Source organism: Leuciscus leuciscus (assembly GCF_965113295.1).
Source record: "Leuciscus leuciscus genome assembly, chromosome: 5".
NCBI classification, from domain to species: domain Eukaryota; kingdom Metazoa; phylum Chordata; class Actinopteri; order Cypriniformes; family Leuciscidae; genus Leuciscus; species Leuciscus leuciscus.
The window spans coordinates 22,969,754-23,113,932 of NC_138729.1; the positions used below are offsets into that span (position 1 = coordinate 22,969,754).

At 37.6% G+C, this 144,179-nt stretch overlaps 6 protein-coding genes and 4 long non-coding RNA genes across 11 annotated transcripts; 5 read left to right on the forward strand and 5 right to left on the reverse strand.

The window, feature by feature from the left end:
* The first annotated feature begins 2,855 nt into the window (after positions 1-2,855).
* Positions 2,856-39,203, forward strand: ssbp2a (single stranded DNA binding protein 2a). 2 transcript variants are annotated; one of them, XM_082170050.1, is made up of 17 exons: positions 2,856-3,069; positions 13,176-13,248; positions 15,508-15,569; positions 16,486-16,570; positions 34,366-34,437; positions 35,741-35,797; positions 35,890-35,950; positions 36,196-36,263; positions 36,359-36,426; positions 36,553-36,601; positions 36,688-36,723; positions 36,834-36,888; positions 37,740-37,810; positions 37,880-37,958; positions 38,077-38,105; positions 38,216-38,314; positions 38,399-39,203. In XM_082170050.1, exons 1-17 carry the CDS (start codon positions 3,017-3,019, stop codon positions 38,426-38,428), a joined length of 1,047 nt encoding a protein of 348 aa, XP_082026176.1. In that variant the 5' UTR covers positions 2,856-3,016; the 3' UTR covers positions 38,429-39,203. The 2 variants fall into 2 exon arrangements, with proteins under 2 accessions (XP_082026176.1, XP_082026175.1); XM_082170049.1 differs by having other exon boundaries at positions 2,857-3,069; positions 35,738-35,797.
* Positions 23,435-26,005, reverse strand: LOC309499040. The gene is made up of 3 exons (XR_014206113.1): positions 25,727-26,005; positions 24,665-24,699; positions 23,435-24,363 (listed from the first exon to the last, which is right to left on the reverse strand). It is a non-coding gene; the product is annotated as an uncharacterized lncRNA (long non-coding RNA).
* Positions 39,204-39,546: 343 nt separating the features above from the next.
* f2r (coagulation factor II (thrombin) receptor) lies at positions 39,547-43,672 on the reverse strand. Its single transcript, XM_082170042.1, has 2 exons — positions 43,492-43,672; positions 39,547-41,736 (listed from the first exon to the last, which is right to left on the reverse strand). The coding sequence occupies exons 1-2, from the start codon at positions 43,559-43,561 to the stop codon at positions 40,562-40,564; spliced, it is 1,245 nt and encodes a 414-aa protein (XP_082026168.1). The 5' UTR covers positions 43,562-43,672; the 3' UTR covers positions 39,547-40,561.
* A 394-nt stretch (positions 43,673-44,066) lies between these two features.
* On the reverse strand, positions 44,067-103,621 carry iqgap2 (IQ motif containing GTPase activating protein 2). The gene is made up of 38 exons (XM_082169984.1): positions 103,342-103,621; positions 97,438-97,537; positions 80,559-80,715; positions 78,797-78,874; positions 76,641-76,717; positions 72,443-72,510; positions 70,086-70,199; positions 69,774-69,952; positions 68,277-68,364; positions 67,291-67,454; positions 67,112-67,199; positions 65,308-65,468; positions 65,046-65,212; positions 64,811-64,935; positions 63,848-64,011; positions 60,344-60,434; positions 57,536-57,703; positions 56,963-57,105; positions 56,700-56,870; positions 56,377-56,460; positions 56,181-56,252; positions 56,028-56,097; positions 55,699-55,907; positions 55,265-55,417; positions 54,828-54,991; positions 54,415-54,639; positions 53,686-53,826; positions 53,267-53,351; positions 52,772-53,004; positions 50,932-51,064; positions 49,449-49,551; positions 49,089-49,230; positions 47,763-47,850; positions 47,441-47,653; positions 46,990-47,150; positions 46,244-46,387; positions 45,453-45,561; positions 44,067-45,312 (listed from the first exon to the last, which is right to left on the reverse strand). The coding sequence occupies exons 1-38, from the start codon at positions 103,421-103,423 to the stop codon at positions 45,199-45,201; spliced, it is 5,028 nt and encodes a 1,675-aa protein (XP_082026110.1). The 5' UTR covers positions 103,424-103,621; the 3' UTR covers positions 44,067-45,198.
* Positions 60,441-63,841, forward strand: f2rl2 (coagulation factor II (thrombin) receptor-like 2). Its single transcript, XM_082170047.1, has 2 exons — positions 60,441-61,602; positions 62,496-63,841. Exons 1-2 carry the CDS (start codon positions 61,530-61,532, stop codon positions 63,533-63,535), a joined length of 1,113 nt encoding a protein of 370 aa, XP_082026173.1. The 5' UTR covers positions 60,441-61,529; the 3' UTR covers positions 63,536-63,841.
* On the forward strand, positions 64,018-64,723 carry LOC309499046. The gene is made up of 2 exons (XR_014206120.1): positions 64,018-64,333; positions 64,499-64,723. It is a non-coding gene; the product is annotated as an uncharacterized lncRNA (long non-coding RNA).
* LOC309499059 lies at positions 91,026-91,354 on the forward strand. Its single transcript, XR_014206132.1, has 2 exons — positions 91,026-91,092; positions 91,234-91,354. It is a non-coding gene; the product is annotated as an uncharacterized lncRNA (long non-coding RNA).
* LOC309499037 lies at positions 97,544-101,193 on the forward strand. Its single transcript, XR_014206109.1, has 2 exons — positions 97,544-98,307; positions 98,461-101,193. It is a non-coding gene; the product is annotated as an uncharacterized lncRNA (long non-coding RNA).
* An 870-nt stretch (positions 103,622-104,491) lies between the features above and the next one.
* On the reverse strand, positions 104,492-117,381 carry LOC309500126 (arrestin domain-containing protein 3-like; the record flags this gene model as incomplete). Its single annotated transcript, XM_082171691.1, has 5 exons — positions 117,070-117,381; positions 108,857-108,901; positions 108,698-108,758; positions 107,967-108,114; positions 104,492-104,533 (listed from the first exon to the last, which is right to left on the reverse strand). The coding sequence occupies exons 1-5, from the start codon at positions 117,209-117,211 to the stop codon at positions 104,492-104,494; spliced, it is 438 nt and encodes a 145-aa protein (XP_082027817.1). The 5' UTR covers positions 117,212-117,381.
* A 20,352-nt stretch (positions 117,382-137,733) lies between these two features.
* On the reverse strand, positions 137,734-139,331 carry LOC309498976 (uncharacterized protein). Its single transcript, XM_082169973.1, has 2 exons — positions 138,011-139,331; positions 137,734-137,875 (listed from the first exon to the last, which is right to left on the reverse strand). The coding sequence occupies exons 1-2, from the start codon at positions 138,820-138,822 to the stop codon at positions 137,791-137,793; spliced, it is 897 nt and encodes a 298-aa protein (XP_082026099.1). The 5' UTR covers positions 138,823-139,331; the 3' UTR covers positions 137,734-137,790.
* Positions 139,332-144,179: the final 4,848 nt, after the last annotated feature.

The window sequence follows — 144,179 nt, forward strand, 5'->3', positions numbered from 1 at the left end:
CCAATAAAATATAGTGACTCAAAATGTGCTCAACCATTTGGTCGAGCAGGCAGTTAAAGACATACAGCCTGCAACAACAAAAATATAAAAAGAAAATGAACTGGTCTGATATATACTACAGTGTTTGAGAGTAGTTTCAAAGTAGACATTGTTCGCAGGCAGCCAAGACCATATGGGGGCATTATGCAAAATTGTTACAAACCAAGGACACTTTGATCTCCACCTCTCTGGACGTCCTGGGTGGAGCTTGACCTAGTCCAGCTCCACCTCTGCGGATCTAATGGGTGGAGGGATATAGTTATGGGTAGGGTTAGGCCGTGGTTGAACATTCTAGCTTTTGCCCAAATAACATCCAGAGAGGGGGAGCTGGGCTTCACGCTCCACCCATTGGTCTGCAGTGAGCAGCCTCTCTCTTTATTACACATTACATGAAAGGTATCATATATTCACAATATGATATTACCTTTAGAAATAAGAAATGTGACTGCTTGGTAAAGTTTGCATTAGAAATCTCAATTCTTATCAATCCTAATTATTCTGAAACTGTATTTAAAATTGTATTTCTGCTTAACAATCTTGGTCTGTTTTTCTTTTTCTTTTTAATTGTCCACTAGGTGGCAGCCCGCTACATGTGAACAAATTTGAATGTCAAATGATACCATTATTTACAAATAAATGTTGCATATAGATTTTATAACAGTTACTGTAATGGGATCTAAATAAAGAGCTCCTTACATTTACAGAACAAAATTAAATGGCAGAATTACTGTGCTCAGAGGAATTAATGTGTGTGTCCCTGCACAAGTTCTTTGATCTGTTAACATTTAGATTTTTTTTTGTCTTTATCTATAAGTTAGTGATTTTAATATATATATGCAGTTTATATAACATTTAGAATGAACCTTTTTGCCATACAATGAGTAGAGTATACAACAATACATTTAAAGTGCCTCTATTATGCTATTTTACAGATTCATTTTGTTTCGAATGTCTCTAAATCTGTTAAATCTGCAGATTTACAAAGCTCAAACCCAAAGAGATATTCTTTGTAAAAGTTTAGGCTCAGACACGCCTTCCTAAAACGCTTTGTTTAAACACGCCCCCACAAATCTACGTCAGTCTGTAGGGACAGAGTTTCATTACACCGGCCAAATGTATACGCAAAGAAAGAAGGCATTCTCGCTGTATTGTTGCCGCCGGCGCTGCCATGTCGTGGAGAAGCTGTGTTTTTCGCTGAGAAAGCCAAACGACTTTGTTTGGCCTTCCCAAAAGAGGACACAATTAGAAAACAGCGGTTAAGCTTTATTTACAACATCGTTGCAGAACAGTACAACCAAAATATTCAACTCTGTGCTGCACATTTTTCGGAGGACTGTTTCCAGAACCTGCGAGAGCACAAGGCCGGCTGTGCACAAAGGCTGATTCTAAAAAGTGGGCAATTCCATCTTTGCAAGTAACGTTACAGTCGCTTCTGACTCACAGACACATCTTGCAATGTTTTCATTTTTTAAGAATTGGCCACTAACTATTCAGATGCGAGTTTTGAACAGTATAGAGTAGCGCTTGTTTGTCGTTTCTACGATTACAAATGCAGACATGGTTTTGTATTTACATAGTGTTCTCCCCCATAGCGCAGCGCGATGTGAAAAAAAAGACAGTATAAGTCATTATAATCCGTAATTATGTCCCCAATGAAATAAAACCTTACCAATCTGATACGGTCTGGTCCAGTCGCAAACTTGATCGATCAGCTTGGTCAACTGCATTTTCCGGATCAGATTCGGGCTCGAAGTACCGACATTATCACCTGTTGCTTTGGGAGCTGATGTTCCAAATATGGTAAAGGGCGTGATATTTCCGTCACATGCTTAAGGTATTCGGGCCAATCAGAATGCACTGGATTGCTGGCCAATCAGAGCACACCGCGCTTTTCAGAACGATGAGCTTTGTAAAAATCTACGCGTTTCAGAAAGGCGGGGCATAGAGGAGCAACAATAATGTACGGTGTGTGTAAAATAATGACTTTTTTTTTTTTTTACCTAAAACCACGTAAACACATTGCATTAAACCAAATAAACCAAATAATGTTGTTTTTAGAACCGTCATATGACTCTAGCTTTAAAAGTATTTCAGCATACTAATCTTGGTCTGTGGTCTGTATATTACTAAAGTGTGGATTGTTTTGTTCACTAGATGGCAGTGTACCATCTAGTTGACTGTCGCTTACAAGTAGTTTGCCCCAAGATCAGTACAGAACCAGTACAGACTGGACAGACAGTCACCAAAACTCAAAAGTCGATGATGATAATGATGATGATGATAACAATAATAATATAAATAGTTGCTTATTAGCATGCGTATTACTAGGATATTGGCTGTTTATTTGTAGCCTACTTATGAAGCACATTTTAATGCCTTATTCTTCATGACCATTTTCTACATCCTAAATCCAGCCCAGTTCATACCCAAACCTTACTAACTATTAATAAACAGCAATTAGGAGTTCACTGAGGCAAAAGTCGTAGCCTAGTTAATTGTAATAAGTGTTATACTTGTTGCAGGCTATCTAGCACACGTAGGTTACAGTCTTTCCAACTACGTACATTGAGGAAGTGTTTAAAAAGCAAAATCACTTGTCACTTAGGTATTAAGACATTTGATGGCTTGTGAGGGGGAAATGTCATCAAAATAAATTGTATTGTGTGCAGTCACACACTTTCTTAGTCAGACTTTATGCTTTGTGGGGTCAGACATCAAATTCACCGGATCGCAGGGGGCGTGGCTGCAGTCAGAGAGAAAGAGAGAAAGGTGTTGAGTGGGCGAGGCCATTTAGGTTATTTGCTCAGAAATCGGGAGATAGAGAGAGAGAGAGAGAGAGAGAGAGAGAGGGGGGCGACTGTTCTTCACCGCCGTCCATCCAATGGTGAGGAGCAGACTGAGTCGCTATGGTGACGAGATTGTTTCGACGGAGGCTGTGATGGGTTGACAGGTGCGTGACAGTCGCGTCTGTGCAAGCATGTACGCCAAAGGCAAGAACAGCGTGCCATCGGACAGTCAAGCCCGAGAAAAGTAAGTTATATCGAGCAGGCGGTGGAGGAGGAATTCTCGCGGTCACATCTGCAGTCGCACACACACACATTTGGACAGAGAAGACATTTAAAAGACAGCGGCTGGCGCATGTACGCTTTGCTCCTCAAGTTACGCGCTTTCTGCATTATGAGAAAATATTTATATATCACTAAGTGTATCCTGTGGTCATGTATTAGCTTATATGATTATCAAGAATAATTCAGTTTCCTTCAACGTTGTTGAGCAGTCGATGGCAGAATCTTTCTTAAACAGCACGTAGTTAACTTGCTCGGATAGTTTGCTTCGCTTTTCCTTTGTACCAAAGTGTTTTATGTATTTTTGAGTGACCTTTCAGCTGTCCATCTGAATGTCCCTTGGCTGTTTTTCAATGTTTTAGAAATTTTGACTGATCGTAAACAAATCAGGCTTGGTTGTGTTATGTTTTGTTCTTAAAAGGTGCTGTGCAAGGTGTTTACAAGGTGTGTGCAAGGATACTCAAATCATTTCACGGTTATTGGTAGTTAACAAATAGCATGGACGTTAACTTTTTTTATTTTAAACATCAAGATTTTAGGCTTAAATGTTTATAAATTTTTTAAAGGAAATTGTTTTTTTTTAGGTGCTTTAACCATTCATTTTGGTTTCACCATCTGTTTTAAAGGGTTAGTTAGTTCACCCAGAAATGATTGGCGGACGCTGGTCATGTGTGTGATGCTGGCCAATAGTGAGCTTATATATTGTTATACGTACAACCCAGAAGCGCTGCGCTGTTACACTACGTGAACTCACTCAGAGGCCCACACGGAAGAAAATGAATAGTTGAATAAAGTCGTTATTTTTGTTTGTTTTTGCGCACAAAAAGTATTCTTGTCGCTTGATAAACTTATGGTTGAGCCACTGTAGTCACTTGGACTATTTTAAACATTGTCTTTACTAACTTTCTGCGCCAGGAAGTTTAAATTACATAGAAGCCTATGGAGGAGTGAGACCGCTCTCAGATTTAATAAAAAATATCTTAATTTGTGTTCCGAAGATGAACGAAAGTCTTACGGGGTTTGAACAACACGAGGGTGAGTAATTACTGACATAATTGTAATTTTTTGGGTGACTAACCCTTTAAGGTTTTCTTATTTTTTGCTGTTCACTTCAATAGTCCAGTGGTGTGATATTCTCCTTCTTTTTTTAAAAGTTTTACACATAAGTTGTACACATAAAGTGAACATCACCTCAAATTATGTTCATTCACATTAAGTTATTCTATATAAGTATTAGAAACAGCTTTTTTATATGGACCAACAAGCAGTCCTGACATCACAGTTCCAAACTAAATTCATAGTCAAAGACAACACTAAGGCCTGGTTTCAAAGACATGGCTTAGATTACACCAGGATTAGTTCAATTAGGACATAGCTTTCTAAAATATGCCTTAGAAAACGTTACTGGTGTGCATCTTGAGAAAAACAATGGCACTGACATATTTTAAGATATGTCAATGCAAGTTGCTTTCTGTTAAAACAGCTTAAACATGCATTTCAGAACTATAGGCTTAAGCCTTGTCTGTGAAACCATGGGTTTAGGTGTTATATAAAGTGTGGAAGGTGGTGTCATTGTATTGTATGTTGGGTGTTGTCAATCCCTTAGCAAGTTTAGGCCGAGGGCCACGCATATATCTGTCTAAACTTTGTAGTTTGTAGTTTGTACTAAACACTCTGTAGTCAATGGTTTGTAGGCCTATCTCAGTTTGAGGAGTCACATTTGTTCAATCTTCACTATCAGGAACGTGATTAAAACTCCCCTATAAGTAGCAATTTGACCTAGATAGCAACTGCGGTTAGACTTCCATAGTTAAGTATTCTCAAAACTCTCTATGGTTTTAGGGCTTCACTCTCTATATATAAAAGGTCTCAAATTAACATTTGACAGCTGCTAAAAGTGAGTAAAAATTGGCTTTGGTAACTTTAACTTTATTAGGAACTACAACAAAATATGGTTTAAACTCTCACTGATGTAAGTGATCTGAGCCGTTCAAATCAAAGACATACAAACCGTCTACTAAAGAAAACACCTGTCACAACGTGTCTTCCAACAGCTTTTAGCTCAGTGGAAAATGTACCATAGGATGTTTATCTAGAATGTCGGAATTCTTTTCTTCTCCAGAACTCCATATGTGGAATACACATTTGAGCTGCCACAACAAAAAAAGAATGAAACAAAATCAGAATGTTTTTATTTTTTTATTTTTTTTTTATTTTCCATAGATAGGCCTATCCGAAAGGGAAAAAGTTCAATAATTCAGCTGTCATTGAGATATAAATGTAATTTTTTTTTTTTTTTTTATATTTATGCATCGGCAGATGTTTTATCCAAAATAATTAAATATAAATCCATTCAAGCATTTTTTTTTTTTTTTTACATTTTCTTTATTTCATGCATTACCTGGAACTCAAACCCATGACCTTGGTGTTGCATCAGCAGCATCATGCTTTTTACTGTTTTAGCACCTCAACAATTTTTTTTACAGTTGGAGAAATATTTATGACCCATAAATTGTCTTAAACCACTGACCATTGGCAGGTGTGGCCAAAAGTTCATTTTGAATGCATACATAATACTTTAAAATTTTGTTTCACTAAATACTTTTATATACTTCTACTATAAAGTTCCAGAATGATGCCTTTCAAATATATGTTCTATTTATATTTTCTAATGTGGTGAAAAGTATAATTTCTCTGTTCTGCAGTTTTGTTCAGTTTGTTAGAGAGTGACTGGTTGTCGTTCCTGCTGCTGGAACAGTTTTTCCGCAGAGTGGTTGGCCTCTGATATTTCTCTCCATCATTGATATGCAAGCGGCATCACACCGGCCCTACTGCAAGGTTAAGCAACCGTGACGGCATGGCTTAGAAACCGGCTAGGATTATTTTCTCTCTGTCTTTAGCCTGTGTGTAATACAGCCTTCCTTTTTTATTCACAAATCACACACAGTCTGTGTGGTCCTTTAGTTTTTCCATGCGTCCTTTGACCTATTTGAAATCCAACAAAGTTAAGCGGTTTCTCCATTATTGTCACTTTGGTCTATGTCTCCTGTAGTTGTAAACTGGACTAAGATCTTCTGCTAAGATTGTGTTGTAAGTTCTTTTCCAGAGCTGCACATTTTCTCCATGCTTTCATCTGCAAGATAAGCTGGCATTTCCTGTTGTCGTGGAGAAAGGCATTGTTTCTCGAGGTGTTGTGCAGAATGCTTTGGTCTAAACCCCTGAACTTCTGGTTTTCATTCAGACTGTACACATTTTTTACCATCTACAGTACATGCCTGCTCCAGTCAAACACCATTTAAAAAAATATATTAAACACATACACTTTTAAGCTGTGTTGTATTTTATTTTTAATAAAATTATTTCTGTTGACACATTATGATAAAGATGAAAGCAAACCACATTCATATTAACCTAGTAGAGCATCTTAATTAATCTAGAATAGGCTGAGGAATGTAGCATTGTTCTGTCCACACAGGATATGAGTTTCATTCCTTAGACTTACCTAGATGGCCTTTTCCCCTCTGAAATTGTTCTGTTGTTCTTTTATAGCTCCATTTTTTTTCCAGCAGTGTTTTTCCAAACAGACTGATTTTTTTCCAACTGACACCATTTTAAAATTCAGCCATGAACGTGATTTGCTTAGAAATAAATGTACAAAACTAAATTGAGTTATTAAATTGATCAAATGTGATAGTAAAGACCTTTTCGTTGTAACAAAAAAGTTTATATTTCAAATAAATGCTGTTCTTTTGAACTTGCTGCTCACAAAAATATTAAGCAGCACTATTTTCAACATTTATAATAATAACCACTGATCTTTATCATTCCAGTGTTTCCCCTACCATTATATAAGGGGGGCGCCCCGCCCTCCTAACGGCTCGCCCCGCCCCCCTTGAAGGTCAAGTAGCCTACATTTAATTAGATTTTCTTTATAGCGCCAGATTACAATTTGTTATTTTATTAAACAAACTAAATAGCCCTTAAGTAATATGTTATTTATCTTATTTCCACGATGGCATGTCTTTTCTGTCTGTGTCTGTGCGTTTACAATTACCCCAATGAGTGCGCACGCGCGCGCACTCACACAAACAAACACTTGCGTCACATACAGATGAGCACTAGCGGACAGAGAGCGCGCGGCGGGAAATATGTCGCGTCAACCAGATGAAAAAATATTTGCGTTTTTTAAACGCTCACAGGGAACTGAAGATGGCAACACTCGCTCTACTGCGAGTAGCAGCCGGAGTAGCACACCGGACGCACAGCGCCACGTCTTTTACACACACCGGCGGCGTCTGTTCGGCGTCTGGACCTTGTTCAAAATCCTGCCGCGCCACAGAGCGCCATCTACATAGTTTTACATTAAATGTACATTTATTTGTCTAAAATCGTCGTTAATGTATATACTGACTTTACCCTGTGCTGCAATATACATTTAGTTTTACACTCATTAACAGAAATCAGCTACTTGAATGAAAATTGCTGATGTTATCGGATTTTCAGGTGATAGGCTATTCTCAATTCATTCAGTTAACGGACGCTCTGAGGTAAAGTGAATTCAGACTGCAGACTTAGCAACGATTGTATTTAATTGTAGCCTACAGTACAATCATAACATAGTACAGGCATTATCTTAATTTCATAATATCCTTAAACATAACAATATTGCTGGCCATAAACTGAGAAAGTGCGCGTTCGGTGTGCGATACCTCGAGTTGTCCTAGACGCGACATGGACGCGACGCGGCGCGTCCGGTGTGCGACCCCCTTAAGTGCTTCGCATTTGTTTATTATAAATGTATTAAACTAACATTAACGAACAATGAATGAGCAATATATTTGTTAGTATTTATAAATCTTTTTTGTTTTAGTTGTTAGTTAAAAACTTTATTTAAAAAAAATAAAACTAAGCTCTGGTCCATTATATTAACAAATACTTCTATAAATTTAACAAAGGTTATTTGCAAAAGTAAATTTTAAAAAGATTTAAATTCGTTTATTTAATCTTTTTAAAGAGATATCTTATGTTAACATTTTTTAACTTTTACAAAGCATTACCCTCCCAGACAACCAATTTATGTGACATAGATAGATAGATAGATAGACACCGTGACTCCTTTAAGTGTTTGTGTCTGTGTCAATTTGTGTCTGTGTCAATTTGTGTCTGTTAAATGTATAATGTTTAGGTAAAGATTTCAGATACTGATGTTTCATGCACATTGTTTTGTTAAATAAAAGCGACTTGTAATCTGTCAGCTATTTTACAAACCATGGTTGCGATCATTTTCCACCGTTATCCTCATGTCACTCTCCTTCCTCCTTTTCAGCTCTCACCATTAATCATTTATGAGTTCCTGCTTTCCTGTCTCTCCTCTTCTACCCATCTCTATATTTGTCTTTCTGTGTTCATCCCCTGTTCTCTTTCACTGCAACTACAGTAATGTGTCAAACACATACCCATAGACAGATTTTTCCCAATGATACAAATGCACACAGAAACACCCCGCTCTCTAATGTCTCTTGGGAAATGAATCTGTTTGCATCTAGCGAGTGTATGGCAGTCAATGAAGATGTTGTCAGTTCTGGAGAATGGGAAAGAGCGCTGTGTTGATGGGATGAGGACGCAGCATGAGGTTAATGATGCACTCTTGCCACTGTTCTGTTCTGTCATTATTACCTCTCTTTATATCATTTCTCATATTGATTGTACAGCTAGTGTCTTGAGCTGTGAGGTCATTTTTATTTATTTATTTATACATTGTAATTTTATTGATCTAAATAAGTGCAGATGTAGTTATTAAAGTGCCCCTATATGCTATTTTAAAGTTTCCTTATGTTGTTTTGGAGTCTCCTACAGCAGGTTTACATGCATCAAAGCATGTAACATTTACATTTCATTTTCTCATAAAATTCATTTGCACATCACTACATTTTCAATGATTCTGAAACGACTCGTCAGATGAATCAATCTCTCTAAATCCATCCTTTCCGTGAGCTACTCTGCTCTGATTGGCCAGACAGCTCAGTCTGTTGTGATTGGTCTACACGTACAGCGCGCGTCGAAACAAAAACGCCCATTGCCATAACAACGTCAGCTCTGCGTGTCCTGAGGCTTCCTACACCGTAAACTAAACACAGTAACGAACAATGACGTCGATTTGACCATATCAATCTGAGAGCGAGTCTGATGATGAAACACTGGAAGAACTATTCATTCAACCCGAACCTCCATCACAAGATCAACTCGAGCAGGACGTTTCTCAGGGATACGCTACTCAGTTTGAGGCACATTATGAGTTGTTGCAACTGTATCAAGCATTAAGTGCATGTCCATCAACAAACAGATTATTTTACTTGTACTTATTTATTTACAGAGTATTTTTCTAATTTATTGCGGGGAACATGTGGAAACTGTATCAATAACAGTGCATTAGCCGAGCTCTAGCGTGAATGACTGATGAAATATAAACGTTGGTAAAACAAGTCTTGCTCCATGCTTAATCTTTACTCAGTTTTAGGTAATAGTGGTGCAGACTGATTAGCAGAAGTATTTCAGTAAGACAGTAAGAATGTGAGTAACCAGTTAGTAGGAGACCTACACAATATAAAACTAAAAACTAAGTATTTTGAACACCATCTTTCAAGAGCAAGCGGTTTGCGAATCCTGCATTGAACTCCGAGGTTTGAGAAGTCGTCAGTAAAATAAAGGAAACACAGCAAAAGTTTAGGATTATACTGCTGTGATATTGTGGTAACGTTTAACTTTAACCACTGATTCTTCACATGCTGGTCCATGGGCAGTGAAAAAAAAACTGGCTTTACCTTCACATTGTAGAGCACAGCGTCTTCTCAACATGATGCTATCCAGTATCCACAGGAATCAGCTGCAAGTTTGAGGGGGTTCAAGTTTTCCCTGGTGTCTGCGCGCGCAATAAGTGGGCGGGTAATATGCTATTGTTTCGTCTTGACGTCACAACGAAACGGCTTATGACTCGTTTGAAAAACGATTCATTTCATTGACTCAAGAGTCGCTACTTTTGAAAGACAGTAACTTTATATAGGGTGTACTTTCAGATTTTCAGTTTTTTAGTCTGTTTTTAATTTTAGATTGTTTGTTTGTTGGTTGTTATATTTCTTCGGCCTGTAGGCTACTAAAAGCCTAAGCAGGGAAAAGTTTATTTATATATATATATATATATATATATATATACATATCAGATATATATAGAGCCCCTTGTCTCTGTCAAACAAAACATTTTAATAAAACAAAATTCCTGCTTTTTCATTAATTCAGCTTAAAGCACAACGGAAATTATCTCTGTAGGTCAACTCTGTCTAATTAGAGTTTAAGGCAGGCATCATTAATATTGACTGCAAGCGCCTCAACATATTTTTAAACCAATCAGCATGTTCAGCGCCCAAGTCCCACCCCCGAAAGTTCCTGAACTTTGAGAAAGTACTACCTTGCAAGCAGGGACTTTCTGAGGGGGATTTTTTCTACCCGGAACTTCATTTAGATCCATCCTGCTCCTGTGGTCGAAACACACCGAGTGCCACCCCGAAGTTCCTAGTTCCTGGGGAAAGTTCCTGTGGTGGAAACGCGGGTTAAGTGATATTCACCAGATAATGAAACAAAGTGAAAAAATCTTGTAGACTTTGAGGGAAGATTACTTTTTTTACTATGACCAGTAAGCAACTACTAAGCAACTACTTAGCAACTACCCAGAACCACCAAGCAATGTTCTAGCTACTATTCAGAATACCATAACAACCAATAGCAGTACTGTGGCAATCATACAACACCCAGACCTTATGCTCCAGAGAAATAAGGTGCAGCCATATATAATTTTGTCTTTGAACTTCGGTTATTGCAGTAGTTCTGTATATTTCTATGGCATCGCTGTCGAAGAGTATTTAGCTAGTGAAGTGGATTCACTTGTTGTAGAGTTAACGAAAGTTATCATGAGCATTGTAATGTTTGAAGCAGATGTCATAACAAATGTCTATAGACCGGGAAGATTTTAAAACTAGCGGTTCATTCATAAATCCGTAAGATCTTACCTTCCTGCTGTGGAAACACAAACCGGAAAACAGAACACAACCGGCACAGTGCTGAAAAGGTCTAGGCTATTGGAGGAAAATGTTAAAATCTCATCTTAAAGTTGGTGAAGTATGTCTGTGCTCAATAACTTTTATTCTTAAACTCTTGAAGCCTAGTTTCTTTTCTGCTTCAGTTTGAAGATTTGGGATTTTGTTCATTTGGAGAAAGGGGAAGACTGCCGGAAAGATCCTCTCTCTGTCTCTTTTCTATCCTTCATCATTAGAATATGAAAGTTTGCTGACAGTCTCAGGAGGATTGATTCTCAGGAGCTCAGGACCCCCCGTCATTCCTCCAATCTCCAAATCTCCTCCCTCAATCTCGCTTGTGTGTGATCTTGGTTTGCCAATGTTCCTCTGTCATTATTCCACTAGTACTTTCTTCTCTTGCACAAACACTGTCTTATACATTGTAGTGAATGTTCGTCATATTTTTATTTTTGTTTTGTGTGAGTGTATGCGCATACTCTGAACATTTGGAGGTCGTTCTGTGCATCAAGTGTTGTGTCTGCAGAAACAAGCAGGAGAGAGAATACGTCGTCTGCATACATGTGAAATATTTTTTAATAAGGTGCCGCTGGACTCTGCTGACTCAGGTTCCCTCACACATTCATGGAGGATACTAAACAAATTAATAAATATGAAAATCCTCTATACAATGAACTTTCACCAATACAAAAATAACCAAATGTTATTGTAGAGATATGGAACTCTTACAAAATCCAAATGAGATTGTAAAACTGAAAGAGAAATGGTGAACTGAATAGTAATGGAAGACTGAACTCTCTGTGAACTCAGTGTTTACCCAAAGTTTGTCTTGATACAAACTAGGACTTGAGTTGCCTTATTAAAATCACATATGGGTTGTTTAACCATATGAGATGATACACAGCTAGAAGGTAAAGATATGGGTTCAATTAAAAGCATAGTGTATCCAAAAATATATTCCCTCTTGTTTTCCATATAATGAATGTGTATCAAAAAGTGGGACGCCAGAAATAAAAATGACAGATGACAAAAAAAGCACCATAACAACTAGGCTATAGCATTAGTCCGTATTCTCCTGAGGTCATATGATAGCTTTGTGTGAGGAACAGAGTGGAATTAAAGTCATTATTCGCTAAAAATCTTTCCCTCTGCTGTAACTCTCAAATCTTGTTTGAGCAATATTGAAAATGGACATTGCCAGGTTCATGGTTTTGTTTAGTGTGGTTTAATTCAGTTCTGTTCTGTCTCCGTGTCATTATTTGATCTGATTTCCTAGTTTGTCACCTTGTTTACAGTTAATTCATAAAGCTGGTCTTGATTAGTTCCCTTTGTTTTGCTCTTTGTATTTAAAGTTAAACCCTGTGTTTCATTTTTGTTCCTGGTCTTTTCTTGCTTTAGTGTAGTTGTCCTGTTTGTTTTTCTCCTGGATAATTAAAAATACTTTCTGCATTCATTTTGAGTCGTGTATTATACTACACATGACACACATATGATATTGAACATTTTCATATTTGGTGAATTAACACAAATTTCAATCTTTCAGTCTTTTTTCTCACACAGACCTCTCAAATGGCTTCAGGGGACTTGAAATTATATTGCATGTGTACTTTAATGTCATTTTTGGAGCTTAATTGGTCACCATTCACTTCCACTGTATGAAACAAGTAGTATTAACACTGCTAAAAATCTCCTTTTGTGTCTCACAAAATAAAGTCAGCCATACGGGTTTGGAACAATATGAAAACGTGTAAATGATGACTGAATTTTCGTTTTTGGCTGAACTATCAAGTTAAGTTACTTTGCTATTTCAAAGAGGGCATGATAATTATTTCTAAATAATTATTTTAGGAAACTGAACAATTGAGTTTTATTTAACCATTGGAACAGGACCTAAGAAAAAGGCTTCCTGAAGGATCTTATACAGTATATGACATGATGCTTTTAAAGTAGGTTTCCTCAATATCTTCTTAATTTTCTGTCTCGGCAGGTTAGCTCTGTATGTGTACGAATATCTGCTACATGTGGGAGCTCAGAAATCAGCGCAGACCTTTCTGTCAGAGGTAAGTGAACCAGTCATTTGCATTTTTACTAAGACCTTTACTGTGAATAAGGTGGACAATTTAAGATGATGTACTTTTGAGGAGGTAATATTTACATGTAGCCTTACAGTACCATAAACAGCTCCTATGGAACACTTACTCTTCTCTGATCCCAGCTTAATTTAATTACACTGGATACAAAAGCACACTGGCACTAGAAACTGGGCAAACTGTTTCTGTTTAATGGCACTGTCTCATGGAGATACAGCGGGGGACTGTAAGCTTATTTACACAGATTCTCCTAAGCACTGAGTGTCCACTTGCTCTGCTCTTTAAATGAACATTGTTTATTTTCAACATGAAGTTAATGGCTTGTCATCCTCTGGAACTGTGTTTGGGAAAGAGATGTTTATATTGGTGTCCACGACAGCTCACTTACTGATGACATGATCACTGACAAGATACAATTGAACAGTAAAAGTAAATGCAGATGCAGATGAGTGTTCTAGCTCTGAGTCAAGTAAATATTTGCGAATGACAGCGGATCAGATAAATACTGGAACAGAACAAAGAGAGATGAGGGAAAACGGAATGAGACTGGCACGATGACAGAGGTAAAAACACAAAGGCTGGCCCACCACTCAGACGTGAACATCAACAAGCCAGACAGTGCTGTCGTGACTCAGTCCAGCCTCTGTGACTAAGCCACCCGCCCCGTCCATTGTGGCCGGTTTCCTTTGCGACTCCTGTCTTTTGCCACCCTGCTCATGGAACCAGTTCCCGCTGGACTCGAACCCAAAAATAGCAGTGGCTCTCGCAGCAGTGTATTGAGATAATGTTGGGCACACCCGTGTTGTTTATGGCAGCTGTCGTCAGTGCTTTAATGTCTGTAAACCCATCTCACATGGTCAGTGACTAAAACTGATGATCTCATCAAGATGGATGGTGTTTTCTGTTCCTGTTTAGTCTTAGAGAAAGAGTTGAGGAGAAAGGAGAAGGATGTGCAGAAGGTCTAAGCCTAAAGTATACTTCAGTTTTTCCCGTATCCGTACAGCCGAACACACAGGCTTTCAAAGTATACTTCATTTGAAAGCACTCACAAACACAGGTGTTCGACACATGCACACTAGAAAGTTTCATCCTTGTTCAGTGTCTGCACTATTTCTCTCCAGAAGTTATGAGCTAAAAAATGTCTTTGTACTTGTTTAAACTAGAGTCAGCATCATGAAATCGCGCAGACTCTGATCAGCATTGCCAGTGGTTCTGTGGCCTACATTTTTTTATGATGTTGCAATAATTTTTTTTAAATTTTTTTAATTCTGTCATTACAGTTCTCTGAGTCTTTGGCATGGTAATGGGTATGACAATGTTGATATGTTTGGTTTGGCGGATTCGATCATAATAAAGTAATTTTCGAGGCATGCAGTTCAAATCCATTCAAATGACTTTCGAGTCATTGGTTCTCAAGTCAAAGTTAAGTCATTTTATTCATTTAGTCATATAGGCCTAAGTCACAAATTTGCTACTCGTGTCAGACTCAAGCCATGCAAGTCGAGACCCCTACCTCTGGTTGTTGCCGTCTCCAGTAGTTTGTTGTTGTTACATCTCATTCAGTCTTTCTTTTTCAACTGTGAAACAATGGGTGCAAAAAAACCTGTTGGTTCTTTTGTTAGTGGATCGTACATTGTACGTGCAGTTAGAAAAATCAGACTGTGCATGTACAGTACCTACATACTATGCTGCACTGTGTGCATACCCTTGCATGTAAAAAACAAAGTATTCTTTAGGCTTTAATGGCTTGATAACTGACCTTCGCCAAATCCAGCCTGTAACTGACCAGTCCTACCTTAGCAACTGTTGTCATCCGCCATGTTTTCAGACAAGTTTTTGCTCTTTTTCTAAACCTATGGAAGTCCTGTGTGTTTGAATAGTGTTAAACACTATTTTCCAGAAATTATACAACAATATAATAAGAAAAACTGTCACTTCTTTGAAAATGTCCAATTCCTTCCAAGTTAACAACCAAGGAGGATGGAGCTTAGCGAAGTGTCAGTTGGTTAACTGAATTGAATAATGACTGAGTCACACTGAGACTGTTTCAAACAGATGCCAAGTTACAGTTTTATCCCTCAGATTTATTCTAGGCACCATGTTTGACTCCGAGTTCAGCTCTCCATGGCAGAATTTGCCTTTAATTATGTTTAAATCACAAAGGGAGCACAGGTCAACTTGTCACTGAATCTTTATAACTCTTCCTTTGTTCTCTGTTTAACTCGGCAGATCCGATGGGAGAAGAATATAACATTAGGAGAGCCGCCAGGGTTCTTGCACTCATGGTGGTGGTAAGAATATCTGCTATCAGATTTCTTTAGCACTATGTGAATGGGATTAGTGTTCTAAAATACATTTGAGTTATAATTATTAGAATATGAACGTCTGTAAATTCATGGGATCTCTAGTTGATACTGAGGTGGAGTGTTTATATATGGATGTGGGGATTATGGAGATCATGTTGTCTGGATGTGTGCTACACGAAACCCATTTAAAAATAAATAATAATAATATTACAGTATACAATATATGAATTAAAGGAATTAATTAAGGTAGTGTAGTTTGTGATAAGACTCTCTTTAATGTATTAATTTTTCATTTTACTGTTACTTACTATGAATGGTGATAGAATGGTTAGATATGGTGATAAAGAAATATTTCTTATAATTATCAATGTTGAAAATTATAATATTATCAATGTTATTATTATCAATGTTCAATGTTGTGGTGTGCTTAATTTTTTTTCATGATTTATTATTGAAAAGGAAGTTCAAAAGAACAGCATTCATTTGAAATCTTTACTGTCAATTTTGATCAATTTAATTCATCCTTACTGAATAAACATATGAATTCCTTTCAAATGCCAAGATGCCAAGTTTCAAATAAAAATCTTACTGACCCCAAAGTTTTGAATGGTAGTGTAAATCACAGACATTCTCACCAATAATTAATTCAATTTCTCAGACAGAGGATCCCCAAGTTAGCTGAACAGTATATGCTTTGTAATGTATACAATGTTGTGCAAGAAAACAGACATATTTCATTCTGACAGGATTAAAAAAATCTCAAAGTACATCTGTGAAACAAACATTTCCTCAGGGAAACCTAGTCCCGTCCAAATAGAGCTTTAATTAACTGAGGATAGTGATTAATTCTCACACTGCAGTATTCGTCTTTTTACATTATATTGTGCATCTTTTACCGCAGTGTTTTCTGGGACCTCTACTGTGCTGCTTCTGAGAGGAGAGAATCATGTGAACACTCAAGTGAAGCCAAAGCTTTTCATGACTATGTGAGTATAAATACATTCACCTGCGATGAGGATTAACAGGATGTTGTGCTGTTACCATGATTTTATTGGCTGCTGCTAACCACTAATAAACCAATTAATACATTTCACTGTTTTGAACTGTAAACAAAACCAGTAGGAATCCACTGACCTATAGAACAGCACTGAGTGATTTAGAGCTGGTCCCTGAGAAGCCTTGCAGGATAATTGTGAGTGAGTGTACAGCTCATAGAAGGAGAGGTAAGGAGAGCAGGAGGGGAATGAAAAGCGGGAAGGATGATAAATTGGTGGTCCGTGCTGGAGGCATTTGCAATGATGTCATACATTTGCGGTCATCTTGGCTAGAGGGAGGAGGACATCTTGACCTCTGTTCTGAGTGTGAAAGAGAGAGAAATAGAGATAGCAATAGAGAAAAATATGAAGTGTGATTAGATTAAAGGCTTGTCTATAAGAAATAATGACCCAATTGGGTTATTTCAAAATGAGCATAATAACCTCATTGTTCCTCTAATACCGCTAACACTGACTCCAACTACAAGTCAGGTGCCTGTTTATCTACCACAAATGATATTGACTTCAGGACCAGAATCATCAAGATTAACTACTGACCTGCCACGGCTCATTACAGGAAGAGCCTCCACTTTTAGTCCATGTGTCAATCATGTGAAGTGCCAAACTGATCCTCAGTCATGCATGAATTGATAAACACATGTCATTAAATCATATTATAATCCTCTAAAATGAGTCATGGCTACATTAGAGATATTTCTAGAAGTGATTTCATCTTAATTAACATATACACACACACATATATATATATATATATATATGTTAGAGGTGGGAATCTCTAGGCACCGTATGATTCGATTCGATTACGATTCAGAGGGCTGCGATGCTAAAACGATTATCGATGCATCTTTTTTTTCTTGTGTGACTACTTGGTACTTTTAAAGCAAAGTATTTATAATGACCCATAAAGAATTTACTTCCAGTACCTCCTATATTAATTTTATTAATAAACAAATGGAAGTGATTTGGCAAGTCAACTGTAAGGTTACATTTGCCAGCATATGTCCCAACATAGCAAAGAACCAACAGGAAAATAAATGTGTGCTTGTACTATTAGCAAACTTCAGCATATTCTGAATCTCTAGCATTTAATAATATAATTTTAACCAACATCTTCCTGTTATGTGCAATGAGCAATATAATCCTTCAGACAAAAAAACGAATAATTATTTTGCTGTAGCAAAATCACAAACAGCTTTCGTTCAAAAATATAGAATTATGTACCAGCAGCTCTCATACAAAAATCATGCTTGTGGACTTACGCATATTCTGAATAATTATTAACATACAAAGCCGCTCTTATAACTTACAACTAAAGTTATGACTTGAAATTTTTTGCTGTATACCACAATCAAAAACAGCTTATACAAAAAAAGTAAATGAACATCTGCAGAGAGTACTGTCAAAATGTAACTTTTTGTGACTGTGGAGGGCAGTACAGTAAACCTTAGTAACGTATGTATATATTTGTATATGTATGTATGTATGTATGTATATATATATATATATATTAGATAGATGGGTAGATGGATGAATGGATGAGAGATAAATAAAAAAAAATGTATTTCTTTATTTAATATGAACAAAGTTGCACATCAGCCTCTTCATTGGACCCTTGTGCATCATCCTATAAATTGCAACCAAGTGGCAAGCCTTTGTATTTCGATTTTTTTCCCCCTCCAAACCAAGATGGCCAAGGGTCAGTCAGACATGCCAAGTTGCTCCGGAATATCGACCCATTCCTTCTAATCTAGGAGACTCTTGTAGGTAAAAAAAATATTGCAGCATCAAGCAATATCTAATGAGTCATATCACAGTAAAATTTTCCAAGTTTTGATTTTAGATTGAGAGAAAACTCTGATTAATCACATGTCCACTGTAGTGGACGTCATGCATCAATTGCTATATTTCAGCTACAATTCATAATTATAATGTGAATATTGTTTTTGAAACTTAAAACTTAAAAACTTAATCTGCAGTGACTTTTTTTTACTGTAAATAAATGTATTTGTATTATTAGAATGTAATTTTCATTGACATCGAAAAAAGTCATGTGATTACATAATGTATGACACTTGTAATGCATTACTTTATTTGTTAGATCAAAAAGTAATCTGATTTCGTAATACATGTTATTGTAATGCGTTTTTTTACTCATAACATCAAAAAGTAATCTGATTACGTAATGCATGTTACTTGTAATGCATTTCCTTACTCATAACATAAAAAAGTCATCTGATTATGTAATGTGCGTTATTGTAATGCATTTCTTTACTCATAACATCACAAAGTAATCTGATTAGGTAATGCACATTACTTGTAGTTAATTACTTGTTAGATCAAAAAGTAATCTGATTAGGTAATGCACATTACTTGTAGTTAATTACTTGTAACATCAAAAAAGTAATCTGAATGGGTTATGCATGTTACTTGTAATGCGTTACCCCCAACACTGATCATTTCAGATGAGATTAAAAAAAACGTATTGCTATAGGTTTTCTCAGAGGAGGGCTATGATAGAAATGTGCATGTCCATCTTGAACATAATCAGAATTATCAGCTAATAAGGGTAAATCCCCATACTCTGGTACACTGGAGGGAGCATCTGAGTGGTTTCCACAGTTGTACCTTGACAGGCTGTAGAAAATTCTGATGGAATCACGTCCTCATGTTCTGATATCAAAGATACGCGAAGTGCAACTTGTATGAAGTTGTATGAAGCCTTTGCAATATTTTGCATTGATATTTTTTGTATATATTTTATAGTTTTCACATGATTTGATATAATTGTATTGATTAGTTCGTTAAATTCACATACTTTATCTGTTTGATTATTGTCTTATTTAATACAGTATATCTTCAGTTTGAACCATAACCGCATGCTATCCACTCAAGTGGACATCTGAAGATCTCTTTGAAAAATTTGTAAAAAAATAAAATAAAAATCAATTCTTGTTTTTCATGCCCTAAGAGCAATAAAAACACATAGGAAAAAAAATCCTGACTGAGGTTATCATAATTCATGCATGAAAGGGTTAAATAAATTAGTTATTTTTTTTAGCAAAATTGTGGTCTCTATATTTATGTGCTTTTTAGCAATACAACAGTAATGATTTTACATAACACAGATTGTCATATTCTCACTTAATATACAAGTCCAAAATGTAAAGTAACTAAATCCTGATGAACGATCCAGTGACTCAACCCGCATTGATTTCCATTGTTTAACTGCCATTTTTAGCATAGAAATATTACTGCTGTGCTTTAAGTGCTTTTCAGATTATTCTCTCCTGCCTAAACGAGGACATTCCATTTCCCTGGCAATCATAAACGCACTCTATTTTTACCCACTCTCCCACATTGTTTAAAAAAAAGAAAAAAAAGAGGAAGGCAGACAATGACTGGTACTCTGTTGCCTTTCTGTCGTTTTACACAAATTGAATGAAGCCTGAAACTCTGGAGATCTGTTGGATTTTGTCAGTGTTATTTTGACCGAATAGGGCTACACTTTGCATGTGTACACTTTTCCCTCAGTTGCTCAGAGTGGGTCACCTGTCGTAGTGGAATAGTTAACATATATAAAAAAATTAAATAAATCCAATTAAAATAGTCATACAGATAGTTTTCGAATAGATGAGATGACACACAATTGTATCATTGCATTACATATCGTTAAATATAACATGAAGCTGAATCTTCAGTCTGGTGATTGATCATTGATATTCATTGTTGCCAGTGCTTAAATATATTTTAAAAATCAGCATCCTTATTTGACTTTAAATGATCTCAATGTTCTTCTCAGTCGAGTAAATCAAATCATAATACATTTATACAACCGTTAGTGATGAGAGGTCAGACTGTTTAGGCTAAGTACACAAAGTGAAGTAAACTACTAAACCATGTTTTAATACTTACAACATATTCTGGTTAATCACTTATGCAACAGTTGTGTCCATTCATGCCATTCAGAATCTCATAGCCTGAAAAGCAGATCATAAGTAACAGATCTGCTACACTGCTGCTGCATTAATAGACATACATAAATCCCATAGCAGCAGTGGCGTATCCAGGACATTTTTACTGGGGTGGCCAAGATGGGACACAAAACTAGAGTGGGGTGGCCATATATACTATAAAGTAATGTTATGTAAACCTTTAAACTCTTATGAACAATAAAGGATTTTAATAATAGTAACAAAGTGCAAACTTTATTTTTAAATAATGGTACTATTTCATAAAATGTAAGATACAGTCACAGGCCTATTTAGGAAATGTGTTAACTATAGTCTGTTATTAATTGCCATAATGGGGGATATGATTTACTCAATTAACTTGGCCATTAACTTGTCCGAAAATGCATTTGTGTTTATCTGCAAAAAGGTTTACATACACTAGATTGCAGCCTAGGCTGCTGTTAATGTAAATATAATGTTAGTGGTTTGTTTTTAAAGTCTACATTAGAGATCTGCGCGGGACGGATTTCTCACTTAATAATTCCTAATGACATCTCAGTTCATCGCCATCTCACAAATCTCTGTTATTATCAATGAAACTGGCTGCGTAATTAATCTTTCATATTATCTACACTTTGTTTGATATAATAGATGATTTGCCAGTATGCAGAATTCAGCACTGAACAAAAAGTCAGTTTTGAGTGGTGAGGGGATTCTATCTTAAATGCATCTGATTGGCCATTGCGTTCAAGAAATCAACACATATGTCTGTGATTGGTTACATTGTTCAACGCTGCAAACATGTTATAAATAGAGACTCTGGCCTGTAAATCGTTTCTATTTTGTTTTAGTTGTTCTTGTTGCTTTTGTGCAACAGATGAATGACAATTTATTCGTTTTTATTTGTTCAATTTATAGATAATTCTATTTTGCGGGAGTCCCGACTCCCGCGAGTCGACACACGAGTGCATTACCGCCCGCGCCCGCACTCGGCCATCAGATCTATATTCCCGTGTCGCACTCTGTTGCGTTGGGTCCCGACCATACCTCTCAATCGACTGATTCCAGCGTTTTTATCGTTGTTGTATTGTTGCAACTGTGTGACCGTCCTCTTGTTTCACGGACCAGCAGCAGCAGGTGCACCGTGCAGCGCGCGTGCTCTTATCTCATGGGTCATCTGACCTGCATGGCCAAACGTCCGCTGAGCAAAAATCAGCTCTCACAGTCTCAGTACGACCGTTACTGTGTTAGTTAAAAATGTGAAACTGGCCCTAAATCAGTTGATGAGCTGTCATCACTGATTGACAACATTTCTCGTTTCTTGTGTTGACGAACTTGACCTACCTATCAGATCTGGGGTGGCCACAGGGGTGGCCAATCAGCTTTCAGGGGTGGCCCCGGCCACCCCAGGCCACCCCCTAGAATCGCCATTGCATAGCAGATCTAGGCAGGTGGAGCTGGGGGAGGTGGAGGGCTCTAGAAGAACTCTGTAGTAGGGCTGTGCGATTTGGGAAAAATATTTACTTGCAATTTTCTTGCAATCTGAGAGATATTGCGATGTAAAGTCAAGCTTCATCTCAATATTCTCAATAGTGTGCAGCAAACACTCTAAATTAAAGGAGTACAACATGCCTTTAACTGTAGACTATTCCACTACATTGTAGTCTAACAGATGCTGTGTGCCTTTCAATTAGTGTTCATTTTGTCAGCTATGTTTTTTTTTGTTTTTTTTTTTTTTGTCTTAGTCCTGTCAAATGTGCTTTTTAGTTTTTATCAGATTTAGTCAACCGTGTCCTGTTTTTGTTTAGTCAAGTTTCAGTCTGAGAACTTTAATCTACTTTTTGTCAATGCTGCATAATGGTTAAATTGATCATTATTTTGCTAAAAATTATAATCATAATGATTGTTGTCATTTGAGAAATGTATTTTTATTATTTCATTAGGACAGACTCGCGGCATATTTTTCAAAATTCATCCAGATCGCAGCCTATTACGATTAGCTAATCGTAAAGTTTCAAATCGCGATTGCGATTCGATTTCGATTGATCGTTCAGCCCTACTCTTTAGCATGCTGCAGGACTAGCTTACAGCAAACGATGAACTAGACCAGGGGTTCCCAAACTTTTCCATGACAAGGCCCCCCAAATACCACTAGGTTCTGGCCAAGGCCCCCCTTTTGCAGGATGTGTTATTGAACCCATCGACAATACTATGGCAAATGTAGAAATAAATAAATAAATAAAACATCTAGGTGAACATCAGATTATGTGATGGTGTTTGATACCAGCCAATCAGAAAGATTATAGAGATGAACCTATTACAATTTTCAAGGCCAATTCCGATTTGTCATTGAGTTTGACCAGCCAATAGCCTACCCAGATAGCCACTGGACGCTGTAACGGAACAGGGCCGCAACCGCAAAACGATAGAGCCGGGTCTGGCACGCATCCGCCTCACGGACTCGTTCCTGAGTCCAAACGCACATCGGGCCGAAGCCGTTTCTGGTCTGTTTTTAGGGGTTGTTGCGGATATGTGCCAGCGCCGATCCAGCACCGCCTGATCATCCCGTTACAGATGCGTAACGGGTGCGTGAAACGATTCCGCCTACCGGAGCTGTGCCGGATGTGTTACGATTCCACTTAAATCACCACTGGATTGTCCTTTTGCCTTATTTTCGGCATTTTAGTCAGTTAGGGTATCATAGTAACCTATGCTACCTAGGCATACATAAAGTTATTTTATAATAATGCTCTGTCTATCTACAGTAATTATCTTATATAGTTTTTCTGTGTAAAATAACTATGAAGTTATGTATAAAAATGCAATAAGTACATACATTCAAATATAAAGTTTGTATATTTACAGTTTTAATTTTTGGTCAAAGTTGTGAAACTAGACCTGCAATCTCTAATTAAGTACTTAATAATAGCAAATGTACAGTGAATTTCTGTTAAATTAACTAAACATACAAGTACGGAATACCTGCACACTTACAGTATTCATTAAACAAACACTGAACATCAAGATACGTGAATGATAGGAAATACAAGCTTAGTATAGAATTTAGAACATGTAAAAATATCCACATTAAAAGGCAATTGCTGTATGCCTTTATACTCTAATATAACTTGTTTTAAACATTTACAATTACATTTTTTCCAAAGTGACTTAAAATTAAGAGAACAATAGAAGCAACAAGTGCAGTGACAAGTCCCAGTTAGTGTAGCACAGTGCACAAATTATTTTTTTATTAAAACAAAGATTTAGTATTATTGGGTCAAGTGTTTATGAAAAGATGGATCTTTAGCAGTTTCTTGAAAATGTGTTGAGTTGGGCAGGTCATCCCACCAGCAGGGAACAGTCCAGGGAAAGGTCAGTGAAAGTGATTGTGTGTCTCTTTGGGATGATGGCACCACAAGGCGCCGTTCACTTGCAGAACACAAGCTTCTGAAGACACACAGATCTGAAGCAGTGAGTTTAGGTCTTGCTGCAGCATCTGGATCAGTTGCAGAGGTTTGACTGATGCTGGAAGAGCTGCAATAGTCCAGTCTGGATAGAACAAGAGCTTAGACAAGGAGTTGTGTGGCTCCGATAGGAAGGGCCGGATCTTTCTGATGTTGTATAAGGCAAATCAGCAGGATCACACAGCAAGGATGGTTTGGCTGAAACCATAAGCAGTTCTGTCTTGGCAAGGTTGAGTTGAAAGTCATTCATCCAGCAAGAATTTTCCATCAGGTAGGCTGAGATGCAAGCAGCAACCGTCAGATCCTTTAGCTGGAATGAAAGGTAGAGATATGTGTCATTAAGTGATAGGAAAAGTCATGTTTCTAAATGAAAAAGCCTAGTTACGCTACCAACAACAACAAAAAAATTAAATAGATGGGTGGAATCTAACACAATCGTGGTCTTACTGTAGTAAAACCAAACCTTGTGCAGTGGCCTCACAAGGATCAAATGAATATTCATATGGGAAAATATAGTATAAAACAAATTACATTTTCTGCCACTTTTAGTGAAATCATATGGAATCAGAAGACTCGGCCATTACAATATTTTAAATTACTTCTTCCCATACCTTGTTTGCCATGATAATTCTGCTTTCCACTTGACCTGAAATCACAAAAAAAAAAAAAAAAAAAAAAAACTCAGTATTACATTTACACATGTAAGAATATGTTCCACTGAGACAATGCAAAACCTAAACTGACTATGATCTGGAAGCTGAGCAGGAAAGGCTAACAGTGAAGTTTTGAGCTGAGACACCTAACCTTAGGGGTGTAAGTTAACTGTCTGTTCATCTGGATCAATGCAATTTTCATAACCAATGATCAAAAGTATCCTATGAAAAAGGCTACTATGATGACCCCAGGCCATCCAAAATGTAGATACGTTCATTTCTTCATCAGAACACAAACATTCTATCAACTTTTATTTTATAAGCCTAATATATGCACATATATGCATTCTAGATAGCTACGTGTTGGCAAGCAGATGCAGCCAGAATATGCAATTTATCATGTTGTGTTCATATTCTAGTCTCATGTGCTTTCCTGTATCAAGTACAGTATTTACTGAATTCGTTTTCTTAACAGTCTTGAGATAACGTTAGCCATGTTTAACCCTTACGAAAATTAACTATGGTTTAACCACAAAGAAAAAAAACAAGAAAAAAAACATGGTAGGCCAGCTAGGCCTATTTGTTTTTGTAGTATAACTGTGGTTATTAAAAATGGTAATAAAAATTGGTTAGTTAAAACCGAGGATATTTTTTAAGAGAAGAATTTTCAGCTTCCAGACAGTGATTCAAAATGTCCCGCCATTTAAGAGATTGATTTACTGACAGATACTATCGCGTATTAACGAAGATTTTATTCACAATTAAACGGACTTTGATATGTATAACAAGTCTACGAAAGCTTGTTTTAGGTCTTTTGAGGTGTGGGTTCAACTGATCTTTCTTAAAACAGATGGAAAATGTAAAGACGCATGCTACATTTTCAGTGTTTTGCCCTCCAGCTCTCGCCAGTTATGACAGAACATAATTTAAGAATGCTAACGTTAGCTTGAAAACTGTAAACGTAACACAAATGTAATATAAAATATCGTTCACATGTAACTTAGTATATGAGACTCTTACCTCAGCCGGTGATCGGTTGGCATGATGTCCGCTGACGAACAAGGCTCACAGAAAAGGGTGTTATTTCCAAAGAATCCAAACGGACTGACAGACAACAGCTCCTGCTCACGGCTGCTCTTGACGAACACGATTGCTTTGAACCACTGTTGATCTCACAGTCTACTTCACGAGAGTAGACTGAATTCAAATCTCCCGCTTGCCCAAACTCGATCCTGATCAGCTAACGTTAACCGTTGTGGGCGGGAGTAAACAGCGGAAAAGTAATGGCGGCGAATTTGAATCTGCGTCATCTCGCGCGCGCGCACTCACACACACACAAAGCCCTGAATGTGCAGCAACGGCAAATGCCTTTTATTTGCAAATATTTGCTGTATAATGACAAAACGGTAAAAATCTGTAAAAAAAAATACAGACAATTACTTGTAAAATTACACCTTTTTTTTTACAGTGTGTGCTGTAACGGACCTGTTGCTGTATAGTTTTTAAACACTGATAATATTGTTCAGCTTAATGACAATGCATTTATCTCATGCTCTAAGATAGAAAAATAAATATGCAGACAGGTAACCATGTTGTTTTGAAAATGTTTATTCCACGGAGTTCTTCACACAGTTTGAGAAAAGTATTTCGGATGTGGTCCACATCAGGTAGTCTCTGTCAAAACAGTGTTGGCTCAAATCTGTTTTGCAGATATGGGCCAGAGCAGTTTTTAGCCCTTTTTTAAATGCAGTCGGCTCAGATATGTATCACAGATTCGGGCCACACCAGTGTAGCCTATGTGAAAACAGTATCGGCTCAGATTCATATTGCAGATCTGGACCAAATCAGTGTCAGACACAGCTAATGTCTTTCGGTTACCTATGGGAAAAGTGATCTGGGCCAGATCTGTAAAATGATATAAATACTGAACTGATGGCAGTTAGATTGTTTAAGCTGAAACCTCTGTCTGGCACGGATCTGGTTCACAATCAGAAAACGTCTCTAAGATAGAAACGGAGGCAAGGGGCTTAAAACGGATCCGTGCCAAATGTAATTGCTATCTGGGTACAGAGTTTAGCCGATTCTGATTTTATTTTTTCTAACCACTTTACAGCACACACAAATATTTATTTTCTATATATATATATATATTTTATAAAACACCACTTTTATCCAAACTGATTAATAAAAACAAGTTTAAATGGGTACATTTTCTATAAATATTTTTGAGTCTTCATTTTCTTGAAGCCTACTGAAGTTCTTGTTAAAACACACTATACATGCAAATTATGTGCATTTTTGGTACTTTTTGTGTGAAATCATATTTATTTTGTCCATCAAAAGTGTGCTTTCACTTTAATTGAGCGTGAGCAGCGCAGCAAAAATAGACTCGGCGCCGAAACCCTCCACTTCACTGCTGCTCACGGCACGCGACGCTCCTGCTTGACGCTCACGCGCTGCTCCAGCTCGCATTTGAATGCACTCACTGAACATGCACGGCGAAAAAAATTCGCGCTACTCACGCGCCGCTCGTGGTCTGAAACGGCCGTAATTCACAAGGTTTCCTACATGTGCGTTCTGTGTGCACGTGATGCTGATGTTACGCGATGTTAATCATGCGGCGGCCGAGTGCATTTGAATCGGCATTATGTCAGACTGAAAATCACGTGAAAATCGGCCAATTCTGGTCACCAGCCGATCAATCAGTTAATCTCTAAAAGATTAACATTAAAAGTATAATGTTCAGATAGGCTATGCAACAAATTATTAAAATGTTATTTTATAACAATACTCATATTAACACAATTTTTTTTTCCAACTTGCTGCGGCCCCCCTGGCGCCCCCTGCGGCCCCCAGTTTGAAAACCCCTGAACTAGACTATTTAAATGTTGAGCAAGCAATCTCATTGGCTGCAGGATCAGCAGAGGCCAATCAGCTTGCGCCATGCGATAATGATGTGATTGCTTGCAGATTGCATGTAAGGACCTATCAGCCTGCGTTCAGTTTCATGACTGAACTAGATATTTTACTGTCAACCTGGAAACTGAAAATACATGGTAGCATGAGGAACAACTCATTTTGATTGGGATTGAATATACTAAAACATAAATGTAATATGATGCTATAGGGTGTTTTTATTTACTTTCTCCCCTTTATTTAGTAAAGCTGTTGTATAGAAATGCAATATTATCCACTACTAAAATCCCACTGTGATGTTCCTGACAGTCAGGGAGTGCTCTATTAAATACTGAATATATAAAGAAATGTGTACTGTAGTTTGTAGCTAAAACTATTTTTGATTAGACGTTTGATTAATCAGCACCATTTAATAAATCAGCAAATCCTGAGCAAATTCTGTGTCAAGTTCTGATAAGCTTTTAACATAATTGTCTTTACATTCACATCCTTCATATTCCCTAGTGATTCTCTCCTGCCTGGCTTAGGGCTAGTCTCATCTGCACTTTCATTTTCTTTGTTCGCACAGAGTAGAACACAAACAGCAGCAAATTAAACATGAGAGGAAAAGGGGAAGCACGACAGCATGAAATAGCTTATAATATTATGCAGCCTATTCAAGCATGTTAATGAAGATTTTCACCCCTGAATGGAGAGGGATATTTCACACAGTGTATCCACATTCAAGCTTGGATTATTGCTGCTACACTGAATAGTATAGCCTACATGTGCTTTTTTATCTTTGTTTATCTTAAACGTTTATCTCTTGCCAAAGAAAATTGGGGTTCTCTAGATTTAGATTTTCACTTTAAAATGTGCAGTTCAATCAATGACTTTCTTAATCCATTGTTCTAATAATATCTGACAAGCATGGCTTAGTGGTCTATTTTTCCTTCCATGTTTTTGAAGCTATTTAACACATTTTAGCTTGACAGAAATGAGAATTATCACTTCTTATGGATGATTATGATGATGATGATGATGATGATAATACGGTTATATTTAGAATAATATTGTGAGTAAGTAAGTACTCAATAAAAGAATCTAAAAACAAAATATTTATTTAAACAATATTATTTAAGATTACATAATATATCATAGCATTATCAAGATATGCTGAGAAGTAATAAACGTTCCTAGTCTAAAGAAAGCATGCCAACAGGACATTGACAATTGACAGGCTATTTTCTCAACAAACAAAAAAAAACTTTTACATGTTCTCCATATGTCTCACTGTGTTGTCTGGGCAAGTGTGAAAGGTGATTGGCATGATGGGGTGAATCATTTTATCATTATTGTGTGTTTAATCTCAGTATGTTCTGATGCATAATATGAGCCAGGGTACTTTTACACACAACTGAATTGGTATGCACACACAGATGCACACACTATTCTCAGACGTTCCTGTAATGTCTGGTTGGCCGTGTTCCAGAGGTAGAGAAGTGGACTCAGGGTGGAGTGAGTTAGCAGCTGGGCAGGGTGTTCATTGCGGGTTAATTGAAAACACTGTTGTCCTGAAGTAACCCCCTTACACACACAGAAGTAAACACACCGGTTGGTTAAAGTCTGCCATCTGTAAAGCAGAGAATGTTTCCAGCAGAGAGAGAGACAGCAGGAGAGGAGATGTGATGAGGATGACCTCATCACTGCATTAGATTAGACTGCAGATATTATGGGAAAGGTTGTCTGGTGGGTATAGGACTGCATCATTACCCGGGAGGCTTCTGGCTCCATCCTTTATACACAAGTTTTCTAAGTAACCATTCTAATGTTGTTCCTTAAGCGGTCGTTTATAAAAATGCAAAACGCAGGGCAGTGGAATGTGAAAACCGCGTTTTTAAATCATGATATGGAAGTTGGGATCATCTTTTCCTCCCTATTGTGACGTATATCTGAGTGAAACGGCTTCTTGAACAGGAAAAAATATTGAGTGGGGCTTGATTCTGTTTTGGTTCATTGTGGTTTGCTATTGCTCTGATCTCACGTGGGTAACAGGTTGTCCTGCCCTCGCGCCGTGAACGTGTCATCAGAGAAGAGATGTTGTTGCAAGAGGGAGGAGGACTTTGATTAGAGATTATGAGGGCACAGTTGATTTCATGGTGACGTTAAATGCTGAACTTATAGCTTGAGCTCCACATTTTTAGAACTCGTATCACGTGCTAGACGTAAGACACTAGGTCGTAAGACACAAGGTTTCCAGATACTTTGTTTTTGCTCCAGCATTTAAAATTGTTCCTAACAAAGCCACAGCAGAATCAAATGGTGAGCCTCCAATGAAGTAGTTGCATTCCTGAATGAATCAGTGTTGATGAACGAATTGGTTGAGTGAAAGATTTGATGGCTAATTCATAAACACAATCGGTGGCTGCGTCATAAGCAAATCACGGCAGTATGCGGGTGGGCTTTAGAATATTATTAACTGCAAGCAGGGGAGTCTCGAGAAGCCAGGTTATCCTGGTATATTTTTCTGTTGATATAAAAAATCAGAGGTGGACAAAGTACACAACTTCCTTACTTGAGTGAAAGTACATATACTACTAGTCAAATATTACTCTGTTGCAAGTAAAAGTTGTAAAGACCGATTTTTACTTAAGTAAAAGTACAGAAGTACTTGTTTTTAAAAGTACTTAACTAAGTATCAAAAGTAAAAAGTAAATGTCAATGCATTGTTTTATTATTGTTGCATTGTTGTCGTATGTAATACTTAGAGTACCTTATGCCTCTGAATCTATGCCTGCTACATACCCTCATTTCAATATCAAGTTTATTTCTAGAACACAGTTCCAGAAGTGGGATTGAATGTGAGATTGAATAAGTGTGCTCAATAACGTCCACAATGGTTTTGGACACCCAAATGGCTGATCTCTCAAATAGTGCCCTATTTAAAGTTGTTTGGCTTTTAGTATGAATATGTTAGCCTTACTGTCATCTATAAGCTAGTGCGCTCCAAAACAATGACAAAATTCGCATTTAGAAGACCAAACCCAACGTTGAAAATGAAAATCAGATTGATGTCAGAATCCAACGCCAGATTGACATTATGTAAATGTACTTTGTTACTGTCCACCTCTGTAAAAAATCGGGTACTTTTAGCAAATATAGCAGGTGAATTATGTATATGATGTTTATTACGATATTATGATGAACTATATGCCTTTCTCCACTGACGTTCTATGATGTTCAAAGCGTTTCTAAGGATGCTGGTTTTTACAAGGCAGACTGAGATGGTGAACGGAAACATGGTTTGTGTAATATTAGCAACACATTATTAGCTGTTTGATAACATAGTCAAGCTAAAGGCTAATCATATTAATTGCCATTATGTGTGACGTTGTAAAGAGCGATACCATTGTGCAGCGTTTACTACAGTAGCTTGAGTAAAGTTAAGTGAGCGCATCCCTGAGCTGGTAACCTACCAGCGTCAGTTGCATTGCTTCACCGCCATTCACAAATCCTCTTTTGTGTCCTCATGGGATAGTAAAGTGTCCATCGTATGCACACTTCAGAATCTTCCCAGAAGTAGTAGGTCATCCGGGTACACCGTTCTATGAGTACTGTGAATTCAGACACACTTCTTGTGTCACATACTTTTTTTCACCTAATATATAGTAGTGAAGTATGCGATTTTGGATGCGGGACCTATTTAGTTAGGCCACTGAGTGAATGAGGGTTCTTGATTGAATCGGTTGAATAAATGACTCAGTGAGTTGCTTATAAGGACAGTCACTTGTTGCAAACTATAATGGCGCAACAATATAAACGGAGTCACTGAAAAATCTCACCACTAATCACAACAGACACAGTCAGTAAAGTGGCACAAACCGCAAAAGTCCAGAATTCTATTAAGGACATGATGGAAATTATACATTTTATTTTCTATTATAAATCCACATCCAATTTTGGGTATCAACAGGAAGTGTCGGCATGACAGGGGATGAATGGATGAAGGGGGCGAGAGAGAGATTAATAGAGGACTAGAGACTTTCTTCCTGTCGGTATTATTGAGATATATCCTGTTATTATATTGGTCTGTCTGTATTCTCAGCTGGCTTACTCTTCCCATCCTATACACATGGCTCAGGTCCAACTGTCACTATAATGTATCTCTGTTGTCTCTCAGTGGAGCTTATGTAACAAGTCACATGCTTAAAATAACAGATGTGAGAATGACAGCAAAAGAGGACAGACAATATAGCGAATAGGCATTGTTATTTGATTAAATTAAATTTCCTTATTTATAAATTTTGCTTTATTTAGGATGAATTTCAGTTTGTGAATTTGATGTTTTTGTATTTTGATATATTTCAATATCAATCTCTCTCAAGTTAAAGGGATGGTTCGGAGTAAAATCAACCTAGGGTCCTTTGCACCATGACCTCAAGCCAAACACCCCCCCAGAAGCTTTTATTCCCTTGGTCGAACATTATTAAAGTTAGAGCTTATTTAGAGATATCAGCCGAATGGCTTAGTGCAGGCGCTAATGGATCCAAGGATGTATCTCGTAAATTACCCCACTAATAATGCCCAGAATGGTACCAAACTTATACAGTAGTACAAATAGGTTCTGTACTCATAAAACAAGGCAGTGGAAAGTTTGTAAGTACATCAGGAGTTTATTTAAATAGCACTTGCCTGACGGCTCATGCTACTGCTAACCCGGACGTCGAGGTCACTTCCGTGATTTGGGAAAAGCCCGTAAAAGTCCTTTGCAAAACTCACAAGTGTAAATAAAGGCCCTTGCACACGGAGTCATGTTTGGCTCGATTCCATGGTGCAAAGGACCCTTGGTCCGAACCATCCCTTTAACTTTGGATTGTTTGGTTAGTTAGTTACATGTACAGCACTCTTTGCTTGTTTCATTGTTGAATTCCAGTTTTGCTTTACCCCTTTCATCCTCTGTGTAACAGTCCTTATAACCTGGATCAAATGTTTTTGTTTCTCTAATTTGAGCTGAGTAGATTTATTTCTCTCTGAGTGTGAGGACTAGGGATGTTGTCCTGATGCAGCTGATGAGAAAGTCTAGACAAGGGGACTTGCCATTCTACCCACGTTTCTCTAATGAGTAGAGAAATGAGTCTCTCTACCCAGCCAGCCACTGAAGGAATCTCTCTCTCTCTCTCTCTCTCTCTCACACACACACACACACACACACACACACACACACACACACACGCATGCATGCAGCCTCCTTATTGCAGACAGAAGGAGCAAATCTAATAAATATGGAAATGTACTGCAGGCTTAAACCTTAAGAATCTGGAACATGTCGGCCATGTGTATAGTACAACTGTTTCTTTCACCAAGTAAGAAGTGAGAAAATAAACAAAGAAATTTCATTGCACTTGTATACTAATTGTCACGGTTTAGTCCAGAGGATGATGATGGCATCATCAGATGCAAAAAGATCTTAAATAACAAAAAGGGGTGGCTGATTATGATTTCACTTTTTTAACTTTAGTTAGTGTGTAATGTTGCTGTTTGAGCATAAACAACATCTGCAAAGTTACAACGCTCAAAGTTCAAAGCAAAGGGAGATTTTTTCTTTTAAAGGAATTGCTTTTTAAGGACTACAACAAATGGCTGGTAGAGACTACACAACATTCCTCTGTTGTAAACATTCCTATTATTTTGTATTAAGGCATAAAGCATAAAGACATTTTTTTTTTTAAATACTACCATCATATAAAGATACTGTTCAGTGAATAATATATATATATATATATATATATATATATATATATATATATATATATATATATATATATATATATATATATATATATATATATATATATATATATCACATTACAATGAAAATGTGCAGAGTCATAATTTTCTTAGATTTTTGGGATGAAATACAGTAAGACCCAGACACACTCCTGGTCATTTTAATCCTACTGTAATTACTGCTGAGCAGTTCATGGCACTTAGGTTGGTATGTTGAGGTAACTGCCATCATTGTATTTAGTGGCAAACAGGGAAAAGCAATTGTTTCTGTTCCATTTCCAGTGAGTAGAAAGTCTGAACTGCCAGTGAAACTGTAGTACACACCAACACTAGTGCTTTTAATTATTCAGTGGACAAAATGTGTTTGCCAGGAGGTGCAACTTCTCAGTGTCTGTCTTCCCACTGTTTCATATTTCCTCCCATTGTTCAACTCTTAGGTTTGTGTGCGTGAGCGTGTCAGTGCTGGAGCACGTGATATCAGATGTGAGGTTTTAAAACTACAGGCTAATAGGGATAGTTCACCCAAAAATAATTGAAAGAAATCTATCATGATTTGCTTTTGACAAACAATGTTTTGAAGAATGTTGGTAATTGTATGTGCCAAAAAAATAAATAAATATATATATATATATATATATATATAATTTAAGTCAATGGGAAACCGTTTAGTTACCAACATTCTTCAAAATATTTTTTGTGTTGTGACTTTTGTATCTGATTTTGAAGTGTACAGTAACTTGTCTTATAAGAAAAGAGCTGTAATTATTGTACAGCACCAATGCTGATAATAATTTGTTGCTGCTTGTTTATTGCACTGGCTCTTCAAAGGATCCATACATTTTCAGGTTATTTATAGAGTATGTTATTCTCAAAATGATACGTTACATGTGAAATCCTACTCCTCTTCCTCAATCTTCCTGTGTCCTTTATGTGTGGGTATTTCAACTGAGTTGTGTGTTTGTGTGTGTGTCCTGTAGAGTGCAACACAGAGTCCGGTGATTGGAAGTCCTCCTGGGGACGGTATGCCTTTGCCCCCGGGATTTTTCCAGGTACATACATAATGTGTATATTAAAAGTTTTGCACTGAGACACTTCTGATTTGCATCTTTTTGTGCTTACATTCATTATTTTGAAATATCTTATTGCTAAAGGCCATTGGAAGAGTCTGAAACAGGATTATACCACAACAAACGAGCAGCATGTAAAAAAAAAAATGAATTCAGATAATGGAGGTGTGGAATACTGTATAAAAATAAATTCATTTCTTCCTCTGTGATTGACAGTTGAGCCGGGGAGACAGTGCTGAGTCAGGAGAGATTATAGTGAATGGGACATTAAATATTTATTCAGGCCAAGAAAACTATATGTGGATGTCTATAACAGCAGATTATGCAAACATTTCCACACTTTGATTTTTTTAATTGGAAAGAGAAAATGTGTGTCTTTTCAATTATTTGTTTAATTATCTGTTATAATGTGGTATTTTTGAAGGAGGATTTCGAGTGTATAAACACTGCGCTGTGTGTTCGTCAGTTAAAATGCACCAGAACGTACATCGATTAACTGTCGGCAGGCAGTCTGAGAGCTGCTGTCCTGCCTGATATGTATTGACAATCGCTCCGATTCCAGACGAATCCAGCTCTAACAATCCTTTTTTCAGTTCCCCTCTCAAACTCACTCAGTTTGATCTGGTTTTATCTTAACCAACCCTCTGAGATATCTGCTTTAGACCTCACAAATATAGCATTGTTTACTACACATCCATGAAACAGTACTTTTTCTAGTACTTGTGAAATGCTGTTTGCAAGCCAATTGACATCCATTGTTTGATGTATTTACAAGTAAAACAGGATATATGTTCATTGGGATTTGGTGATAAAAAGTAGGTGTTATTTTCCAGAATGGAGCCAAACCTGAATGTGAGTTGGGTAAAATAATGCCTAAATAGAATAATGAGCATCAATGAGTCATTCATAATAAGACCAAGAATATGCATTTAAAAAGCAAATAGGCTCGTTTTTGACTTGAAAGAGATGCTGTACAATCACTCGATTGACTTCTAATTGCATTACTGTTAACATGCTTTTGCTGTTTTGCATTGAGGGATAAATTGAAGTCACATATGTTGATTATAAAGTTTAACCCACACAGGTTTGACATCAGCATTGAAGTTAAACATCTGTAAGACTAAATAACAGATTTCAAATAGAAATGCAGTGTTGCCATCTGGTGGTGTGATTTATAGTGCCCGTTGCTCTGGTTTGCCTGCAGGGTGAACCATGAAGGATTTGTGTTTAGTTTCTTGAAAATTTAATTGATCAATTGTTCTCTGTCCTTGTGTTTCCTCAGCAGTTTCTGTCTCCTCGATACCCAGGTGGGCCCAGAGGCTCTCTCAGAATACCCAATCAGGTATTTTCACTCATATATTCTGCTTTCGGGAACTAGGTTTTCATTCCTCGCATTATAATGCCTGAAACTTCAATCTGAATGGTTTTGAACAGGCTTTGGGGCCTGGGAACCAGCCTCTCCTTCCCAGTGGGATGGATCCTACCAGACAGCCAGGTATCTAAAATACTAACAACTCTTATGATCAAGTCAACACTTCTGCCCTTTTTTATGAAATACTTTGTCTAATTTGAATGTATGTGCAGCTATCAAATGTTATTATTTAAATCCATTCAACAAATTCTTTCTATAATTATAGAAATTGTGGAAAAAAGTCTGTAGATTCCCTAAACAGCCATAATAATACATAAAACTATGGCGTATGTGAAGCAACCTCTTTGCTTAATTTGCCCATTTGCAAGGCCATCCCAACATGAGTGGGCCTATGCAGCGGATGACACCTCGAGGAATGGTTCCTATTGGACCACAGGTGAGTTATCCATGGAAAATTAGGCAAAGGTGTGTAAGCATGTTCATAAACTTGAGTGTATTGTGATGTATTATTGGGTATAATTGATGTTCCAGAACTATGGTGGTGGGATGAGACCTCCCCTAAATGCCATATTGGGACCCGGAATGCCTGGGATTAACATGTAATTGTATTCAGATCACAGTTCATCATCATTCCCTAAATACTTCAGCAATCATTAAGTCAGAATCCCTATTGTTGTACTGTATAAATTGTATAAAACTATATATTTGTATGCCGTTGTGTAAAGGGGTCCTGCAGGAGGAAGACCATGGCCCAATCCTCCAAATAACAATTCGGTTAGTTCTCAACATGGCATGATAATTGATCAGAAGTCTTGCATCCTAAACAATATAATACCAGTACATGTTCTTTCTCCCTGCAGATCCCTTATTCATCTGGGTCTCCGGGCAGTTATTCGGTAGGTAATGCAATGCTGTCTAAGGTTTCTCTGGTACAGTACCTTGTCTTAGATACACTTTGGGTAACACATTCTGGTCATGTGAATAAGCAGAATCAGTGTGTTTGCAGGGTCCCCCAGCAGGAGGCGGACCTCCCGGGACACCCATCATGCCCAGTCCTGCAGGTAATTTTTTTTTATCTTAGGTCTAAGTGTACGTTTACACGACAACGATGTATTTAAAACAGAAAAGATTTTCCTTTCCTATCCGTGAAAATGATTAAAAACGCCGTATTATTCTTCCAGGCCAGTAGTTGGCGTTGTCACTTTTGTAAAGAAACACTAAACTCCATATAGACTGAACACATAATATGACATCACAGTTTTCACAAATTCCCGTTTTTGTATTTTACATGGAGACGATAACTTGCACTTTGAATCCTGTTGTCGTGTGAATGAACTGCAAAAACACAAAGTTTTCCATTTTTAGTTGAAAACGGTGTCGTGTTCCATCCAGTTGGAGGATATCAAGCATGTTTGATATTTTGAGTGGATTTTAGGACATATTGTTTTCATTCGTCATGCGTCTCCTAGTAATAAGCCACATTTCTGTGGGAGTTTATTTTTGAATGACTTGAAAGTTTGGTAGTGTGCGATCCACATTCATTTAGTGTATGATGCCCAGTTTTTCTCTGTAACTATTTACAAAGTCAGCAAGTGTTTTTTATACATAGTGATTTAAAATCTGTTCAGTCTTGTATCCTAAAGAATACAATACTGAACAGATTTTAAGATATGACTGTTTAGATTTGAAAAGTCCTGTCATGTATTCCAGCCTTTAGCAACGTTTGCTAACAGCATTGCCATCAGCCAACGTGGTTCTATTTCAGTTAGCATTAGCATAGAAGATATTAGCATCCTATGTAGATGCTAGACAGCAGGAAACACACTTACATTGTTTACCCATACCAAGTCGGTTCTTTTATCTTTAGCTAATAATGAAAAAACTAATGTGTGACGTACAATATTGATTTTAGAGTCAAACAATTCGAGTGACAACATGTACACCATGATCAGCTCAGTCCCTCCAAATGGAAACAGACCAAATGTGAGTATTTGTTTTAAATAAGAACATAAGAAGTATATTTTGTTTTCCTTATGGCATTTTTCCTTTCAGTTTCCTTTAGGTTCAGGTGCCGATGGCCCAATAGGCAGCATGGCAGGCATGGAGCCTCATCATATAAATGGTTCATTAGGTGTGACAGATTTAACTGACACAACACAATGCCAAACATAAACATATTTTCCATCCATTTGCACATTCTCGCCTTTCATTCAATACTTTAGTCTTTTCCTTTTCCCCCCATTCAACAGGATCTGGTGACATTGAAAGCCTCCCAAAGGTATGGGACATTTCTGTACTGTTTTGAAAGATATTTAAACTCTGACGTACATTTCTCTGAAATTCAATGTGGTTGCTGTCCTCAAACTTCTTTTTTTTCACATTCATCAGAGCTCACCAGGAAACCTCAGCATGAATAATCAGCCTGGCACACCAAGAGATGACGGAGAAATGAGTGGCAACTTCCTCAACCCATTTCAAAGTGAAAGTGTATGTATGCAGAAAGATTTTTCCATAGGATCATTAAAGTACAACAGCAGCTGTCATTTTAAATACCTTCTTGTCTTCTTGCAGTATTCTCCAAACATGACAATGAGTGTGTGAGAGGACAGCACAGGAGTGAAAGTACACGTTTTTACCATGTCAATTGACTAAACAGAATCTTCTCTCCACCGGCTCTTTGGATTTCTACTCATTTTGTCTTTGGTGAACTACCGTGAATTACAGTGATGTCATCCTACTCCAAATCTAAACAAACTCAAGCAAGCCATGAAAGGAAGCAGAAGACACCTAGAACAAGCTTTTTTCAAAAAATGTTGTCATTACATGGTTAATGTCTGTGTCTTGTTTGGATTCACACAGGGCTGGACTGTACATGTTTACTTTTTTATATACATTTGTTTTCTGTTCTATGCAGTATAGCTGATACCAAGGAAGCCCTCAGTATTCCATACAACAGTTCCCCAATGATAACTTCCACTTTTAGATAAGCATAATTTACAGTTACACACTGTTATGTTTGAACAGCAAATGTTTTTTTTTAGTTGAGCAACTACATATGTGGTGGTTTTTCTCAAGATTTTTCAAGGCTTTCATTCAATATATGTTGTTTTCACAAGTTTAAACAAGGTTTTTAGCTTCAATGCAATGAATTTGACCAGACAACCACTACTGGCAAAATCACCTTGTAACAAACACACTGTTTAGGCAAACCACAGTTTCGTTTAATTTCCGTTAGGCTGTGGAAAAAGACTAATGTATATCCTGAACTTACATTTTTAGGACTCACCTCAGTTCTTTTCATGTTGGATTTGTTCTTGTAAATACAGCTATCTGTGAAGAATTTGGATATGCTGATATAAAAATCATTTTCACCATTTGTAGAGTTTGTGTATGTGACCTTTCTGAGAAAAAAACAAAAAACAAAAAAAACTGCACAGGGCACCATGAATATTTATATTGGTCCCACCCTGCTATTTTATACTGGTGTTGATCTAAAACTACAATATTCTCACTGATTAACTGGTCAGCTGATGTGCTCTTGATGGATAAAAAAAAAAAAAAAAGTGAGCAGGATTGGTTAAATAGCTTGGAGACAACCTTACAACTAGTTCAAAGCACAACATATGTTGGTGACCAATTGGTAATTTTAGCAGGGCAAAAATATGTTATGCCTTTATTTACATAATTTGCATTTTCAATTATTTGGATCTGAAAACAGATTGATCGTAAAGGTAATATTTATTTATTGGCCAGCAAGTATTCAGTGAAGTGATTGATGTCCATGTGTTATGTTTGAACATGACATATTCCAACCGAGAGGCAGCCTAAGTTTTTGATGAACGTGATATAAGGGGTGAACTGTTTGATTTTTGGGTAACTATTAAACATGCTGGAGACGTTAGAAAAGCTTTTTGTGTAGTTAATTACACTTATTTTACGGAATGAAGTTTATTCTGTAGCTTAGCTACATCAGTTGTGTTACTCAGAGACTGACATGTCTTACTCGTCAAACATTTTACAATCACCTGTCGCAAATTCATTAACTTTTGAAATATCAAGTTCCGCCTTCCCCCTTAGCAGACTGACTCGGTTGAAAAGAAAAAGAAATCTTTTGTAACATTATAAATGTCTTTACCGTCACTTTTGATCAATTTATTGCATTCTTGCTGAATAAAGTAGGCCTATTCATTTTCTGACCCCAAACCTAACAGTATAGTGTAGGCCTATTATATTGTAACATCTAGGCTACCTACTCATCAAAGACTAAAATAACACACCAGGCAACTTCATAAAAAAAATTATAATAAAAAACAGCCACCTGGTCCATTAAGCTAGCTTGCAAATTACAGTAATCAGATTTGTTAACAAACAATTTTAATCTTTACAAGCATTAGTATCTGATTTGTACTGTAAAAATGTTTTCATTAGCTATTTGACATGGTCACAATTCACAAATGATTACAAAAATAAAGCAAGAATATACATTAGCAAAGATGTTACAAGAGCACAGAAATGGTTGAAGTGCCAACAGAGTCATTTGGATACAAAAAAAAATTTATAGTGATAGTGGAATCAACCCCCACCATTCTACTGAGCTAGACTGGTTAAACGAAATGTGATCGAAAGTCCTTGGAAACCAGCCGCAGCTGGTTTGAGAAAGTCTCTCACTCTGGCCAGCTGCAAAGTTCTCAAAACCCCTCTAAAAGCAGCCATCAGACCAGCCCGTTTTCTTTTTCATGCCATCAGCTTCCTGTACTGGTTGCTCACGCTGCTTTGAAAAGTCTCGACCTTGCTTGACCTGGTGCTGCTGGTGAACTGTGCGCTCCTCTCCATGCCTGAGACCACCTGACACTTGAGAAAGGCGAGAACCTGTTTTTGGCACTGAGACGACCCAAAGTAGTAGATGAGGGGGTCCAGACAGCAGCTGACGCTCCCGATGCACGTGGAGACCAGGTACGCGGCGTAGGACGCATCGTTTTGCTTGCGAGCGAACTGCACGTAATGCGCCAACAGGATGACGTTTGTTGGTGTGAAGCATATGACGAAAACGGCAAAAACGGTTACCGCCATAAAAACGGCCCGCGTTTTCTTCGAACGGTTTTCCACGTTGGCTGCGCACAAGGCCTGGATGATGCGCACGTAGCAGACGGTGCTAAAAATGAGCGGAATGAAAAAGAAAAGTGAAGAGATGACGGGGAAGAAGTACAGGTAATACTCGCGGAGATGGTGGATGTCAAGGACGTCGTGACACGTGGTTATGCCCAGGTCAGGTAAGTGAATGGTCTGATTGGAAATCAGCAAAGGCATCGTCCCGCCGATGGACAAAATCCACATGGCGGCGCACACGACGGACGCGGTTTGAGGACTGCGCCAGGTAAGCGAGTCCATCGGGTACACGACAGCCATAAAGCGATCCACACTAATGCACATAATCAGCAGCACTGAGCAGTACATGTTGCAGTAGAAAGCAGCCGTGACCAAACGACACATCCCAGCCCCGTATATCCAGTTATTTCCGTTGTAATTGTAGGCTATTCTGAACGGAAGGACCAGGACGAACAGAAGGTCAGCGAAGGCTAGATTCATCATATAAATCGCAGCCGGTTTCTTTGGTCTCACTTTGCGCACAAACATGACAAGCGCGAGGAGATTTAGAGGAGCGCTGATAATAAACACCATAACATATATTGTAGGGATGACAGCGGTCACCACGCGGCCTGTGAGGAAGCTGGAGGCCTCTTGAGAGATGTGATAGGTCTTTTTAGGCACATGGTGGTGGTGATCTTTCCTGGGTTTGGATGCTTGGCCCGAACTGGAGCCGCTGCCTTCGTCCTGCACGTCCAGATAGTCAAATATTGGCTCATCGGTGACGGTGAGGAAATAACCCGAAAATGTCCGAATAAACGTTCCTGAAAAAACAAAACAAACATAAACATAAATCTTAACGATTCTCGTTAATGTTGTGCATCACTGTTAGGCTACACATGGAAGATATGAATATAAAAATCTTTTTTTGTTTTGTTTTATGTAGCGTAGCCTATTATTCATGTATTGTCCCTTAATTTTATTTATCTAAATATTTTAGATTAATATTTATTTATATATTCAAATATACTAATACTACCCTGCTTAAATAAATAAATAGCTAGGCTATGGTTTGCTGGTTTTAGCTCTCTGCCTGGTCATAGAGCTGCAACAAACGATTAAAATGATCGATTAATCTCGGTTACATTTAACGTTACACATTTGGCAGACGCTTTTATTCAAAGCGACTTACATTGCATTTCAAGGTACACATTAACATTCTTATCAGTTATTATTTTCCCTGGGAATCGAACCCATGACCTTAGCGTTGCAAGTGTCAACGCTCTGTTTGAGCTACAGGTTAATCTTTTTTTTATAAATCCGATGAAAAATGTAGAGAGCTTACATGAAAAATTGTAATCTTTTTCAAATTAATGAAAATTATTTTTAATGTAATATTTTAACAATAATATTCCACATCCTGCCCAGTGCTGTCCTCCACACAATGTGTAAAATAAAGCCTATGAAACCTTATAGTAAATGTAGCCTACTACCTGTAGTAGCCTACATTATAAGCAAAAAATATAAGAATTGATTCAAAAAATCAATTTTAAAGTAGAAATGAATGAAAACTACTAATTAAAAATAAGAAACAAAAAAGCACAAAATTCTAATGTGTACGAGGTATGCTGTAAGAAGAACACAGATGCACTCCTCTAAACATATAGTAGACTTTATTTATTACATTAATGGGATATACACCAACAAGTAAATTACTGTTACTGCTCTCGTAAATATGATTATAGTGTTGCATGTATATGTTTAAACCTACACTTAATTTCTAACAAAAAATATTTTAGCAAAATGTGTGTTTATGCCTGACTGTTTGACGCGCATGCGCGCACCGGCGCTCGTTCATTGACGCCTGTTGTCAACTTGTCAGAATATGCAAAAAGGAAATAATACGCTGGTCTTTCTAACATTTACAGATAAGTATAACAATAAAATGTTATGCGCTGAGGAAAAAACTTGTCAAAGGCATTAAACAGCACACACTGTCAGGTCAAAACACGAGAAGATACGCAGTTTTCCCGGGCATAGCGCGCAGACGCGACTAATCGATAATATTTTTACAGAAGGGATTTCATGATTACTTGGATGCTTTTAAATAGTAATGTAGTTCATTACCACTCTCACTAGTTTCAATAAATAAAAAAAATATTACAGTAAAAACAACATTTAAGTATTGCTGACATTTAACATTATTGCCTCTGATTTTAACTTTATTTTAAAATTTAGATAGTTTATTATTTATATTTGAATATGCTAATATCCCTCCCTGCTAAAATGCTCATGGCACTTTTCAAAGCTGGTTTAAACTTTTTTCCCCAGAAAAGATTAAACGATTACTCGGTAGCCTATTTAAATAACAATTCAAAAAAATAATTACCATAAACGGAGTTGGTCAGGATTTCAACTTTCGACCAATTAGTCTTGCTTTAAGAAGTTAATTTCAAATTAACTAGTAAGCACCTAGTGTGTAATGAGCTCCGCTTACCAAAGAACTTTAAGTTATCTGCTACTAAAGTTGATAACCCTGTGTTTGTCCAGTGCAAAGAAAGAGGTTGTAAGTGTCTCACCGTTACTGGGCAGCGCAACCGCAGATCCCTCCACAGCCAGAAGCCCCATCAACACCACAACCCTCAACATCACGGCTGAAAGAAACAGGGCAGCTCAAAATGCCTGTTTTTGGTTTTGGTTTGATTTACGCTCTTAACATCAAATACTATTTTCCCGAATGAGCCTAATCGCGCACGCTCTCAAGACATCAGGAAAGAATAGAGGGAGGATGCGGGATTCACTCCGTCTGGCGCGTGCACGTCAACGCCTACTCGTGCAGCTCAGGGACTCTAAAATCCACTAACACAGGGAAGACCAGGACTAGTTGATACAAATGTTAACTTAATTTGATATTTCTAAGGGTTGTTATTTTACAGTAGGCTATATTATATTGTTGACTTGTTTCACCTAGTGCTATTACAAACATTAAGTTGCAGTTTTTGTCTGGAGGACAGAATTGACAGAAAAAATTGCCTTATTTGAAACCAACTTAAATCTGAATGTATGCTATTAATATTGAATTTACACTCGGGTTTTTTATTCAAAATACAGCCCTTAAGTCAGAGCGGCCCTACATAAATGAATAAATGCACAGTTTTGATGTAAGATGTATTTAATTAAAACCAATACAATCCTCAGAACACATTTCTTTTAACTGAAAACGTTTAGGAATGCTCTTTAATAGGCATATTTTAAAAGATGTACAATTGAGCACTTAAAAATGATAGGCACTAGTTATTGTCAGGCCTGTGAAAAGTCTCCTCCAGTTTATCTTATTTAACAGCCACATGGCAGTAGTGCATTTTGAGTCATTTGTCTTATTCCCACATTATACATTTTGAACATATTAAAACATTGCAGCTTCCAATACATTATTTGCCATCAAATATATATTTCAATTATATTTGTATTTAAAAATATAATCCATACACAATGAAAAAAAAAAAAAAAAAAAATTCCAGTCATCATGCAATATTGTGAACATCTGTTTCTTTGATTGTGGTGATTAAAGTAAAATCTTAAGCATGCTGTGTATGTACATCTTGGCATGTATCATATCATTCTTAGAGTGGCGATATCTCATTTTATAGTTAACTAAATACAGAAAACCTGCAAAAACAGTTGCACAAATACCCTGAATGCTCAAAGACATTTCTTTTACAAAAACATCTAAAAACCAAAGGCACGTTCCATTCTTTTTGCACAATTTGCAAAGTGTAAACTAACATTGATAGCTAGTTAATATTTCCAAACATATGTGACCCTGGATCACAAAACCAGTCACAAGTCGCACAGGTATATTTGTGGCAATAGCCTACAATACATTGTATGGGTCAAAATTAAAGATTTTTCTTTTATGCCAAATATCATTAGGATATTAATTAAAGATCATGTTCCATTAAGATATTTAGTAAATTTCCTATCGTAAATATATAAAACATTTATTTTTGTGAGTGAATGCAGCACAGTCGTAAAACATAAATTGACAATTTTAAAAGAGATTTTCTCAATGTTTCGATATTTTTGCACCCTCAGATTCCAGATTTTGAAATAGTTGTATATCAGCCAAATATTGTCATATCCTAACAAACCATACATCAATGGAAAGCTTATTTATTCAGCTTTCAGATGATATATACATCTCAATTAAAAAAAAAAATTGACCCATGTGACTGGTTTTGTGGTCCAGGGTCACATATCTGCACTGCATTAACTCCAAGGGATTCTCATTTTCCGTAGAACTTTTTGTTCAAAAGGAAGATCAGTAGATTGACGTTGACTCTGGCCTTGCCAAACATTTTCATGACAGCTACTCCCTCATACTGAAGCTGCAACAGGTCCTGACAAATAAAAAAAACACAAGACATGTAAAACATTTCTGTATTGGTGTGTCCATAAATACAATTCCGAATAATAAAAGTAGTATCCTGAATGCATAAGAGAAGAACTTGTGCCAGGCTCTGTGCACCTGGAAACTGACCTGGAAATGCAGTTGCACCTTCTCCATTTCAACACCCATAAACTTGGCCTTTATCTCAAAGTCTCCCACTTCCTCACAAGGGCAAATGTCAAACATGACATTTTTTAACCTGAAACGTACAAAACACTTACTGAAGTACTGGAATAGGTGGGGCTTAGAGTGCAAAATGACTGGTAGTGCCTGGTCAAAAAGTACAATAAACATAATACATTCCTGAAACGGACAACAAATTAAACGACTAAATCCCTTAGCACTGAAAGATAACATTATTAATATTCTTTTGATCTGCCTGAAGAGATAGCAAAAATAGTTGGCTTGTCACTCACTAAACTCCTATTTGGCCTGCATGAGGAAGAGCAAAACAGGATGGATAACTCCTCATAATGCACTACCCACCCTTTAATGCAACACACAAACTGCTGACTGTACATTAAGCATTCTCTGAAAAGCATCTTGTGCAATATGTCCCAGCCACTGATCTGGGGTCAGTTCAAATCAGGGGTGTCCAAACCTGCCCCTGGAGGGCTACTGTCCTGCAGAGTTCAGCTCCAACCCCAATTAAACACACCTGAAGCAGCTAATTATGTTCTTACAAGGCATACTAGAAGCTTCCAGTCAGGTGTTTTGTGGGAGAGAAATTGGAGCTAAACTCTTCAGGACAGTGGCCCTCCACAAGCAGGTTTGGACACCGCTGGTTTAGATATTTATGTGCTTTATTGTGGCACAATATAAAGTTACGCATTATCAATGCAAAAGAATAAAAATAAATGGTGTAAAGAGGAAGTACACACTGATTAGTCTGGAGGCCTTCAATCTCCAGAATGACTCCTTTCTCATGCAGTTTGGCAGCTGTGTACTTCAGGGACGAGGCCTTGGACTTTTTAGTGCTCTTCTCTTCTTCCTTTCTGTCCAGTTTAATGGACCTTCGTGAATTCCTGGTGGTGAAACAACCATTAGTGAAATATTATATGTCATATATGACACTTCCCAATTTACACACCACTAAGTGCCCCTCTTAAGCTATTGTGTATCATTGGTTAATTGCATTATGTATTGTGCCAATCAATAATCATTTGAGATATTAATAAACTTGTGAAAATGTCTCAACATGGGGATAAGATCAAATAAATTAAATAAGTTAGTCATTGGGACAGATAAAAAATTGGCAAAAGTTAATTGATATTAACAACAGATTGGTGCTGCACCTCAAATGAGCAGGAAATCAACAAAAAGGCAAAATATAATAAAGAAAAGCAACAATTAAACTGAAAATGCAAATAATAAATGTCATAAGTTTTAACATTATTTTCTAAATTACTACATTTAATTAAATATATAGTGAATATAACTGTTTTATTACTTGATTCTTTATTTGCTAATCAAACTGCAGGCTCTTTTATCTATGTATTAACACAATGAATTGCTTAATTGATTTCTTATTGATTACTGAGTGGTACAAATAGGCCCACATAATTATGAGCATGCTTGTGCAAAATATGAAAAGTTGCCAGAGAACATTACATGCATCTCCACTCACTTTCTGTTGAGGTTATCCAGACAGGTTTTGATGTATGTGTCATAATAGTTGATCTGTTCTTGATAGAAAGCTGCCTTGGAATTGAGCGCAGTCAGAGTCTGCTGCAACTTCACCAATTCGGCTTTCCTCCTCTGCCTATAGCGCCGCTGGTATCGAATGTCCTGCCACATGCAAAAAAAACCCCATTACATTACAAAAAAAACATTAAAAATACAGTCAGACTAAAGACATAAACGAACTAGTTGAAGGCGTTTATGGCACCCTGCAGTCCTAAAGCACCGGGCCCTATTATATTTAATAGACGCATAGGGCATAGCAATCATTATATGGCTTAGGAATATCTACATTCATCCCATATGCAAGTATTACTCATCAGTGAGCCATGCTTAATGTGCGCCAAGCTCTTTTCACATAGTTCCTGCACCCCTGAATGAAGTCATAACGGCCTGACCTTGGAGATGTCATTGATGACTTCCTGGTACTTGTGTTTCGAGCTGGCCAGACCAGCCTGCTCTAGAGTTCTCAGGTTCCTGAGGATCTTCCTCTTCTTCTGCTCCAGAGGCAGCTGGCGGTCTTCTAGCATGGCCTGGCTGCTCTTTAACCCTTCTGGAGTCTGAGACTCCTGCACCACCTGACGCTCCACAAGCTTAGCGTGCTCTGCCTCCTACAACACCAAAGAGAGAGGGTTGAGGTTAATCGATTGAACTTCATCTGAATCTGTTGGAAGACTGGCCTCCATTCAATCTTGATCATGGGGGAAAGGCTTACTGTACCTGTGCAGCAGAGGCGGGAGTTTCCAGGATATCGGTGAGTGTCTCCCCTGGTTGAATTTTCACCACATCCACTATCAGTTTCTTTGTTCTGCAAAGTGACAGGCAAACAAAGATGAGGATGCACTTATCAGAGTGTCTCAACATGTTCTGCGTTTTCTCATCTGGTAAGATACGGGCTGACATTGTTCAGCAGATAATGCAATACAAGTCTACTTCTTTGGCACTCACAATTGAGCCTTGATAAAGCCTGCAATATGCTGGTGATGTAAGGGAAAAAACTGAATTTAAATTTTTGATTGAAATAACCCCAACTTAATGTCCGACCTTGACTGAATTTATGCTTGTTGTGATTTTAAAAACTATTGATATTCTGACTTTTTCTTCTGCCGAGCATAAAAGAGTATATGGCTTCGGGGTTTTTTGTCTATACATTCTGTCTATGAGGTCAAATGTTGTTTTGGCTTTTTTATTAAATGGACAAGAACATTCTTCAAAACATATTTTATGTTCAATAGAAGAAAGAAACAAATTCATGCAGGTTTGGAATGACATAAGGGAGAGTAAATGATAATAACATTTTCATTTTTGATTAAACTATCCCTTTGAGAACAAGTTTGTCTGGTAGTAAACGCATACCAAAAGTGCTTGCAGGGAAAACACAGACTCATTTGTGATTTGTCTCACAATGTACATACACAAACTGGCTGGTTACAGTAATTCATGTTTATATGGTCTGTAAACAGAAGATCATATACGTCTGGGTCACAAGGGCCTCACAGATGTTGTGTTTTTTTGGAAATGGAAATGGAGCAGGGTGTAAACATAGACAATGAGGTATAATGTCACTCTTCCTGCTTCCTCCCTAAGGAAATACTGCCATATGGAAAGATCCCTAGGCTAGAATTCTAGCAGTTAGCATGCAAGTTTAACAGGACAATACTGGCCAGCAAATGATAGTCAACAAATGTTTCCTTTGAGTATTATTACACATTTCAAGTATTCAAGGCATTCAAATGTTTGTGTTGTTCTTAACAGACACATTAATATTGAAATGTAAAATGTTTGTTGCACTGAATTTTCACACTGAATCATCTTGTGAACAGGCCTTTACTTAATGCTAATTACACATAGCGAGTCAAGAGGCCCATTTTAGAAGTGAAGATAAAACTGGTCACCAAACCACTTCCTCCCATGGACAAGGAGAGATATGAAGACAGGAAATGAGGACAGTGAAGAATAGTTGAGTGTGGCAAGAGAGATATTTATATGTGAGGACATTTCAAATTTTAAGGCAGTTGAAGAAGTGTTGATTACTTGCTCCCTTACTTTGTCATTAGACCCTTCATGTCTTTGTCATCTCCATCCAGCAGCTCAAACTTGTTGGTGAGGGTAAGGGAGATCTCTGTTTTGGCCAGCTGACTCAGTGAGTTCTCCTTGTTGGGGTCATTTGTGTCCACAGTTCCTTCACCTGAGTGTCAGAGTGTGTTTTACTTTCATTATTGTCTAAGTTCTGACAGCAGTTTCTGCTCATTTCTGTCATTTTCTATTAACCAACTTTCAGTGAGTGAAAATGTATCTAAACTCACACACTGTTGCAAAAACATCAACTCAGTCTTTATGTCATCTAGGTGGATAATTCTGATGATATCTAAAATTCTGGTGATGTTGTATTTGTTATCATATTACCAAGTAGAGACTCGATGTCAGGAACTTCCCCAAGGTCCTTCAGGAGCTCAAGCAGAAGATCACTGTGATCTGGAGCAATGGCTTCCTTGTGTTCCAACACCAGCTAGAAAAAAAAGTAAATTTAACTATCAGCGACAACTAGTCTGTATAGACTACAAAACAACAAAACTTCTTGACAACACATCATCACCATATCAAAATCGACCTTGGATCAAGTTAACGTATATTGTAATTACAGTTACTATTATGGTAATATCTACTTAAAGATGAATAAAAAATAAATAAAAATTAATGCTCTTTATTCTGTAAAATGCAAAGTTGAAAATGTAAAGTCTGGGACTCATTCTATTTTTTTTTTTTTATATAGAATCCGCAACATGACTAAGAAGATGAGTATTTGTTTCCAGTCCATCTCATTGTCCTAAAATATGGAAGAGAAACCAGGACAAAACCAAACTTTAGGAGTCAATACACAGTTAAATTTGAAGGGAATTTTTTTCTTGTATATCTCCTAAATATCTGTTTTGAACTCCACATCACCTCAAATCACAGAATATCTCTGGTTCAATAAAATATATATTACAGTCATAGAGCTGAAAATGGACATCACTTCTCTTAATTTATGTGTTGCACTCTTGAAAACATACATAAATGTTAGTTCTCCAATAGAAAGAAAGTAGGCGTTTGGCTGAGTTGAGAAAAGTATACAGGCGCTATTTATTATGTCTGCACAGGTCATGATGTCACTTCCTCACGCATATGGATCAAGTTAAGCCGCTCCTCACAGTAGATTCCTCTCATGACTCAAAGGTGGCTAATGAAACTTAGTCACAATGAGTTGCAGATCTAAAAAAAGCATTTGACTTCACATTCCAGATCACATGCCTACAGATACAGTAAGTGTTGAAAATACAAGTTTTGACAAGTTGTGTGTCTCTTTTTCATATTAACAGCCCAGCAATAAAAGATAAAAGAAGAGGCCATCTCTTCCACTGAATTATGGGCTCACAGCTGTAATACAAACCCCTTGGTTAAAGTTGGCTTGAAATGAAAATTCACCTTATCTTTTTTCTAAAAGCAAGTTATAGATCTTATTGTGGATGGTTAGTTCACGCATGTTTTATTATTTAATAATGTTTTGACCTTGTGATGTTAAATCTAAATGTCAAAACTAGATCTTCCAGTGGAAATGACAGACTTCTCTCTATTGATGTATGTAGGATTTCTCCAATCATTCAGTCTGCTTAAACTCCGCCCCTGCAAGCACTCATTTATCTGCAACCACTTTTGAGGGCAACGCCCACATCTCGAAATCCAACTAATGCATAGAACCAAGTCCCGCCCAACATTTTTTCTTTTCCGACAATCCGTTACACTCGGGTGCGTTACAATACGAAAAAAAAAAATCTTTTGCTACTTCAGTTTCATTGCAACTTTGAAAAAAGAGGTTTCTATTGAATTGGTTGGTTATATTGTGTCTTACAGAGTGTGTGTTGATGATCTCCTCAATAGAGATGTATATGACAGGTTTGCTGAGTGTCACCATGTCAGAGTACTCGTCCACGTTAAACTTCTCCTCAGGAGCTGGAACGTCGCAAGCTGCCTGGAAGAAGCCCCTGAAAAGCAAAAAAAAAAAAAAAGCTCACGTTTATTTGCCAGCAAAAGCTCCAGGGCTTTTGTGAAAACTACAGATTGTCCATCCGCATTTTTGTATCCCGGCCCACAGACAGTCGGGTTGACAAGGGGGTTATTTAGAGAACAGTTATTGTAAGAGTAGGTTTATCACTGAAAAATATACTATGTCTACTCTTTAGACAGCATTATAGTAAAACTAGAACCCTATGGCAACAGCTTTCTTACCTGTACGCAATAGTGTCTTACTTTGGGAGGTTGGGTGGAACTGACAGAACGGCAGTTTTCCCCCTCCGTTTGGCCTAAAACACTGTTTGTGGTCATCCAGTTTGAAATGTTGACTACAAAACACTGGGGTTTTTCAGATTTTCTATTTCGGCAATCTCTCCGTGTTCTTTGCAGCTTTTAGCCACTGCCTACAATGTGCTGGATCCTTTACTGGAAACCCAAAGTAATCCACTACGCTAAACGTTTACTCTTTAAATTCTTACAGACTTGCACCCAGGAACAATACAAGTCGACACCATTATGACTAAAAGTTTGCTAAGAGGTGTTTCCTACTTCTTAAGTATTCGCAAGGTGGTATTTGACTGGTGAGCGTACTACACACAGTAGACTGGTGGGAGTGACATGCCCAGTGCATTATGGGTGTTTTCCTACCTATTTGACAAAAGGGAAGACAACAGGCCTTTTCTGTTTTTTACTTCTGTCAGGTAAGCACCTTTTTTTTTGCCTTTCTACTGTATAGGCAGCCAAGTTTTATTGAAAGCCCATTTTGCCATCTGTGAAGTACCCTTTTAATCAATTTTTTGTGTGTGTGTGTGTGTGTGATTTTAGTGGAAAATCTGGATTTCGGTAGAATCATGGTAAAATATGAAAACCCCATCGAATTAGCCAAAATATTTAATACACACATACGCAGGAGACATGGGAGTGTGTCATTTTGTGAGTAACAGCTGTTCAAATTCTGTGGAAATCTGTTTTGAACCCCAAAAAATGCAAAACAAGATGTTTGAACCAAATGCATAATCATTTTACAATGCAAAGTATACTTGAATGAGGAGGTCACATGCTGTCATAAACTGCACTAATCCAGATCATCAGGCAGAATTGCTGAGAATCAGAGAGGAAAAGAAATCAGCAGGGAGTTTCCAGTAAGAATGATTCACCGGCATGGGAATGAGGGGCTTTGGGCAAAAGGTCATTTAGCACTTCCAGCTGCCTCACACAAGCATACACACACTAATATGTCTGAAGTGGCAACACACGTCCCTCCTCACTGCTGATGCCTTACTTTCATACAAAAACACTTCCTCACCTTTAACCTCAATTTCCATGCATCTTTAGCCTGTCCTGACTAAAGATTTGTCTGATTGTTTAAAATCTTTTGTTCTACTCATCAATTTCTACATAAAGTATTTTTGTTTCCATGAGAAGCAAAAAACATTGGATCCTATTGACTTTCAAAAACACACTGAGATATTCTTCAAAATATCATCTTTTATGTTCCACAGAAGAAAGCAAGTCATGCATTTTTTGAACAACATGAGGGTGAGTAAATGATGACAGAACTGTCATTTTTAGGTGAACTATCCCTTTAAGTATTTGATTCTTTTCAACAGTAATAGTATTTGTTTTGTGACCCTAGACAAACTAAACCTTAAACTGATGAAGTGCTCTGTTCTCCTCACCTGAACCTTTGATAGGTCTGGGAGATGTAGCTGTTCATGGGGGTGAGGTGGTCGCTCTCGTCCTCAAAAAGCTTGTTGGCAGCAGCATGCTGTAGCATCTTAGCCACTGACGCCAGGTTCCTCCTCTGCTCTGAATGCACCTGACCTCCGGCCGTCATGTCAATGATGTCAAAGCCATCTGGAGCCACAATGGCAGGATTCATGTAACGGTAATAGAGCAGAGTCCCTACAATCTGTGGGAAGAAGATGCTGCTATTCAAACTGAATTTATTTCATGTGAACCATTATTTTTCTGGGTTCTTGAGACGTTGACTCCACAAAATGTGATTTAGTTCATCTTTAATCTGTTGTGGTTCATCATGTGTCAAGCAATTATAGCTACATTTCAAGTATGAAAGGAGCTTTGCAGGCAGGACCCATTGAATACATATTTTAAAATAAACAGTTGTATGGAATCTGGATACACGAGTACCACTAAAATATTCAACATCTGACCTTTAATAATTCATCCTCTGTGGCGTCAGGGAATTTCTCATGAAGCGTGTCCTTTAGAACTTTAGCAATATATCTCATGCCGTAACTGCATGCAAAAGAAAACAGATATCAAATAATACAAAATAAAAATCTGGCCATACCTTAAATTAATGAGAGGGTAGTAATGAATGCTGTGTGCAAAACGACATACAACGCTGATTATGTATTGAAAATATTTCTTGTTTTTGGCAGACTCTCTCTGTTTTAACTACAGTGCTGCCCCCTGGTGCACAATGACACTGTAAAGTTATATTGTATAAAAGAATCATTCATAATACAAAAGAGGCATATTTGACAAATATAACAGGCGAAATGAAAATTATCTGCATGAAGCATAACTGAACATCTGTTTGAAAGGCTGCAATGGTCTTTGTTCTTACGGGATGCTGTCCAGCGATGACATGATAGAGCCGAGCACTTTGTCTGTGACGGTACGGAGCACCTGATTGGAGGATTCCAGTTTAACCCTCACTTCCTCGTGTGACAGAGCCTGGTCTGGTGTGACCTCATATGGCAGCTTACTATGAAGTGAAGTTCAACAACAGTAGTAAAAAAAAGAATTAAACAAAAACAAAACTAAAGATAGAAAGAGGGGGTCGGTATAAGATATGCAATTTTTTTAATGTATTTGAAAGAAGTCTCATCTATACCAAGGCTGCATTTATTTGATCAACCATATAGTAAAACTGTAATATTGTGAAATAGTTTAAAAATTAAAAATAACTGTTTTCATTTGAATATATTTTAAAAAGTAAAGTATTCTTAAATCATAATGCAAAAGCTGAATTTTCAGCTACATTACTCCAGTCTTCAGTCACATGATCCTTCAGAAATCATTCTAATATGCTGATTTGGTGCTCTAGAAACATTTTTAATATCATCAGTTAAAAACAGTTGTGCTACTGAATATTTTTGTGGAAACATATTTATCTCAAATAGAACAATTTAAATTAAATTTAATGCATCTTTGTTGAATAAAAGCATTAATTTCTTGCAAAAGAATCTTACTGACCCCAAACTTTTGGTCATTGTTGTACATCGTTATGAATGGATGAGAGAAAGTGTGTGCAATATGTGAGATGAGAAAATATGCATATGAAAATATGAACCTGGCTTCTCCTGTAGCGGTCTCTAGCTGATTAACCCAGGCTTTGTAGATGTCTACAGGGTTAGTGTTGATGCCCAGGTTTTTGTCCTCAATGATCTCTTTAACCACTGGTCCAAGCAGCTGCCTGAGGGCGTTCTGTCCGCGAGCACCACGGTAAAAGCTCAGAACCATCTTAATGACTGTAGGGTTTCCTGTCACTATTTCCTGGATATGATCCACCTTAGATCTGCCAGAGATGACAGCAAAGTTAAAATGATATTTGCCATACTGTATATTATAAAGCAAAACTATACACATTGTATCAGAGACATTTGATTCACGTTTGATGCAATAATTATGAATTGAAATATATTAGTCTCTCTGAAAAAATTTGTGTTTTTTTGCATGCTCAAAATCTCAGTCTCTATATCTTACTTGATCTCCTCTTGCAGCGCTGACTCAAAAAGCTTGAGCAGCAAGTACTCTTCCCGCTGGTTAGAGGCATAGTTATACAACGTGAAGATCACAGTGTCCATGAACTTGGTGGATTTGTTCTGGGGCATCTGGAAGATTAGCTTGGCCAGGTATGAAGGATTAGTCTGTTAAATTAAGAAAACTCATTGATTAAAAACATTTTTTTTTTTAAATGTATGTTTTATATATATATATATATATATATATATATATATATATATATATATATATATATAGTTTTACAAATACATTTTTAAATGCTGTTTTTTACATTTATATATCATATTTATAAATTATAATGTCCCTTTAATGCCTTTGGTTAGCCACCAGTTTAATTCAGCATTCCAGTCTATTTCTTAAATGATTTAAAATGACTGAATTTGGGCCAAAGGTCTCACTTGGAGCAGGTAAAAGAGATGCTGATAGGCCTCCAGTTTCTTCCTCTTGTCTTTGCTCAGGCCCTTGATGCCCTGCTTTTCCCCAATGGCCAGATCTTCTTTACTCATTTTGTTCTTTTTGCTTTTCATCGTTTTGCTGTGTGACACCACATCCTGCCAAAGGAGAAAACATTGAAGTGGTTGGAAAAATTAGGATGGGTCAAAGGTTAAACTCAACTGGTTTGAACATCTGTAACTGCTTCTACTCTTATGAGACTCAAGAAAACATTATTATTATTATTATTATTTTGTATTTTTGGGAAAACTCAAACCTATGTACATCAAAGGATAATGTAACATTTGTCTCATTAATCCATAGGATATACAACAAACAATCCACATAGTTTAACAATCTCAGTCTTTAAATTGTTTAAGCCACCACATAAAAATAGCACCTGTAGTGTGATCCTGTTCTTTACTAACAAGCCAATCTTAATATCCATTAAATTCAGATCCTTTTCCATTTGCTGATTATCACGAATCTTGGTGACCACTTCCTCTCTGAGCCGTGTCACTTCCTGTTCCTCCTGTAAATCGAGGCTACTTTGTTCCAGCAAATGTACAAATTTACGGACCACTGAGAGAGGGGGGTGCTGAGAACCGGCTGTTTGAAAAATAAATGGAAAAACATTTATATTTACCATGCAAACCAATCAACTAACAATACAAGTATATGTAAATTAAATTACATAATACATTCAATATAATAATGTAATCGACTTACTCAAAGTTCTGTAGTCAACTCTTGCTTTATTAGCCTTAAGGTAAGCTTGAATTGTCACTATTTCTTTCTCCTGAACACGACACAAGAGTATTTCAGCGTCATGAGTATGCAGATGTAGAAGCTGCTCGTTCATTTGTGCGTGAGATGACTTACATGGTCTTTGAAGAACTGCATTCTCTTAATGTAGCTTCGTTTAGCTTTCCACATCTTCACCAGTGACTGTAACTAAAGTGTAGAGGTAACAAGTTTTCATGCTAAGAATAATTCAAGTTCTACAATTCAAAACAACAAGGTGGATATGGTATGATGAAAAACTGTAATAAAAGAGCATCAGTGATATAACCGTTACCTTAATCACAGTGCTCACGCTGTCTTGGAAGGTCTTTAGTCTGTCTTTATAGACTCTTCTCTGTTTGTAGCCCTTCCAGGATGCCTGCAATGGTAAACCAAACCCAATGTGAAAACTACCCGATGGCTGCATCCGAAATCGCATACTACCCTACTATATAGTAGGCGAAAAAAAGTATGTGACAAAATAAGTATGTCCGAATTCACAGTACTCATAAAAGAATGAACCTGAAGAATGAAAATAATAATTCACAAGGCTGTTGTAGGTCTGGTATACCAGTAATCGGGTTAAGTATCTATCAATAATTTAACACAGTTAAGCACCTGTAGTTTGATGACGCTCGGCTCTTGTTTTTGCAGGTACTCCAGTCTGTCAGTATGTGCCTGCCTCATCAGGTATCCACGAATCAGGGCCTGCAGTTTGATGATCAGCGGCTCATTGGCCAACCACAGCTGCTCTCTGCTATACTCAGCTGTTACACTGCTCAAAACACTCTAGTTAGGGGGAAAGAAAATATTAAATGAACTGCAGAGCTGTCACAAACAACACAAAAAACTACAAATGTATGTTTGTGCTAAAGACATACCTGAATATCTTCTTTGGTGAGCTGTGAACTGTCATGAAAAAAATTATCTGGCTCAACCCATGTCCCTTCTTTGCTTGCGATGTTATAGAAGTAATCATATTTATCCTTGATCTTGTGTTTTACCCATGAACTGCCACTGGTCCCTACAGATAACAATTAAAATTAAAGCACTGTGATTGCCCAGAGGTCCTGTGAAGAATAACTTAGTTATGAAGAATTGCATATGTATTTACCGGTCTGAAATCAAATAAACCAGTAAATGTTTTAGATGATGCTTGAAAAGACACTGGAATATTTACAACTAATATATAACAATTTATCAAATTAAACTGGCAAAATTTGCACAAATTTGACACAATTAGGTTTCTTAATGCTAATGATAAACATACACAAGAATAGGCTTGATAATACCATACACAATATTCTGTATAATTATATAATAAATTATATTTAATATGCATGACAATACATTATCCAGCCTCAAAGAGTAAGGCAGATAACAAGAGCTAAGTTAATGTTCAAATTATAGCTAGACCTTCCAGACCCTAGTCATTAGGGGTGTGATAGAGTTACCTTGTTCTGTTTGAGTGCTCTGTAACTGAGAGAGCTGGCTGTGGTAGATATGAGCACATTCAGACAGTACTGCTCGAAGACCTGCATCAGGACACTGCAGAGCACCCAGTGTGGCCATAGCATCGCCCTCAGATACGGACCTGTTTATGTCTGCGACGGCCTCAGCCACTGAAATCAGACATGCAATATACAGAACAATCACTTTCAATAGTTGGCGATGTCGCTTAGCAAGGAAACACTATGCGCCTATAGACTGAACACATAATACGCATGCGCACGACGTCACCATTTTCACAAATTCGTGTTTTTTTGTTTTGTTTACATGGGGACAATAACGGTATCGTTTTCAAAGACTTGTACTTTGAAACGCATTTTAAAAAGCTTGCGTTTGCAGGCCCCCAAAATGACGTTGTTGTGTATATCATCGGCCAAAACGCATAAAAAGTTTTCCATTTTTAGTTGAAAATGGTGTCGTGTAAATAGCACCTTAGTTTGGTTTGCCCTGTCTGCCTGCCTGTCTGTATTCTCTAGTTAGTTTCCTTGGTTACTGATTATGTTACACACCTGTTTCTATTTTGTTGATTATCTAGTATTTAAGCTCTTAGTTCCCTCAGTTAATTGTGTCGTCTTTGTATGATGTGGTTGCGTTCTAGTGGTTTCCGGGGGCCCGTTCTTCGTACGTTGCTTAAAACATCCAAAATCAAATTACACATCCAAGATGATATCATTGTTCTAATCATGATCTGGCTAATTAGGTTCTTCGAACACACTTGCCGGATATGATTAGTATAGCTGGATCAGAGAATGTCTAATAGGAAGAGAATTGGCACTCTCTGGTTACTTCCGGTTTCTGGACTGGCTGCAGTAACACGTCTCTGTCCATGCGGGGGCGCTCGCAGGCGAGTGCAGAATGAATGGAGGTCTATGGCGCTATATCCATCAAAATCCACTTTTCTCAGGATATAATTTTTTGTCTAGTAATTTGAATGTTGTATTCGAAAGGAGATGCAAAGAAATTACACATTGCTGGGTGTTAGATTTTTTAGAGTCACTTATTTGCTTTAAAAAGTATTTTAAAGTGTCAATGATGTCATACACATCGTACGACCAGAGATACTGCTTTACGGCAATCCTTCAGTCACTTTGGTGCGTTCGCGCTCTGCACTTTCTTTTCTCTTGAGGCATCGACAACACAGCTGACACAGGTAAATACACGTGCTAGAAGAGTTTTTGTTTTGTTTGTTTCTGGTCCCGCTTCGGATGACACGATGCCATCAAGCGGCATCTCTGGTCGTAATCAGTCCTTCACTGACCAATCAGCGTTCATTAGCAGAATGCTAGCGTGTTATGGGCAACAACAACTCAACTTGTAAGAAATCGAAAGGACATAAGTACTCTTTCATTCAATTTTCGACCTATAACCCATGTTGAACTTGCAAAACCTACAATAAAATCTGAGATTTCTCAACGGCAATCGGGTGAAAGAGACAAATTTAGCCGTATGTGGAACTTTCCTTACCACTTTCAAATAATGTGCATAAATGTGAATCTCTGAAAATTCTTAAGTCATGCACAGATCCTGGCCATTTTGCTTTCACATTTGTGATATGGAAGATTTTAGTCAACTACCTTTTTTTTTTATTTGATATAATATTACTAATCTGGAATATTAAGAATCACAATAGTAACTGGGCTGCACATTTACATTGTGAACCCCCTTTCTGTTCACATAATCCCCTTCATTGAGGCCTTGATGGCAGTCTATGGTCTAGCCTATAGTCTATGGTACCAATCAATCACGTTAGTGAAGCATGAGTGACATACTGTAATCGGCATGGTCATGATTGCATGATCTTCATAAAAAATTATGATAGCCCAAAAAAAAAAAAAAAAACTGCTTTAAAAAAAACTGCTTTACAACATTGGGTCTTAAGTGGCTTGGAAATGCCACAAAAAAAAACCTAAAACTGTTTTTTAAACCTAAAAGCACCAGGTAAACTCCAAATGACACGACAGACAGCACTTTCCATCAAGTTCTCTGCATCTCTAATAGTGTAAAGGAAAGAGCCACTCGCAAATAATCTTAGGGCAATGCAAACAGTTTGTGCTGTAGTTAAAGCCCGACTCCGACAAGTCGAAAATAAATGTGCGTTTCCAACAAATTAATAATGTAAATGACAATCTCACGGGTCACGAGAAAAAAAAAAAAATCTCAGAAAGTGCACTATCGCGCTGCGCTGGACTTCCCGTTTCAGCTCCACTTATGAAGCCGCAGTCTAATCCTGTTAACATGAAATAAGCTGCTCACGAGCAGATTTAAGCTTGTGCACCTGTTGCTATGACAGCAAGTCCAGGATGAGCGTTGAAGAACCAAACAATCCAAGATCATGCCAAATAGCCAACAATCAAATCGAGCTAAGTGAGTTAGCGACGTACGAAGAACGGGCCCCTGATATATCCTGGGTATCTCCGAGTTATGTTGTTAATAAAGTGTTTTTCTGTTAGATTCTCCATAGTCATACTTTTATTGCAGCCAAACGTGACAATTTTATTTTTTTATTTTATATAGATTATTATTAATAGCTTATATATAAAATATATATTATATACGTTATAAAATATATTGTGCTCTGTTAGTATAACATTTCATTTTAAACGTCAAACCCAATTTGAAAGGTTATATGCCATTATGTTAATCATATATAATACTATACATCCTTCACAGGGATGTGCATAGGATATTAACAGAATTAACATAAAAGTTAATCATACATCTTTCATGCAACTTATATTTGGTTAAAAACTTACATTTGAGTGCATCCTCCTGGTCCTGGTTGGCAGTGTGAATGGCCTCCTGGATCTGGTCCAGCCACAGCACAGCAGACTCATCTCCGGAGCTCTATTACAGCGCAACACACAGTCAGTGTTTATACAATACAATACACAGGCTTAATACAATACAATACATGTGTACTGCTCACACACTGTCACAGTGCAAACCAAATCATCTGCTACTACACACCAATTTATTCTGAATGTGAGCAACTACAGTAAATCAAGTATTAGTGTCTGTATTATACATTCTGTGCAACAATCACTGTTAAACAGGATGTTAAACAAATGTATCTTTGGTAAATATCTTGTTTATGCAGGTGTTTTCACAGCAGTCATATAATATTATAGCATCTCAGTGCATGATGTCAAATGTTAAGAGCAAAGTTAACCCAAACATTTCAATAATTTATTTTGGAATTTTGAAAACACAGTGAACTGTATAAAAACTCGCCTAAAGTGTCATCAAATAATTCACGGAATGTTGTTTGGTAAATAGTGTGGCCAGACTGCAAAGCTGCACTGTCTTTTACACATTTTTTTACAGAATAAAAAGAAAAGGTAAGAACCTGCAACCTGATGATATCAACTGCTGTGAAAAACTAAAGATTTATCATTCTACCTATCATTTGCTGACACTGAGATCCTGAAAAACAAAACAAAAAAGTACTGTTTCCTTTATTTGAAGGGAGAAGACCTGAAAGAAAGAAAGAAAGAAAGAAAGAAAGAAAGAAAGAAAGAAAGAAAGAAAGAAAGAAAGAAAGAAAGAAAGAAAGAAAGAAAGAAAGAAAGAAAGAAAGAAATCCATTAAAGAACTTAAGTTACTCAAGTGGTCAGAACACCAAAACATTGTATAAACATTCCTGTGTGTTATTTAGGAACTATTTGTGAACAGATATTTGTAAATAGTTTAGTCCACGAATTGGAACCATTTTGGGAAAGCCTCACATCATGTAGCATTTCCTGACATGCCTGAGAAATGAGCACTGAGCAATTCTGAATCCAAATTCCCCAAACCCTTACAGGAAACCGTCACGCCCTTCGACGCAGACGTCTAGCTTTGTGGTTATCTCAAACAGATGACTGATTCTCAGAACAGAAACTTGTAGGCCATGTTTAGTTGTTTGACAAACGATACTTTGTAAAAATTCACTGGAAAAACATGTCAAGCATGTGGAGAGTTTTTGTGCTGCTGCTATTACCATTAATGTTTGAGGATTCACTTCAAGATTCAGGTAAGACCACTTTTCTCTAACAGTTAAAGATAGTTAGAGATCAACAGCAGACTGCTATTGAACATGGGCTGAAGTCATGATTTTGTGACTAAAAAAAACTTTAAGGGTAGTTGACTGACTCTCAGCTACTGTAGCAGTCTATGATGACAATGACTTACGTTTTGCAAGTAGATCTAGATCATTTTCAATCATCTAAAACAAATAATTCTCCAAATACAATGTGCCGCAATTATAACAACAAAGATGACGAGTTTGTGAGAATGTTGGAAGGTTGTACATTGCTGAAAGAACAACAAGAGTCAGAGAAGGAAAACAACAACACGCAAAACTACATAACCCTGACAAATTAAAATAAATGAAATAAATGAAAAGTAAATGTCCACAGTTAAAATGTAACACTTCAATGAATTCAAATAAAAAAATACAAAATGCTTGATGTTGGCAGCTTGTACGGTCTTACTCTTACAGTTAATGTTTGTCATGTGTGATTAATCTGGATCATCTGTGCCTATAATATTAAAAACTGAAACCAAAGCATATCGGCCATAGTCAGAGCTGACATTATATTTAATGTAAAATACAGTCTGTTCAATTGATAAGACTTAATGATTTATAGTCACGTCAAATTTCCACAACCAATGTTTTCCAGATTATTCCAGCTAAAACAATTACTAAAATATGTATTTAGAATATAATGTGCAATGCTATTATTATTACAGTTAAAAATAATGACTTGAAGCCATGTCTGCTCATCTAATAATTTGTTGAATTACATTCAATTCAGTTTAAATGTAACTACATATTTCAGTATCAAGTTGTGTGAAGCTATATAGAGAATAAAGAATACACTTCATATCAGTATTTTAACATTGTGTTTTCTAACATTTTTTCAGCATCAATATATACCAGCATCAATATGCCAAAACAGTCAATTCAGCCAAAAACATTTTCTGGAACAAGAGTGTTCAATAGTTCCCTGTTCTTCAACACATCTATCCAGCAGCCTGTGATAAACGCCTCTGATGAAGTCATCAAATACACCACTGGAATAGTCAGCACTAGGATCATTCCATCCGCATACATGCTAACCATCCTCATCGGGATCCCCTCTAACGTCTTTGTGTTGGCTTGCCTCAGTGGAAGAAAGAATCTTTCCAGTGGTATCCTATATTTTAGCCTAGCAGTTTCAGACCTACTCCTGCTACTTTCTCTCACACTCAGAATCCACTATCACTTCAATAACAACGACTGGATCTTTGGAGAGCTGGCCTGCAAGGTGGTGACTGCCTGCTTTTATGGTAACACCTACTGCTCGATCCATGCCCACATGTGTATTAGTGTGATGCGCTACCTTGCGGTGGTCCACCCGTTCCTCTACAGGACAATGTCGAAAAGGTACTGTGCGATCTGGGCGAGCTTAACCATTTGGGTGGTTTTTGCTATTGCGATGGCACCAGAGTTTCTGGTTCAGCAAAGCTACCATGTTTTCGGGCAAGAGTTGGTGACTTGTCATGATATCCAGCCCTATAAGGAAGCGTCCTACAAACCTTTGATTCCATACAGATTGAGTCTGATCTGCCTGGGGTTCATCCTTCCATCGCTGGTCATAGCATTTGTTTACGGATCCATCATCTACCACCTAAATTGTTCCAGTCGTGACTGGAAACACTACATGAAGGCCAGCACGTTAGTGTTTGGGATCTTTTTAGTGTGTTTTACTCCATGTAGTGCACTTCTTTTTGCACACTATGTGAAGTTGTCCACTGAGAAGCATTATGACCTGTATTATTACTACAGAGCAGCCGTGTGTCTGTGTTCTTTCCACAGCTGTCTGGACCCTTTCCTCTCTTATCTGCTCACAAAGACTTCAACTTCCCAAGTCAAGTTTAGATCCTTTAGCTCTAGACCTTTGACAGCTCTGTTCACTGTCTAAGGCCTTTTAAATAGCAGGATGTTTAATGTTGCGGACCCTGCAAGGGTGGGCTTCCTTATCTAAAATGGCTTAACAGTGGACTGAGGATGTTATGGTTGGACTTCCCACTCTGTACTATAGTAGAGGCTCATTACTTTGTACAGAAATGAAAGAAGTTGGACACACAGAAGTCAAGCTGAATACAAAGTATTTGAGACCATGAAAGAAGTGTTTAAGTAATTTGAATAAGAGAAGAATAATTCAAGAGTAATTCAAATAAGAGATGTAACCTCTTAAACATTTCATTGGTTTAGTGCTGTTATTCTATTTCACCTTGCAGATGAGGTCTTTGGTGGTCAGCAGTAGATCATGATAGTGTTTGGCAGTGGTTGGATTGACTCCCTGTAGTTTAGCTGTAGGGAGTAGGAGGGCGGCGAGTGTCTTCTCTGGATCTCCAGAATTTAGAGCTTCGTTGATCTCAGCGATAGCAATGACTCCTACACACAGAACATGGGAATTTGATGTGATCAACAACTCGTGATGCAATGGAAGAATCACTGATATGTGTACATTTCCATTAAGAAATTGACAAAAATGTCTTAAATTCATTATGTTTATACAATATAAAATATGTTGTTTTAAGATTTTTAATGAGATTCATTAAATGTTCAATAAAACTGTTTTGTGTGATTTATACAGACTGGATCAATTGTTCTTAATTCATCCACACACATCCACACAACCACATAGCGACACCAGCTTTATGGAACATTATGAACATTATGGAGTAACTTTCGCAAAAAATACATTATTTGTATGGTAGATTTTAATAACCTTCAAGGTTCAATGTATATGAAAGACCGATCTATGAGTTAAACACATCATTAATGAGAAGGCCTTTTGCTACACCTTATTTTGATATTATAATATATTATATTATTCAGCTCATCTGAAAGAAATAATGTAAAGAAATAGAACAAAAAGCTATATTTATAAGAAAATATATTAATGTCTTTCAATATCAATATTGAAAATGTTGTGCTGCTAAATATTTTTTGTGGAAAATGTGATACATTTATTCGATATTCTTTGATGAAAAGAAAGTTCAATAGAATAGTATTTGATCTTTTGTAGCATTATGAATATCTTTACTGTCACTTTGAGAAATTTAATGCATCCTTGCTGAATAAAAGTATTAATTCATATTAATATGAATTGAAATGAAATGAAATGAAATGAAATTAATATGAAAACAAAAAAGTTTATAGAAAGAAAGTTATTTCAAAGTTTGCTTACTCTCATGTTCCTCATGCACTTGGATATTGACAGTGTCGATGCACTTCTGAACATCATTCCAGGTTAGGAACTCTTGACCCTGGGCGAGGGACTCTGCTCTAAGACGGAGCAGTGTGTCTGCATATCTAACAAAGCAAAACAACCACATGATCAAGTAAATTATTAAATTGTTTCTCAGAGTGGCATATAGTATTCTTGGCATCTCTCTCTTTTTCAATCAGTAGTGTCACTATACCTCTGTAAATTGTCAGCATCCAGACCACTGAAGCCCAGTGGAGAGTCACTGAGCTGCTCAATGATGGCCACTGAGTCTTTGGTGTCCAGAACCTCATTTAACACAGACACAGCAGACAGCATCTCCACAGCTACACACAGCTCCTCATGAGTAAGACCAGCCTTGTTCTGAGATGATAGAAAATTTTAACTTGTTTGAAAGGAAGGACAAGACAGAGCTTAACATTGGGGGGTGGGGGGGGATAGAGAGTAAGAGAGCTGACCTGAGAGCCGAGCTGCAGGCTGAAGAGCTCGGCCTGGTACAGGCTGGCAGCAGTGTGGTAGACGATGGGTAACTGGGCCTCTGGGTTCAGGAGCTCCTCCACGGTCTCTTCTGGAACGCCTCGACGAATAGCTGCATTGATCGCAACAATCGCCTCCTGCTCTGTGTCCATCAAGAGCACAATAAGCAGTAGTATCAGAAAAACACAGAACAGTCATATGAATAGAGAAACACAGTATATCCTGGTAACAAATCAGTAATCAGCTGCTTTTATATATATATATATATATATATATATATATATATATATATATATATATATATATATATATACATACAAAAAAATCGGTATCGGTCAACACAGAATATAGATCGGCCGATATTGTATATTTAATTGTGAATACTAATTTCCCCTATTTTTACATTTAGATTACCTCAGTCAGCCATCATCTGATGCTCACTTAAAGATAATATTTTAAAACACTAATCATTTAATAACACTGTTAAATGTTATCTTTATCGGATCTCAAAATGAATTTTTCACATTGTACATTATAATTTTAAATATTTAATTTAATAAATTCACTTGTATCGACTGAAAATCAGTTTTTAGCGTTTAAGCAAAAATTTTATATAAATTATTTGTTTTTTTTATTCAATTACCTATTTATTTTGATAGTGTAGCTGGAGAGAGGACAGGAAGCGAAGTGGGAGAGATAGAGAAAGGACCACGAGCTGGCACTCGAACTCGGGTTGCCCGAAGCGCAACTGTGCCACATGTCGGCATGCTGCCCATGAGGCTATTGGCTCAGAATTATTTGTTCTTAGGCACTCAAAATGAATGAACTCAAAACTAAATGTTGATCCATTAAGAAAGCCATTCATATTATTGTTAATTTAACTTTTATTGTTACACCTATTATTTAGTTCAGTTGAATCGCACTAGAGTTCGTTTTCCCCATTGGTGCGGTTCGTTTGGGCAGGTGTGAATGCGGCAATCGCACTCGGGTGCGCACCAAAAGCGGACCAAACAAGCGCTTTGAAACGAACTCTGGAGCGGTTCGTTTGTGGTGAGAACATGATCCGACCTCGAACAGAACCAACTGCCAAAGAACTGCTCATTTTTGGACTAAACCAGTTGCTGTAGTCAGTTGCGCTGTGCATTATGGGATGAGGAGAAATGTTTGTTGACAGTTTGCACTTTAAGCATGGCAGCTCGCGGACAAACTTGGAGTTGTGAGGAGGTGCGGAGCCTGACAGAAATTATTAACATTATTTTCGAGCCGCATCCTCGATTCATTCTCAATATTATTGTTTGTCTAAAGTGGTGTAGACAAACTATATAATAAAATATGACCAAGGATACAATCAGCCCACGCAGTCGTCTCTCCACTGTTTAAGTGGCGTGTTGTCTGCCGGATTTTCCACCTCTTTGTTTACTTCCGGGAGTTCTGTTGGAATTTTCCCGCACGTTAATTCTGACCAATCGAAGTGCAGTTATGGAAATGCGTTCAAGACACATCTGGCCAACGAGTGATGTGAATGTTGTCACGTGACTCCATTTTGGTTCGTTTTATCAACTCATAAACTGATTCGGACCAGAGCGATCAGTGTGGTGTGAAAAGGAACCAAAACGCCTGAAAAATGCTACAAAGTATAATTTTTCGCACTTGGTCCGGACCAAATGAACCGAACTACAGATGTGAAAGCACCTATAGAGAGCTTAATATCTACAGAGGATCTACACTACACTCGAGTCTATACATTATCAGCCAGTCAAGGGCACATGTATGTGTGCAACATACTTCGTTTCTCGGCCTCTGCAAACTCATTACAGGAAGTGATGACCCTCTGAATCTCTTCTCTCTCCAGCTGAGTACCCGCACCAGCATCCTACATACAGATGTCATAAACATGCTCATCAAATTCATTTGACCCAAAATCAAGAGTAATTTCAACTGATATAGATAATCTGCTTCAGTACCTTAACTTTATGTTTCCTGTAGGACATGAAGTGCTCCAGGTAAAAGCAGGAGTTGTCATCAAGGACTCCTACAAGACCAAGTGCAGGCAACCGAAGGCTGGCTAGTAGGGCTTTCTGATCCTCAGCATCAAGAGCCTGGTTTACTTGCTGAATAGCTGCTGATGCTAGAGAGAGAAAATCATATATTTTCATGGATGATGTATGGATTTCCCTGAAAGTGTCCAAGTACTCTCTTAGGCTACCCTAAATTTGAAATCATGAGAAGCAAACAATAAAAAGCTACAAATTTAGCAATATACTGTATCATGAGTTCCAAGAGGTCTGAGGCTACTAATAAACAGTGTTGTTATTGTTAACTAAAACTAAAACGTTTAAAAATGTTTTTGGTAATTGAAAGCTGAAATAAAATAAATTATAAAAATTTGATGAAAAACGTAAAAAATGTAAACTTAATGAGAAACATTGCCTTGGCAACAAACCAAAACAAATACATTTAAGTTGAAGAACTAAAAAAAATATATATATATTTCATTTATTTGTATTTTAGTTTTAGTATTTTTAGTTCTTCAACTTACATTTATTATATGGATAAAAAGGAAAAAAGCATATAACAGAATTACTAAACAAAAAATTTAAATAAAAAATAAAAATAGAAAAATAAAAGCTAATTTAAAATACAAATAATTGTATATAAATAATACTAAAATAACACTGTTAATGAAAATGCATTTTTTTTTATTGCAAATCATACTGTTAGCATAACAATTTTAATGAAACGCTGCAGACAAATAGTGTTGAATTTTAAATATTTCACCTAGATTTTAAGTCATAACTTTGCATTGTTTTATTTATTTTTTTTGCTATTTAAAAACTAAACTAAAATATTTATTTCCAGTATTAATCTTAACAACAACAACAACAAAAACAATAAACATTATTTTATATGTGGTCTCAGCCCACTTTCCTGATTAATGTCCCACACTTACTGTTCACGAGGTCTACACTGCTCTGGATCTCTTGCTGGGTCAGTAATTCTTCATACACATCTCTCTCTTCAGTTGCAACAGACGAGCGCTAAACACACATACAATATGTCACAACAAGACTTTTTTTAAAAGAGGATGATCAGGGGCATAATCAGAGGACAAAAAAACAGGATAATCAGGGGCATTGAGCCCTTGAGCAAAGATTTTAACAGCAGGTTGAAAATTAAATAAATAAATAAAAAGCCTAATACAACATTTACCCACTTAGATGTGGACACACAACAAAATTACTATTCAATTAAGTCACCATCAGGGGATCAGGTGATACTGGAGTCAGCAGAGTGTGAGAGGAGTGTTAGAAGACATCAGCATTTAACAAGCAAGGCTGATTCTCTGTTATTTTTTAATCAGAATCCTGCTGATTTTGCAACTAAAGGAATGCTAGAGCTTGTTTGAAAGGAGGCTGCTAAAAGAAACACAAAACAATTTGCTTTGCATGTAAAAATCTGATATTTGCAAACACGTGTCTAAAGTTTTCTGTAAATTATGAATAGTCCTCCTTGTAAATTATTGCTTAATCTTTAAGTTAAAAAGATTCTGATATTTACTTGTGTGCATAGTTTTTACTGTTTGCCTTTGTATGACTGAGGTTTTGTTTATACAACACATAATTCCAAAAATCCTATTTAAACCAGGTTTTGATTCAAATAAATGTGGTTTGCACTGGGTTTGTAAAACATTAGTCCTGACATGCAGATCATTCTTGCTCCCTATTATCCAGTTAAAGGTTGAGGAATAGTAACTCACCACTGAAAGATCTGTCTAAAACTGTCCTAAAATCACTTTACCAATAGCATGTTAAACTATAGACCATATGCAAGAAAACTATTTTATCTAAAATGTAAACATTTGACTCTTAAGTATGCTACTGTCAAAAGTTTGGGATTCATATTTTTTTAAACAAAATCAATACTTGTATTCAGCAAGCATGCATTACATTGATTTCATTGTAACATTACATTTCTTATAAAGACTGTTCTTTTGAATTTTTTATTTCATGAATTCATCAAAGAATCATAAACAAAATCATTGTTTCCACAAAACTATTAAGCAGCACAACTGTTTTCAACATTGTTAATAATAATAACTGTTTCTTGAGCAGCAAATCATTACATTAGAATGATTTCTGAAGGATCATGTGACACTGAAGACTGGAGTAATGATGCTGAAAACTCAGCATTGCCATCACAGGAATAAATTACATTTTCGTTTTTTTCGTTACATTTAAACATTTTAAAATATAATATAAAATAACAGTTATTTTAACTTGCAATAATATTTCACAATATTACTGTTTTTACTGTATTTTGATCAAATAAATGTAGCCTTGGTACAAGGCTTGGTATAAGATACTTCTTTCAAAATCATAAAAATATGACTGACACCAAACTTTTGAACTGAAGTGTGTTTCTAAACTTATATGAATATCTAGTTTACCCGTCCCGAGGCCTGATCCTCTTTCCTCCTCTTGGCGTTGCTGAGTGTGTCCTGGTAGGCCTGGGCCAGTGGTTTCTTTGTGTTTCTCAGTAAGGCGTTAGGGTTCTGCAGAGCCGCCATTGTGTTCTCAGCGTGCCCTTTGTCTATGGCCTCATTAATGGCAAAGACAGCAGCGTGTACTGCAGATATAAATCAGAAAGAGGACACAAAAACATGCGATCATGAGAATGAGGATAATAGGTATGTAATTTAAACAGATGTATACTTACACAAACATATGACTAGATTAAAAAAACAGATGAAGTCACTCACATGCAGCTTCATCTACTGAAAGTTCATTGGCCAGGATGCCACCGATCTTGCTGAAGGTGGGCATCTGGATGCCATATTTCTCCAGTTCTTTCCTCATGTTACTGATCTCTTCCTCTGTGGAACGAGAATATGAAATGTCATCATTTAGGTTTGTATCTTACATATATCTTTTAATTCTAGCCTATTTACTATCACTGACACATTACTAATCTGTGGCATTTTACACATGCATATTCACAGGACCTGCACCTGTAATGCGTTTGAAAAACAACAGGTCGAACAAATCAAGGTCCTTGTTACTTTAAATCATTCCACAATAAGTGTGTCAACATCAAACCATTACAGCAAAAACAACAAGCTATAATTTTAAATGTGTTTTCACCTCCATCATTAATTCATTACAGACCACATTATTATGACTGGAACTCAATTTCCTGATGAGGTGTCATTATAGCTTTTAACAAAACACAATGAATGAGATGAAGAGTTACACTCTGAACCGAGCTAAAGTGGTAATTACCTGTCATAACATTCCCTTCATTAATCAAACGCAGTCAGCCACGTTTCTGCAGAGCATTCGCTATCATTGAAACCTGAGGCACTTTTCTGCCTTGTCCTGTAAACTGAGCTGACAGAGGATCTACTCTTCAGTTATGGATATAATTGTGTGGCTGTGCTTTGAACTCCGTTATTGTAAAGGAACACCACTATATGCTTCAAAACTCAAATGTAAGATTGAAGGAAACCACATATTTTCGATTGAGGTAGTTTAAAGGACAAGTTCGGTATTTTACACTTAAAGCCCTGTTTTCAGATCGTTTCTGATGAAATACAATGGTTAAGATTGAAATTTGGACAAATGCTGCTGGCCCGAGAATTTTCGGTTTCTGTGGTAGCACCCCCCCACCTCCACAATGATTGAATAGGTGCACTGGAACAATCCTTCCTAAAATGCATTAAACTTTCGTTTACAAAGACATGAAACTCACCGAGTGGTCAGGGGTGTTCACTGATATGCTCACACAAAAATCGCTGCAAAAGATGCTTTCCAACAGGTTTTATCGTAGTTTTTCATCCAATACAAGTCAATGGAGTTGGACAAAAACTACGATAAAACCTGTTGGAAAGCATCTTTTGCAGCGATTTTTGTGTGAGCATATCAGTGAACACCCCTGACCACTCGGTGAGTTTCATGTCTTTGTAAACGAAAGTTTAATGCATTTTAGGAAGGATTGTTCCAGTGCACCTATGCAACCATTGTGGAGGTGGGGGGGGTGCTACCACAGAAACCGAAAATTCTCGGGCCAGCAGCATTTGTCCAAATTTCAATCTTAACCATTGTATTTCATCAGAAACGATCTGAAAACAGGGCTTTAAGTGTAAAATACCGAACTTGTCCTTTAAGTATTATCCTTTGAAAAACTATCATCGTACTGTGGTTCCAGCCCTGTACTGTAGAAGAAGAAAAAAGGTTCAATGGGGTTCTATATAGAACCCTAGGGTTCTTGATTTTAAAGAACTATTTAAGGGAAAATGGTTCTATATAAGGAGAAATGTCTTAAATGATTGCATAATACGTAGTGTAATAGCGTAGCGTGTCTGTGTTGCACGTCCCCACGTATCACACACATGACTAGCGTCGCCCAATAGTGAGCCTACGTGGTGACGTGCAACACAGACGCGCTACGCTATTACACTACGTGAAAAGACTCGAGGCCCAGAGAGAAGGAAATGAAAAGTGGAATAAAGTCGTTATTTTTGTTTTGTTTTTGCGCACAAAAAGTATTCTCGTCGCTTTATAAACTTAAGATTGAGCCACTGGAGTCACTTGGACTATATTAACAATGTCTTTAATACATTTTCTGGGCCAGCAAGTTATAGTGTCCATAAGCCTGTGGAGGAGTGATCCAGCAGTCAGATTTCATCAAAAATATCTTAATTTGTGTTCCGAAGATGAACGAAGGTCTTACGGGGTTGGAACAACATGAGGGCGAGTAATTACTGACAGAATTTTCATTTTTGGGTGAATTAAACCTTTAACAAGTTGTTTCAGTTGTTTCTAGTGATAACGTGTGTTTACAAGCGGTTTAATTCATAAAGTTAAATTAAAATTAAAAATGAATTGAAACTAAATGAATTAATTAAACTAAATCCATAAAATGATCCCATGATGAGAAGGCCAAAAAGGTTCTATGTATGAGGCATCTGACAGAACCTTTTAAGGTTCAAAATAGAACCTTTTCTTCTAAAAGTGTGGTTAGCTGAGGTAGAAAATATGAATTTCAGCAGTAAATAAAAAATGTATTGACATTTTCTGGCAAAAATTGCATTAATCTATGAGAATGACTGTGGTTTACCTGTGAAGTCAACTTTCCCCAACAGGTCCTGGATCTGAGGGGCAATTCCCAATTTGTAGAGGTACAAGCTGCACAAAGAAGAACAAACAAATACAGAAACAAATAAATGCACTATATCATAGCGAGGGAATGAGAGAAAATCAGAGATAGAACAGCAATTTCTGCATGAGAGCAGGGTTGAGGATTACACAATGAATTTGGAAGTCAAAATTAAAGTCAGTTTATTTCCATTTCTCTCCAAAATGGTAGAAGAAAAAGACAATTAGAAATATTTAAAACCTTTCTACTGCTTTGAGTAAGAAACATATCTCAGCTTTTAGCCAGGGTGAAACCATCATTAACGACTAAGCAGCTAGACTAGTGTTGGGAGTACAGTCACACATGTTCACAGGCTGTTGTAGAGACACAACTTCAATTCTCTTGGTTTTACTGTAATATGAGGGAGCAACATCTCTAACTGAACTACTAAGTCAGGAAAGAAAAGTTCTCGCAACTAAAATTAAAATGCAGGATTCCATCCCATAGTTGAAAATTAAGTTAAAATTGTTCATTAAAAAAAGAAAGATTTATTCCAAACAAACTTCTATCCTTGGATGTAATGCCCATACAACCATGCATTATAGCAAATTAAATAGGTTGATCAACTTTTAAAAATGAGGAGAAATCAACATTGACATTTTCTTAATCCTTGAGTGCCTTGGCCATATGTTTCTAAACAAATTGAACTATCCCTTATCCAAAGAGCACCGAGATATGAAGATTTTTACCCCAGTAGCACTCTTTGCATTTCTTGAATTCCCATACGTTTTGTTGTTGATGTCAAAGGTCATGTGTACAATTAAACTTGATATTTTGAAGAAAATTATTATGTTGCTTGGTAAAAGGAGCGAAATTAGAACAAAAATATGTTACATATAGGTTCACATACAATGAGGAAAAACATGGTTTGTCCAAACCGCATCTTGAATTATTGTAATTAATATAGATAAGAAAGAAAGAGGGAAAGAAAGCAAGACAGAAAAAAAATAATTTTCAGTTTGATACTGTGTTGTGCCCTGAAGCCAAAACCAGTTGGGAAACAATGTTTTAAATATTTCACTAGCTTTCTCTGCAATACCGTCCATTACAAATCAAAAATGTAGCTACAATTCTCTTCCACTAGATGGCAGTATACAGTTGTGTTAAGTCTGACACTATGCTAATTCTGGAACAGGAAAATAGCCTGCAGTAAGTGTAGAACACATGCTGGAAACTGCATTAAACTTTTATCTATCCACTGACTGAGGACAAATAGAGGAGTAATGAATTATTAAAGGTGGTGTGCAACTGAACGTTTATGCATGAGAGATAAACTTAACGTGCTTTCCTTAACCTTTGACCCCTACATCAATAGCCAGAGATAAACACAGTCTGGTATGAATTTTTCCTCCCAACTACAGAAGGGCCAAAGGTTAAGTGGCTTAAGAGATGCAGGCCACTATACCTCATGAGTCACAAGCTTGATTATATTCTTCAGAGCCAACTGATACAAACATTTCCTTTTATATCAAAGTATAAATGCATAATGCAAAAATATTTGATATAAATATATTATATATAAAATAATTGTGGCAAGCAGTGCAAGGCCGAGAGCCATGGGAACGGAGCCGTGCCTCGAGTGACTTGTGTTTTATTACACGAGAGAGGACTAGGCCTGGGACTTTATGTTTTTGTTCTGTTTTAATTTATGTGGCAGTCGTCCATGAGGGGCTGCCACTTTACTTTCGTTTTGTTGTTTGTTTCTTTTTTGGATTTAAGTTTTATGTTAAGCGTTCCCCGGTTCCCATCTCCTACTTCCCTGAACACAAACCTTGTTACAATAATGTATAAACATCATTGTATCATATATACTATTATATTAGACCCTAAAATACTGATTATCTATTATACATGTCAACTATCTAATGCGAAGTACATGCCGATGGTGATATAATGATGTCTGAGGCATCTCTGGGCACAGTCTCAGTGATGTCTAGTCTTACTGAGCAACTTAACAACAGGGTCAGGAAGGAAGAGTGTGTGCAAGGCAAAGGGAGGAAGCAAGGCAACCCACACACAAGACAAGTGAGAGAACGAGAGAGCAGGAAGCACTATAAATCATTTACTATAAAAGAAGCCTTCCTGTGGTCATTCATTAGACACATTCCCCTGTGCACACTAGCTGCCAAATAACTAAAAGTTATGATTTGCATACATTAAGACACCAATGAATTACCTGGCTTTCTATTTAAAATGGCTCACCATGAATGGCTTTCTACGCTTTCAGTCACTCAATGGTTTTCTGATAAATCACTTAGCATAAAATAAAACGTTAACAACTGAATGCTATATGAAATTTTCTGAGAAAATGTAAGTAGTGTTTCCTATTCAAACTCATCTTTACAATTATAGGGTTTAGTGGGTGTTTGTCAGGGTGTTGCTATGTGGTCACTAATGTTCTGAATTGCGGTTTGGCAGAAGAGCCCACCCTGTCTGCATGATACAACTCAAGTCCCTCCTTACATGTACACTAGTTTCAAAAGTCTGTATTTTTTTATGATTGTGAAATAATTATCTTATGCTCACCAATGCTCAAACATACAATAAAAACTGTACAATTGTGATTTTTTTTTTTTTTTTTTTTTTAATAGCTTATAATATGTAATTTATTCCTGTGATGGCAAAGCTGTATTTTCAGCATCATTACTCCAGTCTTCAGTGTCACATGATCCTTCAGAAATTATTCTAATATGCTGATTTTGGGTTTAAGAAAAAAAATATTATCAATGTTGAAAACAGTTATGCTGCTTAATATTTTTGTGGAAACCATGATACAAGTAAAATTTATTATAAATTTCATTATAAGTGTCTTTACTGACACTTTTGATCAATTTAATGTGAACTTGTCGAAAAAAATATATAACTCGTATAAATTAACTTTGGTTAGTGTATAATGAATGAAAAAAAAAAGCAATGAACAATAGTATATTTATAAATTAGCATTAACCTAAGAGTCGGAAATACCTAATAGAGAGCAATAACCTTACATACCTTAAATAGAAAACTTTTGTTACATTATAAATGCATTAACTGTCATTTTTGATCACTTTAATGCATTCTTGCTGAATAAAAATATTAATGTCTTACAAAAAAATCGTACTGACCCCAAACGTTTAACGGTAATTTAAGTTAATGGTATTTATTTGCCCATTTAATTGTTACCAGATAAAAATCCTAAGTCTGATTGTTTAGAAAAGTGAAAGCACACTTCTCCTCAGCAATAACTATTCATATTCATATGTGTAGAACAAACAGTGTGGAACAAGTTACATGCCAAAGTTCTTAAAAACAAATCTCTATATAATTCCTGGATGACCCACAGAGTGGATTTCTAATCAATATTCCCATGAGCTTTGCTTATAAAGGCAGACATTTACAGTAGGACAGACGAAATATTGCTTTCAGATTGTACGTTGCACATTTTCAGTAGTGGCAGACAAACAGGAAACAGAAACCTCTGCTAATCTCTGAGTGTACACTTCCTGCAAGGGAGGGCGGGAATCTGATATCATAACAGTGCAGGATCACACCTCAGAGTTCATACTTCAGAGAATTCAATCCTTGGCAGGCCATAAAAACTTAAATGTGGATTATCCATGAAGCAGATAAAAACATAAAACATTAACTTGACGGATGTGTTTACGTCCTAAAGTACTGCTCTCAGGAAGTCAATGATCTGAGGATGCTCAGCACAACAGAAGAGGTGAGAGAATGAGTTTTGTCTCTGAAAGCATACTGACAGCAATTGTCAGGAAACAGTGACAGGAAAAAATGACTTAAGACAGACAGGAAGTTAACTAGCAGGACGGATGGTTAGATTCACTATAGGCACCCCCTAGTCACACCATTACTCCAAAAACGGCTGCTTTTCTCAGTGGTGAGATTGCCATGACAATGGCTGTCAAAAGGAAGCAGCAGTCATACATGCTGATGCTCTACAAACCTGCTGTCATAACCGAGAGATCAAGAGACCATGACCACAAAGTAACCGCCATTTTTATAATTTCAGGTTATGAAACCTGATGAAGCAAGCAAACCTTATTAGTCCACAGCTTGTGAACATTAAAAAGCATGAAAGAACAGAATGAGGAGTAGAGAAACATCAGAAGGTCTATAGTACCTCAGTGCATGAATGCAGTAGATCACCTTGGGCATATTCTTGCGATCATATACATCGGTGGTTTCAGGATAGAATATCTGAAAGAGAAATGGCAAAATATTTTTTTTAGCTCACCAAAGCTCCATTTATTTGGTATAGTAGAACAGAAATATTGATAATATTACATTTTAAAATAACTTATATATATATTTAAGCTGAATTTTCAGCATCATTACTCCAGTCTTACACGATCTTTCAGAAATCATTCTAATATTATGATTTGCGGCTTAAGAAACATTTCTTATTGTTATCAATGTTGAAAACAGTTGTGCTGCTTAATATTTTTGTGGAAACATTGATAAAAAAAAAAAAAAAAAGTTTAGGATTCTTTGATAAATAGAAGCATTTATTTAAAATATATATATATATATATATATTTTTACTTTCAGTGTGAACACAACCGTTATTTATGTATTGTATTTATACAACAAAACATCATAAAATAGTGCGCATTCATCATGTCATCATGGCCTCCATTATTTTGAAGAACGCTTGATTCCAAACATTCTTCAAAATATCTTCTTTTGTGCTCCGCAGAATAAAGAAATGCATTCGGGTTTGGAACGACATGAGGGTGAGTAAATAATTACAGAATGTTCATTTTTGGGTGAACAAATACTTTCTTCTTCTTTTTTTCAAATGAAGGCAAATCATAATGCTACAGCACGAAGACATTATAAAGAATTGTGTGCAGCCAACTTTATTGCAACAGTTTGGGAAGGGCTTTTTTTGTCCCAACACAACAATGGCCATGTGCACAAAGCAAGATCCATATAGAAAGGATTTAAAGAGTCTGTGAACTGGTCAGCACAAAGTCCAGACAGGAACCCCACTGAACACCTTTGGGTGAACTGAATAGCGACCGTGAATCAGACCCCCAAAAACCCAACAACAATGCCAGACCTCACTTACGCTCGAGTCTGAACGGTAGCAACCTATTACAGCCATGTTCAACATGTTCCAATCCTTGTAGCAGCACAGGGAGGTCAACTCCCAATTAATGCCAATGGTTTTGAAATAAAATGTTCAACAAGCACGTACACTATAATTTTGCCCATATAGTATATGTAAACATGATGCCTGTTTACTTCTGTGGCTTTGTGTAATGCAGTTTTTATACTTGGATGAAACTTACTGTTTTCCTGCCCTTGAGTGAAACAGAGGACCAATGCTAATTTAAGTCAACAAGTCAAACCATGAGTAAATATACAATAATAACCTTATAACAATGGTAACTGTAAACTGTCCAAACTGACAGAGTGGACACACATTGTGTACAGGACACAGTTTTGTAACAGTTTCAGAGGCATCATGCACGTGCCCCCTCAGATTTTTGAGTCAATGCAGCTTCCAAACGACAAAAAAATAGTTTTTTTAACATTTGATAATTAATCCTTTGAACAGTACGATCACACCGAAACGTTCAGTGCGTTACATTATCAACTGATGAATAAATTTTTTGTGAATTTTCGTGGTTGGGAGAATCCGTCAAAATTTTACAAAATACAAATTTTTAGCCTTCTGTTAAAATGATTTTTACAGATCGACCGAACTTTTAGGTACCGTGTACACTAGGTAACAAAGGACGCTAGGTTTGAAGGACTTCAAAAACAGACTCTGATTCACAAAATGGGCTGTCAAACACTGAGATAAGGTGCAGTTTGCCTTGCAGTGTCAGTTCTTGTATGCTTCAAATTAGTTTGTTTCTATAAGCTACAGGATACGTGGAAGACTGAATTGATGCAGTACTTACAGGCCTAATGTTCTTAGTATTCTGGAATAGCGACAGAAAATGCATTAATAATGTGTTCTTGCTTAGATAATTCAAAAGTATAATCTGATATGATGATATTGCAGTAATTATTACAGTGAAAGCTTAAGTAAAGCTGTATTATAAATAATAGTAGCTAGTAAATATTTTTATTTAGGGGTTGGTTTTCCCAATGAAACATAACTTCTCAAAAATACCAAGGTCACAGTTTGATTCCAACTACTCCTTTGCTCCTTTGAATGCACGTCTAATAAAATGCACTGTTATCTTCGAAGAGAAAGGACGGCAATGATATGTGTCAGTGTGTGTGTGTGTATTTCTTTAAAAGCGTGTACTTGTGCCTCACCTTCGGCAAACCAACCGACTCCATGGCTCTGAGCCACTGCACAGTGTTGTCTGTGTGTCTGAAAAGTAGTCCTGAGTGCTGGGGGAAAAGTGCAAATAAATATATAAATACAACAGTAACACATTATTGCACATTTGTTTAAACTGAATTATATATAAATCTATGTTCCTTCTGTTTTCTATGTGCAACAGAAATTAGGTAATGAGCAACCATTTAAAAGTTTGGGGTCAGTAAGATTTGTTTTAATACTTTTAGTCAGCAAGTATGCATTAAAAGTTTCTTGAGCAGTAAATCAGCATATTAGAATGATTTCTGAAGGATCATGTGATACTGATGACTAGAGAGATGATGCTGAAAATTCAGCTTTGTCATCGCAGGATTAAACTGCATTTTTAAATTGATTAAAATAGAAAACACTTGTTTTAAATTGTAATAATATTTCACAAAATGTACTGTGTTTTAGGGCTGGACCCGAATATTCGAATAGTCGTTCGGTGGGTTGGTATTCGATTTGAAAATTTGACATTCGAATATTCGTTTTTTTTTTTTTGGCACACCTGGGATCCCCCGCGAAACGGTTCGCGCTTGAATAACCCCTCATTTACACTGCATACGTGTGCGGTGCATTACGTCTGCACCAAGGTTTTATTCCGTCCTCCACGCTGTGCCAACTCACACCAGGAGCATTTCAGAAGTAGAGCGACTGGATGCGCGAGACCACGTGATTTGCCTGTCCGACGTGGTTTTTCTTGATTTTGGGGTTTCTACCATACAGTCTATGGTTTATACCAAGGATATTGGTGTGTAATACGTTTGGGAGTTTGCACAGGGTGTTTATTTTGAATTTGACAATGTTTTTTTTAACTTTTATTTTGTATTAAATAAAAAAATAGACTAGGCGCCTATATTTAGCAAAGCAGCGCGGAGAGCCGCTTCTGAAACGCGCCGCGTCGCGGCCGGTGTAAACACAAGCATTGACTAGAATGGGCGCGATCAGCTCCGGTAGCCGTGTCGCAGCCGTAATGCGCCGCAGACGTGTGCGGTGTAAATGAGGGGTAATGTTCAGCACCCTCTCTCCGAAGCTTCGAATATTCGATGTTCATTACTACCGAAGCTTCAAAGCTCAAAAAAATGGTATTCGGACCAGCCCTACTGTGTTTACTGTATTTTTTATCAAATAAATGCAGCCTTGGTGAGCATAAAATAAGTTACAACTTCTTAAAAACTTACCAACACCAAACTTTTGTATGGTATGTACACACAATTCAGTTTAACCAGGTTCTAAATGCTCTAAAATAGTGCTAAACAAAGTGTCATTAGTTTTAGCACAAACATGCCACCTTTATATGCCATGTAAATTGAATTCAGCACAACATTTTTGGGTGTGTTTGCATCATTACCTGATTATTTGCATAATTTCTTTGAAAACAATATGTGCAAATAACAACACTATCAGTGGACACAATTCAATCTGAATCTGCTATTTCTCCTCCCATGGGAATGAGACATTCAGGATGTGAGGATGTCTGTGTTGCATTAAGGAAAAGGCACATCCTGACGAAGCACTGTAACATACTGGCTCCGTTCACACAGACACAGTCAATGTTTGGGTCTGACATCTGTATGTACCAACAGGTGTGACTTACAAAATGTACTTTTTAGGAGTGCCCGTGTGAACGTAGGGTAACATACAGCATTTGTGTGCTGAGCTAAAGAGTTGCTAAAAACAATTTAAAAAAGTGAAACATCAGAAAATCAGTACCTTATAACGAGATTGGTCCCTGTCATAAATCTTCTTCTCTGTCACCAGCTGCGGGGCAAAGAACTTGGCCAGTTTGCCAAGGTAGACACCATTCCTCAAGCCGTTCTCCAGTTCTGTGGTAGGAGGCAGCTGCTCCTCCAGACAGGCCTCCATCCATCTGAAAACAAAAGGCTTAATGTTTCAGCTGCTTACTCAAAGACGACATACTGAAACTTAATAGACGGATAGACTAATAGACGTTAAATGTTTTAACTAGCAGGTTTTTCACTACAGTATAAAATCAATACTTTCAAATGACAGCAACATGCTTTAACATGCATTATATACTGAATGTACTTCAGAGACAGAGATTCCTTCTGGAAAAAAAAAAGTGTGCTGCTTTAGAAATTACAGGTTTAACCTTTAAATGAATTACAGAAAAAGAAGGGTTAAAGAAAATTAAACTTAGGCACACGATCAATTAATAAACACTTTGCACCATGTAAGGAAAAGTTCAAATGCACCATTATGCCTACGGGCATCAACAATTATTTTTCTCAGCATCATAAAACCTCAATGGTTTTAAACTTGTTAAAGAAGCAAAAATGTAGCAATCAAGACATGCTTATATAAATGTATTCACTAGTTCTTCTGTTTAATAGATCTTACAGAACTTCCTTTCTAACAGCAAAATCAATTAGTTTGTCTTTCTGATATACTGCACTTTTTAATTCTAAATATTAATTTCAGATGTTGAGTCCCTAAAGCACACCCAAATTACAAAATCTCAGTTCCCCAAAAAAGTGAAACCAAGATGACCACAAACTGTTGGTATGATATTCTCTAATTTCTTTACAAAACCCAAGGTCTGTAAGGTCTGTAATGCCTGGATAAAGTAATTTGTCAGTATTTCCATTCCTCTCAATGGCAGTTATTTGCCTTGTGTAAAACTCCCTATACATTTGCTCAGCTTTTTGGGCAAATGTTAAATACTGGCTTTTCTGGCATGAACAGTTAATACGTTACTACAGGTCACACTTACTGTTTTTACTGCATTTTTTATTAAATAAATTAAGCCTTGATGAGCATAAGACGCCTTATCTATGTGTATTTATTTTATCATTTGAATTCAATTTTTTTATTTTTTTGAATGTGCAATAACAACTGAAAATTATACAGTTATAATAATTGTATTACTGTATTATGGACTAGTTTATTAGCCTGCAGTCTCAATAAGCATGCAGCCACTTCAGCTCAGTTTTCCAGATCACTGAATCACTGAAATTCACCTGGATCATTCAGCACAAGAAACTACATTTTAAACTGGCTGCTAGTCAGTGACCAGCTGACACAAGTGACCTTTGACATTTTCAGAGAAAGCTATATTGTCATGGCACCTACATTGGCGTATCTTTTCTCTTCCCAGAGAGGAAACCTGGCGTTGGGCCCTGTAGAGCTGCCCAACAAACTGACAACTAAATGTCCTGCATTCAGCTCACAAACATGGAGCAGACTACATTTAAAGTGCCCCTATTATGCTATTTTTAGGTCCCATTTTGAACGAGGGTCTATTACAAAAGGATTACATGCATCCAAGGTCAAAAGACACTTTAATTTTCTCATAATGTACATTGCAGTATCACCTCTTTTTTCACAGTGTCTGAAACGGTTTGATAAAGGGTTCGCTCTCTCTAAACCCCACCTTTCCGAGAGCCTACTCTGCTCTGATTGGTCAGATGGCCCAGTCTGTTGTGATTGGTCTACAGCTTTACTATATCTGAATTTCAGCTACAGAGGCTTCCTTGTACACACATTGATACGGACAGTAACTATTGCGTCGGTTTTACAGTATCAATTCAAGCCTGAGTCATTGTCCTTTGTGTGTGCCAAGTGTATTTGCTTTTGCAGAGCAGAAAGCTTCTTGCCATGTCGACAACACAAAACAAACTCTTCCAGGCCTCAGTTACAGTGTTTGTGTGCGGTTCAGAGAAGACGTTGTTCGCGGGAAGCTGCAAATTTGTTTCAATTCTACATAGGTGCATGCAGAAAATAAAACTTGAATAACTGACGACTCGCTTTAGGCAGTTCAGAATCGGTTCTTTCTAGACATAACTCCATTTATCGACCGTTTTAATCTCAGAAGCAGTGCAGACATTTTACATTGACGAACAGCTATGCAACACACGGCATGAAAGATAATATCCGAAAAAGCATGATGGGGCACTTTAAAAAAATCCAATATCTGTGAATCAGAGCTACTCTCTTTTAATGATTTATGGGTTATCTATGCTTAAATATAAGGGACTATAATCAGTGTTAGAACTAACAGATCTGGTTAGGTAAGAAACCTTACACTAATACACAGAGGAGAGTCAATCAGTAAAAATGCCAAAAATTTGCAGTTATTTGCAAACCTTTGGTTAATCATCTATTAAGTCACTCTGGAGTTGGGTGGCTTAACTGAGATCATTGGCAATTTAGCATAGTCAAGAGTTAGTCAGTTGTGGGGTCATAGGTGAGGTCACGGGCACACTCTGTTCATTTTGAGGTACAGCACAATCAAAGAGGAGGTACTTGCTTTTATTATTCCCGTAGTGGGTTACATCATGATATTTTTTATCAAATAAACCCTCTCTGATATTTGATGCTTCCTTTAAATGGGCCAAAAGATGACATTCCTTGCATGTCCATCCAGCTCTTTAGGTTGATTTAATTAAAGACAACATGACAATGGCAAAGAAAACATTCTGCCCAGACATGTGTCAGCAATTCCCCAGCCTCCCACAAAACCTGCTCTGTTTCAACACAGCCCATCTGCTAGAGTGCCTCTAAAAATCACACTTGCACATGAGATTGCATCAGTGATATCGAACCACGATTGTGACATACAGTTTCAGTACAATATATCATGAATATGTAAGTAGAATAACAGTAAAATGTCAAACAATCATTGTGTATATGACAGCTTGCTATAGAAGAGGCTAAAACGGAGTAGGCTATTTGCCAATGTAAACTGTGCCTTTCAAAGCAGAAAACATGTTTACATTATGTCACCTGATGGAGTCTGGGTTCCTTGCCATGCACTGTCGCCACTGGCTTGCTTAAATGGGAACACTTAATATTCATCAATATTATTAATTTATCTGCACTGACACTATTGGATGAGAACTGAGTTGGATGATGACATCACTGTTTTCTGCAGAACTGCTTTATAGGTGAAATTAACTAATTTAATAATTGATAGTCTTTACAACGGAACTGAATGAAAACTAAACTGACTTGAACAGTAGCTATATTTCCATCCACATTTTCATCCTTCACAAAAAAAAAAAATACGCTGGATGGAAATGCCAAAATGTGCATAAATTAAAAAAATATGCATTAAAAATACATATGCGCTCAATTGAGTCGGATACATTTTTTTATATAAGAAAACATGCACAATAAACTCCTCTATGCGCATCAAAAAAGACATGTGACTTTTGAGATGGGACGGCATAACTGGACCAACCAGTAGACTGACCAGCATCTGACATGCCGGTTTGGTCATTCTGGTCATTGCTCACGTCTGTCGTCAAAGTAGTTTCGGTATAATTCTCTTCCAGAACTGTTTTACACGACTATGTTCTCAAACAGAAGGCATCCGAAGCACCTCAAGCAAGATAACTTTATTTTGTTTCGCCTGGGCGCTCTGAGACGCAAGTAATTTATTATTTCTATACGAAATTAGTTTATACAGTGGCTTCTCCTACTGCAGCAACTTCCATTTTTCTTAGTGATATTTAGCACCACTTTATCAGGAACTGACAATTGTGTTCTCTTCGACTCATTGGATGGAAATGGTGCTTTATTCGCAAATGTTTTAATGCGATATTCCAATTTTGCGCATCAGTTAATTTCGCAACTTTGGATGGAAACATAGCTAATGACATTATTTTATTTTACAGCTGTTTTACAGCTGAATTGAACACTGTTTGCATCACTGTATTATTTTGCTGTTATCACTGTAAAGCTGCACTGAAACAAACTGTATTCTATAAAGCACTATATAAATAAAGGTGACTTGACTTGACTTTATATTTCACTTGTTAATATGACAGAGGTCTTTAACTTTAAATGAACAGCACTGATAAAGAATCAGTGAAACAGTTCAGTTACCATACCATTGTTTAAATGCCCTACTTGCAGATCAATTTGTCACCCATGATTAATGAAGTCATTATTAAGCTGTGTCATAAAATAAGTCATTTCAAGCTTTTAAAGCCCCTCCAGCCATTCTGACAATGGTAAAACATCTACTACACTACAGAGCAGTGGTTCTTAACTGGATTTGTTTCAGTTCACCAAACTCAGCAAACCATGTTTAATGTACAAAAGTAAACAACAACAATTTTTCGGCCCCTAAATACAAACATTAAAAGGTTTAGTTTATTATTCACATTTAACAGTTTTTTTCCCTCTGCCATCAGACCCTATAAGAAAGGACAACACTATTCTAGGTCGTGACCACTATTATTTTATTTTTTTAAATTATGTGTTCAAAAATATGTTCTGAATGGCCATCAGTGAAGAAAGATGTTTATTAGACTACAGTACCAGAAAAGGCTAACTAGCCTATGATAACCAACCAAATCATGACCCCTTGGAAGTATAAAAAGTGGTCATGCAACCTCTGCATTTCCTGTGAACAAGCATCATTTAAAACGTATTTGTCAAAACAAGTATTTATTTATTTAGGCGCAAAACTTTGTCACTAAATTAGATATTTTGAAGAATGTTGGTAACCAAACAGTTTCAGTTCCCATTGACTTTCATTATATTTTCTGCCCATACAATGAAGTCAATGGGAACTGAAACTGTTTGGTTACCAACATTCTTCAAAATATCTTCTTCTGTGTTTCGCACAAGAAAGTAAGTCATAACGACATGAGGGTGAGGTGAGCACATGAAAATGTTTTTGGGTGGACTATCCGTTTAATCTAAATAAAAAAAAATGTAGTGCACCTTTTACAATGAAAATTAATGAGTGTTGCTGTATCAGGATATGTGGCAGCCCAGATCAGAAGAGGAGAATCCGGCCGTTGTGCACACCTCTCCCTGTCCCCGCTGCTCTCTACCAAACAATGCAGCCGTCTGTTACACTGTCTAAAAGAGATCTGACTGTTTACAGCATTCAGGAGACACTTTCCTGTGATTGTTAGGCTGCAGGGGTTCACAATGAAAGAAACATTCAAAGCTCTGCTCCAATCTGGCAATGACTCCTAATAAACAGCTTTGACTAATATGTTGCTTGAACAGTTTAACAAACTGTGCATTTAAAAAAAACACACTCTTGAGGTGAGTGCTCTGACAGCGAAACTAGAACACACTGTGGGATAATATTGCTTCAGCTGGGGAAGGAACAAAGCAATGGACCAAAAAATATCTATTTGGTCTGGTAGTTTACTGTCAGATAAATAACTGGACTGAGGCACAGAGGTTAACATTATCTTCCATGACTTTTCACCTATTTTTCTGATTGTATGTGTCTGAAATGCTACTGAACTGAAACCCATTACCTGTACAAAACACAGGCCTGTGTGCTGTTTCTACTTAATTTAAAATAAGTGTTTTTTTGTTGTTGTTGTTGTTGTTTTTTTAATATATTTTTAAATGTAATTTATTCCTGTGATGGCAAAGCTGAATTTTCAGCATCATTACTCCAGTCTTCAGTATCACATGATCTTTCAGAAATCATTATTCTGATTTGCTGGAAAAAAACTAAAACTTTTTTTATTATTATCAATGTTGAAAACAGTTCTTATTAAAACTTCTTAATATTTGTGTGATTTTTTGATGATTTTTTTTTAGCATTCTTTGAAGAATGTAAAGTTCAAAAGAACAGCATTTATTTTTTATGAAAATCTTTTTAACAATATAAATGTCTTTGCTGTCACTTTTGATCAATGTAATGCATTGTTGCTAAATAAAAGTATTAACTTCAAAAAAAAAAAAAAAAAAAAAACCCTACTGAGAAACTTATGAACGCTACTGTATATTATTGAAAAGTAATCTTGATAAACCAGTTTTGGAGGGTTCCATTAAAGTATGCCTGTTAGCAACACAGAAAATAGGTATTAAGACGGCCACCGGGTGGATTGACTTGTCTTAAAATTACGTTGTATAGTAAGTTAAAATAACTTTGTCAGTGAATGGAATAATGACAACAACACTTAATTTGTCCTATTTTTCATGTGACCCTGGATCACAAACCCAGTCACAAGTCACACGGGTATATTTGTGGCAATAGCCAACAATACATTGTATGGGTCAAAATTATCAATTTTTCTTTTATGCCAAAAATCATTAGGATATTAAGTGAAGATCATGTTTCTAAATTAAGATATTTTGTCAATTTTCTGCCGTTAATGTATAAAACATTTATTTTTGTGAGTAAATGCAACACAATCACAAACATAAATGGACAACTTTAAAGGCGATTTTCTCAATGTTTCGATTTTTTTGCACCCTCAGATTCCAGGTTTTCAAATAGTTGAATCTCGGCCAAATATCCTAAAAAAATGTCCTATCCTAACAAACCATACATCAATGGAAAGCTTATTTATTCAGCTTTTTGGTGATTTCAAAATTCAATTAAAAAGAATTTACCCATATGACTGGTTTTGTGGTCCAGGGTCACATATAAAGAGTTATGATTTCCGATTTTCCAGACTTGGCAGACAAAGCAGACAAGTAGTGACAGACAGTATAACCTGTAAAGATGGGACTGGAAAATGTTTTACTGCAGCAAAAAAGTAAACTCTAAAAGGTTTCTAATCTTGACTCAGGGAACAAGAATTATAAGCTGCTAAAAAGGAGACAAAGTCTAATTAACATCTAGAAAAAAAAAAAAGTCTCAGATGTATGATAGACATGTTACTCACATAAATCTGTTGTGACTAATGCGGTTTAGGGGATTACACAATGACAAAATTAGAAATGGAAAAAGTCTCACAACTAGAGGTCCCCCTATCTAAAATAACACATGCTCTGTTTGCTTAAGTCAGCGGGTACAAAGTTTCCCAGTCACAGTGCTGGAAAGGGGTTGGGATTGTGTAAGAAGGTATGTTTGTCAGCTGCAATAACAGTCCAATAGAAATAGAATTGAATTAATATACAATTATATAAATTATGCAGATCAGTTCAGGGGTTTTCAATTTGGGGTCCCGGGAGGCCACAAAGGCATGCTGAGGGGTTTGAAGACAAGTTCAGAGAAAAGTACTGTAAAAATGTAAAATAAATAAATAAATAAATAAATAAATAATACACTTCTTTTTTTTTTTTTACTGTTCAAAAATGTTTGGGGTTAGTAAGATTTTTCATGTTTTTAATAGAAGTCTAAAAAAAAAAGTATTATTGTGAAATATTATTACAATAAATTATTTAAATAAAACACCCTTTGAATGGTAGCATATGAATTAACATTTCATTAAAAAATAAGATAAATCTTTAGTAGAAATGAATTAGAAATGAATGTGCTAAATTATTATTATTATTATTATTATTATTATTTTATTTAATTGAAATGAAATAGACAAAAGCAAACATGTGGTTATAAAAAATAATTAAAACATTTTACTGTGTTTCAAAAGCTAACTTGTTGCCAGGTGTAATGAAGTCTGAGAATATTAAGGCTAGTAACATCTCTTTACAGCTCTATACTGAACTTCAAAACCCACCACACTAATTGGTTGTTTTCATTGTCAAAAATCTGCACAGCAGGCATCAGATATTTACTGAAACCTGTGGGCCTCCAAGGGTGACTCCTGACGTCTCAGTGGAACACAGGGATGACATCTTACTCCCTTACTAACAAGCAGATTAGTGACCAGCCTTATAATCCTGATCCAACACGACAGGATTCCCAGAACAGAGGCTTTGCATTAAAGTCATGGCCAAAACTGCGCTGCCAGGAAAGTCAGGATGTGTAACAACTGATTCATTAATTCATTAACTTGCACACTTTCCTCTGATTGTCCAATTTTATCATCCTGTCATCAGACAAACTGCGCAGAATTTTGAACTATTATATTGAGAAGTGAAAAAAATGTCCTCATCTCAGAACAATGCACATTGCAATACTCCCTCACATTCTTTCATGCTTTCATCAGACTTGGGTCAAGTTCCCAGTGATACAAATGACCGCTGATGCATTTAACTGCTCTCTGTGTCTTAACAGCAAAACGAGTCTCAACCCTCACAACTGGAAATGTGCTAGCCATGCACACAATATGCCTGGTTCATAACCTGAACATACTGTACACCTCTATTAAAGAGTCTGGGATCAATAAGATTCTCTCTCTTTTTTTAAAAAGAAATTAATACTTTAATTCAACAAGGATACATTACATAGGTCAAAGTGACAGTACAGACATTTAAAATGTTGCAAAAGATTTCTATTTCAAATAAAATCAGTAAAAAAAAAAAAAAAAATTGTTTCTGAAGCAGCATATTAGAATAATTTCAGAAGGATCATGTGACACTGAAAAATGGAGTAATGATGCAGAAAATTTAACTTTGACATCACAGGAATAAATACTATTTTGAAAGTATAGCCTATAAAAATAGAAAATAGTTATTTTAAACTGTAATAATATTTCACAATATTACTGTTATTACTGTTTTTGATCATATAAATGTAGCCTTGGTGAGAATAAGAGACTTATTTCAAAAACATTTAAAAATCGTACTGACTCCAAACTTTTGAATGGTAGTGGACACATTGAAGTAAATCATACACTGTAAATGATTTCTGTTGTTTTCACAGTATTATTGCTGTATTTTCAGTGAAAGTTTACTGTAGAAACAGTTTACAGTAAGTTGCTGTCAATTTTATAGCTTTTACATTATTTTTGCTGTATTTCCAGCTTTGTCACCGTATAACTATTTACAGGAAAGTTGCTGTCAATTTATGCTTTTCTTTGGTGGGGGGAAACAAATAATTACAGTAATTCTTATACTCCTGTTAAATTGATGACAGTATATTCCAACAGACAAGCCCGACAGAGGACATTTTTTGGTTTATTGAGGTTATTTCAGCTTAGGAATTTTATAATACATCGTTTCATAAGGTAACCCATATATTAAGGCATTTAGAATATAGTTAAAAAAAGTTTAAATTTGCTTGAGTGTTTTTTCTTCTTTTCTTTTTTCTTTATGGTTGCCAGATTTGGTCACAAACCCAACTAATCTCAAAGGTTAATATAGCCTAAAATGTTTGAATGGGAGATGTAGTCCCATCCAATGATCAATAATATAGGCAATATAAAATAGATAAAAATCTATTTCCAAGATTTATTATTATTATTGTTATTTTGCTTTAGATTCACACACTTAATTACATAAAGAGCGAATCGCATGGGATTTACACCTGGCAACCAATCATCTAACTTAACCGTCCGTCAGCCGTCACACTCGAATTTTCTATTTCATCCTGACTGATTTCGAGGACGGAGCACGCAGAACCAGCAAGAACTAGCCAGGTAAGATGTAAAATTGTATTCAAAATCTTAAAAATGTGTATTTCTAAATGTTCCACCACTACAAATGTGAAGATATTCGTTTTACCATTAACTGTTAAGTATCCTAATCGTGGTGAGTTTGAAAGGTAAAGTTAAGGTAACGTTAGCTTTTTAACGCGAACATTCTAAGTAGTTATCACAAGGTTTGATGTTAATGTCAGTTATTATTTTCAAGTTTAGAACAAAGTAATCGAAATGTTCTTGTTTCTGAACACTTGTGTGTAACTTAACGTTAACGTTACACCGTGTGTGTGTTGCCTGTCGCGATCGAGGCCTCATACAACAATATGTTAACACATAACGTTATAACTTATAACACAACCCTACCGGTAAGTTATGTTCTACACGAATTGAATGGACAACCACTGTGTTATTAGTCATATTATACATTTTATAACATCAGTACGATGCACACTTAAAGTGAATACACAGGCAGTGAAAGTCCCGCCGAATGAATTCTCGCGTCTCGGCCTTTCAGTTATTGAATAAGGCACTAAAATTCATAAAAGTAATCTCTCTGTGTACGTCTATGCAGTGTTGAATATGTTTTTCATTTCTTTCAGCGTGTACAGTTGTTCGAGATTGCAGTGTGCTGAGGATGAGTTTTGCTCCTTCATTAAAAACAGAGGTATCATTTTCAGTTATTGAATAATGCACTAAAATTCATAAAAGTAATCTCTCTGTGTATGTCTATGCAGTGTTGAATATGTTTTTCATTTCTTTCAGCGTGTACAGTTGTTCGAGATTGCAGTGTGCTGAGGATGAGTTTTGCTCCTTCATTAAAAACAGAGGTATCATTTTCAGTTATTGAATAATGCACTAAAATTCATAAAAGTAATCTCTCTGTGTATGTCTATGCAGTGTTGAAGCGTAAAGTAATCTCTCTGTGTATGTCTATGCAGTGTTGAATATGTTTTTCATTTCTTTCAGCGTGTACAGTTGTTCGAGATTGCAGCGTGCTGAGGATGAGTTTTGCTCCTTCATTAAAAACAGAGGTAAGTCATTTTCAGTTATTGAATAATGCACTAAAATTCATAAAAGTAATCTCTCTGTGTATGTCTATGCAGTGTTGAAGCGTAAAGTAATCTCTCTGTGTACGTCTATGCAGTGTTGAATATGTTTTTCATTTCTTTCAGCGTGTACAGTTGTTCGAGATTGCAGTGTGCTGAGGATGAGTTTTGCTCTTTGCTTGGCCCTGCCAAGTCTGGAGTGTTTCTAGTTTAATGAATTAAATTTTAATAAAGAATTTTAAACTGACTTCTGTGTGTTGTCATAATTGACGTAACATCTAAAAATCAGTAATGTAACTGTGTGAAATATTTTTTGCAAACACAACTTTAGCTTTCATTCTTTTTTTAAGTGTGTAACAGATTGTAGTTGGTTATATGTTGTGTATATAAAAATACCATAATCAATTATACTGCATAGTAACTTTACAGTATTTTAAAATACAGTGCAAAAACAAGCACTGTAATTAATTTTACAGTATAAAAATGCTGTAAGTTATTATACGGTATGCTGTGAAGTACTGTTGTCAGATTTACAGTAATTTTACCGTGGAATAAAATACTGAAGCTTGCTGGATATTTGTTGCCAGTAAGTTACTGTTGATTTTACGTTAAATTTTTTACAGTGTAGGTTTAATTTCTCAAAAGCATATTGCGAGAATTTAAGTGATTGCTAGTGATGTTTTGACCCATAAACGGCCGTGACGCATACGCCTAATGGCCCTAAAATACACTTAAGAGTGGAACAGAATTGCTATGGCCCAACAAATGATATGCTTCTAACCCTCCTGTAAAAAGGTATTCCAAAATAAATATATATGCCATCCTGTTCAAAATAATATTTACTAATCAGAAATAGACTACAATATCATACTGATAAGTTATCACACTGTGAGCACAACCACATGCTACAAAACACACCCTCTGAATAGGGCTGCACGATTTTGAAGAAAAATTGTGTTATTCGATATGCGATACAATAAAGTGTGTAAAATAAATTTGAATTATGTTTAGGCTGAATATATTTAAAAACTGAAAATGATATAACCAACATGTTTCTTTTTGTGAGAAGAAAGAATCCCTACAACTTCTGAAAGTGAACAGCAGTTTTACTGTAGCATTACATGATCAGACGGTAGCTGCTCGCATCTCAGCCTGCCTGACAGACATTTCTGGCTGGATGAAGGACCACCACCTTCAACTAAACCTTGCTAAGACAGAATTGCTTGTGGTCCCGGCCAACCCAACACTACACCACAACTTCTCCATTCAGCTAGGTTTGTCATCCATAACTCCATCAAGGTCAGCCAGGAACCTTGGAGTTGTGATTGATGATCAATTGAACTTTACAGACCACAATGCTAAAACTGCCTGGTCCAGCAGATTTGCCTTTTACAACATTAGGAGGATCAGGCCCTTCCTATCAGAGCATGCTATACAACTCCTTGTCCAAGCACTTGTTCTATCCAGACTGGACTATTGCAATGCTCTCCTGGCTGGTCTTCCAGCTTGCATTGTCAAACCTCTGCAACTGATCCAGAATGCTGCAGCTAGAGTGGTCTTTAACGAGCCGAAGAGAGCACACGGCACTCCTCTCCTCACAAAATTGCACTGGTTGCCAGTTGCCGCTCGCATCATATTCAACAAGTCACTGACTTTTGCCTACAGAAGGACTGGTTCTGCTCCCTTTTACCTAAACTCATTACTTCAGACTTGCGTGCCGGCACATCCAGAAACTCCTTGTCTTGTGGTGCCATCTCAAAGAGGCACAAAATCTCTTTCTCTGACCTTTACTTTGACAGTTCCCTGGAATGACCTGCCTAACTCAACCAGAGCTGCTGAATCCGTGGCCATTTTCAAGAAAGGCTGAAGACACATCTTTTTCAGCAACACTTGATCCATTAATACTAACACTTTCTCTTCTCTTCTATATCTATTTATTAAAAAAATAATTAAAAATAAAAAGTACATGTACTACGTTAAGATTAAACCAGAGCCCGTCTACGGAGAGCCTTGGCACTTCCTATTAGCCCCATTGTATCGATCTTGGTTGCAGTTCCATTAGAATTCCACTGGAGGTGATCGCGGGCGAGTGCAGACTGAATGGGAGTCTATGGGGCTAGACGGCTAAATTTGTCTCTTTCACCCGATTGCCGTTGAGAAATCTCAGATTTTATTTAGGTTTTGCAAGTTCAACATGGGTTATAGGTCGAAAGTTGAATGAACGAGTACTTATGTCCTTTCGATTTCTTACAGGTTGAGTTGTTGTTGCCCATAACACACTAGCATTCTGCTAATGAACACTGATTGGTCAGTGAAGGACTGATTACGACCAGAGATGCCGCTTGATGGCATCGTGGCATCCGAAGAGGGACCAGAAACAAACAAAACAAAAACTCTTCTAGCACGTGTATTTACCTGTGACAGCTGTGTTGTCGATGCCTCGAGAGAAAAGAAAGTGCAGAGCGCGAAAGCACCAAAGTGACTGAAGGATTGCCGTAAAGCAGTATCTCTGGTCGTACGATGTGTATGACGTCATTGACATTTTAAAAGACTTTAAAGTGACTCTAAAAAATCTAACACCCAGCAATGTGTAATTTCTTTGCATCTCCTTTCGAATACAACATTCAAATTACTAGACAAAAAATGATATCCTGAGAAAAGTTGAATTTGATGGGTATAGCGCCATAGACCTCCATTCATCCTGCACTCGCCTGCGAGCGCCCCCGCATGGACAGAGACGTGCAGCCAGTCCAGAAACCGGAAGTAACCAGAGAGTGCCAATTCTCTTCATATTAGACATTCTCTGATTAAACTGGGAAGGGTTGTAGCACTTTTTCATATTGTTGTCCTATTGGTAGTTTAACTGCTTCTATTCTCATTTGTAAGTCGCTTTGGATAAAAGCGTCTGCTAAATGAATAAATGTAAATGTACATAAAAAGTAAATGCCATTTTAGGTTTCAGGTAGTCCTATATATTTTGTTAATTTAACAACAGAAATTGAATAAGCAAAAATAAAACACAGCTTAGTCTTCACTGTATGAATTAAATATATACTGATTCTTATTAAAGCTACAAAAGTTATTCAGTCAAGAGCAGTGAGTGATTTTCTCTTTGTCTTTTGTTGTTTGATTAACACATATTATTAGGCTGCTGTCACTTTAAGAGCTGAACAAATCCAATATTGTTACATGTGCGCTTTCTCAACTGTTTAGTCCACTTAAAAGATAACTGTGTTTACATGAATACTCAACAAGATGGGCATTTTGAAATAATTTTGTGTGTAATTGGCCATTTAAGCTGCAGAAGAGAACAGAATTGGGGATTGCGCGCTGTCCGAGAGGTGACTGTCTGTGCGCGTGAGTACTTCGCTTAATGGGCCCTATAATACACACGGCACAATGCAGCGCTAGGTGCGACGCAAGTTTTTTTTTTTTTCTAGTTTCAGCCCCACGCAGCTATCATTTCCACATCCTGCGCCACGTTGTTTAAAAAGCGAATGCATTTGCGCCCATGGGCGTACTGGTCTGAAAACGAGGTGTGTTCAGGCACATTGTTGGCGCATTGCTATTTTGAGGCAACTGAAATAGACTACGCCCATTGACCAACTGAAACCTGGTCTAAAGTCAATGGCGCAGTATTTCTTAGGTGGGACGGTTGCCCATATATATTTAGAACAATAATATCTTAGTAAAAACCTAAAGTAATATTGACAAACTATATATCATTTGAAAGCTTACAATCTCTGGTTTTCATATTTGGTGGTTGTTTTTTTAAATAAATTACAGAGGAGCAGTAATTTATCAATTTGCAACAAGAATATTTCATATTCATTAGGCGTGTTTAGGCCTTTATTTTGAAATAGAAATAAACATGAAAAATCATGAAAGACTGGTTGAAACCTCAGTTTGTTTTCATGCCAAGAGTTCAAAAGATAACACCAATTAAATTTTATGACAAAAAAAGGTCTGAACATGTTTTGAATATATATAAAAATATTATGGATTCTCGATTTGTGATGCGGCAACGAGCTATAACGCACATATGTGCTCTTTTTATGTGTTTATTAGAGGTTGAAATCAAATCAAATACTGCCAGACCACCCATACTATTTCTGAATAGGATGTATACTTCATACATTTTATGAAATTATGGAAATACATGGTTTAGATCACTAAAAACATATATGAAAATGGAGGCGCCCTTATATAGTCAGTAAGGAAGCTTGGCTGTCCATCTAGTGAAAAAGTTTGGTACTGCGCCCAAATAAAATCTTACTGAAAGCTAATTTTTTGAGATATCAACCTAAAATATGGAACACAACTTGTTTAGATTTTTGGCTTTAATTTTCATGCCGTTTTAGAGTAAAATATATATTGTAATATATACATTTTATATAAAATATAAATAATTATATTTTTACATTGTACATTTTCATAAACTCAAATTTATATACCTTTTTTTCTGTTTCACTTTCATAATTTATTTCACGTCTACAATAATCTGGCAAATGTCTTTAAAACACGACCAACCATATGTCTATATTCCAAAGCATTCTTGAATTACAACCATTTAAGTTTGGATAGTGATTTTCATGTTTATGCAAAAAAGGGGGGGTGACAGTTAAGGGGTTAAAGAGCGCGTAAGTAATGTGCGCCTATAGGCGGGTCCACAACGTGCGTACACTCAGCTTATTACACACACAGGGACGCGTAGCAGCAAACAAACAAGCCAAATATTAAAAAATAAAAGGATTACAATGTAAAAGATTAATATTGTGTACAAAAAGATATGGTGGAATCCGGCTTGTTCCGTAGATGGTCTGCTTGTGCGCGTTAACCTCGTGCACGAGGAGATCCGTTTTCTCTCTGGAGAAGCGTTCAATCTTTCACAAGAGCGCAACTGGCTTTTAAAGGGAATGGGAAATTACACTCTGATTGTTTTTTTGCAAGTTACGCCTAATACACACCCATTACTCATTAAGAGTAATAGGGACAACAACCCTTTTAGACCATGCGCCTGGCGCGCCGACCATTTTTCCCGTCATTAAACTAGCAAAAGTGGATTCGGACACGCCCTAACTGCACTTGTGCCGTGCGCTTTAGACCATGCGCTTAGATCGGTAAAATATGGCCCATTGCATTTAATAACATTAAAGGAATAGTTCACCCAAAAATGAAAATTTTTTAATCATTTACCCAGCCTCCTGTTGTTCCCAACCAGTATGAGTTTATTTCTTCTGTTGAACACAAAAGAAGATATTTTGAAGAATGTTTGTAATCAAACAGCCATTGACTTCCATAGTAGGAAAACAAATACTATGGAAGTCAATGGTTATTGTCAACTGTCTGGTTACCAACATTCTTTAAAATATCTTCTTTTGTGTTCAACAGAACAAAGAAACTCATTCAGGTTTAGAACAACATGAGGGTGAGTAAATGATGGCAACATTTACATTTTTGGGTGAACTATCCCTTTAAGCACGCCACACGTACTGTATGTAACAGTCATGTGTCCAGTCTACTCTCTGCGTCGACCTAAAACTTTAGACTTTTTGTAATATTAAAATAATGCAGTTATCGCAAGCCGTTGCGATATGCATCTCGTGATATGCATATTTGCGATATTCCAATAATTCCGATACATCATGCAGCCTTACCTCTGAATAATACCTCACTAAAGTTCATGTCCATAATAAATCTTCACCCTTTTACAGTAGAAGGACCATGAGTATCATAAAGTTACTGTAATCCATATGACTCATTTGAGGGAACCATATTATAATGTACCTTTAATGTCCCTTCACTTCCCTTTAGCTTTTTTAAGTTTATCCAAAGTCCCTTTAAGGCAAGTGACTCAGCAACCATCTCTGAAACTCCTCTCTGGCAGCTATTTTAGTCATGCAAGTACAGCTCTCATCTCTGTGAATGAGGAAACATCAAATTCTCCAAAGCTGTTCACTGAGCTTACGATAAAATTTTATATTTGAAATCACCAATGAAATCTGACAACAACTGTCTCATAAATTGTTTCTAAAAACTCAAATCACGACAAAAAAAAAAACTGCATTTTTCAGGCTGGACCAGCCAATGCACGTGTGCAGTCAGAAGCGCACATCTCAGAGCACTGACTGATTCTGTATCGACCAGAGCTTCTAAAGGCAGCTGCAGTGATGCAATAACTGTACCAATAGGCAATTGGCTCTTTTATTTAGAAGGCGGGACTTATTCTGTCATAAAGTATTTGGTTTACCCAATATTGTATTTTTATCTGGTCCCATGACAATGGCTCAATATGTAGGCCTATCTGTGGTGTGACAAACTTCTACTCACTGTTTGGCTTCCTCTAGGTGACAAAGGTATTCATATGCAATATTCTGCCTCCTCCTCTCGTCCATTTCTTCCGCCGACAGCCTCTCATCGTCCACAATGGCTGTAGGATAAACAAAGGAAAATAACAGTTGGAGAATGCAAGAATAGCTTTTTCCATACTGGTGGAATAACACATCAGAACGCTGAGAGTGACATTTTCCTCTCCAGTTTAATCAGCCAACTTTAGCAAAGCCAACACAACCACCACTAGACACACTATGACAAAAGGTATTGAATGAATCTGATGGTGTGTAGCCAAGTTCCATTCTGCTGATTATATTTTATTCAGACTTTGTGTGTTTCAGACAGCTGTTGATTTAAGTCACACTGGAATTAGATTTTAGCAGCGTGAATTGGAAAAGGTTTCTCAAGCAATTTGTTTTGAAGGAGAGAAGTGAATCAGAAACACACCACACTTAAACCCCTATACGAACAACTAGACAAAACACTGAATGTGTGTGCAAGGTTGAGTAATTTTATACAATATACACATGCAGAAATAATCAGCATCTCTTTCATCACTGTCAGCAGTGCATGAAAGAATCAGGAAGTGACACTCTTACGACAAGCGGCTGTCAGCTGTCAGTACTGTTGCATTACGAAACCATTTGTGGCTGACATTTACGTGATTGCTACTACGTTTCCTTTCCGCCACCTTCATCTTCAGCTCACAACACTGCCGAGTTCAATGCGATCACTTTATTTCTGCTTAAGCAGAGCTGACATCTTTTACACATAACTTAAGCTGGTCACACGAAGAGGTTAATCAATCCTCACTGTCCTTGCTCTCAACTTGTAGTGACTCCAAAAAGTAATTCAAGACACTTAAAGGTATAGCGGAGGATGTTTTACTTCCTGGTGGGTAACCTATACTATTGGTCCTCCTAATTGTCAATCATTCTGGTGAATCAATCAAACTTTTCAAAAAGTGGAGAGGGCGGGTCTTATCTAAAATTTGGAAAGATCCTCCGCTATACCTTTAAGTCACATGAACATCATTGCATTCGATACAAAATATCAAAATCAAGTGGCATCTGAAACGATGCTAGGTCATTCCGTGTCAACTCAACCAGAGGTCCCCGGCTAAAAATGTTTGATTTTGATCATTTCTTTTCTGGTGAAAGACAAACATAAATGAAGAAGAAAGCCAAAATATGAAATGTCATGAATGAATATTTACTGAGTAATCCACTATTTTGTAGAGGGGACTGAAAATGACAATTTCACCTGAGATTTGGAGCCAAATTACAGGGGGGTAAAATGACTTTAAAAGCCTCATTATTTTATTTTTAGGTCTATTACTTAACTTTTGAAAGAGCAATCTTTGTTGCATTATATGCCAACGATGAAAGTTGGGATAAAAAAATGGGAAGGACCCTGGGAAAAAGCACTTCCTATGTTTTTTCCCCTAAGTGTGCATGCCTGCAACTCAAGAAATATTAAAGATATTTTAATATCCTTTCAGATTTTGGTTCTTAACAAACTTTCCTCGATATATCAATTCTTAAGGCCCTACATGGTTAATTTCCAGATATATAGGGATTTCAATGTGGCTCTTTGAGTAAATTGTTATTTTCAGTGGTCAAAAAACAAATGTGGGCCATATTTGTACTGTACAACCGATACTTTTTTATTTTAAAGAGGAATGTCTGAATAACAAATTCTGTTAAAACTAGAAATGTTTCTTGTTTCCCTTTATCAAAACAAATGCATAGAACATTCCTGTCTGAGTACCATAAATACAATTTTTCCATAGTTTGCATCCCTGTAACTCTACAAGTATTAAACATATCTTATATCCTTTTTTAAAATCTGGTTCTTCATAAACTTCTCTTTTGGATTCTTCATTTTAAGGCCCTATATGGTTCAATTCCAGAGATATGGAGATCCCAATGTGACTATGTTCAACATGTTGAATTTTACCTATTTTCACTGGTTGAAAACCAAATGTGGGTCACTATGCATGCATACAGCTAATACTTAAGGTATTTAAAGAATAATCTCTGAAAAACAAATAACATTAAAAAGTGAAATGTATATTGTTTCCCTATAACATTTACTTGTTATTTAATCATTTATTTTAATGGCATGGAGCTGCCACTTAAACACTCACCAACCACATGATGTAACCAACACAATCATGTCAAAAATCATGTTAAAATCAGGACTGAATTTCAAATATGGATTCTATTTTGAATTTATACTGCTAAAAAAGTTTGTGAAGCCCTTGTTTGACATGCTGTGACCCAACACATTAACATGACACACTTAGGCTACAGATCAACTGTCAACCACATATCCCCATCACAAGACCATCTATGAAAGCAGCACAGAATTTCACAATCTGTTGCATTTACCACAGAGCTCATGATTGATTCTGAGAACTCTAGCAGATGTAGTGGCACTCACGTCAATTGGTTTAATAAGTTATTTGATTATACAATCGCCCATCCCATGACTTAAATATATGGTGTATCTCTATAGCCTGGTGGAGCCCAGGTGAAACATCAATAAAAAAGTAAAATATGACACTTATTATGACTCTTAGTGAAGTAGGCCACATCCATTCTCAAGCAAAAGACAAAGACCAGTTCAGTCAAAAAGAAACCTAAAGGCACCTAAAGAGAACTTGTGATGCTCTGACATGCAACAAGAAATTTCAATTTTACCTCTGATAAGATCAGACTGAGCACAAGACTGTACAACTACTAAGTGTTTTCACAATCCTCACTCATCTAGTAATAATTAAGCTTGCTGACACACGGTCACATGCTGGCCTTTGTTCGAGTAAATGAGATTCAATCCTGTTATAGTAAACAACACTGCAAATTTCTCACCCTGTCGCACAGGCTCAGGCTTGCTAGTTAACCTCTGTGGGGATTCATTACGTAGGTCAGCATTATCACCTTAAATCTGTCCCATTGACAATAACTCAATATTTTGAAAACATAGCAACAAAAGTGGGTTCTCATAAAGCATCTGTGCATTTCAAATATTATAATTAAAGAAAGAACAATCCAACGGCCACTTGAGGAAACATCAGAGATGCTCAGGACCCGGTTGACTAAGATCTGATGTTGCACTTGCAACATTATAGTAAGAGATGCTATTCTAAAGTTGTGGTGTCAATAAGATTTTTATTAATAAATTAAAATTTGTATTCAGCAAGGATGCTTTAAAATTGATCAAAAGTGACAGATAAGACAATTATAATTTTAGAAGATAATATTTATAAATGTTGTCCTTTATGAATTCATCAAATAATTTTGAACTGTTTTCAACACTGATAATGATAATAATAATAATAAGACATATTTTTAAACAGCGAATCAGCATATTATAATAATTTCTTAAGGCTTATCTCAAAATCGTTTAAACATCTTAACACTTTTGAACAGTATGTACATTGTGCCAGCAACCGCACCACACGTATAGTGGTTGTGAGGGGAACATCAGTTAGTAAACTGTGGCCATCCAATCTCTCATATCAATATGTGTCACAGCTACCTCACATGATAATGAGATGCACTGTATGGCATTTCAGTTTTCTTTGCTCAATATGATGTCATTCCATGTATATATCCTGCACAGTCCTCAACCAAAGGATGCCATCCCATGTGATGCACACTTTGACCCAACCATTTCTCTTCAAACAAACAGCATAAGACACAGGGAATAGTTGTACAACAGCTTTTTGAGTCAAATGCAATATGAGAATGTGTTGTCATATCTAAAAATCTGCTTTTTTTATGAATAAAAAAAGCAATTAATAACAAAAATGCTAATGTAAACAGCCTAGATAAATCAGCAGAATGAAACCAGCGGCCTTGTCAGCAGTTTAGCTGGAATGTGATCTCGGTCACGGTGCCAGTGTTGACACGAGTTAAGTAAACTTCATTTAAAGAGCCGACAAATAGTGCTCAAGTACATCTCTCAACCTTGATTTGATATGGTGGAGTTAATCTCAAACTAGCAGGTTCTGATACACAACCAACTAGTAGTTCACACCAGAGTCAAATGTGTGCTACACAAACAGCATCTTGAACATTCTTCATCATAGATATAAACAGTATAGACATGATGTCTTGTCAGCATTGCGCAATGTGTGTGTTTAATAAAACCTGCACAGATAAACTCCTCAAACCGAATTCCTCAAATATCTGAACTGTACAGAGACTGTCAGGTGCTTTTACAAAGGGCAGAGGTAATGTTTAACTGGAGAAAACTATCATGGAGCTTCTCTTTGCTCAGGCCACAGCATGAGATCTAATGCCAAAAATACACAAGCACTTTTCTGAGGCAACATACCATCAGGATATGTCAGGAAAAGATCTGGGATCTAGCTCAGGACAAAGGACAAAATAGTTGCATATAGGGCTGCACAACATATCGAAATTATCGAAATATCGCAAATGTATATCGCAACAGGGGGTCATGAACAAAAGACAAAGAGAGAATCACTCACTGCTCTTGGCTGAATAACTTTTGTAGTTTTAATAAGCAAAGTTTTATTTTTACATCTGATTATTCAGTTTCTGTTATTAAATAACCCTAATATAGGCCTTCCTGAAACGCTAAACCCAGTGGTTTACACTGATGTTAAAATAGGCCTGAGACTTCTTATGCTACAGTAAAACACTAATTTTTCTTCAATATCGTGCAGCCCTAGTTGCATATTTGTAGGGTTCAAAAGACATTTTTAATGTTTCAGAGAAGTTCTGTCATCATTTACTCACCTTAAATTTGTTCCAAACCTCTATGAGTTTCTTTTTTTCTATGGATATAGACTGATAATCATATAATTTTAAACAGTTTTCACACTTTTCTACTTTATAGGGATAGTTCACCCAAAAATTTACATTTTGTCATCATTTACTCACCCTCATGTTGTTCCAAACCTCTATGGGTTTCTCTGTTCTGTTGAACACAAAAGAAGATATTTTGAAGAATATTGGTAATCAAACAGTTGATGGGCCCCATTGACTTCCATAGTATTTTTTTTTTCCTACTATGGAAGTCAATGGGGTCCAACAACTGTTTGATTACCAACATTCTTCAAATTATCTTATTTGTGTTCAACAGAAGACAGAAACTCAGACAGGTCTGAAATAAGTTGAGGGCAAGTAAATGATGACAGAATTTTCATTTTTGGATGAACTATCCCTTTAAACTTTTAAGGAATAAGTAACACTTATTTAATGTATTGCTTCCAAAAAATTACTCAACTCTAATTACCAACCACCAGATCTGCATATCAGTTATTGAACACAGAAATAATCAGTATTGTTTGTATATCAATCTTTCATCTCTAGATAAAACTTGCCTTTGTGTTAAATACAACTAGTGAGAGGCCTTCGGGGGTAACTTCAAATACACATTTCCAGCACTCAAAAAAAAAGCATTTTCATGTAACCTAATAAACGTTAACTGGCTTTATTCAAGTCCAAAATATGATTTAAAATAAGCAATGCATTAAGGTTACACCATTGAAAATCATCTTTTAAACATCAGGTAAGGTATAGATCCTAAGGCAAAAATGCTACCACATTTTATAGTGTGCTTCCAAATAATTCTGAATAATTATTGAGAAAATATTGTGTAAAAAATAAAATAATAATGTATATTAAAAAACATATATATTTCATAAAATAAAATAAACAATCCAGGGGGAATCACCCAAACTAACCATTCACTGCAGTGATAATGGATGTCAGATTGCTGTTGCAGATACTCTTGCTTGCCAACTGTCATGGACATGTTAGGCAAGCTACAGTAAATTCACATTCAAGTTATACTCATTTCGTTTAATAACATTAATAGAATAGTTTCACATAACTGACATGAAGTGAAGTGGCTCTTACTTACATCCATATCGTGGTCTGAGAGAGCTTGCACCGTCTTCATGGTACATCCTGCTTCCTCTGAAACTCTGCTGAGCCTCTACCATAAACTGCGCGAGGACTTTCTCACACTTACTTCGGACTTCTTTCTCAAGAGAGCAAAACAAAATCTACCCCTTTTGTCAGCATTGGTGCCGAGAAAAGCGCCGTACCCCTAGCATTGAGAAGCTTTCGTTTACTGCGTCTCTTCCTTTGCCTGTCAACCTGAAAACCCCCTGTGAGCTCGCGCTGAAGCTCTGAAACTGACACTGAATGGCGGCTCCACCTGCTGGCGCGTGACGCTTCTGGACTCTAGCACTTATTTGCACTTATTTTGCAATATTGGCCTCAAAAAGTGTTTGGACACTTAAGTTATATTTAAAAGCGTGATCAGTTTCTATAAATAAAGATAGAGCACACAAACAAAAGCAAAAACAAAACAGTTCTCTATAAATAAACAAACAAACAAACAAATAATTTCAAGGTTTTGAATGATAAAATTATACATAAAACAATAGAAACGCCTGTTGTTACTCTGTGTGAAGTAAACTTACTAGAGGATTGACTTAATATAAAAAAATATATATATAAAAAAAACATGGGACATGATTAAAAGTTGTTGCAAAAATGCTATTCTGAGGGAAATCTCAAGCATTATTTGTGCATCTCCTGGTTTTATATTATGTATCAATGATATAGAGACATAATTAAGTGTGACTTAAGTGTTCAAAAGTGCACAAATACTTCCATTTACGGTTCATATCCATTTTGGCCTAATACAATGTATTTGAATGGAATCTAATTTCATAGGTCACGCTTTATTTTCATACTTTACACACAAAGATATGTTTCTAGTTCAGAGATAAAGGCCTGGTTTCACAGACAGGGCTTAGATTAAACCAGGGTTAGGCTTTACTTCAATTAAGACATTTAAGTAGCTTTTATAAACATGCCTTAAAAAACAATGGCACTGATATATTTTAAGATGTCAATGCAAGTTACTTTCGGTTAAGACTGCTCAAACGTGCATTTTAGTCTGGGACTAGGCTTAAGCCTTGTCTGTGAAACCGGGGGTAAATGTGACAGATGGGATTCTCCTTTTAGAGTAAAAATTCTATATTTTTTTCATGAACTAGCTAGTTCCAGACACCACACCTCCAGCAGATGTCAGTGTCGTACTGCATTTAAGGATCCAATCCAGAACACAACATAAAATAGGGTGAAAGTAAGGGAAATTTGGCATATTTTGACAATTTATCTATGCAAGTAAGAAAATGTTGTCCTGCTACAGTATGTGATGAGTAGAGCCCACTAGGGTCCTCCACTAAGTGTCAAAAGAGAGGGGGCCAATACATTTTCTTGTTTTTTAGGATTGGTACTGAAAATATTTCCCTATAAAGTCTGTCATATTACATTTTTAGAAAACATCATTTTTTTTATTCATGTGCCCTCATAATCTTTAATCAAAAAACGTCCCCCTCCCTCTTGCTGCAACATCTCTTCTCTTCTCTGATGACGCGTTTACTGGTATTTTTGGTGCAAAACTACTGAACGCCTGTGACAGTGGAATTTGAAGTTGTAGAGAATAGCCACACATGTGTATCAGTAAATTTGAAGTCACGGAGAGAAATGTTTTAAGAGTTGCAAACTTGTAGACTTTTTTTTATCTTCCACAAACACAACACAACAGTTACACCTTCTCAAATTCTTCATTGCAGGTGCACAAATCCTATTCTACAAATCACAAATTAAGAAACTCATACGCTCACATTTTTGCAACAGTTGCTGCAGTGAATATGGTGCAAAACGCATTTACACACCCGCATCAAGAAATGTGAAGTCATGGAGAAATTTTGCTCATCTGCAAATCAGTATGTGAATTCATCCAATGAGAGTTGCACACTTGTAGAATATTTTCTCACAAATGTCTTGTATATTTTTCTAGCACAAACACAAGTACATAACTACAGCTGCTTGAATCTGCTGCGACCAATCTCAAACACTGTTTTTCGCTTTCAAGTGACAAGTTTCGCGCGCTCTCCCTTTTGCACCAAGTGCACCGTGAAATGTGGGGCAAAAGTGAGTTGTGCATCTGTAGAGGCAGTGGGCGGAGCCTACATGAATATTCATGAGTTTCCCGGGCATGCGCGTGGAACTGCTCATTCTAGTTCACGATCCTCGTTTCTCAGCAGGTTTAATGGATTATTTCAAAAAAGGTAAATATAGTTTCAGCGCGAACTTAAACTACAATTGTGTATCGTTTTGTTAAATTCATAATGTTTTTATTAATTCGTCACTGACTGAACGATTGCTGGCATTCACTTCGTGTAGGCCTATATACAGTAGCTACAGCAAACTTCAACTCGCCGTATAAATTGCACCTTGCGAAGCTTTAAAACTGTGGCTTTTACTAATTATTATCATTTGTTGATTGCAATAAATTAAATAAACCTTCACAAATGTATCTGTGGGCTAACACTTTTTAAAATATATATAATAGGCTATATCCTGGTGTGATTGTTCTTAAATTCTTGTTCGTTTAAATAAGCCAAATCATTTAAGACCAAACTCAAGCATGAATGTGTTGCTTTAATACATACGTACAATTTGGATTAAACAAAATTGTATGGACAAAAGTGGATAAATTACATTTGATACAACTAGGTTACTGTAAATGAGAAACAAAAAACACTTAACATTATTTTACGGAATATAATAAGCCACCAATTTGATGTTCTAAAAAAAAATATTTACAAACATACTGGCAAAATAATGTAACAATATTATTTTTAATGTTTTGATTGCAAGGTGTGCTTGTGCTGGTTTTGATTTAATAATATATACACGGTTCAAAAGTTTGGTATTAGTAAGGTTCTAAGGTATAAGGTACCAAGACTACATTTATCTGAAAAACAGTAATATTGTGAAATATTTTTATCAACTGTCTTCTATTTTAATGTTTTAAAAAAAATATTGTGATGGCAGAGCTCATTTTACTCTAGATTTCAGTGTCACATGACCCTTCAGAAATCATTCTAATACTGATTTGCTGCTCAAGAAACATTTCTGATTATTATCACAGTTGAAAATGGTTGTGCTGCTTAATGAAGTGTGGAAATTGACCTTGCCTGCTATAAAAGTATAACATTTCTTAAATCATAGTGATTCCAAACTTTTGTCATGCAAATCTTAAATACCAGAATGTCATGTTTTAACATTGATCCAACAAAGTTTAAAGGTTTCATTTTCAAGAGTTCAAGTCAGAAGTAGATCATGCATTTGTATCAATGGTCATCATTGTGTATCATCCAGGCACACAGAGCAACACATAAGGTCAAAGAAAGAACATGACAACGAGAAACATCAGTATAGGGTGCAAAATGTTTATTTGGACATGGATATGGTTGTGGAGTTATTTCCCAGAGATTATTGCCAGAGATGACACAGTTGTAAAGCTTCATAAGGTAAGGTATCAGAAGAGCTTAGCAATAAATAAATTAAATGGTAATGGTTCATGTATTTAGGAATATTCTGCTCTTCTGTTGGAAATAAGTGTTGCTGTAATCATTCAGGTGTTCTGGAATTTTTGGTTTTACGGTAAAAGTGGAACGTTATTTTTTTTTATTTTTTTTTATTGCAGTGACATTCAACAAATGATAACAAAAGACAGTTTAAAGCATTGCAATGTACAGAGGAAAACCACAACGAAATGAACGAGTTGAAGTTTGCTGTGCTTTATAAACTAGGCCTACACGAAGTGAATGCCAGCAATCATTCAGTCAGTGACGAATTAATAAAAACATTATGAATTTAACAAAACGATACACAATTGTAGTTTAAGTTCGCGCTGAAACTATATTTACCTTTTTTGAAATAATCCATTAAACCTGCTGAGAAACGAGGAGCGTGAACTAGAATGAGCAGTTCCACGCGCATGCCCGGGAAACTCATGAATATTCATGTAGGCTCCGCCCACTGCCTCTACAGATGCACAACTCACTTTTGCCCCACATTTCACGGTGCACTTGGTGCAAAAGGGAGAGCGCGCGAAACTTGTCACTTGAAAGCGAAAAACAGTGTTTGAGATTGGTCGCAGCAGATTCAAGCAGCTGTAGTTATGTACTTGTGTTTGTGCTAGAAAAATATACAAGACATTTGTGAGAAAATATTCTACAAGTGTGCAACTCTCATTGGATGAATTCACATACTGATTTGCAGATGAGCAAAATTTCTCCATGACTTCACATTTCTTGATGCGGGTGTGTAAATGCGTTTTGCACCATATTCACTGCAGCAACTGTAGCAAAAATGTGAGCGTATGAGTTTCTTAATTTGTGATTTGTAGAATAGGATTTGTGCACCTGCAATGAAGAATTTGAGAAGGTGTAACTGTTGTGTTGTGTTTGTGGAAGATAAAAAAAAGTCTACAAGTTTGCAACTCTTAAAACATTTCTCTCCGTGACTTCAAATTTACTGATACACATGTGTGGCTATTCTCTACAACTTCAAATTCCACTGTCACAGGCGTTCAGTAGTTTTGCACCAAAAATACCTCCATAACTGAACCTCAAAACATGAAAGAAAGTGCATGGGATATAGTCGTAATCTCACCATTAGTTGAGGATTGGACACATCAGGACTGGGGACATAGTGAAACTCTGCTTTGGCTTTACTAGAAATACGCATTGATCGGGATAGTTTTGTCTCCAAAATGTAGACGATTTTTCCAACTGAAGCTTTGTAAGTTGGTGGGAAGTGCCTATAAGAAAATAATGTCATGTGTAAACACAGAGTAATTGTACAGCAGAAAGTAAAGCATCATTAAAAAATTTGAAGTTCTATTTTATTAATTCTATTTTTATTTTTTAGATATATATTGATATTAAATTGTGCAGTCAAGCCATTTTTTTTAAAAGATATTATTAATATCTGAAAAACTTGTCCTCCAAATCAAAGTTAATGAGTCATAACCAAAATGTCTGGGTATTTAAAAAATGTAATAACAGTTGTGTTAATTTGCATACTCAAAGTGCAAATAAAGGATTAGTATTTTTTTTTACCTTTTTAAAAAAAAAATTTTACTTGATGGTACATTATTTTTAGGACATTTATTTTTGTTTGTTTGTTTGTCTTTATGTTTGTTAATATAAAATATTTTTAAAATAATTTATGAAAACAAGATGAATACAAAAATTACTGAAAATGTATTTTAAACTTTGCTCTTCAAATACTTTTCTTTAGCCTATATTATCTCTGGCATCCTTCTTGTTGTTATAGACCCACATACACATTTTACAGTCAATTAGCCTACATTTTACTAGATGTAACTAACCGTAACTTACTGTAGAGGCAACTGAAAAGTGAATGGATAAACATGATGGCCTGGTGCCACAACCGAAGAATCTAAAAAAATATATAATAATAAAAAAAAGTTATATAGTTATATACAAAGTTTAATTCTCAAAGCTCTTTTTGCAATATTCATCCGCGAACAGACTTACACGGCTGTCCTGATGGATCTCTCAGCATCATCTCATGGTCATTACCTACAAGATCCAGTTACAGGACAAAATACAACTTTTTAAATCGATCTGATTTCCACTAACTGTTAGTAGCCTACCACAAAAACTACAAATTCCTCTTTCATTTCATTTATTTATATATTCTCTTTTCATGGTAATGCAACACGAAATGCCACAACAACAATCCAACAAACACAACAAAAATACATTCCATGACAAAAAGAACAGGAGTAGGATGAAGAAAAAAAAATCTTATAAACTCCTACCCCATTCTTATATTAAGAAAGTTACAAATTAGATGGCCTCACCGACATAACAAAAAATAACAACGCCAAAAAAATTACAAAATAGCGCAGACCAGATGTAATCTACTTTCCAGTTTAACAAATTTTATTTAATTTTATTTTTTTATTTTTTTATTATTAATTCTGCTTACACAACACTAAACAAACAAAAACAAACACAACAATAATACAATGATGACAAGTCTTGTAACAAAAACAACGACGAGACCATCATTGTTGTTATAATTTTAACAATTTTCACATTCATCTTTGTACAAGTTAAGTATCTTCTGTTTATACTTATATTTAAATTGAAGAATATTTGAACAACATTTTAGATCATTTTAGGGGGGTTTTCCCTTATTTTGATAAATCATTATTTCTTCTGCTTGTCTCAATATTTACAGTAAAAAGGGTTTGCAGTCCATGCGGTAACAGGCAATGTTTTGCTTTATGAACAACTAATAAAGTTTGTAAAGAAACCAAGTCCTTCAATTTGAGTAGTCCTGACCTCAGAAACAGTCCTATAGTATGTTCTCTTGGAGCAACTCCATTAATTATTCATATAGCCCTTTTTTGCAAAATAAATAAAGGCATTAAATTAGTGAAATAAGAATTACCCCATACCTCCAAACAATACATCAAATATGGCAAAATAAAGGAACAATATAGGATTCTCATTGCCTTATAATTTAACATACTTTACTTTACTCAAAACGGCAATGTTTTTACAAATTGTATTTCTTACATACGCTATGTGTGACTTCCATTAAAATTTTTCATCAATGAGTACTCCTAAAAACCTAAATTCTGACACTCTCTCAATAGTTATTCCATTTAAAGTCAAACGAACATTATCAGGGCATTTTTTATTTCTAAACAACATACATTTTGTTCTCTCACGAGAGGTCTCTCGTACTGCGTAAGTATCTTACGCTAGGGGAAAATCCCTTTTCCGTGAGATATTGAAGCCAAAAAATTATCCTTAATTTTGTATTATTGTAAAACGCGTTGCGGCAGCATACAGACATAGGCAAGACGGCTCGTGTGCCTATTGACTGTTCTGCGGCAACTGCAGCAGCCTATCGAGCGAGGCCTAGCGTGACGTCAGACCCAATGAGGGTGCTTCGCGCCCACTGCGTCACGTCCCGCCGAAACGGGCGTGGCGTAGGCCTATAAATACAGCTCGCAGGCAGCTGATATCTGATTTTTCATCTCTTCAGCGAAGCACACGCATCGCTGGATCCGGAGAGAAGCCGCGCCGTCTGAGGAAGCACTTGCAGCGGGACGAGTCGTCACTGAAGTCGCTGGCCGCGCCGCCTTCAATCGCCTTCCTGCTGCGCTATCCGCCGCCTATATCCTTTACACTCTCTGTTGTGAGTGTGTTCGCCGCCGCGACACACACTGTCTAAAAGAGCTTGCGTCTTTTTGAAGATGCCTTCCTGCGGCTCGTGCAGAGCCACACTCAGCGACGGGGACCGCCACGTTATCTGCGTTTCCTGCCTGGGTGAGGATCATGCAGCTCTCGCGCTCGCTGACGGCGGCTGCCATCACTGCGAGCTACTGCCTATGGCGACTCTGAGGACTCGCCTGGCATATTTCACTGAGACTGCACCTCCGCCCGTTGTAGTGCCGCGCCGTAAAAAGCGCCGTGCTCAATGGGTCCCGGAACCTTCCCCCACACGTCAAAGCTCGCCGGTTCGCCCGCCAGCTTCACCGGCTTCGTCAGTGTCTCTTCCTGACGAACAGCGGCCGCCGTCTGCTGCCGCTTCCGTCGATGACGCTGATGAAAAAGCCGCGTTGGGGGAGGATGATTCCTGCTCTCTCCTGGCATCGGGCAGTCAGGATTGGGCGAGCTCTGTGGATCTCGCGCCCTCTGTCCGCGCATCATCAGGCAAAAGAGCTAGCATCGAGTCAGAGCTGATGCGCGTACTCGCACAGGCCGCGGCGAGCCTCGGCCTCGAGTGGTCTACGCCTGAACAGCCTGCTCACAACCGGCTGGATGGATATTTTCTTCCTGGGGAGCGTGCTTCGCCTGCGTCCAGACCAGCGCCCTTTCTTCCTGAGTAACACGAAGAAGTCGCTAAGTCTTGGAACGCCCCCTTCTCAGCTAGAATGCGCTCTTCTGTTTCGCTAGCATTCTCCGCTGTTGACGATGCTAAAAACAGAGGTTACCATTAGCTGCCGCCGGTCGAAGAAGCGATAGCAGCCCACCTATGCCCGCCCTCCGTTGGATGGCGCGCTAAGCTGGCTCTGCCTTCAAAAGCTTGCCGCATATCTGCCCACTGTTATCAGCGCGCCCTCTGCCTCGAATGTCATAAGCGCGACGCTTGTGTTACAGCACACCGAAGCCCCTCTGTCGCTGAGCGACCAGAGCGCGCTTCGCATTCAACCCCTAGCCATTCATGCAGATGCATGGGCGAGGCTACCCAGTGTTTCGAAGTGGGTGCTAGACATTATAAAAACAGGCTATTCGCTACAGTTTCGCCGACGCCCTCGTCGCTATGCGACGCTCGTCGAGACCACGGTAAAAACAGAAGTAGCAGTCCTACTTCCAGCCGAAATTTTGAAACTATTGAGCAAAGGGGCCATAGAGCCGTTATCTCAAGCTCAGAGCGAAGGAGGGCTATACAGCAGATACTTCCTGGTACCGAAAAAAGACAGGGGTCTCAGACCCATACTAGATCTAAGGCAACTGAACAGAGTGCTTGCAAAGCGACAGTTCAGAATGCTCACGACCAGAAAAATCCTCACGCAGATTCGCCGAGGAGATTGGTTTGTGTCAATAGATCTGAAAGACGCGTATTTTCCAATACAGATAGCGTCACGTCACAGGCGATATTTGAGATTCGCCTTCGAGGGCCAGGCATAGCAGTACACAGTCCTACCGTTCGGCTTGTCCCTAGCACCCCGTACGTTTACGATGTGCATGGACGCAGCGCTCGCACCCCTCAGGCTACAGGGCATGCGAGTATTGAACTACTTGGACGATTGGCTGATTCTAGCTCAATCTCACTCGGTGCTCATAGAGCACAGGACCATTTTACTCGATCACCTCGAGAATCTGGGTCTCGGAGTCAATTGGGCGAAGAGTTCTCTGTCCCCCAGACAGATAATATCTTTTCTGGGCACAGAACTGGACTCGCTGTCTATGATAGCACGACTGTCACCACAGCGCGTACTAGACATTCAGCGCGCAGCGAGCTCTTTCCGCTGCGCGCATCTGTCCCGCTCAAGAAATTTCAGAGGATGCTAGGTCTCATGGCCTCAGCATCATCAGTTCTTCAGCTGGGCTTGCTTCGCATGCGCCCGCTACAGTTCTGGCTGAAAGCGCGAGTGCCGCGCCGAGCGTGGGCTTCCGGTCTGCTTCGTCTCAAGGTCAATCAGAAATGCATTGCAGCTCTGAAACCTTGGAAAGCAAACGACTGGTACCAATCAGGTGTAAGCCTGGGGACTTCCTCGAGTGTGAAGGTAGTGTCTACGGACGCATCCACCTCGGGATGGGGAGCGCTGCTCGAGGGCAGACCGTTCTTCGGCCAATGGTCGGAACGGGAAAAGCTTCTGCACATAAACTGCCTCGAAATGCTGGCAGTAGACAACGCGCTGACGCGTTTTTGTCCCCAAATACGAGGACACCACGTCCTGGTCCGTTCGCACAACATGTCAGTGGTGTCCTACATAAATCGCCAGGGCGGCCTCAGATCCCGAAACCTGCACAGGCTGACAGAACGCCTCCTGGTGTGGGCTCTCGCTGAGAGCAGCGCATGTGCCAGGGCTCCTAAACGTAGGGCCGGACAGACTGTCCAGGAACAATGTTCCGACAGGCGAGTGGTCTCTACACCCACAGACAGTCCAGCTGCTGTGGAAGAAATTCGGCAGAGCGGAAGTAGACTTGTTCGCGTCTCAAGAAAACGCTCACTGTCTGGAATTTTTCTCCAAGAGCAGGGACGCGCTGGCTCATGTATGGCCCTGCCGCCCGCTCTATGCCTTTCCTCCCGTATCTCTCCTGCCTCAGGTGATAGAGCGGATCAGGGAAGAAGGATGCTCAGTGCTACTCGTAGCGCCGTTCTGGAAAAACCAACCCTGGTTCCCAGTTCTGATGCAGCTAGCGAGCACTGCCCCATGGCCAGTGCCAGTGAGGAGGGACCTCCTCTCTAAGGCCAAGGGCTCGATTTGGCATCCGCGCCCAGAGCTGTGGTCCCTTCATGTTTGGGCCATCAACGGGTACCCGCTGACCTCCCAAGCGGAGTGTTAAACACGATCACGCAGGCTAGAGCTCCGTCTACGCGACGTCTCTATTCCTCGAAATGGTCAGTGTTCTCCAGCTGGTGCACAGCTCGTGGCGTGTCGCCCCCAGACTGTGGGGTGACGGAGGTTCTCTCCTTCCTACAAAAGCTGTTGGACAAGGGCAGGTCCCCTTCCACGCTCAAAGTTTATGTGGCGGCCATAGCAGCGTTCTCAAAAACAACGCTTGGTCAGTCAATAGGAAGGAACGATTTAGTCATCCGCTTCCTTAGAGGAGCTAAGAGACTGAATCCTCCCAGACCTCCCTCAGTCCCCGTATGGGACCTTTCTGTGGTACTGGAGGCCATGAAAGGTGACCCATTCGAGCCTTTACAGACGATTGATCTTAAACACCTGTGCCCGGTTGCATAAAGCACCTTAAGTTTTTCCCTTAAGTATGATACTTAAGGGGCGATTTCCCCTTACCTAAGAGAATAACTTAAGGGTGTTGCATATAATCTCTTAAACGGTTCTCTTAGGTAAGGGAAACATTTAAGTGTTTCACGACAGCGATCCTGGATTCACGTTATAAAAGTCTGTTGTTGCCATAGATACGCAAAACACTAACACTTTCGCAATCAAATAAAGTAGGCTAGGATATCGGAATGGATAAAGAAAACAAAAAAAGAGAGCCTAATTGGACAGAGGAGGAGAAATGCATTCTTCTTGACAAATATGGTAAAAGAAAAACTATTTTTGACCGTTGCGTTTAAATGACGGGAAAGCCCCCGCAACCCGGTGAACCTCTCTGCTGACAGACGATTTATGCACGTGGAAAACATCTCCCGCTAATATTGCGCGTCGATCAAATCGGTATTCCTGCAACAGTTTTTTATCGCTAAGATGGTCCAAAGGGTTCTCCCTATCCCTAAAAATGATTCTTGGCACATAATGATCTTCAGCTGGTTCCATAAATTCAGCCATTTCGTCTTATTTTTGTCCGCGTTACTCTTAAGGTTACGATTTCCAAACCTTAAGTTATACTTAGGGAAATGACCGTTAAGGGGTTTTATGCAACACTTGACGGTTTTTAAGGGGTTACTTAAGTGAAAAAACAGCGTTTAAGGGAAATTCTAAGTGTTTATGACGTTTCACTTAAAGAAACCCTTAAGTAACATTTAAGGGTTTTTTTCTGCAACACCCTTAGGTTTAAGGGAAACATAAGGGAGAACTTAAGGGAAAATTACACTTAAGGTGCTTTATGCAACCGGGCACTGTCTTTCAAGACAGTGTTTCTTCTGGCTCTCGCTTCAGTGAAGCGCATAGGGGACTTACACGCGCTCTCAGTAAGCGCGACGTGCATGGAGTTTGGGCCTAATGACTCAAGAGTTATACTCAAACCTAAGCACGGTTATGTTCCAAAATCCCTCAACACACCGTTTAGGGCGCAGGTCATTTCCCTGTCAGCCCTACCGGTCTCTGACGAGGAAGGAGACGCGAGCTTCCTTTGTCCAGTCAGGGCATTAAGAGCTTATGTGTCTCGCTCATCTGTCTTCAGACAGACGGAGCAGCTCTTCGTTTCGTTCAGCGGACGTTCCAAGGGACTAGCCGCGTCGAAACAGAGCCTATCCAGATAGATAGTTGACGCCATTGCGCTGGCGTACACTTCCAAGGGTATGCAGTGCCCGTTGGGTGTCAGAGCGCACTCCACGAGAAGCATGGCTTCATCGTGGGCCTGGTCAAGTGGGATTGCCTTGCAAGATATATGTATAGCGGCAGGCTGGGCCTCCCCGTCTACATTTATAAGGTTTTATAACCTTGAGGTTCCCGCCTTACAGGCCAGGCTGTTGTCGGTCTAAATATACCAGTACTGTCTGTTCTGATGCTATCGGTTCAGAATACTGTGTCTGCTGAGCACTGCTCGATGAGCACTGCTCGCTGATCGACCGCAAAATGCTTATGGGCAAATAAATAAGACCCACAATTTTCCATCAGCTCAGGCCGTACTCCGCCCTGTCTGTATGATGTAATTTGTGTCTAAGGGACGCTGCTATATGTGGAAGAGCGCGGCTCCGCCCCTCCCTCTTCCCGGACTCCCTGTGAGTTCCCCTGGTGATTATGCACTATATGAACCCCGGGCTTTCGCCCTTGGGTCTTTGGTGTCAGATCCCAGCACGCACAGCGTTTTACATTGGGTCCCCTAGCGTAAGATACTTACGCAGTACGAGAGACCTCTCGTAAGAGAACGTACTCGGTTACTAACGTAACCTCGGTTCTCTCTAGAAGAGGGAACGAGTACTGCGTATCTTGCCGTGCATGCACACGCTCTGGTTAGCTTCGGCGATGAAAAACCAGATGTCAGCTGCCTGCGAGCTGTATTTATAGGCCTAAGCCACGCCCGTTTCGGCGGGACGTGACTCAGTGGGCGCGAAGCACCCTCATTGGGTCTGACGTCACGCTAGGCCTCGCTCGATAGGCTGCTGCAGTTGCCGCAGAACAGCCAATAGGCACACGAGCCGTCTTGCCTATGTCTATATGCTGCCGCAATGCGTTTTACAATAATACAAAATTAAGGATCATTTTTTGGCTTCAATATCTCACGGAAAAGGGATTTTCCCCTAGCGTAAGATACTTACGCAGTACTCATTCCCTCTTCTAGAGAGAACCGAGGTTACGTTAGTAACCGAGTACGTTTTACTTAAATTTAACGACAGTTTATTTTTATTAAACCATTTCTGAAGTAGGACCAATTCTTGTTCAATAGTTTTCATTAATATTTTTAAGTTCTTCCCCGATACAAAAAAAATTGTATCGTCCGCAAAAAGAACAAAACGTAAAATCTTTGATTCATCACAGAGATCATTAATATATAAAGTAAATAATTTAGGCCCCAGCACAGAGCCTTGAGGGACTCCACACTGTATTGTTTCCAACTTAGATTCATGGCCTATATACTCTACATATTGTTGTCTATTTTCTAAGTAACTAATAATCCAGTTTAATACTACACCTCTAATTCCATATGTATGTAATTTAGATATCAATATACCATGATCAAGAGTGTCAAAGGCCTTTTTAAGGTCAATAAAAACACCAACTGTGTGATTTTTATGCTCCAATTCTGTAATAATGTCCTCTGTGATTTTCATCAAAGCCATAGCTGTTGAGCGGCTGCTTCGAAACCCAAACTGATTATCATGTATCAAAGAATGTTTTTCAAGAAAATAGCTTCTCCAGAATTTTTTAAGATTGAGAAAGCAAAGATATAGGCCTATAATTTGTGAGACTATGCCTATCACCAGATTTAAAAAGCGGAATAATTTTAGCCACCTTCATTTTATCTGGAAAACAACCTGTATTAAAAGACAAATTAATTATATATTTTAATGGTCCAATAATGCAACATATAGTTTCTTTGACAATATACATATCTAAGCCATCACTATCACATGAATATTTACTTTTTAATTTAAAAACAGTGGACATAATTTCAGTCTCACTAACTTCATCAAAAAAAAAAGGGATTGCATGACTCTGCTTTCACCTGTCCAGCTTTTATTTTCATTATGTAGTGGTATAGTTTTGGCAAGATTTGGACCAACATTGACAAAAAATGAATTAAATTCATCAGCCATTTTTTCACCACTTATCTCGACATTCTGTTCATTCATTAAGTATAATTACCATGCGTTTTTTCCTCCAGAACGAAAAACTTCTCCACGGAATAATACTTCTCCTTATCCGAGTAAACAACAGTTTTTTTACCGTGACGCTCGGACCAGCAAACCTCTGCTTTCCCTTTAATTTTCACACTCAGTGACTGCATTTTCGTGTCCTTCGCTACATCTAGAAGGACTTGTCCCGATATAAAATCCCCGCCGGTGATCGAAGGTATTGTTCTGATTGATAGGATTGTAAATGACAGAAATGTTTTTCACGGTGAGGAACATCGTGTCTCCAGTCCATGTAGTATCCGCTGTCGTTTGAACTCATTGGAATCGCTTTGGTAGTATGTGGACTTCCAGCTGTGGGTGGGGCATACCGGAGTTTGAAGCACTTAAAGCAGCACCAGAGCCCGTATACGGAGAGCCTTGGCACTTCCTATTAGCCCCATTGTATCGATCTTGTTTGCAGTTCCATTAGAATTCCACTGGAGGTGATCGCGGGCGAGTGCAGACTGAATGGGAGTCTATGGGGCTAGACGGCTAAATGTGTCTCTTTCACCCGATTGCCGTTGAGAAATCTCAAATTTTATTGTAGGTTTTGCAAGTTCAACATGGGTTATAGGTCGAAAATTGAATGAACGAGTACTTATGTCCTTTCGATTTCTTACAGGCTGAGTTGTTGTTGCCTGTAACACGCTAGCATTCTGCTAATGAACGCTGATTGGTCAGTGAAGGACTGATTACGACCAGAGATACCGCTTGATGGCATCGTCGCATCCGAAGCGGGACCAGAAACAAACAAAACAAAAACTCTTCTAGCACGTGTATTTACCTGTGTCCAGTGGTTAAATTGGGCCGGGGCTCTCCGGGGCTCAGCCCCGGCACATAAGCCTGCTCGTTTGTGTCCTGATGTGCCTGTTTACAGTCAGTTGCCTAATGGAAATTATGTCACATCAAATTTGATGAAAGTGATGCTTTTGAAAACATATTTCTGACAATAAATGAAAGATTTTTTTAAATGGCATGTCTATTTTGTCTCGGCGGAACTGAGATGAGAACAATCGGAACACGGCCGTATTCTTGTTCAGCTTCTCGTTGTCAGTCGACCATGATCGCGCACCGCTCGCGCATGCCATGCGCATCTGGCTACTACTCAAAACTCCGACACGGATAAATGTAGGCTACGCAGCAATATATAATGAATGTTCCTGGGAGATCCGTAGTTGCGCGGGATGTGGAAGCGCGCAAAAGTTCCAGAACCTTCAACCGCCTTAAACAATAAATAAATAAATAAAAACTCACAAGCTGCTGGCCGCCGCTGGAGATCAATTTTGTCAAGCTCAGCACAACGTTGGTTGTACAAAAAGTGCCCTGGCCTTGAACAACAAGGTAAGGAAAATATGTTTGGCACATTGTATGGGTCACTATATCATAACAAGGTAATACAATGTGTAATCAAGTGATGTCAGTTCCAGCGTTATGGACGTGACATGCAGTAAAAACTTGAAATATAAATTCTCAGAAAATGCATTTAATACCAATATATTAAAACTGTTTATATATCAATACTCCCTTAATAAAGGAATCCAGACATTAGAAACATATCAGTCTACACATGCGTTTAATATTTAATATGAGGGAAATAGGCTACACATGCCGTGGACGTGACACAAAAAATCTTTAACTTTTAGGTGGCAAAATATTTTTTTTGTAATTCTGTGAATTACACTGCGCAAACCAAAAGTAATACTAGGCTACCCACCGGAATACTCTCCACAGAACATAACATATTCATTTTATTCAGGGCCGCGGGAAGTGGGGGTGCTGTTTTCACAGAATTGTAAATGCAACGCATATGTATTTTGGAATATAGTCATTTATTTGTAGGCTAATAAACACTTTAAGTGGGCTATTTAAAAATAGTTATTTATATGTTAAATTATGTTTTTAAAACATAAGCGCAGTGTTACATAATAGTCTATTCTATTGTGTGTGTGTCGAAAGAATTTGTCCGCAGCTGCTCAAAAAAAAAAAAAAAAAAAACCCCAGTCAAAAACCCCACTGTCAGTGTTTTGTAAGGAACAGGCAAATATGTAAAATATTTCATTAGACATTTAGACATTTCAAGCTATCTATATGTCTCAGGTCTGTGAGGCAATAGGCTACTAGCCCACGCTGAGTTTCGGTTCATTTATGAGACGAGCTCCAGGTTCGCCAGCGCTTCCGTGTCCTGATTATCTAGCCTATTTTCTAATAGCCTAGTATATTTACTTCTTATTGATTAAATCCAGACAATTGGTTGATGAAACATCGATTAAAATTAAGATACAATTAATACAAAACGAAATTAAATTTAAAGACAGGCTTTGTGCTTTCAGTTTGAGGTCTCTGTGAAAGTTTTAAAACATTATTTTAGTGCCGCTTTAGAGCGCTCACGTCCGTAACGGAGAACTGTCTGTAAAATTTTTTTGTGTGTGTGTGTGTGTGTGTGTGTGAAATACATTTCTAAAAAAATGCGACTTAGTCCAGTCACAGTGCGACTTAGGCTATATATGTTTTTTCTTCCTCGTGGCGCATTTTTTGACTGATATGCGACTCCGGAGCGACTTATAAAATAGGCTACGGTAAGTTATTTATTCTTTTTGTGCAAATGTCCCATAAAGTGCCATCCTTTAAGGATTAATTTATGTCCCGTTGACCGGTCCATTGCATTACGAATAAAAGCAGAATCAATAAAGTCAAAAATGTGATCTGCAGAGTTTTATAGTCTTGATATTGTTTCTTATTCAAAAGTGGCGACGCCCTTTTTTTTCTCAGAATTGCGAGATATGAAGTCAGAATTGTGAGAAATAAAGTCGCAATTCTGAGTAATAAAGTCGCAATTGGGAGATATAAAGTAAGAATTGCATGATATTCGTCGAAATTTCGTGTTATAAAATCAGAATTGTGAGATATAAACTATTCTGAGGTAAAAAAAATATATAGAAAGCTTGAAATGTCTTCTTTTTAAACAGAACAATTCAAAAAGTAAACAGACTGCTGCATGTGCAATTTTTAGAAAACACTTGTTCATTAATAAACAATTAAAATGTCTCCTTGCTATATTTTACATATTCATAATCATTACTTTTGCCGGTTCTTTGTGACAGCTTTTAGGCCTTTATTGGCAGCGCCACCCTTAAGGCCAATTTATACTTCTGCGTCGAGTGTACGCCATAGTGTACGTCGTAAGCCCTCATTATGCTTCTGCGTCAACTCCACGGCGTAGCTACGCCGTCACTCCAACGGCGTCGTGACCGTTTTATGGTTCTGCGTCGGGTTGCGTTGCATCGCGGTGCATTTCACCGCCAGAACGCTAGGGGAGTGGTGTGGTTCGCGAATCTCTTTCCTAGTTTGTTTTGGTTCCATGCGCCGGTTCCGCTTTTTCATTTCCGACAATGGCGAGCGAAAGAGAGAGAGTGTTGTTGCAGCTGGAGCTAATCAACGTTGAACAACAAATGATTTTATTGCAAATGTTTAATCGTAGAAGAAAAAGAAGACGTCAGCGAAGGTGGTCTGTACGACCAGTGCACGAAGACAGGGGAAGGATTGGCGAATTTGTTACGGTTGTTCGACCGCTGAGGGACTTGGACGAAGAAATGCACTTTAAGTATTTTCGGATGTCGAAAGGTCGATTTGACGATCTTGTTCATCGTTTAAAGCCGTTAATACAGCATCAGACTACACACAGTATGCCTATTGACCTCGCTCAGAGACTGGCAGTGACTTTAAAGATGTTATCTTCGGGTGCAAACCAACAGATCACCGGGTTGGGCTACAAAATGGGTGCGACCACGGTGCCATGGCAGGATAATGTAGTGTCCCGTGGCAGACTTGGTTAATTACTTGATATCCATGATGTACCCGTGAACATTGTATTGTAAATAAACAATAAACTTTTTTTCAAAACAAACATTGATTTGATTGATTGAAGTTTATTTCTAGCAACAACAAAAAAAAGAAAAGAATATATATAAATATATACATATACACTACCGGTCAAAAGTTTTAGATCGGTAAGATTTTTAATGTTTTTAAAAGAAGTCTCTTCTGCTCACCAAGGCTGTGTTTAGTATATAAAAAACAATAAAACAAAACATATTTTATGACAATTTAAAATGACTGTTTTCTATTTTAATATATTTTACTCCAGAAATTATGCATAATCTGACCAATCACAGCCCCTGCGGTCTGCGTCACCGCGACGCGTAGTTACAATTTTTTGGAGGTGCACGTCAAGCTACGGCGGAGGGGTCGCGTCGAGGTTCGCGTCGACGCAGAGGGGTCCGCGGGGGTACGCCGTCGATTCGACGCAGAAGCATAAAACAGGCTGTCGTGAGCATTTATACTTCTGCGAATGTCTGTGTTGCTCTGCAGTTACACCGCCGAAACGCTAGTTGGCGCGGGTGGGTTTTAATGTTCCAGTTCCACTGTGTTTACATTCCTCGCGGCTGTTTTGAGTTTAGGTTTCTACGAGCAATGGCGACTGAAGGAGTCATACAGATGGCTGTATTTCCGCACTTCTTCAAGCAATCTCTCGGTCACTTGGTCTGTTTCCATGGCTCTTCACTGATCTTCGGAATTTAAAAATGGCGGGCGGGCGGTGCAGAGTGCAGAAGATCATTCCGGAAATGCGTAGGAGGAAACGCGATGCTACCCAGCCGACCAATCACAGATCTTGCGGTCCGCGTCGCCGCGACGCGTAGTTACATTTTTGAGGAGGTGCGCGTCAGGGTACGGCGAAGGGTACGACGTATGGTACACGTCAATGCGTATGCTACGCCGTACCTTCTACGCGAACCCGACGCAGAAGTATAAATTGGCCTTTACATGTTACATGAACGCGTCAGCACCGAAAACAGGAGATTTTTCAATCCCTGTTTTGGCAGGGGAAAACTGATCAGAAAATGTAACGAAACATTGTAGAAATGTAGTGGAGTAGAAAGTATACTCTTTCTTATTTGCTGCAAAATGTAACGAAGTAAAAGTCAAAAGTAGCCTATGCACTATTGATTCTACTTATGTAAAATACAGATATGTGAAAAATGTACTTTGTACTTCGTTACATTCCACCACTGCTGGTTAACAGTAATGTAAATGCTAAATGTCCTAATACCTGTTAATACTACAACAATGCAAAGTATTTGCTCTTAACCTTGCAGTTTTTCACATCATGTAACACTCAATTTCTCCATTTCTTTGCACAAAACTCTCCAGAAATTGCCATTTTAATGTTGGGTTTTTTTCTTCTTTTTTTTCGGGGGAGCATACCCCCGGACCCCCCTAGGGAGAGCCCCCCCACATAATAAATCCCAATTTAACCCCTGCCTGTGTCAGCTGTGTTATCGATGCCTCGAGAGAAAAGAAAGTGCAGAGCACGAAAGCACCAAAGTGACTGAAGGATTGCCGTAAAGCAGTATCTCTGGTCGTACGATGTGTATGACGTCATTGACACTTTAAAATACTTTTTAAAGCAAATAAGTGACTCTAAAAAATCTAACACCCAGCAATGTGTAATTTCTTTGCATCTCCTTTCGAATACAACATTCAAATTACTAGACAAAAAATTATATCCTGTGAAAAGTGGATTTTGATGGGTATAGCGCCATAGACCTCCATTCATTCTGCACTCGCCTGCGAGCGCCCCCGCATGGACAGAGACGTGTTACTGCAGCCAGTCCAGAAACCGGAAGTAAGCAGAGAGTGCCAATTCTCTTCCTATTAGACATTCTCTGGCAGCACTCAGCATAGATATCATATAAAGGCTAGATGTCTCGTCCGCGCTGCTGGCCAATGGAGCTCGACATCCGCACACGGCGGCCATCTTAAGACAGGGTGCTCGCTCACTCATAACATGGTGCATGTACTTTTAAATAACCATAACTTGCTCAATTTTCTACCGATTTTCAAACGGTTTGGTTTGTTATAAACGTCAGAGATGTAGCTATTATACTGCATACATATGAATAATTATGTTCAAAATGTTTAAGCATTCAGAATTATAGCCACGTTAATAACGTTTGTAAGAAACCAAACCGTTTGTAAATCCGTCCAGATTTCAGCGAGATAAGAGGATTTGTGTGCGTGCTGCTCACTCACCTTAATTCACAGAGCCCTGTCCTAAGATGGCCGCCGGTGATGCCGGAAGTGACTCCGCCTTAAGACATCTAGCCTTTATATGATATCTATGGCACTCAGTAGCTTCGGGATTTCTTCGCTGTATTCTCGCTTTTTGCTCGCAGGTTTCTCTCTAGAGCTCCCCCCACAGCTTCGGAATAGATATTTGACAACACTGTTGTAAAAACTCGTTGGTGATTCTCAGACACCAGAGGCTAGTAGATCAACGACATCAAAGCAGACGGGACATTCTTTAAAACGTCTTCTTCATTCGGGTTCGGACAGCGTGAGGGAGCGCAATAATGACAGCATTTTAGCAGATTTCTTTTGGCCGTAAAGCAATTGTTTACATCGCGAAACCTGATATCACGCGAGACTTCCTGACGCAGCGGCCGGCGGGTCGCCGGCTCAAAGTTGCAAGTGCGTATTTTCCGCTCACGGGCACCAGGGGGGTGCGAAACGACCACCATTCAACCCGAAATAAGTAATATAACCATTCCAATGACTCCGAAGCTGTTCAGTTAAGGTAAAAAAAGTTACTTAGTTCACCTTTAAGCCGCCTTTACACTGCACACGACATTCGCATAAGATTGTCGCATTTCGCCCCCCAGTGTCCCACGGAATTTTCATTACGATCGTACACGGCAATTTCTTTTATTATTTATTTTTGCGTCTCCAGTAAATGAGTGCAACAACAATAGCCTTTATTCTCCGTGCATTTACCATGGTTGAATCATTATTTAATTTGAAAATTTAACAAAAGAATGTTGGTTCACAGTTTTTAGATTTCCAAAGGCATCTATGACTGTCAGCTTGAAAGGAATGCAGCATGGAATGTGAATAGGGGTTTATGTAATGTGAATTTGTGGTTAAATGGTTTATTGAAAAAATTGTGTCTCTGTCTTTATTTTTTTTTATCAGAAGTTTCTTAAGGATAAAAAAAGAAAAGAAAAAAAAAACTCTGCTAATGCTGTAACTATAGGTAGCCCTTACTTTAGGCACATTACTATAATATTAAAGGTTAACAATAGAGCCCAAACTACTAGCCTAAATTCAGTTGCTATTTATTTTTAGATATAATAACCAACACTCAAATAACAAACTGTGTGTAGTCTGATGGCTAATTTTGAAGTGGAGCCTTATAGCATTTTCGCATCTCTAAAGTAATATTGTCTTACCACCATGAAATCTTTGATGAGGTCCTCCACTGCTTCTCCCTTGTAAAGGATGAGACATTTAAGTGCAATCTCCCTTTTTGTAGCGGTGTCAGTATCCTGCATCAAGATAGTAAAAATGTATATTACTGGTAAAGTCGATCCATTCATTTACTGTGAGTGATTGAGAGCTAGTTTATGTAGGAATGAATGAATGGGAATGGTCACACATGCACATAAAGTAGAGACATTCAGGAGGGTATGTGGTAAGACGGTAGGGCCGGACATTATGGTCAACAATCTTTATCACAATATACGTTATCAGTTGAGATAATAATCATTACAATATGATTCAATAGTGTGTCAACCCTATTAACAGGCTACTTAATACAGCAGCACATTTAAATGGTTGTTTTTTTCACTTACTCCAGTTTCTCCGCGATGCAACCGATGATTCTCTCCTGTGCAGGAAAGTGATCCACGGAACGTAGACTTGAAGAGCGGTCTGGTGACTGGTCGAGATTTGTGTATAATGCCCGTGCGCTGGCCTGTGTGTAACCTTGAAATTGTACATTTGTCGAAAAACAAATATTTCTGAGTTGAGCTCTTAATGAAAAATATTTATATTTAACAATGTTTTGAACGAAACAAATATTACCTGCAAAATAAAACATATAATGGTAAAATGAATTGAAACTAAGACAAATGTTTTATTGGATGAGGTACTCACCGCTTGAAAACCTTTTATTAATGTGTACATGCATTCATATAAAGCATGTACAATTACAATTAAATATTTGAAATGACACAACATTTAGCAAATATGCTACATAAATAGTCAATTTGGTAGCAACTGGGTGGTTGCTGTGGGGAACACGGTGGAGCAAGTGTTCTCTGTGGGATCTTGGCAGGCACAGACACTCCCTTTTGGATATTCTTCTGCCTCTGCTGCTTAGGGATCCTGAGGTTTGCGGAAGACACAAGCACTGGTGCATTTTGCAAATGCTGCCTCAGCAGCTCAGGGTTTTTAGGATTTCTCCTCTTGGAGATCTTGTCTGGCATTGGTGCTCCATGTGAGGAGCATGTGAGCACCTTTGAGGAAGCCACTGGTGCCCTCTGTAGTGACTGGATGGGTGTGGGTGTTTCTAAAGCGGCCTTTTTCAGATGTTTAGTCAAATATTCGGGGATCCTGAGTTTTCCTCTTTTTTGGGACCCTATGGGCACAGGTGCTCCCTTTGGGCACGCAGCAGGCACAGGTGCTCCCTTTGGAGATGCAGCAGGCACAGGTGCTCCCTTTGGAGATGCAGCAGGCACAGGTGCTCGCTTTGGGGACACAACAGGCACAGGTGCTCGCTTTGGAGATGCAGCAGGCACAGGTGCTTCCTTTGGAGATGCAGCAGGCACAGGTGCTCGCTTTGGAGAGGCAGCAGGCACAGGTGCTTCCTTTGGAGATGCAGCAGGCACAGGTGCTTCCTTTGGAGATGCAGCAGGCACAGGTGCTCGCTTTGGGGACACAACAGGCACAGGTGCTCCCTTTGGAGATGCAGCAGGCACAGGTGCTCGCTTTGGGGACACAACAGGCACAGGTGCTGAGTGCTGAGCTTTCTCCAATGTATCACCGAAGACCAGGGATGAGGTGAGATCCTCTTTTTTAGCACTGGGAGAGTTCTGCTGCCTCCACTGCTTCGTTGTCTTCAGTTCTCCCCCCTTATATTTCCCATCTGAGAAGCCCGAGTGCTGGGAATGAGCCTTCTCAGATGCTTCACTGAAGACCGGGGATGTGGGGCATGATGTTTCTCCTTCCTCCACTGTTTCCCACCACTGGTCTGAGATGAGGTCCTCATAGTCAGGATACTCAGATATGGGGTCTGAAACTTCCATTATCGCCCACCACCGCCCCGCAGCAAGGGCTGTAGTGAGCTCATCTGACAATTCAGTTGATGAGGACTGCTCTGCACTCTCAAAAATGGTGGGCATGGTTGACATACTCGAAAATGAACTAGAAGTGAACAATACTTCTTGCAATTTATATCTGTGAAACACTATGAAAGAAAGAGAAACAGAAGAGATTATTTGAATAATCAATTTTGTATCAATTTCCCTACTAATATGCACAACTCAGATGCATAATGTAAATGTATATAGTAATTTCACAATCGCCGACTCGCTACAAGAAGAATAAATCCGCGGCACTGTTTATACTCACGATCATTATGACGTAACAGTCGACAGTTGACGTCACAGTCGGCCACACGAATTGACGTCACAGTCGGCCACCCGAGTTGACGTCACAGTCGGCCACACGAGTGACGTCACAGTCGGCCACACGAGTGACGTCACAGTCGGCCACACGAGTGACGTCACAGTCGGCCACACGAGTGACGACACAGTCGACCACACGAGTTTGAGAGGAATGGAAGACCTAGGCTGTTTCGCTGTATTAAAAGTGAACATGCAATACAAACAAAGACTGACTTAGCTTTTTTAATTCATGATTGTTCATAGAAAAACTAGCGCTGTTTATTATTTATTTTTAGCATTTGCAGCTGGTGCATAAACGGGAGCAAGTGAAGCTGGCATACATTTTGTTATTAAGCATAACAGACCACTGTTTTTTTTTGTTTTTTTTTGTTTTTTACAGATATTAGCCTACAATAAAAGCATCTGCCATCTGAAACATTTCTGAAACAGAATATAATTCACAAAAAAAGTTCCTGTAGGCTATCCTTGTTTTTTTCTATTTATGACAATTATTTAAAAAAGCAACAGATAGGACGAGAAAGAGTGCTGTCCCGAACATCAGCAGGACGTTTTTTTTATATTAAGTCGTAAATATTACATGACTTAGGCTACATTTTGCTCTATATATCGGCAACGAAAATAGTTCCAAATAAATCTATAAATCGTTGCTCATCTTTGAGAAACAGTTTCCCTGACTGAAAACTTTCCATAGGCCTACGTTTAGCGGCTTTAGATGCTCTCTGAAGCGCAGACAGAGGAGCGAAACATAACGATGTCTCTTGTCAAAAAAACTGCTTCTTTCAGCAGGTTATTTTCGCTATGTAATATGTAGGCTATTGAATGAAAAAATGGAGAATAATAAAATTCGTATTTCAAACGCAACGGCGAGTTTATGAAACTCAAATTAAGATTATATTTACAGTGAATTTAGAGAATCAGTAGGCTATGGGCTGCCGGTGGTGCTTGAGTCTGTATTTCAAGAGTTCAGATGCAAAAGCCTCTAAATGCCATCTGAAATTTTCTTCTAGAATGATCATTTTTATCAAGCTCGTATATTTAAGTTCAGTAATTTCACTTAAATGGCAATGAAAATTAATTGTCATTTAAGTGAAATTACTGAACTTAAATATATGAGATTGATAAAAATGATCATTCTAGAAGAAAATTTCAGATGGCACTTAGACGCTTTTGCATCTGAACTCTTCATTTGTCATTCTGTGTTTCTGTGAAAAAATACTAACAATAATGAAGCTAAGAATAGGATACGCTACGGGGGAAAGAGGTTGCTAATGCAATGCTAAATAAGATATTATGTAGCCTACAATAACAATTTTAGAGAAAGAAATAACATTACGATGTCTAGAAATCACATTGGGTTTAATTTTGTCTTTTGATGAGATTTACAAATAGCCTATATATTCTTAGAGCCAAGAATTTCCATGGGAATAAATCCATATTAGCCTAATGTGCTAATTAATGTGTGTTGTCATTGACAAATAAATAAATATACAGTTTACATATCTATATATAGAAAGAAAAATATTTCCAAAACAATACACACACACACACACACTGAAAAAAAGGTTTAGGTTCCAATTAAAAAAATTTAGGGTTCACATCTATATTTTATAACTTGAGCCAATGAAAAATAAATAACTTGCCCTAACCAATATTTTCTATGTATTTTCTAAACCTTGGCACAAAGTATATTTTTCTTATTGAAGAAAGTCAATTAATTTAAATTCTGTTTTTGATCTAAACAAAAATATATAGATTTAATAAAATAAAAAATCACATTTAAGAAATATGTATTAGACATTATTTGTTTTCTCCAATCAAATAGATATAGATTTAATTATACAATTATTTCTCATTTTTAAAAATACAAATTAATTGAAATGATTTATTTTAAACAAACAAAAAGATATGGATTTAATAAAACATGTTTACCATTAAGGAACATTTCTTAATATTTAATCTTGTCCAAAATAATTTTAAAAAAGAAAGAAAAAAAAAAGACAAATAATTTTCATTACATAGATATTTATTAACTTATACATTACTTACACATATCCACAATTTCAGTACTCAAGTGTCAGATTTTCAACTTCTAAGAGCTGGCAAACATTGACCTTAGAAAACAACAGCCTTAACCGAGAACAATGCAGTGAATTAGGGAAATGTGACAATTTCTCAGTTTCATCACTACTAGAAATGCAGCTGTAGTCAGTATCTCACTATCTTCCTTTTTTTTTTTTCTTTCTCCATCTATCTCTTGTTCTTCAAAGTATGTACTGTGACACGTCCGCCCAGTTACCTTTACATGCACACATGCACACACGCACACACACAAACGCACGCATCTGTCAGTTCCTGACTGTATTGGTTTTGTTTTGGTTGTTTGTTTGTTTGTTTTCCCTGTTTGTGATCCCAATTTATGTACATCTTGCAATAAAAAATCTTTAAAAAAAAAAAGAATCTCACTATCTCTGTCCTCGTTGTATTTTATGATGCTACAAATGATATCCAACTGTAAAAAAAACATTGTTGAAAAGTCAAAAATTGGAATGGAAGTACAGAGTTGTTGCTATACACCGTCCCATTTCATCTCATTGGTGTAAACTGGCAGCTTTCAGAACGCTGCAGCACGTAGCATTGCGTAGAACGCCGAACCATAGCCAGCCACTCAAACATGACATCATTTACGGGAGTAAACTGGGATGTGTGGGAACCCTGAATTAAGCTCTATTGTAGAGCTGGTCATAGAGCCTCTTGACTTTGTTTGTCATGCCTTTTGGGTCCATGATGACTTTCTGGATATATTCAAATGTCTTGGGATATTCCAGACTGAATAAGGCATAAAGAAGGCCCAGGAGAATGGCAACAGCATTTGCGAAAGACAGCAAGTCGCTCAGAACCTCTTGTCCCTCAAGTATGATGCCAATGTTTGTGGGTACAGCTTGTGCATCTCTGATGACGAAGATTGCCATGCTTTCTTGCTGAAGATTTTTTTCAGCCTCTTCCTTCTCCGACACCTGGAAAAGAATTTAGGAAAAGAATAAGGAATCGATAAAGCTTGGGTTTCCCCCAGATTAACCTCTTAACATTCAGACGGCCCGCAGGCTAATACCGTATATTCTTATATTCAGGCCAGCTAATACCGTATTGGCCTGAATATAAGACCACCCCCTATTTTTCACTCATTTTTGAAAAACAGCTTTTTGAAGACCAAATCTTGTTTTTATACAGAGTATTATTCAGGGCTGGACTGGGACAAAAAATCGACCCGGGCATTTTGGCCCAGACTGGCCCACTATATGATCATAAACACAACCCATCTTTGCACGCCCTTAATTATATGCATACCAACTCCTATTCCTTAAAACCACTAATGCCATGTCATGAGTGAGTATAGGAACGAGTGAAAATTTGACATTTATTAATTAAAACAGTTGAACTATACTCCACAGTGATGAATCCTAAAACAAGCTATAAGCTGCAATGGCATAGCAATACCAGTGTTTCTCACAGGATTTTTGGTAAAACTGTGGTGGGTGGACCTTGGTTCTTCTAGGGAGGTCCGGGGGCATGCCCCCACGTGAGAAAATGTTGTGCATTTTAATGTTAAATTCATCAATCTGGTGCACTTTGAGAGTTCAAAATTAAAATCTCCAACCCATATTCAGTGTGCAAATTAAACGAAAAATTCAAACCTCTTTTAGTTACAGTGTCTATTTACATTACACCTACTACATAATAATAGTTATAATATTAATCCAATGACAGTAATAGCCATATTTTGTAAAACAAATGCACTAAAAAATAAAGGAAACTTTCATAATTAGTTTTGGACCAATTTCTATACTTGAAAGAGATAAGCACATGATCTTTTATTTTGACGCAAACTGCATCAAGCTTTTATTTTGGCGGAAAACATGGTTTACAAACGCCTCTCATTAAATTTCTAGTGAATTGCGGTAATCGTCTTTATATACTGTCTATGTAATCGTCAACTATGCAATGTGGAAATAATCTGTAACTGGGTTATGGGTTCCTACACTCGATCATGACATAGCTTAAGTGTTTTGAAAGTAGTTCTGCTTACCGCAGGCTCTACACTTTCTCATCTCTCTCCTGATCCTCCTCACTATCATCATCATCATCACAGGAGCTGATGAAGGGCAGAAAACATATATTTTGACACATTTTACAGTGTCTGCTTTAAGGGCCTGGTTCAATTTTTTCACGCTATTTCTCTGCACAATCCTTGCGTTTCTTCTCCATCTCGCAGACTACTTTGACAGATACAACTGAAACTGCTGCACGCGCGCTCACTAGTTTAAAGTTGTGATTGGGCCAGCCCAGTGTCAATCAAGAAAAGAACCAATGGGCCGCTGATCTACGTGTTTCATGGGCTGGTCTGTCAAAAAAAATAAAAAAATAACACTGACTTTTTTTGACCACTGCATTACACCGGCACAAACCCAGCGCCGCCAATTAAGCAAAACAAAACAAAACGAATGGGCCGCCGATGTACAAATTTTATGGGCCGTAAAAAAAAAAAAAAAAATAGAAAAATAATAAAAATGATGTATGAGTATGAGATGTATCGGCCCAAAAAGCACGTCGGCCCACCGGGCAAATGCCCGGTATGCCCGATGGCCAGTCCAGCCCTGCCCTGACTGAAAACTTTCCATAGGCCTACGTTTAGCGGCTTTAGATGCTCTCTGAAGCGCAGACAGAGGAGCGAAACATAACGATGTCTCTTGTCAAAAAAACTGCTTCTTTCAGCAGGTTATTTTCGCTATGTAATATGTATTGATTGAAAAAATGGAGAATAATAAAATTCGGATTTCAAACGCAACGGCGAGTTTATGAAACTCAAATTAAGATTATATTTAGCCTACAGTGAATTTAGAGAATCAGTAGGCTATGGGCTGCCGGTGGTGCTTGAGTCTGTATTTCAAGAGTTCAGATGCAAAAGCCTCTAAATGCCATCTGAAATTTTCTTCTAGAATGATAATTTTTATCAAGCTCGTATATTTAAGTTCAGTAATTTCACTTAAATGGCAATGAAAATTAATTGTCATTTAAGTGAAATTACTGAACTTAAATATATGAGATTGATAAAAATGATCATTCTAGAAGAAAATTTCAGATGGCACTTAGACGCTTTTGCATCTGAACTCTTCATTTGTCATTCTGTGTTTCTGTGAAAAAATACTAACAATAATGAAGCTAAGAATAGGATACGCTACGGGGGAAAGAGGTTGCTAATGCAATGCTAAATAAGATATTATGTAGCCTACAATAACAATTTTAGAGAAAGAAATAACATTACGATGTCTAGAAATCACATTGGGTTTAATTTTGTCTTTTGATGAGATTTACAAATAGCCTATATATTCTTAGAGCCAAGAATTTCCATGGGAATAAATCCATATTAGCCTAATGTGCTAATTAATGTGTGTTGTCATTGACAAATAAATAAATATACAGTTTACATATCTATATATAGAAAGAAAAATATTTCCAAAACAATACACACACACACACACACTGAAAAAAAGGTTTAGGTTCCAATTAAAAAAATTTAGGGTTCACATCTATATTTTATAACTTGAGCCAATGAAAAATAAATAACTTGCCCTAACCAATATTTTCTATGTATTTTCTAAACCTTGGCACAAAGTATATTTTTCTTATTGAAGAAAGTCAATTAATTTAAATTCTGTTTTTGATCTAAACAAAAATATATAGATTTAATAAAATAAAAAATCACATTTAAGAAATATGTATTAGACATTATTTGTTTTCTCCAATCATATAGATATAGATTTAATTATACAATTATTTCTCATTTTTAAAAATACAAATTAATTGAAATGATTTATTTTAAACAAACAAAAAGATATGGATTTAATAAAACATGTTTACCATTAAGGAACATTTCTTAATATTTAATCTTGTCCAAAATAATTTAAAAAAAGAAAGAAAAAAAAAAGACAAATAATTTTCATTACATAGATATTTATTAACTTATACATTACTTACACATATCCACAATTTCAGTACTCAAGTGTCAGATTTTCAACTTCTAAGAGCTGGCAAACATTGACCTTAGAAAACAACAGCCTTAACCGAGAACAATGCAGTGAATTAGGGAAATGTGACAATTTCTCAGTTTCATCACTACTAGAAATGCAGCTGTAGTCAGTATTTCACTATCTTCCTTTTTTTTTTTTCTTTCTCCATCTATCTCTTGTTCTTCAAAGTATGTACTGTGACACGTCCGCCCAGTTACCTTTACATGCACACATGCACACACGCACACACACAAACGCACGCATCTGTCAGTTCCTGACTGTATTGGTTTTGTTTTGGTTGTTTGTTTGTTTGTTTTCCCTGTTTGTGATCCCAATTTATGTACATCTTGCAATAAAAAAAATAAAAAAATAAAAAGAATCTCACTATCTCTGTCCTCGTTGTATTTTATGATGCTACAAATGATATCCAACTGTAAAAAAAACATTGTTGAAAAGTCAAAAATTGGAATGGAAGTACAGAGTTGTTGCTATACACCGTCCCATTTCATCTCATTGGTGTAAACTGGCAGCTTTCAGAACGCTGCAGCACGTAGCATTGCGTAGAACGCCGAACCATAGCCAGCCACTCAAACATGACATCATTTACGGGAGTAAACTGGGATGTGTGGGAACCCTGAATTAAGCTCTATTGTAGAGCTGGTCATAGAGCCTCTTGACTTTGTTTGTCATGCCTTTTGGGTCCATGATGACTTTCTGGATATATTCAAATGTCTTGGGATATTCCAGACTGAATAAGGCATAAAGAAGGCCCAGGAGAATGGCAACAGCATTTGCGAAAGACAGCAAGTCGCTCAGAACCTCTTGTCCCTCAAGTATGATGCCAATGTTTGTGGGTACAGCTTGTGCATCTCTGATGACGAAGATTGCCATGCTTTCTTGCTGTAGATTTTTTTCAGCCTCTTCCTTCTCCGACACCTGGAAAAGAATTTAGGAAAAGAATAAGGAATCGATAAAGCTTGGGTTTCCCCCAGATTAACCTCTTAACATTCAGACGGCCCGCAGGCTAATACCGTATATTCTTATATTCAGGCCAGCTAATACCGTATTGGCCTGAATATAAGACCACCCCCTATTTTTCACTCATTTTTGAAAAACAGCTTTTTGAAGACCAAATCTTGTTTTTATACAGAGTATTAATGAATGAATGAATGAATGAATATATAGGCTTGTTTGAGATGCACCTAGACTCGCCTGAAATGTAGTCGAGAGTAGGTGGCTGGAGGAGTGAAAAAAGCGCAGGAAAGCCGGACAGTTCTCTCTTCTCGCAGTGGATCTGACACCTGTGAGATCAAAGATGGATATCACGGGATTCACGCTCGTGCACAGTGTTGCTAATAAACTGGATGTAATTTAAGTTATGTTGCTTTTATATGAAAATGAAAATAATTATAATGAACAAGACACCCATTTAATTACATACCAAAGTATTTATCAATCTTTTTTACTTTAATTAGCCTACAGACATGTTTTATATTTTTTATAAATATAACAACAATCAAATAACCCATAGATCACACTTTCAGAGAGTTTGGGAATACTAACACATAATTTATACACATAAAAACATGATATCGGAGTTTTAAAATCAAACATTTTAAAAGAGAACAATACATCATGGTTGTTTAAACCAATGAGCATTAAGCTGTGTCGTCAGCAAGTCGTTTCCCATCATGCTTTTGATCAGCGCAGTTGGAGTAGCGCAGAGTGCAGTTGGAGAGCAACTGCACTCGACTGCAGAATCCGACACGTCCGCCTTGCGCTCGCGAGAGTTTTTTGACATACGTCAGCAAGACATCAGAGCAAGGCGAGGACACATTTCTAACCGGCATATGCATCTCGCGCTGATCACCGGTGATCGGTTCTGCGCAGATTTTGCTCATCTCAAACAAGCCTAAAGAATGAATGAATGAAAACATCAAAAATGACCGCCAATAATTTTGAAGGGAAAATTAATACAACATTAAAAACAATATATATATATATATATATATATATATATATATATATATATATATATATATATATATATATATATATATATATATATATATATATGTAAACAACATAATTGTATTATAAATTTAACAAATTAGAATTGAGTAATAATTAATCAAATTAATTCCTTAAAAGGTAACCATTTAAAATTAGTAAAATTTACAAAAAAAAAATGTTTAAACACATTTTTTTTATTGCCAACATTGAAGACACGTACGTTCTTCGTACGTCGCTAACTCAGTTAGCTGGATTTGATTGTTGACGATTTGGCTTGATCTTGGATTGTTTGGTTCTTCGAAGCTCATCCTGGACTTGCTGTCATAGCAACAGGTCCGTAAGCTTAAACCTGCTCGGGAGCAGCTTATTTCATGTTAACAGGATTAGACTGCGGCTTTATAAGCGGAGCTGATACGGGAAGTCCAGCGCAGCGCGATAGTGCACTTTCTGAGATTTTTTTTTTCTTTTCTCGTGACTCGTGAGATTGTCGTTTACATTATTCATTTGTTGGAAACGCACATTTATTTTTGACTTGTTGGAGTCGGGCTTTAACTACAGCACAAACTGTTTGCATTGCCCTAAGATTATTTGCAAGTGGCTCTTTCCTTTACACAATTGGAGATGCGGAGAACTTGATGGAAAGTGCTGTCTGTCGTGTCATTCGGAGTTTACCTGGCGCTTTTAGGTTTAAAAAACAGTTTTAGGTTTTTTTGTGGCATTTCCAAGCCACTTAAGACCCAATGTTGTAAAGCAGTTTTTTTTAAAGCAGTTTTTTTTCAGGCTATCATAATTTTTTATGAAGATCATGCAATCATGACCATGCCGGTTACAGTATATGTCACTCAGGCTTCACTAACGTGATTGATACCATAGACTATAGGCTAGACCATAGACTGCCATCAAGGCCTCAATGAAGGGGATTATGTGAACAGAAAGGGGGTTCACAATGTAAATGTGCAGCCCAGTTACTATTGTAATTCTTAATATTCCAGATTAGTAATATTATATCAAATAAAAAAAAAAGGCAGTTGACTAAAATCTTCCATATCACAAATGTGAAAGCAAAATGGCCAGGATCTGTGCATGACTTAAGAATTTTCAGAGATTCACATTTATGCACATTATTTGAAAGTGGTAAGGAAAGTTCCACAATTAAATATCAAGCTCACATACACTTATGCTGATCCTAACAGAACTGCATTTTAGGTGATTATGACATGTTCCTGCCTGCAGACAGGTGTTTTATGACCCCATTCCCTGACCCAAACCAGTTACAACGCAGCTCTAGCCAGGACAAGGGCACACAATGAAATGAACTTTGGCTAACTAAAGGGAATATTTCAGTGTCTGAAAAGTCTGAGGGTTGCACACCTGACAGGGCCTGTGACATTGTTGCATGTGCCATATTACACAACATTGCCAAAAAAAACACTTTTCATTAAATGTTTAATAAAAGACAAATATGCTTAGTTCCTTGAGTTTTATTTCAATTGTTCTTTGTGTAGTGGGATTGCCCCTTTAAGAATAGTCTGCGTGGCCCTTTTAAAAATCGCGCACGGATTGCATTAAGTGGGTGGGTACGTCAGGTACCGATGTGACCTGTTTGTGATCTTGTATTTCCTTCATTCCTCGGGAAAGGTAGGTTTTATTAAACTGGTGGCTCATAGACGGGAGGGAATTATAAATTTAGAATACGGGTGTTCGTGGGAATTTAACTTAATTCACATGATTGATTAATGTGTTTGTTTGGCGTAATTTTAGATTAGTCGGGTGCGTCCTGGCATTGTTAGTGAGCATGTGTGAGTGAGTATCTTACACGTGAAAGGTAATCTTATTTTTCCCTTACCCTGTTTGATTAGGCTACAAATCTGAGAGGAGTGGGGAGGGAGAAGAAAGCAAACCAAAATGTCTATTTGTTTTTCAGAAGTTGCCAGCTGCTGCTTTGCTGCGGCTTAAATAGCGTTTCCAGTATGGGACGCGGGATGATTCATTGAATGCTCGCGATTGCATTGAACGTGTTCTATTGCCTGTACAACGCTCACGTTGGATGCGCTGTAAACCCGTGGTCTGTGATTCTGGCGCCACCTGGTGTTCGCTCACTTCGCTGGCGTAATTTCATTGATTTGTGTCTATTCGTGATCTGTGTATTTTGTTTAAGTGTGCGTGCAATATAATTGAATTGAAATTGTTTTGTTTGCTTTATTGTAGTATTATTATTATTATTATTATTATTATTAGGTTTGTTTATTAATTCATCCATTGTTTATTTTGTTATTTTGGGTTGGTTGTATAATTTCTTTGTCTTGCTTTACATTGATAGCCTACTGCTCCATTACAGAGCTGATTAATTGTGGTTTATTTGTTCTTTTGTTCTTTTTGACTTTTAGACAGGGTCAATTTTCACAAAATCAGAACCCCGAAGGCATTTTGTGATTATTTATATTGTACAACATTTCTAGGGGTATTAAGGGGTGCTGAATCCAAATCTGCTGTATATGAAGCTCAAAAATGTCCCAAAATGCCTCAAAATTGAGAAATTAAAAATGGCCGCCACCAGGCTGAAATCTATTTTTCAGTATATCTTTTTGACTAAACAAGGTACAAACAAGAAATAAATGTGCTTTTGTAAGTTTTCCTACATGGGCAATTCAATGCCATATTCAGATTTGAGATGTAATGTGAAGAAACTGCTTAGATATTGCAAAAATAGTTGTTTTTAACTATGAACTATTATTAACTAATTAATAATTAAGTTATTATTATTATTAATATTATTATTACTATTATTGTTGATATTATCAGGCTACATTTACTTACTTTGTATTTTGTTTTGAGGTCAAATGTACAAACAAATACAAAAAGTTACAAACTTTAAATAAATGTTCACAGGTTTTCACACATGGGGAATTTAACATCCTGTCCTGATTTAGATCAAGTGTCAATAATCAGCTTGAACATCACACAAGTATAGAGAAAAATGTGGTCATTAGTGATAAAGAGGTTGTCAATCAAATAAGATCCAAAAGCAGGAAGATCCATGGGTCATGGTGATATTTATTGAACTATATGCCAGTAAGTTACAGTGACAGCTTATTCGCAGTCCTCTTCAATGTTCTGGCAAGTGTTGTCAAGTTTCCTGCAGTTGCATGCATCTATACATTCCATGCGACTCTTTCTGAATAATAGAAGAATAGAATAGATAGATTACAACCAGTACAAGTACAGGTACATTGGAATACTCTACCAGTCTATCATATTTGTACATTCTTGTACACAATGATCAACATCAGCTAATTCCCTATACACATACCTGCAGCTGCAGCATTGGCTGAGGCATCCCTTGGTACACCCACATGAAGTGAACTCCCTGCAGGCTTTAGGCATAGGTGGCAGAGACATTAGCCGTGGCACTAATTGACCTTCCTTGTGCATCCATCCCATTTCATCCACTGGAGGAAGATCAGGATGTGGCAGGTGAGCTTGGTTCCAGATTGTCGCTTGATAGTGTGAACGCATGATATGAAACTTTACTGCATCTGAGGTTGGAGGCAGAGTCTCTTGTGGACGACCTTTGCAAAACAACTTCACTCTTGCTTTGTTGCATGTATCAACCTCGGGCACACCATACATCTTACAGATGAATTTCTCTGTTGAATTCACAATATCTTCTGTGAGAGGGCCCTTCCCAAGGCCAGTAAGATCGGTGTGATGTTGCTCGAACACCTGCCAGGCTGTTTTCTTTCCGTGACCGCTGAACTGAGACACACTATCACAGCCAGTGATGGCATGGAAGGCAAGAAGTGTGTCCACTTGATCATCAGAGAGTAACTTGCGAATGTCATGTACTGGAAAATACTTTGGATCCTTTGATGTCCCGGCTTTCATGTAGAGATGGGTACATCCAATTCTGTCATGATGTGCTAGAAGTAGAAGAAGCACATCTGTGTCACGAGCGGACAGGACTATTGTGTCCATAGGAGCATGGATGCAGTGCAAAATCAGTCGTGTATCAGCCTCCTCATGGTCAGCACTCAGAGAGGAGATTTCAAGTTCTGGATCTGATGACTTGACAGTGGTCGCTTCAGCAAACCCACCTGATACTACAACCACTACGGCCGCCATGTTAGTTTGTGCCGTAGACGCAGTTCAGAGAATCAGATCTGTTGGATTTACAACACGTGAATTCATCCACTTCTCCCGAAATACATAAAAGTAAGTGCCAGGTGAACTGGGAGAAGAATAGAGTAAACTTTGAAGTTACTTACACAATGTGTATCTGATATGAATAAAACGTGTCTAATTATAATGGAAAGGATTATTATTGCCTCTTCCATAGACATCAGTGTGTATTTTACATACTCTGAATGTATTGTTTTTTTTTAGTTCTTATGTGAATTTATATGTCTGAAACCTAAAATAAACATTATGTGGTTGAAAACACTGAAAAGTTTTGATATATGACAGCTCTGAGCGCGCCTGTCTCTGGCTTAGCGCCAGCCAATGTGCGAAAGCACATTTGAATTTAGCAGTTGATCACATGATGCACTGACCGTTCTAATCACACCGGTATGATCGTACGCTCCAGGGACCAGCCTAGACTGATCACACCGGTGTGATCATACGTGCGAAAGGGTTAAATGAAATAAATTTAAAGTCTTTCCTCCAATCAGTCAGTGTAAAAGCAAGTGTGTTAAGTTTACTGACATTGATGTCATTAGCTAATCGTGCTAATAGGCTTCTTTTAGTGATAAAAAATGCTAAAATACACTCACCTAAAGGATTATTAGGAACACCTGTTCAATTTCTCATTAATGCAATTATCTAATCAACCAATCACATGCCAGTTGCTTCAATGCATTTAGGGGTGTGGTCCTGGTCAAGACAATCTCCTGAACTCCAAACTGAATGTCAGAATGGGAAAGAAAGGTGATTTAAGCAATTTTGAGCGTGGCATGGTTGTTGGTGCCAGACGGGCCGGTCTGAGTATTTCACAATCTGCTCAGTTACTGGGATTTTCACGCACAACCATTTCTAGGGTTTACAAAGAATGGTGTGAAAAGGGAAAAACATCCAGTATGCGGCAGTCCTGTGGGCGAAAATGCCTTGTTGATGCTTGTTACGAGGTCCGACAAAAGTTGCACCACCACAACCAATTTTCGACCCGCACAATTTAACTAAACACCCGGGGATTTATTTCAATCATAGAGCACCTTAACCCCGCCATAATAAGATTCCCGGAGTCTCATCTCCCGCTTCATTAATTAAATGATATAATAAGCCATCGAAACCAGGAAGTATAATAAGAAAAGTATTTATTAATTACATAAACTTAGGAGACAAAAAAAGAAATAAGCTGATTACCTCAGGAGGGGGAAAAGCCAAAATAATAAACCAAACTCAAACTATCTACCGCAGTACACCTCTTTCCTTCTCAAAATAAAGAATAAACTAAACAACATAGTCTTATCTCCCTGCTAACCTCAAAACAGGAGAAAACGGAGGAAAAACAAAAAAAGGCACTCACCTCCCTACATACGTCTCCTTTTGTTACACGGGTGATTCAACAAGTTTTCACATTATGAATACAAGCAAGGTTTCGAATAACGTCGATGGTACAACAAGGTAAACCACTAAGTCGGGAGAGAGGAGAGCTCGTGGAGGAAACATCCAAACACGCTTAAATCAAAGCCGCCATGCCACTTCTGACGTCATCGTAATGCCGTGCACCTGTACGTGCTCTAACAAGCGCCGCTAGGAGAGAAAGAGAGAGAGAGAACCACAACAACAACAAAACCACATGCACAAACACAAGAAAAAAAAAATAACATCATTCATCAAAATCATTAAATTAAACAACGTAACAATGCTAGAGGTCAGAGGAGAATGGGCCGACTGATTCAAGCTGATAGAAGAGCAAAGCATTTGTGAAGCCACAACACGCACAACCTTGAGGCGGATGGGCTACAACAGCAGAAGACCCCACCGGGTACCACTCATCTCCACTACAAATAGGAAAAAGAGGCTACAATTTGCACAAGCTCACCAGAATTGGACAGTTAAAGACTGGAAAAATGTTGCCTGGTCTGATGAGTCTCGATTTCTGTTGAGACATTCAGATGGTAGAGTCAGAATTTGGCGTAAACAGAATGAGAACATGGATCCATCATGGCTTGTTACCACTGTGCAGGCTGGTGGTGGTGGTGTAATGGTGTGGGGGATGTTTTCTTGGCACACTTTAGGCCCCTTAGTGCCAATTGGGCATCGTTTAAATGCCACGGCCTACCTGTGCATTGTTTCTGACCATGTCCATCCCTTTATGACCACCATCAAGGCCGCATTAATGCACAGGCTTACCTGGGCTGAAGCCCAGGGGCCTCCCAAGTTCAGGGGCCTCCCATGTTCAGGTTCATGATGAGCTGAAATGGTCATATTGTCAGATTTTGTCGCTGTATGTCGCTAGTCGCTTGTGGACGTTGGTAGTGCTGTTGCTCTAATGTTATTGTTATGGTGCGTTCACACCAAACGCGAATAGCGCGTCAGGCGCGAGTGATTTCAATGTTAAGTCAATGCAAAGACGCGTTTACGCACGTCTAGAGGTCCCGCGGCGCGAATGAGGCGCTTGCACGTTTACGGTGCGTGTCCACTACAGCGGCAAAAGTCCGCTCAGTGCCGCTGGCAACGCTGTAACGTCTCCGCTTTGGGCTGTGTCTGTTGCAAGTGTGTTTAATCTAAGTTTTTTTAAACACACGGACAGTATCGTCAGCGATGCACGCGATTACATTTAGAAATAGACAAGCTTTGTTTCCAAATGTACCAAGCAATGATCCTTTCAATTTTATAAACTTTTATAAACCCGGCCAATATAATCACAATTAAACACATCCAAAATAAAATCTTTAACATGTATATAAGAACTGCAAAGCGTCTAATTTGTAAACAAAATGATTTACGCACTAAATCCAGCATAAACTCACTGAGACTGTCGACAGTTTCTTTTCCATGCATCATTTTATTATATCCATGTTTGTGGTTAGTTACAGTAAATCATATAAAACAGTGAAATCGCCTTCGAACTCCTTCTGTCTTGCCTGCACTGCACTCCAGACGGTGACGGGAGCTGAGCTCCACTGAAAGGCTTCTTTCCTATTGGTTGTCGCTCGCGAAAATCGCTTCTCATTTGCATAAAGTTGAAATTTAGTTGCTGTGTGTGACCACCATGTACCCATCCTCTGATGGCTACTTCCAGCAGGATAATGCACCATGTCACAAAGCTCGAATCATTTCAAATTGGTTTCTTGAACATGACAATGAGTTCACTGCATGTCCTAAAATGGCCCCCACAGTCACCAGATCTCAACCCAATAGAGCATCTTTGGGATGTGGTGGAACGGGAGCTTTGTGCCCTGGATGTGCATCCCACAAATCTCCATCAACTGCAAGATGCTATCCTATCAATATGGGCCAACATTTCTAAAGAATGCTTTCAGCACCTTGTTGAATCAATGCCACGTAGAATTAAGGCAGTTCTGAAGGCGAAAGGGGGTCAAACACAGTATTAGTATGGTGTTCCTAATAATCCTTTAGGTGAGTGTATATACTACAATTATTTAAACTACATAGATAGATAGATAGATAGATAGATAGAAACGTTATTGATCCCCTTGGGATGTTTATGAAAATATGTCACATTATGAAAATATACACTGGACATGACTTTACCTGTTAGCTTGTCTTATGTTTCCGATCAGCCGTTCTGAGAAGTGTGAGAAAAGCTAAGCTCGGGGGATAGGCAGGGTGATATTGGGGAGGACAAAGGTTGGGGAGTGTATTACAGCACATTTGACACATTTTACCTCAAAACAAAATACAAACTAAGTAAAAGTAGCCTGATAATATTAATAATAATACCTTATTAATTAGTTAATAATAGTTCATAGTTAAAAACAACTATTTTTGCAATATCTAAGCAGTTTCTTCACATTACATCTCAAATCTGAATATGGCATTGAATTGCCCATGTAGGAAAACTTACAAAAGCACATTTATTTCTTGTTTGTACCTTGTTTAGTCAAAAAGATATACTGAAAAATAGATTTCAGCCTGGCGGTGGCGGCCATTTTTAATTTCTCAATTTTGAGGCATTTTGGGAAATTTTTGAGCTTCATATACAGCAGATTTGGATTCAGCACCCCTTAATACCCCTAGAAATGTTGTATAATATAAATAATCACAAAATGCCTCCAGCACTTTAAATAAGCACATTTTCAGAAATTCTGCCTAGTCTATTTGGTTTATTTGGTGAGTGCTGAGTGGGTTTAAATAATAATTGTATTTTTGGTTTTGGTTGGTTTGAAGTGTTTGATTTGTATTTTGTTTTATTATTTGAGCAGTGAAAGGTTTTATGCAAGGACATAACACCGAAGAAAGAAACCAACTTATTTAGTTTGTCTTTTTTTTGTGAATTGTTCTTTTGTTAGTACATTTTTCTTTTTGTGTGTGTTTGGCCAGTGTATAGGTGGCCGGCCCATGTGAACCGACTAAAACGAAGCCCATTGGGCTGATTCATTCACAGTGATTAAATTGTTTTTATCATTGATGTTGAGCTCAATGTGTTTTTAGTAATTAATTGATAAATAAAAAATTGTAGTCTGTGGTTTTGTCTCTGCTCGTCCTTTTCATTTAGTTGAAAGCCTGTTTGGGGAGGCTTGAAAATTTGGGGTCTTGAGTACGGGCCTTATTAGTGTAAGCTGATCGAGTCATACGGTCACATTTGTAAAGAAAAGCCAGTGTTCAAATGCCTGCAACAAGAGATATTAGACACATGCCTCATGTAACAAATAAAAAGGAAAAGTTGGCTATACACTGCCCACCTGTAGGCCTATGTCTCCTCTGTCTGTGGAGACTCTTCTGTAGGCCTTTCTGTAGATGTGGAATCCTGCAACTTATATTGCAGCCATAAAGCATACAAGTATAAATTAAGTAAAGTTATTTATGCACTTGCAGGTAGGCTAGTTCCTCCATATGACAGTTATCTGAGAGGGTTTATTCACTGTCCAGTGCAATGGAAACAAATGGACATTACAAAGTATTATACTTTCTTTCCTTTGGAAAGTTAGAAAATGTCCACTTATATTTCAGCCACCACTTTCTTGGGAACAGATACAAGTGTTGGTGTATTATGTAAAGGTGCACAAAAGAGGAAAACACAATGTCATTACAATGACCTACACTCGAGAAAAATGTGATCAATAACTCATGGCAAAATATTTTTACATTAACATAAGTTTATCAGTTTTCACTTTCACAAGTCAAAGCAATTCATCATTACTCAAGATTTAACAGTTGAAATGACTATACGGCCTTAATTTAATGCAGCAAAAATTATTTTACAGTGTAGGCTACTAAGATCTTTTCTTCTTTTTTTTCTCAGCCTTTTTGTTGGTTGCTTTTATAAACAGACAACCATTTATTTAACAGTG

Coding starts and splice junctions, on each gene's coding strand:
- ssbp2a (XM_082170049.1), top strand. CDS start 3,017: ATGTACGCCAAAGGCAAGAACAGCGTGCCATCGGACAGTCAAGCCCGA. Junction 35,798..35,889: donor CTCTCAGAATACCCAATCAG/GTATTTTCACTC, acceptor GGTTTTGAACAG/GCTTTGGGGCCTGGGAACCA. Junction 36,602..36,687: donor ATCCTCCAAATAACAATTCG/GTTAGTTCTCAA, acceptor TTCTCCCTGCAG/ATCCCTTATTCATCTGGGTC.
- f2r (XM_082170042.1), bottom strand. CDS start 43,561: ATGTTGAGGGTTGTGGTGTTGATGGGGCTTCTGGCTGTGGAGGGATCT. Junction 41,737..43,491: donor GGTTGCGCTGCCCAGTAACG/GTGAGACACTTA, acceptor TTGTTTTTTCAG/GAACGTTTATTCGGACATTT.
- f2rl2 (XM_082170047.1), top strand. CDS start 61,530: ATGTCAAGCATGTGGAGAGTTTTTGTGCTGCTGCTATTACCATTAATG. Junction 61,603..62,495: donor GGATTCACTTCAAGATTCAG/GTAAGACCACTT, acceptor ACATTTTTTCAG/CATCAATATATACCAGCATC.
- iqgap2 (XM_082169984.1), bottom strand. CDS start 103,423: ATGGTAGAGGCTCAGCAGAGTTTCAGAGGAAGCAGGATGTACCATGAA. Junction 65,213..65,307: donor GCCTGCAGCTCGGCTCTCAG/GTCAGCTCTCTT, acceptor CTATCATCTCAG/AACAAGGCTGGTCTTACTCA. Junction 56,461..56,699: donor CGAGCGTCATCAAACTACAG/GTGCTTAACTGT, acceptor TTACCATTGCAG/GCATCCTGGAAGGGCTACAA.
- LOC309498976 (XM_082169973.1), bottom strand. CDS start 138,822: ATGGCGGCCGTAGTGGTTGTAGTATCAGGTGGGTTTGCTGAAGCGACC. Junction 137,876..138,010: donor AGCCAATGCTGCAGCTGCAG/GTATGTGTATAG, acceptor TCTATTATTCAG/AAAGAGTCGCATGGAATGTA.